This window comes from Pongo pygmaeus, chromosome 1 (assembly GCF_028885625.2).
Source record: "Pongo pygmaeus isolate AG05252 chromosome 1, NHGRI_mPonPyg2-v2.0_pri, whole genome shotgun sequence".
In the NCBI taxonomy this organism is placed as follows: Eukaryota; Metazoa; Chordata; class Mammalia; order Primates; family Hominidae; genus Pongo; species Pongo pygmaeus.
Window position 1 is genome coordinate 98,472,339 of NC_072373.2, and position 114,426 is coordinate 98,586,764.

Here is a 114,426-nt window from a genome sequence, read left to right on the forward strand (position 1 = left end):
TTCTTTATCCAGTCTATCACTGATGAGCATTTAGGTTGATTCCATGTCTTTGCCATTGTGAATAGTACTGCAATAAGCATATGTGTGCATGTGTCTTCACAATAGAATGATTTATATTCCTTTGGGTATATGTCCAGTAATTGGATTGCTGGCTTGAATGGTATTTCTGTAAGACAGATTTCTTTTTTTTTTTTCTTTTGATATAGGGTCTCGCTTGGTCACCCAAGTGGAGTGCAGTGGCGAAATCTTGACTCACTGCAACTTCTGCCTCCAGGGCTCAAGCGACTGTCCTGCTTCAGCCTCCTGAGTAGCTGGTTTTACAGGCATGCGCCACCACACCTGGCTAATTTTTGTATTTTTAGTAGAGACGGGGTTTCGCCATGTTGGCCAGGCTGGTCTCGAACTCCTGACTTCAAGTGATCCGCCTGCCTCGGCCTCCCAAAGTGCTAGGATTACAGGCGTGAGCCACCGTGCCTGGCCTGTAAGACAGTCTTCTTAGCATGGCTCACAAGTCCCTTCATTATCAGGCCCCTGCTTCCTTTTCAAACATTAGCCCTTGCATTTCTCAGTTTGCACTTTATTTTCAAGGTACATAGAACTTCTTTCTGTCCCTTTCATGCTCTCCCTCCTCCAGGCCTTTGCACATACTATCTTTCTCCTCCTAAAACACAATCCCCTAGTTTTCATCTAACTAACTCTCCTTCAACCTTTTTATATCTGCTTAAATGTCACTTTCTCCAGGAAGCCATCCTGAATTCCCAAGTTCATGTTTTATGTTCCTTCTATCTGCTCTCAAGGCATCCTGTTCTCCAAAAGTTTCCTTAATTCTCTGCCTCCACCAGTAGTACTCTGTTAAGTTTCAGGAGGGCAGAGACCATCTCCTTCTTGTTCATTATTGCACCGGAACAATTTAACACAGTTCCAGGCACAAAGTAAAACTTTATAAATAGGCGCAGTACATATTAGGTGCCAAAAATATTGTGGAAATTAAAAGAAAAGAACTGAAACAGTGCTAAAAACAAGTTATAGCATAACTTAGCCAAACTGGAAGGAGGAGCATGAGATGCTATGGCTCAACTTTCTCCTAGTTTCCACCTCAGTTACTCTGTGGAATATAGACCTCCAACGCAAGAAATCATGGAGGGCCACATTTTCTTTATCCAGTCTATCACTGATAATCTTGTAATCCCAGCACTTTGGGACCCCGAGGTGGGAGGATTGCTTGAGGCCAGGAGTTCGAGACCAGCGTAGGCAACATAGCAAGACCTCATCTCTCCAAAAAATTTAAAAATTAGCCAGGTATGGTGGCGTGTGCCTGTAGTTTCAGCTACTTGGGAGGCTGAGGCAGGAGGATAGCTTGAGCCCAGGGAGTCAAGCCTGCAGTGAGCCGAGATCGCACTACTGCACTCCAGCCTGGGTAACAGAGCGAGACCCTGTCTCAAAAAGAAAAAAAAGAAATCATGGAGATAGCTTTCAACAAAAATGACAGAAGCTATGTAGGTCTATGGATAATGTCGCTGCCAAAATAATTTATAATTCATGAACTGATTTAGAGTTAGCCTTAATGACTTAGCAGTAAGTCCTCAAAGTCTGATAACAAATTGATGTAATTTGGCAACAGAACAGACAGGCCGTAGCACAGGAGATTAACTGCTGAGTCAAATAGCACATTAAAGTACAGTGAGTCTGGCCGCTCTCCTTTAAGTGGTGACTCAGAGACTTCCAGTCAGCAAGAGGGAGGGAGTAAGAAGCGGGGACAAGAAAGTGTGAAGGAACTCACATCTGCTACTTAATTGCCTTTCATTTATGTGCCACTGCTGAGAACTGGTGACATCTTCCTCTGTGACTACTTCTTTAAATCCACACCCCCATACACAACAATAATTAACTATTTTCTCCTTGGGGCCACCACTTTTCTTTGTGCATGCATTAATTATCACATTCGTCACATTATACTACGATTACTTGCTCATACGTCTGTCCCTATTATACTGTAAGTACAGGGACCAAGTCTTTCCACTGCTGTGCTTTCAGAGCCTGCTATAACATCCAAGATGTACTAGGGGCTCTGCAAATGTGTGATGAAGAAATTAACACTCATACATGCATGCGAAGGAATCGCCAAGTCATGCAGAGCGAAACATGAATGGTGACATTCTTTTGTTGCTTATGGAAGCCAGCAAATGAAGATAATATTTCCAAGCCAATAAATATGCCTCTGGGGCATCTAATCTTAATGCAGCTGTGACTACACAATTCATGAACAATTTCATTCTAATATCAGATTAAGGTGAGAAGTCAAAGCAGTATTTTCTCTTTTCTACTTATTCTTTTATATCTATTCATAAGTTTAAACCCAACGTGATACACCCAGATAGAACAGCAAGCAGGAGTAAGTTCCTGACCAACGAAAAATCAACACAATGATGAATTTATGCCAAGTTTGTACAACTTTTTATGACTGAGGATAGATTCAAATTTTGATTAATTTATCTCCTTTTTATAACGGTAAAATAGGTAAACTGGTTTTGTAAAAGAGCTTTTTAGGGAAAAAATGTTGAATATTCATACTTTTCTCAATCAAAATGTCAATGCTTACACCAAAAATAGAGGGTTTTGTTGTTGTTGCTGCTCGTTTGTTTGTTTGTTTTTAAGACAGAGTCTTGCTCTGCATGCAGTGGCGCAATCTCACTGCAACCTCCGCCTCCCAGATTCAAGCGATTCTCCTGCCTCAGCCTCCTGAGTAGCTGGGATTACAGGCGCACGCTGCCACACCGAGCTAATTTTTGTATTTTTAGTGGACACAGGGTTTCACCACGTAGGTCAGGCTGGTCTTTAACTCCTGACCTTGTGATCCGCCCGCCTAGGCCTCCCAAAGTGCTGGGATTACAGGTGTGAGCCACCATGCCCGGCCCAAAAAAATGGAGGTTTCTAAGGAGCAGAAGACAATTAATATAACGTTTCCTAACCTGCCTGTTAAACTTTACGTCATACATCTAGGGTCAATGCTCAAGTTTAACTATATATTCACAGTTCCATTCTTCATGGCTCAGTGCTGTTTATTTTATTAACCAGGAAGACACTAGGAATTAACATTTACTAAAATGTAACATAAGGTACTATGTTAGATCCTTTTTCTATGTCATCTTATTTACTCTCCCTAACAACTTCGTCAGGAGGTGCTGTAGACCCTGGATGGGTTTTGGGCTGCCCAGCATCTGAATTCCCTTCATATGTTTGACGAATTCCCCATCTTTTGAGTCTTGTTGGGGGCAGAGTCTTCTTTCCCCTATAATGGCTGAAAACCCAGGTAGTCAGTTCCAAGACTCCCTTACTAGTAGGACGTTATCTCCAGGCCTAGGCCCCACCTATCAGGTAAGTTGATCCAGACTTCAATCAGGAGCTAGTGACCCAGAGAAGCAAGTACTGGGAAGAATCTCAACTAATGAAATTATTACTGTGGTCACCTGGATAAATAATCCATCAAAGGGAAGTGTTGAGGGACAAAGTAGTCATAGACCAACATGAACAACTTGAGGAATTCAAGGACTATGGAATGGAGTGGTTTCCACTAAAGTCACCGGACAGAAAAAAGACAATAATAAGCTCAAATTCTTATGATTTCCCCTGATGACATGGACTGAAACCCAAAACTTTATATAATTTAAAAATAAAATATATTTTACAATTAAAATTTTTTTAAATAAAATTCTTATTTCTTTTGAAGACAGTCCAAAAAACACCACAAAGTTTGACTCTGTGGATCACCAAATTATTTGTTCAATCCACAACTTGGTAAGATCTTTTGTGTGACATTTAGGACACTGAACAGGAAGAATTTAACCTTAAGTACTAGAATTTGAAAATATGGTAGAATGTGGCAGACACAGCCCCCACTCTCTCCCTCCTTATCTGGTGAGGGTTTCATCCTCCCCCTGAGGATCCTGCAACCTGGAGGAGGGATCAGGCCAGGGAAGCCAGTTCATCTCCTTCTCCGCCCACACTCACACCCCGACCCCGCCCCCCCCCACCCGCCCCGCCCGTCTCTGTACTTTTAACTAGAGTCAGATCTTGGCATGCCCCAAAGAGCCATTGCAAAGTCAAGCTCGGGAAAAGAAGCCTGGAGATTATTAAGACTCTGCTTATATATATTGGAAAAAACTTGGAAGACTCTTCTATGCAAGTGGGGGATGCTGCAGCAGAAATGAACTCCCTGATTTCAACAAGAATACTAGAATCCCAGGGCTGTAAATGCCAGCTAGCAGGACTCTAGTGTCAGATTCCAATTCAACAAAATAGGCAATTTGGCTGGCCAGGTTATCAGAATAGTTTGTCCAAGGGGATCTTTGGTGGTGCCTTATTAATCATAAGGTCCCAAAGACTAATATACTTCAACTATATCTGTATATCTGAAAATATTTCAGGTCTGAACAGAGACCTGACTTAAGTCTGCATGGTAGAACGTCATTGCCTCTAAGCCAACTCCCACACCTGAGTCAATGCACAGACACCTAGCCCCTCAATGAAGAGGAATTCAAGTACATTTGAGCAAGAACCCTACAATGACAGATCAAGCACTAGCATGCATCTTCTTCCAAGCTCTCCCCTGAGGAACCTCAGTCATTCACTAGGAAAACCGTTGGGAAGTATCGGTCTTTAGCTCTGAGCTAACCCTAACTCCTAGAGACCTAAAACGTCATTAAAGTCCACCCGCCAGAGTGAAATATTGTGGAAGTAAGTCACTAATGACTTTTTTTTATTTTATAAATATTGGTAACATATTTATTGAAAGTCCAGCCATCCTAGAGGCTGCTAAAGATATTATCATTTTTAGTTATTATAAAAAAGTTCCAAAATATACAAAATTAGGTGTATTTAATATAAAAATAGCAATGTACCTACCCATCATTAGCTTTAACAATGATTAACTCAAGGCTAATCTTATTTCCTTTTTACTCCCTAACTTCCTCTCTCAGATTATATTGAAGCAAATTTAAACAGCAATGATTTTGTCTATAAATATTTCAGTGAGTACTTCCAAAAGACAAATAACTCTACTTTTTAACCACAATACAATTACACAAAAAACCAACAGGTTAACTGAGTTTTAAAAAATAAGCTACTATATCTATCTTAGATACTTGAGCATACAAGAAAAATGCTCAACACTTGGTAATTGTGTCAATCAGGATAAGTCAGGAGACAGAAACCACACAGTAATTTGAACAGAGAAAGTTTAATATAAACAATGACTAATTAGTAACAGGAAATTAATAACTAAGGGGTAAAAAGAACTCTAAAGAACATAGAAATACCAGATACAGGAGGAAGCTACTACATCTAGGCTTGAGGCAGAGTGCCTCTGGAGATAGAAAAAATAAGAACCAAAGCGTTTTTACTATTCTTGCACTCAAAAATCAACGCAGAATACTTCTGCAACCTCTGGTTACCAGAATGTGTGGGGATTTCTTCCCACCAGCAACCAGTTAATTCTGCAGCAAATTCTCCAGCAAACGCCAGCTGGGTGTCTTCTAACTCAATTCAGTTCTGATACTACATTCCCGGAGACAGCATCAGATTCCACAAGTTGAGGGCTCAGTCCCACAAAACTGCCTTCCACTTCAGATGCCAGTTCAAAGCATAGGTTGTGACCTGTGCCTCTGACCAACTGGCTATAAATTAGGGTTCCCATGACCTCCTCCTGGGTTTGATTAATTTGCCGGAGTGGCTCACAGAACTCAGGGAAGCCCTTTACTTATGTTTGCCTGTTTATTATAAAGGATACAGATGAACAGCCAGATAGAAGGGATGCATAGGCAAAGTATGGGGGAAGGCAGTGGAGCTTCCATGCCCTCTATGGGCGCAGCATCTGGAAGCTCATCCAAACTCAGGCCTTTTGGGGTTTCACGAAGGGTTCATTAAATAGGCATGATTGATTACATCATTGGCCACTGGAGATCAACCTGACCTTCAGCCCCTCTTCCCTCTTGAGAAGTTGTCAGGGGTAGGGTGGGAGGTTTAAAGATTCCAACCCTCTAATCGCATGGTTGGTTTTTCTGGGTGACCTGCCCTCATCCTGAAGATAGCTAGAGGCCCCCAGCCACCAGTCATCTCATTAGCATACAAAAAAACACTCATTACTCTGGAGATTCCAAGAGTTTTAGAATCTTTCTGCCAGGAAACTGGGACAAAGACTAACTAAATGTTTGTCAATATCACAGTAACCAAGGAATTCAGAAGAGTCCCCCACCCCTGCTGCTGCCAGTAAGGCTGGTTAGGACTTCACTGGAAAGGATACAGCCATGGCCCATTGGAGGACATAGAATTTACTGAGGTGCCACAGGCTGGGGCTGGTAACCAGGAAACCTCCTCCTAGGGTGCTGAAGGAACTTGGTGGGAAGCAGCTCACCGGACTATTTTCAAGACTTGCTGGGTGTTTCTCGGAAACCTCCAACAGGGATGCCTGTGGAACTCATTGGGAAGCCAACTTCTAGGATACCAATGGAATCTGCTGGGCATCCACTCCCAGGGGTGCTACTGAAATCTGCTAGGGGGTGTCCCGCGTGGTGCTAACTGCTGCATATTGCAGGTGCAAGCAGGAAGGAAGGCACAGTAGGCGCAGGAAGAGCAGCCCCTTTCACCTTCAGTGTTCCTCCAGCTCCCTCTATTGACAAAGCTAAACATTGCTGTGGGTGGCAAAAAAAATATTTACAAGGTCCAGCTCCAATATCACAAAGCAAAGCAATAAAGGGAAGGGTACATTTGGAGCTAAGAGGGAACTCATTGATAATGGGCACAGTGATATTCTTTGGATGTAGGAGGCAATACATACCTCAATTAGATATGCTGCTCTTTTCCATTTACAGAATAGCCCTAAAGACTGACAACTCTGATTGAAACCCACAGAAGCAAAGGCTCTCCAGCTGGTCCAGGCTATAGTGCAAACAACTCTGCCACATGGCCCCCATGACCCAGTGCATCCAATGGTGCTCACACTGACTGTGGAAGATCAAGATGCGGTGTAAAGCCTAGGGCAAGCTCTAATAGGAGAATCATAGGGGCATCCCCTAGGTTTTTTGGAGCAAACCTATGTTCTCTTTAGGCAGTTTTTGTTATCCTTTTGAAAAAAAATTATTGATAGCCTGACCATGTGTGGTAAGGCATGGTCAGACTTTCTGCACCGATTCTTTGATTCAGCTCCATTATGCAGTAATGCATAAGATGTGAAAGTAGCCAAATCACAGAGTCGCTGTACAACAAGAAATTTCTACTATGCTAGTACATTGGATCCTTGAGTGCTATATGGCACCACTCTGCAACCTACAATGCTCCAAAAGGCAGAAAGCTTGTAGTTCTGGGCTCCTTTATCTCACTGAATGTCTTACTCTGCATTGGCTTCTGAGACCATTGAACTTCAGGTACAAAGGAAAAAGGGAGGAACCAAGGAGCCTGGGAAAGAAAGTATCTAGTATTTCATACCACCATACTCGAACTGGTGACTATCATGTGCTTTGCTTGTCTTCTGGTTCTGTAGTAAACTAAAATGAAAGTAACCTTGATCAAGTCCTAATCATCATTCCTACTAATCCTTGAAGCTGGCCTAGACTCTGTGGTTTGGTCAGATTCACCATGGAATATCAGAGCACCATGTGATCTGAACTGCCAGTCATAAACTTAGGTGTTATTTTATCCCCTTAGCCAAAAAATCAGAAGTGTTCAGCAATGCTCTATCATAAAATGGAAGTGGAAGAAATGAGGCCAGGCCCTACAAAGCACAAATAAATTGTACTTTCAAGGGGCTCACACTTAGAGCACCTACTCCTGCCACAGTGTCACCTGTCCTTCAACCCTCCCCTGCAACCTCATGGAAAGTTATTTCCTCTTTTTGAGAAGGAAAATAATAAAAATTTAGTTTACTAATCACTGAATTTTTTTCTTGACTTTGGAGGGAAAAATTAGAGCCTAGTTTATAGAATATTCCACATGATATGCTGACATCAACCAGAAGTGGAGGCAGCATCTCTTCGGTCCCACTATGGTGGCACTGAAGGATGATGGGAAAGAGAAAGCCTTCCCGGAGCATGACTTCGAGCTGTACATCTCATCATCTACTTTTTCTGAAAAAAGAGATGGCCTCATGTAAATGTCTATGCTAATTCATGGTCAGTAACTAATGGTTTTATCTGATGATCAGGAATTTTGACCCTCCCTGATGACAAGGAGGCTGGGGGAGAGGTGTGGAGATGGTCCTCTAAGAACGTGCTTCGAGTGTGTGACTGTGTATATCCCATGGGAATGCTGACCAGAAGGTCTCCTCCATAGAGAAAGGTGTGACCTGCTCTGTGGATATTGTTCCACCTCCTTATCCATCTCAGTGAGACAGTTTTGCTGTTTTATAGGTATTGATATCCAAAGGATCCTACCAAAAGAAGCAGTTTTTCAATTTAATTGGAAACTGAGACTGTCATTTTCAGATTTCTAGTGCCACTGGGAAAACAGGCTTTGTGCTTGTTACTGTGTTATTTGAGATGATTAATCATAAATATCCTGAGGAAATTGGGATGCTGCCACATAATGAGCTGGGAAGAGTACAGCTGGATCCAGGAGATCCTTGGGGCAATTCCTAGTACCACCATGTCCAACAGCCAAAATTAAAAGGTATAGATATATAGAGTGTGTGTGTGTGTGTGTGTGTGTGTGTGTGTGTGTGTGTGTGTATCTAGAGAGACAGAGAGAGAGACAGCATGCAAAATTCATTTGTATGATCCAGAAAAGGCCACTGATCAAGCTGCAGAAAACTGTATCTTTAACTGTGTTAGGGAGATGTACCATAACAAATAGACAAGTAGCCTCTAAAGATCTTCATCTGGTCAACTAAAGAACCCATATGTAAGGGTAGTAGTGTTATATCACAATGTTTGTGTAGAATTGACTGCATATTTGGTAGCATTAAAAATTATATAAAGATAAAAATTTAAAAATGAAAGATATATTGGTAGAATTGCCAAGGACCTAGATCCCCCAGGAGTGAAGATTTGGGTAATACCACTGTGTGAAGAACATCAGCCAAGGTAAAGGTTGAAGGTAAGGGGATGTGGGATGGGGAATGAAGGAGGGAAATCTAAACTACTTACTTTGGCCTTGTGATCTGATGCAGAAGCATGGAATACAGCATCTATCAATATTTTCTTTCTTGCTATATCATGTATGTATTTACAAATTTTAACTAATTTTCTCTTTCCCCCTCTATTTTATATAAGATATGCCACTGATGGTTAACTCTACAATACAGTCTATATATTATACAACACTGAGATGGGATCATGTCTGTATTAGTCTGTTTTCTCACAGTTCCACATGGCTGGGGAGACCTCACAATCATGGCAGAAAGCAAAAGGCACTTCTTATATGGCGGCAGACAAGAAAGAATGAGAGCCAAGCAAAAGGGGGAACCCCTTATAAAATCACCAGATTTCATGAGACTTATTCACTACTACTAGAACAGCATGGGGAAAACCACCCCCATGATTCAATTATCTCCCACCGGGTCCTTCCCACAATACGTGGGAATTATGGGAGCTACAATTCAAGATGAAATTTGGGTGGGGACACAGCCAAATCATATAAATGTCAGAACTGAAAGAAGAATGGAGACCACCTAGAGACCCTAAATTTGGAGATGAACTCAATAACTGATGAGACTGGTGTGTGCTCCTTGAGGAAGGGGTGAGAGCATTTTCAGTTACACAAAGCATAGTTACATCAGGTTGCATGAGAGAAACTTTTTTTTAAAGTGTAAACAGGGAAAAGGAAATAGGGCAATGTTGGACAACCAAAGGAATGGACCAGAGCAGAAATTTTTTTCTTCTCTTTTCTTTTTTTGGTGATAGGGGAAGCCACCTGGTGTCTGACTTTCCTTATGTTTAGAAATTCTCCACTCCTAGGAGTTTTGGTGGATGGGAAGGGCCACCTCACACTATAGAAGCTGAAATATTAGATACTGGCTTTCCTAGACTCCATCACTCATAGGAAATAGCAGATGACCTAAGTCCTCCAAACAGACACACCCTGCCCCAAACACTGAATTGGAAGTGAGCACCACTAAGAGACTTCAGAGAATCCACTGCATTGGCAGGCAGGGCAGAAGGGCAGCAATCCTGAGTTCCTGAGCAGTTCTGCTCCTGAGCAGAGGGGCCAGGAGTGCCAATGAGCATTAGTGTCCAGCTATGGGCATCGCCATCTCCACCAGACCAGCTCTGTAACACCAGCTGCAGTCCTGGTGGCTCCCTGGCTTACTCTGTTCCTGTATATTTCCTTTCTAGAGACTCTGTGAGCTATCCAATACCCTATCAATAAACTCCATTCTGCTTAAATGTGCTTAAATAAATGGGCAACTAAATGTGTAGTTGGGCCAGAAGCAGCAGCTCACGCCTGTAATCCCAACATTTTGGGAGGCCAAGGTAAGAGGATCACATGAAGCCAGGAGTTTGAGACCAGTCTGGGCAACATAGCAAGACCCCAGCTCTACAAAAAATAAAAAATTTCACCCGGGCATGGGGGTATACGCCTGTAGTACCCATGGGGGTACACACCCAACCTGAGTGACAGAGCAAGACCCTGTTGCAAAAAAAGAATATATATATATGTGTGTATATATATATATAATTAGTTGTATATATACATAATTAGTTATATATATATATATAATTAGTTATATATATATTTAAAAAACTGGTTTCTGTTGTTATAAATTAAGAACTCCCGGCTGTGGAAATTGAGGCTTTAGAAAGGTTAAGTGACCTACAAATAAGACATAGCTAAGGCGTGGCAGGGTTGGGTTTGAATCCAGGCCTGTTTGTCTCTCTTGTCTGTGCTCTTTCCTTAGCATTCTGCAATATCCAGAACTAAAATGTTTTCCTCTATGAAGAAAAATTGCTCAAGTCAACGATGCTGTCAAATTAACATAGAAAAATGTCATACACAACATTTTAATGAAGATTGGCAAAAATCATTTTTTTTGAACAACATTTCCCAAATTCTGCTTATCAAAGTCAACCACCAGAGTGGAAAGCATTGGAATTCAATACTTCTATCCTCTTCAAAACAAAATCTGTTTCCTTTCTCTGCCAGAGCATGCTAGAAAAAACTGTCGTTCCTAAGAACTGCTAAGAAAATGTTAAAGGACAGTATATTTTTCCTCCTGCTATGAAGTGGAAACAATCCTTTAAATAATTAATTGACTAAAGGGGCATAACTCTAGGAAGAATCAGGTTCCTGTCTTATTATTAAACAGTTGAGGGAGGTGCACAAATTCCAAATGAACAAGGCCAGCTGTTTCACAGAACACCGAGTTGGCTAGATAGCTGTTTTGATTAGAACACCACCCTGCCTGGTCCTTGGAGATCTCGGACTGCTTGGTCTCACACACAGTAGGCACCCAATAAATACTTATTGAATGAATGCATTTTCACCATTCCTGTATTAAGAGTTCCAAGCTATCTATCCTGGAGTACAGATCAAAAGTAGATGGAGGATCTGAAAAACAGAAATTACTTCAATCTTTTTAGAAGGCAAATTCATTTTTCTCAATGCCCCAAATTCCATTCCCTTATGTTGTCACTGCTGAAGATGAGCTGGAGGCAAATTAAGCATGACCAACAGGGCCAGACTTTCTTTCGAAAGGATCCCTGGAAAAGCAGAGAATTCTGTGGGACTGGGATTAAAAAAAAAAAAAAAATCTGGCCCAGAAGAGAGGGTGTGTCAGTCAGCGATGCCTGCGCTGAACGAATATACACTAATAGAATTAGGCATGCTATTTTCTTATCCCTGAACTAAAAAGAAGAGCAAGACCTAGAATTCTCAGTGCTTAGGATTCTATTCTACTTACCCCAGGGAAACCATTTCTATTAGATACATATTTTCATCTCTCCCAGGATCAATATTCAGTGACTCAGAAGACAAATCTATGACTTACCTAGCACAAGCACCAACTCCTATTCCTTGTCTTTAAAAAAATCTTTCCCTGGGGGCATAAAGTAGGCAGAATAATACACCCCTCTCCCAAAGGTGTCCTCATTCTGAGAGAATCTGTGAATGTATTACCTTACACATCAAAAGTGACTTTGCAGGCCGGGCGCAGTGGCTCACACTTGTAATCCTAGCACTTTGGGAGGCCAAGATGGGTGGATCACCTGAGGTCAGGAGTTCGAGACCAGCCTGGCCAACGTGGTGAAACTCTGTCTCCACTAAAAATATAAAAATTAGCCGGGCGTGGCAGCACCCTCCTGTAATCCCAGCTACTTGGGAGGCTGAGTCAGGGGAATTGCTTGAATCCAGGAGGCGGAGGTTGCAGTGTGCCGAGATCGCGCCACTGCACTCCAGCCTGGGCGACAGAGAGAGACTCTTCTCAAAAAAAAAAAAAAAAAGAGTCTTGATTAAGGTGATCTTGAGATAGGAGATTATCCTAGATTATCTGGGTAAACCCAATCTTGTCATTGTTAGTCCTTAAAAGCAGAAAAACTTTCCTGCCTGGGTTAGAGATGAGAGGGGAGACAAAGGAGAGATTTGAAGGGTGAGAGGGATTCAACCTACTGTTGTCAACTTTGAACGTGGAAAAAAAAGTCATGAGTTAAAGAACATTGATGGCCTTTAGAACAGCTCTTAGCTGACAGCCAGCGAGGAATCAGAGATCACAGCTGCACAGCAGCAAAGAACTCAATTCTGCCAAAAACAGAAATGAGCAAGGAAACAGATCCTCCCCTAGAGCCTCCAGAGAGGAATGCAACTCTGTGGACACCTGGATTTTAGCCCATTGAGACTACGTCAGACTCCTGGTCTACAGAATTATAAGAAAATAAATGCATTGTTTAAACTGCTAAACTTGTGTTAATTTGTTATTGCAACAATAGAAAACTAATTCAAGGTATAAGCCTCCACCTGAGAGTTATTCACTCCCCATTCAAGTTCACTTTAGAAACAAATATACAGGCAAGCCAAGGGAAGGGAGCCTGTTTCTATTGTTGCTGTTTGATTTCTCATTTGTTTTCCTCACCACCTATTAAAGTCCCTGAGTCCCTCTGGAGTAACTGCTGTGTGAAATTACTCAAGAATGAGTGGGCCACTGGGGTGTTGTAGGTCAGTATCTGGGCTCATAAAGAGGGCAGTTTCTCAGAGAATGTAGGAACTAGTTGGCATCCTTGAGGTCATCTAGCTGAATCTCCTTATTTCATAGCAGAGGAAACAGTTGCCCAGAGAGTTCAGATGACTTCCCCAAGAACACACAGCAGGCTGTGTCACAGCTGGGACTCTAAACCCAGTCTTTTGGCTTCCACTTCAGGGCTTGGTTTCCAACACACTGGTGGGTCCCAGCCCTGGATGTGCACAGAATCACCTAAGGAACTTTTAAAAAAAAAAACACCCAGAGATTCTGGCCTCTCCCCTAGAGATTCTGAATCACTTGGTCTGGGGTGGGGCCCAAATCTGTATTATTTTTTAAAAGCTCTCTTATTCTAATGTGCTATACACAGTGTCTCTAAATTTTGGCTTGCTGTCAGCACACACTGAATTCTACTTAAAGGTCCAGATTAATGATAATAAATGCCCAATATAACAAAGAAACTAGTACCAGTTTTATTCCTGGTTACTATAGGTCTTTATTAGATGTGAAGTAAAAGCAAAATATCCCATTGAGTTTCCACAGGTGCTTTCCTAAAAGAAGTTCTTTTCTGCGTGCTTGTTTACCTTGTGAGAGACAACATTTTGCCACTTATAATTTCTGGCATCCAACTCCATTTCCTGCCCCTAGCCCTATGCTGTTAATGTTTCCTTTTCCTCTCAGTCTTGTCTACCTAAATAACAGACAGAAAGAGGCTATCTAAAAGAAAAATGACACTAATTCAGAAATGGGCATTGCCTTGAGTATATACATCCCACAGTAAACTATGTGTGTATTCAGGGAGGTAAAAGAAGACAAAGATTAAAAAAATAGGATTACATAATTGTTTGAATCAAGAATCAATTAACCTTGGCTACAAGGATCAATAACAAGGGTGGCACCAGTGACCTCCACAGAAGTATTTGTGCAAGGTTGTGGTTTTTGCAGTATTTGGTGATAGTTCTTGTTATCAGGTACTGGTACGTGAGAACCCTCTCTTTGTAGCCTTCCCTGGCTCAATTCATCAGAGTTTTTAACAAAAGCCACTTCATTTTGATTCTGACAACTTTCAAATTTCCCCTTTTTAATCAAGATCCTTCTCCAAAAGCATTGCTGATCAGTTATCCTGTAGTTAGGTTTTGATTGTCCCCTCAGTGTGTCTCAAGTTATTGGTCTGGTCCTATGTGGGAGGGAGTGATTGGCAACTGGGAATCAGTGTCAAAACCCTTTTAGACATATTTGAGCAATAAAGGAGGCTTGGAGGGAATAGCTCTCAGGCTAAGTCTACCTGGAGTCCATTGCTAAGTTTAATTTTGTCTGTTTGTGTTGGTTATAACTTTAAAATGCTAGGCCAGGCTGGGCACAGTGGCTCACACCTGTAATCCCAGCACTTTGGGAGGCTAAGGTGGGTGGATCACCTGAGGTCAGGAGTTCGAGACCATCCTGGCCAACATGGTGAAACCCCGTCTCTATTAAAAATACAAAAATTATGGCCGGGCATGGTGGCTCACGCCTGTAATCCCAGCACTTTGGGAGGCTGAGGCAGGCAGATCACAAGGTCAGGAGATTGAGACCATCCTGGCTAACAGGGTGAAACCCCGTCTCTACAAAAAAATACAAAAAATTAGCTGGGTGTGGTGGTGGGCACCTGTAGTCCCAGCTACTAGGGAGGCTGAGGCAGGAAAATGGCATGAACCCGGGAGGCGGAGCTTGCAGTGAGCCGAGATGGTGCCACTGCACTCCAGCCTGGGTGAAAATGTGAGACTCCGTCTCAAAAAAATAAATAAATAAAATAAAATAAAATAAATACAAAAATTACTATTTTTTTAATTGGTGGGTGCCTGTAATCCCAGCTACTAGGGAGGCTAAAGCAGGAGAATTGCTTGAACCCAGGAGGCGGAGGTTGCAGTGAGCCAAGATCACACCATTGCACCCCAGGCTGGGTGACAGAGTGAGACTCTGCCTCAAGAGAAAAAAAAAAAAAATGCTGGGCCAACATTATTGTTAAGAGTTGTACTTTTATAGAGATTTAACAAGTAGTGGGCACAAAATTTAAAAATAAAAATACAAAGTTAAATTAACAATAATATGATCATCTCAGTTTGAATAATAGGTTTGAGCCATGAACCTAGACTTACAGGCAACCAATTTAATGAATCAAATGGCCATGGAGAGTTAGGTAAGCCCTGTTGTAACCAGGTGGTCTATTTTCTTATTTTGTGTATATGGTTCTAAACTTTCTCAGAGGAATTTATCCAGATATAGCATGTAGTATTAGTAATAGTACAAGACATTTCATTATTTAACCAATAGAAAATGTAAAACAATCTTACTATCTAGTATCCCATGACTGGGTTGAGCTAAAGCAGAGAGTGAGCAACAGTTGTATTAGAGATGTTGCCAAAGTTACCTACTAGGTAGACTAAAGAACCCCTTTGGTCAGGTTTTGTCAAGTTACCAGCAGAAGCCACTGCTTGTGAAATTTCGATTACTCCATCATCCTGTCAAGTAAGAAAGAGGGATTAAGAGGGCATTAAGAGGGATAAGAGTATCATTATGATATGGATTCTGGTTCCAATGTCTTGGAGAAAGCTGTCTACAGTGGGAACCTGTCAACTTCTTGTCCTGCTTTGCAGTTTGAATGTCTCTGGTTATGGCATCAGAGAGTTTGGGGGACTTTCTGTGTGGTTCATACATCAGGCATGAGACTTGTCCCTTAAAATGTATCTAGTTTCAGCTTATAGAGCTTCAGGAGAATAACAGTTCCATTTTTAGTAATTCAGTGGAAGAAAGTTGGATCGGGAGAACCTAGAAGAATTTAGGATCCAGTCCAGTCTACAGGTAAATAATGAAAACTAAAATACAATATATAGGGCTACAATATAATAACAAGTGTATTAAAACATTTTTTAGAAAACATAAACTTTTCTCTCCATAGTTATCCTGCTTGCTACAAAGGTAATCAGAGTAAGACAAATTTGTTTATTAAAAAAGTTTAGTTTTATCAAATTTTTGTTTGATCATTTACGTAAGTGTAGCATGAATAATGATTGGTCACATAGAAATCTCAGATTTAAAACCTCTCAAGGTTAGAAAGCCGAACCAAGGCAGACTTTAGATTTTGCCTACTGTTTTAAGGTTCCTGGGCCTGCCAGGAAGTGACAATTTTTATTCACTCAGTGTAAGGCTGGGAACTCTTGAAGTCAGGCATTTTATTTGTATTCTCAAATACAATATTCCAGTGAAAGCCTTGGTAATATAACCAATGTTTCCAATTGTATCCTGTTATAAAAAGAGAGCAAACTGTTATTGAACTTATGCAAAGAACCATATTGCCATTTAAAAAATAAGAATATTCATGAATAGTTTCTGAATTGTGGAAGGATCAAGTAGAAAGAAAAAGTAAATGCTTTTACTTTTGTTTATAAAAGTATACCTTGGCCGGGCACGGTGGCACACACCTGTAATCCCAGCACTTTGGGAGGCCGAGGCAGGTGGATCACCTGAGGTCAGGCATTCGAGACCAGCCTGGCCAACACGGTGAAACCCCGTCTCTACTAAAAATACAAAAAATTAGCCAGGTGTAGTGGTGGGCGCCTCTAATCCCAGCTATTCGGGAGGCTGAGGCAGGAGAATTGCTTGAGCCTGGGAGGCAGAGGTTGCCATGAGCCAAGATCGTGCCACTGCACTCCAGCTTGGGCAACAAAAGCGAAATTCCATCTCAAAAAAAAAAAAAAGTATACCTTAAAATTACTGCAAACTATAGATAGTTTAGGAGAAAAAGTTTTCTTAAATGTGGAAAACAAAACATTTAAGTATTTCATTCAATAAAACATTTTTTAAAAATTTAAGTAAAGAACCAACAATGTTTCAAATAAAATATATAAAAACATCTTTACCAGTTATTTAATCTCATGTACTTAATTTTCATTTTGTTTGATCTTGTTTAGCAGTTTCAAATTCATCAGTTTTTTCATTTGAGTTTTGGAAATTTTTACTTAGTCCACTGGTAAGATCTTAAAGTTATCAGAAACCTGTATTAAAGAATAATTGTTAGAGTTTTTTCCATTAATCTGACCATAGATGTCTTTGGAAAAAAATTAAAGCAATGATTACAGATGACAAAAACCTTAGATTAGCCATGATTAAAAATAAGATGAGAGTTCATAATTGACAAGGAAACTTAGTTATTTTTGTGACATACATACATAATAACCAGAATTATGACTGAGGACATATTAAATGTTTAAGAATTTTATACAATTTTTGAACATTCATATCAATAACATACCCATAAGTGTAACTGAAAGAAGAATCTAGCATCACTTATTATTTGACAATGTTTTCCATATAATTCAACATCTCAAATAAGCCTGATTTCATTTAATACTTCTCTTTTATAAACCTTTGAGATGTTCCAGGGCCTCTGAAACATCCCAACATTAGTTTGAGATCAAGAAAGACTTAATTTAGAACTTGATCCTGGGGAAGCCTGCCAAAGATGCCAAAAGGTTTAAAATACCTTATCAAAACAAGATCACAGATTACTGTAAAATATTAGTCATTTATTTAACCAGAGTGATAATCAAAGGACTTCAAAAGCAATACATAAATTTACACGGATGCCAAGAAAACTCTTTCTAACCACAGTTCTCCTAAGTAATAAAAAGTAATAATAAAAGCAACATGAAACAGAGGGAATTATCTTGCTAAAACACAAAATCTTTGTTTCTTGGGCCAGTTACCAAAAAGGTAAAGAAGAACCTCCTACAATGTGATTGCTTCTCCTTCTGGGAAGCTCATTTAGATAACCTGGAAGTCAAGCCTGATGAAAAGGTGTTTTAATTTAATCAGACATAGGAAGAGTGTGTGTCCAAGGTTATGAATGTGCACCATATTACAGATGAATGCAAACAAGAATACTAATACATTGAGCATGGGAATACATGATTCTTAGTAAAAGCATGGAAAATTACCTGGTCACAAGGAGTAATTCAGACACAAGAGAAAAGCCAAGAGTACAGAATCAAGTTCTATTAAAGAAAATATTGCTGTAAAGTTCAGAAGATGGCTGAAAATTTTTTTTAAAAAACAGATTTCAGAATTAAATTAAAACCTCTTGCAAATATTACTAAGAGCAGATTAATACTTCAAGAACACCTTGATGTTTTAACATAGGGGACCAAATTTTAGTTTTGTATCAGTGTATTTATATATATTTTTAAAGTCAGGCTGGGTGCAGTGGTTCACATCTGTAATCTCAGCACTTTAGGAGGCCGAAGTGGGTGGATCACCTAGGGTCAGGAGTTCGAGACCAGCCTGGCCAACACAGTGAAACCCCATCTTTGCTAAAAATGCAAAAATTAAATGGGCGTGGTGGCATATGCCTGTAGTTCTAGCTATTTGGGAGGCTGAGGCATGAGAATGGCTTGAACCTGGGAGGTAGATGTTACAGTGAGCCGAGATCATGCCACTGCACTCCAGCCTGGGCGACAGAGCAAGATTCTGTCTCAAAAAAAAAAAAAAAAAAAAATCAAAGCTCAATCTTTAGAAAGACTTATAAATAATTCCCTTTTAATTATAGCCATCTTTATCACATACAAAATTTCTTTCATAAATTCACCCTTTACTTCCACGACTTACTCAGACCTTCCACAACATACTAAGACCATTAGTTCTGTCCTATGCTTCCTCTTTTTTAAATAACCAATCATTTTACTTTAGGACAAAATTTTACCACACATGATTCTTTCTCATACAAAATTATTCTTTTATTTTTAACCTTCTTTACCAAAAATACATCTTCATACTTATAACTTTTTTTCACATCTCTGTCTGTTATACTGGCTTCTTTTTATCTTGTTTTTGTTTCTTTTTTAAACTTACTTTTTGAAACAATCTTAAATAAGGTCTGAATTTAGACAAAATTACTTTTTAATAAACAACACATTTTTATACTTCTAAGTATTTTTTAATAAAAAAATTGTTAACAAAAAATATATATATGTGTGTATTGGAATTTTTTGTTTGTTTGTTTGTTTTTTGAGACAGGGTTTTACTCTGTCACCCAAGCTGCAGTGCAGTGGTATAATCACAGCTCACTGCAACCTTGACCTCCTGGGCTCAGACAGTCCTCCTGCCTCAGCCTCCCAAGTAACTGAGACTACCAGCATGTGGCACCACGCCTGGCTAATTTTTTAATTATTTATAGAGACAGGATCTCCCTATGTTGCCCAGCCTGGTCTTGAACTCCTAGGTGCAAGTAATCCTCTCGCATCAGGCTCCCAAAGTGCAGGTACAGGCAAGGGCCACAGCATCTGGCCAGAATTATTAACTCTTAATAACATTAATTTCTAGCAAAAACCTAGGAAGCAAGACATTTTGAACTGTCACATACATTTTATAGACGAGAACCATTTAATAATTTTTAGAAACATGTTTTTCTATATATTAATAAGCCCAAATATATTTAGTCTAGTCTTTTTATTAAATTTAAAAAGCCAGCCGGGCACGGTGGTTCATGCCTGTAATTCCAGCACTTTGGGAGGCCAAGGTGGGCGGATCACTTGAGCTCAGGAGTTTGAGACCAGCCTGGGTGACATGGTGAAACCCCATCTCCACTAAAAATACAAAAAATTAGCTGGGCATGGTGACAAGTACCTGCAGTCCCAGCTACTTGGGAGGCTGAGGTGGGAGGACTGTTTGAGCCCAGAAGGTAGAGAGTGCAGTGAGCTGAGATTGTGCCACTGCACTCCTTGTCTCAAAAGAAAAGAAGCCAAGAACAAACTTATATTTATGTTCAACAATTTGTGTTTTAGTATTTTATCTTATCTGGAAATGACCCAGACATTTAATGAGTATGTATTACTTAATTTAATGTAACATAACTTTCAGATTTTAAATGACATGAAATATTTATTTAAAAATGTTTATCCCATTATGTTTACCTAATTTATTTATTGTTAGCAATTATACCTAGATTACTTATGAAAACTGAGCTATTAGACAAAGCTAGTCATCATTTCAAGCTTTTGTTGTTGTCATTAACTATTTTTATAGTATGTGAATTTCAGGTATTCACCTAAGTAAGAATCTTACAGATAAACATATGGGTATTTTGCTGAGAACAAGATAACAAAAATTTTGCTGATAATAGCTGTTTTATTAAATTAACATTATTAAATTTGTCTTACTTATTAAAGAGTTACACAAAGATCATTTTATTTTTAGACTAGATATACAGTTTTATAAACTTTGTGTCAAATCCTGACCCCTTAAAACATTTAGCAGAGACAAATATAAAACTGTCTAATCAGTAAACTCAGTCAAAAATAAATGCTGACAATTCTGAAGACATTTCTATTTTTATTTTATCAACAGAATTAAAACTAGCATATTTATCAAAGATTTATTTAAGTCACATGAACTAAAATGCATTTGGGTTAGTTACTATATATTTTAACAATTTATATGAGCATTCACTTATCTGAGCCAATCTGAATAGAATTTCTTAAGGGAATTCTACTGACTACATCAGGTTTTACCATGTAGATACAACACAGAAAATAATAAATGTACATATGTGTAAGCACACCTAAACACAAAGATTTTATAGCTTTTATTTTAGGATTTTATTCATGAGACAGTAAAACATAGTAATACAAACTCACCCATTGTGGAGGAAAAGTTAAATATTAAATTTGAACTCAGTTAAACATGAACACAAACAACAGTCACCAAGTCCTGGAACAGGTTGTTTGAGCCCCTTGAGGCATTCATCCAGCGCTGTTTCAGAAAAATCTCTATTTCAATCTATTCCTATACATTAGTTATTGAAAAACAACAGACAATCACAAAAACAGGTTGACCTTTTTGGATTCCTTGAGCCCAGTTGCGAAGGGCCCTCCTGACTGGACCTCATGCCAAACAACTCGTTACAAAAAGAGATAGGGTCCCAGACCGCACTGAAGCTTCATGAGGCCGCTCCTCGTCTGTGCACGGATGAGTGGTGGACTCTGGAGCCCAGGCTGTTGCTTCCCAGTCTGGTGGTGAGTGTCCAACTCTGGAGCCCAGGCTGTTGTTTCCCAGTCTGGTGGTGAATCCTCCACAGTCTGGTGAGTGTAAAGATACATATATATATCTTTTTCCTTCTCCCCTTCCCATTGCAATTTGCTTATTATATCATTTGCTTATTATATCTGCGCTGCCATTTACGTGGGATGAGGGATGTTTACCCTTAAAGGTACTGTGTGTGTGTGTCCTTTCTTCTCCCTTCATGCGTTTCCCACACAGAACACCCATTTATAAAAGACAGTTGAATTCAAATTATATTTCTGACAAAATGGGACCTGTTCACATGGCTAAATTTTATTTTCTCTGATAGGTAATCTAACGAAGGCTGTGGATCAAAATATTGGGAAAAGTAGTTTGGATTTTTTAAATCTCTTTTACCCCCTTTTTTGTCTCAAATGAGTTTAGGGGGTTAAATTTTTAAATGTTTACATTTTAGCTAGAACTGGCTGAAGAGTATAAGAAACCAAAATTTCCAAGCAGCCTTGAATTAGTAACAATCTATCTTTTGTTTGTCAGTCTGGTTTGCTTGACTAGTCAATGCTGTTGTGAAAGCATTTTAGAAAAAGTTATTTGTAGGTTTTTTTCCTAGCTATTCCTGGCCCTTGCATGGCAGATTAATTTTTTTTATGCCAGACAGAGTTACCTTATATTATCGCTCAAGATTTTTACCTGTTCCCCCTATGAGCCTAACTTTTATAAACATTTATTTAGTTTATTTCTTTCAGAATAGCAATCTTTCAATTAACTGTTTCACCACTCTAAGCTATTATTAGCCAAATTTACATTTTCAAAAGGTTTGACTCTTAGGTGTCTAGGTCATTTATTTCCACAGAGCTATTCTAATTTGTAAAGTCATTAATTTAAAAGTCTTTTAAGACTTCTTTTTTTATGTTGCCTGGAATGTCAAAAGCAGAGAATTTGTCTTAATACCGGCAGAAAAGTCAGCAGATTCAAAGTAGGCAGAAAAAAATAGAGAATTTAGAAGGCCCTACATGTTAGCTCTATAGTTGCTGGCAGTTTAAAAACTAAGCTTAGAGAGTTCAAATAATGTCCCTTGAGCTCTGAATTTTTCTTGATGTAATTTTCCATCAGTTTAAAAAATGTGCTCAGCCGGGCACGGTGGTTCAGGCCTGTAATCCCAGCACTTTGGGAGGCCGAGGCAGGCAGATCACGAGGTCAGGAGTTCGAGACCAGCCTGGTCAATATGGTGAAGCCCCCATCTCTAATAAAAATACAAAAATTAGCCCAGCGTGGTGGTGCACGCTTGTAGTCCCCACTACTCAGGAGGCTGAGTCAGAATAATCGCTTGAACCCAGGAGGTGGAGGCTGCAGTAAGCCGAGATCATGCCACTGCACTCCAGCCTGGGCAACAGAGCAAGACACCATCTCAAAAAAAAAAAAAAATGTGCTCGAAAATGAGCCATAAGTTTTGAATGTATAGCCAGCTGGAGTACTAAAGGGTTTGATATGCTTTTGAATTTTGAAGATCCTGTTCCATTTCTCATTAATCTCTCCAGAGCAAAGAAAATCTTATAAATCCTGTCAGAAAATACCAGGAGTTTGGACTGGTGCTTTGACAGTGGTGACCAAACCACCATAGTGGCTTTTTATTCCATCTTGTTTCCACCATTTAGAATATTTATTTTTTGCTCTTGAAAGATATTCAGAAATAGGAGTTAGGGGCTTTGGAAGGTGCAATGGGGCCCCCAAATCATTTACAGATACATATAACAAAACCAGATGAAACCAAAATAAAAGTTCTCACAAACACTTTAAGCCAGGCATGCAAACCAAACAAAATATTGAACCAAAATTGAAATAAAAGAACAAAAAATGAATTAACAAGAAAAGACACATCTCACAGACAGAATGTAATTCTGGTGAAACCATAATACTTTCCAAAGGACGTGGCTTGACAACAAAGTCTTCTATAGTCCTAAGATGGATGCAAGGTCCTTTACTTAAAGCAGCCTTATAACCAAACAGATCCTGAATAAAGTCAAAAGAACCCACCCAGCCAGGCATGCTGGCTCGTGCCTGTAATCTCAGCACTTTGGGAGGCTGAGGCAGGTGGATCACGAGGTCAGGAGATCAAGATCATCCTGGCCAACATGGTGAAACCCCATCTCTACTAAAAATACAAAAATTAGCTGGGCATGGTGGCGCGTGCCTGTAATCCCAGCTACTCGGAAGGCTGAGGCAAGAGAATCGCTTGAACCAGGGCATCGGAGGTAGCAGTGAGGGCAACTGCACTCCAGCCTGGCGACAGAGCAAGACTCCATCTCAAAAAAAAAAAAAAAAAAAAAAAAGAACCCATCAAAGGGAGGGAGTCTGAGAATCCAAAAGAAAATTCAGCAGGGCAGAACAGGTGACTCACACAAGCAAAGGGCATCAACAGCTCAGTCGGAACGGCACTCAATTCCAGTGTCTGTGGATCCATCTGAGGTGAGCTTGCTTTGGTCTTGCTTCTGGCACCATTTATGTCAACCTAAATAACAGACAGAAAGAGGCTCTCTAAAAGAAGACAAGGCCCACCTAGAAGTAGCTTCTCGGCTCCTTCTTGAGTCTCTATGTGGTTCCACTTGCCTGCCTCCACTTCTGCCTCCACCATGTCTACCAGGGTGACCTGGAAGTCCTACAGGGTGTCCCCCTTGGCCCCAGGCCCTCAGCAGCTGCTCCTACATGAATGAGCTGGTGCCTGCATCAGCTCCTGGAGCTCCTCCCAAATGGGCAGCAGCAGCAGCTTCTGGAGTGGTTGGGTGTCAGTATGGGTCTGGGTGGAGGCTATGCCAGGGCCAGTGTATGGTAGGCATCACAGCCGCCATGGTGAACCAGAGCCTGCTAAGCCCCTTAAGCTGGAAGTGGACCCCAACATCCAAGCCGTGAGCACCCAGGAGAAGGAGCAGATCAAGACCCTCAACAAGTTTGCCTCCTTCATCAACAACATGGGGGTTCCTGGAGCAACAGAACAAGATGCTGAAGACCAAGTGGAGCTTCCAGAAGCAGGAGAGGAGGCTGGGAGCAACATAGACAGCGTGTTCCACAGCTACATCAACAACCTCGGGTGGCAGCTGGACACTCTGGGCCACGAAAAGCAGAGGCTGCTGGAGGACTTCAAGAAGAAGTAGGAGGGTGAGACTGATAAGCCAACAGAGATGGAGAATCAATCTGTCCTCATCAAGAAGGATGCGCATGAAGCTTAAGTGAACAAGGTAGAGCTGGAGTCTCGCTTGGGAGAGCTGACTGATGAGATCAGCCTCCTCAAGCAGCTGTATGAAGAGGAGACCTCCAGACTCAGACACATCTGTGGTCCTGTCTATGGCCAAAAGCCGCACGCTGGACGTGGACAGCGACATGGCCAAGTCCCGAAGTGGGAGGAGATGGCCAAAGCAGCTGGGAGAGGCTGAAAGGGCACCAGATCCAAGTGTGAGGGGTTGCAGACACTGGCTGGGAAACACAGGGATGCCCTGTGGTGCACGAAGACACAGATCTCCGAGATGAACCCGAACATCATCTGGCTCCGGCTGATACTAAGGGCCTCAAAGGCCAGAGGGTTTCCCTGGGGTTCACCATTGCAGAGCCGAGCCGCATGGGTAGCTGGCTATAAAGGAGCCAACGCCATGCTGGCAGAGCTGGAAGCCACCCTGCAGTGGGACAAGCAGGGCATGACATAGCAGATACGCGAGTGCCAGGAGCTGATGAACACCAGGCTCCCCTGGACACTGAGTTCACCACCTACGGGAAGCTGCCGGAGGACAAGGACAGCAGCCTGGAGTCTGGGATGCAGAACATGAGTATCCATACAAAGACCACCAGTGGCTGCTCAGATGGGCTGAGCTCGGCCTACTGGACCTCACAAGCTCTGGCCTCAACCACGGCCTGGGTTCCAGCTTTGACTCTGGCAAGAGCTCTGACTCCTTCAGCCGTACCAGCTCTTCCAAGGCCATGGTTTTGAAAAAGATCCAAACCAACAATAACAAGCTGGTGTCCAGCCCTCTGCTGTCCTGCCCCAGTGAACAGCCATGATAGCCCCTCCCAGCCTCCTGCTCCGGTGGCTGCCCCAGAGCCTGCAGGGGAGGCCGCTGTGTAGGGAAGCAAGGGGAACAAGAGACCCACCTGAGGCTCAGCCCTAGCCTCCCCTGGGGTACCTCCTCTTGCCCATACCCCCAACTAAAAAACAATTCAATTGTTTTTTTTCCAAAATAAAGCAACAGCTAGCTCTGAAAAAAAGAAGAAGAAGAAGAAGAAGAAAGAAGAAAAAGGAAGAAGAAGAAAAAAGAGGAGGAGGAGGAAGGGAGGAGGAGGAGGAGAAAAAGAAACAAAGAAGGAAAGAGTAAAGAAAATGAGGTCAGGCACAGTGAGTGGCTCACACCTATAAGCTCTAATCCCAACACTTCAGTAGGCCAAGGCAGTAGGATTGCTTGTGGCCAACAGTTGGAGGCCAGCCTGAGCAACATAATTTTTCTACAAAAAAAATTTTTAAAAATTAGTCGGGTATGGTGGCACACCCTGCAGTCTTAGCTATTCAGAAGGGCAAGTGGGGGGATCGCTTGAGCTCAGCAGTTCAAGGTTGCAGTGAGCTATGATCGTGCCATTGCATTCCAGTCTAGGTGACAGAGCAAGACCCTGTTTCAAAATAAATAAATTATATTATATCATATTTATTTGGGAATGGGCATTGCAATGGGAATACACATGCCATAGTAAACGTGCATATTCAGGGAGGTAAAGGAAGATAAAGATTTTTAAAGGACAAAAGTGGGGGATTACATAATTGTTTTGAATCAATTATCCTTGGCTACAAGGATCAATAACACTAGTGGCACCAGTCCCAAGTAGGACAGGCAGTTGCTGGCAGATGTCCTCACAAAAGTATTTTTTTGTGTAAGTTTGCAATGGCCTTTGTAAAAGATTGTGTTTTTTGCAGATTCTTTTCTAATAGTTCTCGTTATCAGGCATTTGTGCATGAGAACCTTCCCCAGTTCCATTTGTGAGAATTTTTAACACAAGTGATTCAGTTTTGATTCTTTTTTTTTTTTTTTTGAGACAGAGTCTCACTCTGTAACCCAGGCTGGAGTGCAGTGGTACAATCTCGGCTCACTGCAACCTCTGCCTCCCAGGTTCAAGCAATTCTCCTGCCTCAGCCTCCCGAGTAGCTGGGACTACAGGCAGGCGCCATCACGTCCAGCTGATTTTTTGTATTTTTAGTAGAGACAGGGTTTCACCATGTTAGCCAGGATGGTCTCGATCTCCTGACCTCGTGATCTGCCTGCCTCGGCCTCCCAAAGTGCTGGGATTACAGGTGTGAGCCACCACGCCTGGCCTCAATTTTGATTCTTTTACAATACCTTGAGAGACCAAAGTCCCTCCCCAAGCCTCACTCCCAAGGACTGACAGACCCCATATCTAGTCTCCCACTACCGCCCCTGCTGGCCTGAATCACCTTTGGCCTCCATGGACACCCTCCGTGCTGTGCTCACCCGCAGCAATCTCTGCCTTTCCCATTGCAGCCCACCTCCCCTCCCCCGCCCGACTTACTCCCTGAAGGTCTGCTTCTCAAACTGGCCCCAGAGTGATGTGAGGCTGTTGGTGTCCTTGAAGGCAGCAATTGTACATAGAAAAAATTATTTGCAAAATTTTGATTTTTAAAATTAATATTTGCCTTATTAAAATTAAATTTCAGAAACCCAGGTTTGGCCGGGAGCAGTGGCTCACACTTGTAATCCCAGCACTCTGGGAGGCTGAGGCAGGTGGATCACGAGGTCAGGAGATCGAGACCATCCTGGCTAACACGGTGAAACCCCATCTCTACTGAAAAAAAAAAAAAAAATACAAAAATTAGCTGGGCGTGGTGGTGGGCGCCTCTAGTCCCAGCTACTCGGGAGGCTGAGGCAGGAGAATGGTGTGAACCCGGGAGGCGGAGCTTGCAGTGAGCCGAGATCATGACACTGCACTCCAGCCTGGGGGACAGGGTGAGACTCCATCTCAAAAAAAAAAAAGAAACCCAGGTTTTTCATCTTTTTCTACCTTAAGTATAAATCTTCATATTACTAGTTTTTAATCAAGCAAAACTCAACAATCGCTAGAGTGCCTTTCATAATAATCAAATGCCCTTAAATATTATAAAACTGACGTTGAAGATTTAGTATACATATTTTTCTGATTAATCAGAGCTTTCATTTGGCTCTTGAGTCACTGTAATGTCACCATGCCAATTCATCAGATCCTTCACACCTTATAAAATTATGTTGTTAATTTCTGCGCTTGATTGTATGACTTGGATTGACTGAAATCTCTATTCTTTTCACTTTTTCCTTCCTTGGCAGGCCCATAACTTGCAAGTTTTTGAATAGCCTCCTTTGGATTCCACATAGTTCTTCTGGTTTTGTTTGGCTCCACAAGTACTACCCTCTGTACTAATGACCCTCCATGATATGCTAATAGCACCCCACTCAAATGACTTGTCTTGTCCCCAGTTTCTCGCCTTCCCTTGGCCGGTCCTCATATCCTTACATGGACCAAGTTCCAGGGATGAGGCCCAATCTCTGTGCTGTTGATCTTTTCTCCTTTCCTGAATGCCCTCACCCTCTTCTCTACCCATACTTCAAAACTCATGTCAAATCCCATCTTCCTTGACCACCACGGCCCATGGTAATTTCTCCCTCCTCTACACACGTATCACCCATTTCTGGTACTATTCATTTAATATTACCATGTGCATCATATTATTGCAAGTTATTTTTTCCTACTTTTTTCTCTTCCTTCTCACCTAAGATTATAAGCTCTCAGTGGGAAAGAGCTGTGTTTTACTATGTTTAAACTCCTGATTATATCCTAGCATGGTGCCTTTCTCATGGCAACAGCTCAGTAAGACCTAGTTAAGTGATTGAGTGGTTGACATTTATTAGCATGTCATTTCCTAGAGGGTATGTCCACACTCTGCTCCTGCCCAATATGCTATGAGTAGTCAATGAGAATTGAGCAATATTAATCATAACTAACCACTTGAGGTGTATGACACACCCTATCAGGAGGCAACATGTAACCACTTCTCAGCGTGCTTAAGGCAGGTTTACTGACTTCAACCAGCACGAAATTTCAGAGGAATCATGTAAGGTATAGATCCTCCATCCTGAAATTACGTTGCCTATAGTTGTTCAAACACTTCCTGCCGAAAAGTTAGGATAATGCTGAATAATATGTTTCAGATGCCTTACTTATGGACAATGAATATGTGCAAAGACACAGGGGATGGAAGAAAGTCACAAAAATCCTTTCACTAGCTTTAGTTGTGTCAACGCTTCACAGGAAAACAGAACTTATTTTATCAGAACTAAGTTTTTTATATAAGCAGAAGAGCAAAAGGGAATCTACTGTATCGCTCCCTCTACCCAGAGGAAGGAAATAGAAAATGTCCACACAACAAATGGACCAAGTATATAACCAAACCCTCAGCCCCAAGGTGTCTCTGATGTACTGCAGGAACCAAGGCAGTCTCCCAATTCAACTATTATTGGCCTGTCCCTTTTAATTGAAAGCAGTTGCACTTTCCCCACCCATCCCTGAGTATGACTCATTAACTGCCCCGGGCCAAGTGTTTTACAAAATACTCTGCATCACCATGGAAACAGCCCTGCATCTGCCCTCACGTAGGGTGTGCCTAGAGTAAGTACTACCGCTTTTTTGTTTGTTTGTTTCTGTTTGTTATAAATTGGAAACTTTAATCACAGGAAGAGGCTGTTTGGCACCCGAGAGCTGTCGCATAGCAGTGCAAGAAGCAAAGAGAAAAAGGGGAGAGCCAAAATAACATAATTACTTCTTCACAGCTAGTATATGTCGCTACCAGATTACACTGAACTACCTGAGGATAACTGGAAACAGAGATAGTGGTAATTATTAAGGTCTTACTATGAGGCATTCTTAGTCTTCAATTATCATTATTCCTATTTTAAACATGAAGAAACTGAGATACCCAGAGCTTAAGGTTATGCATCTGGTGAGTAACAGGGCCAGGATTCAAGCCATGCAGTCTTCTTCCAGGGACCCACACCCTTAACCACTATGTCTGATGACCTCGGGTTATAGGAAAGGAAGAGCCTCACAAGTTATTGTTGGATTTTGTTCATTTGTTTGTTTCTGCTGACTACAGTTAAATTACATCAAGGCTTTAAAGACTAAAACAGGATGGATTTCTAATTTGACAGTTAACTGCTAAGGGAGCAAAAACTGAATTGTGTAGTGGAGACCTGGCTACCAAGATGGACATGTTCCAGTCACAGGCATGGAGAAAGTTCTCTGTTTGGTGCCCATCAACACAAGTCCTTCCTTACACCTGGCAGTGTCACCATCTTTCACAGTCACAGATTCTGCCACTTTGGCTAGGCATCTCATCAGTCCCACCCCTCATCACAAAGGAGTCTACTGGGGACAGGTCAGCACAAACCCACCAATGTGACCAGAAGCATAACTCACAGAACCTATCCTGCTGGCAGAGGGGAGCAAGGGCACCAAGGACAGCCTCATCCCCTGGAGAAATCTCCTCATTTGCCAGGATGCCTCATTGGCTGCTTGAATTGGTTGGACTCGGGAAGTCCATTAGCTCTGAGTCCAGAGCTGTTGTTTGAGACTCAAGATGAAAAAGGAGGAAATTTCTACATTTATCTAATGCACAGCTAAGAGTGGAGGTTGGGTGAACCTGATTTCAAAAGCAAACCGAGTATTAAATTTCACCACTTTTTAAAGTGCTGACGTGATGTAAGGATGCTGTCAATGTTGGCTAACAATTTTCTTGGGTCTAATTTGTGTCATTAAAGGTGACATGAAGCTCCTCTGGGCTCACAGCATTGTGCCGTAAGCACTGTAGCACGACGCAAAAGCATCGTGCCACAGTAAGCAAGTGTGATAGGTTTTGTCACCACATTAGGTCTGCCTTGGAGAGGTCAGCAAAACGTGCTTGCCAGAAATTCGTCTCATCATCAAAGTACAACCTTCAGGCTGCCTGGGTCTATGCCTCACCTCTGCCATTTACTAGCTGTGTGACTGGGCAGTTACTTTCCCTCTCTGTCCTTTGGTTTCCTTACTTGTAAAAGGGACACAATAATATTTCCTACTTTTAGGGCTGCTGTGAGGATCAAAGAAGTTAATGCATGCCAACTGCTTGTAAGAGTTCCTGGCATGTCTTGCCACACACTTCAATCTTGGATTGAAGAACTTGCCATTCAGTTGAACTTACTGTATTTCTGCCTGAGCGCCCCTCAGCCTGCCCTCTGAAATAGGGTATGTAGGGAATATCAGTTTGCTTACTTACTGGGACACTGCTATATACAAAGCCATGTTTATCTAATTCTTCTCTATTTTGCTCATGTACAGTTTTTCTAAGTATTTACAACCAAAGGGGCCTCACCAGAATTTTGGAGGCTTAACAGGGCTAAGTCAAGCATGATTACTTTTAAAAATAATTCTGGGCCAGGCACAGTGGTTCATGCCTGTAATCTCAGCACTTTGGGAGGCTGAGGTGGGAGGATCACGTAAGACCAGGAGTTCAAGACCAGCCTGGCCAACATAGCAAAACCCCACCTCTATAAAAATTTAGAAAATAAAAATAAAAAAGTAATTCTGATCACAGTTCCAACAAAGCACCTGTATCATGTTCAAAACAGGGAGTCAGATGGACTTCAGCAAAACAAACCATAAAGCCACATTATTTGCAATAAATTCACTAATGCAGGGATAAATGATTCCGTGGAATGAGACCTAATTCCTGTTGATTTAATTCACAACTCCCTTCAGAGAAAGGGGTATAGGCAGCCATCAACCTCCTCATTGTCCCTTGGAAATTTCTAAAAAGGAAGAACCTAGGGTAACAGTCTGGGAAGAGATGTGGCACTTGGGCACTTGTCTTGCCCCTAATTTGCAATGGCAAAAAAACCATTATTTTACTTGGATTGAATATTTACTGGGGAGTGGGGTGTCTTTGTGGGAGTAAGGGGCTGAAGTCCCCCAAATTGCTACTTGGTTCTTGCCCCTTTGCTCATTCCCTACTAAATGACAGAGTGTTCAGTTAAATCAAATATTTACCTTAATTATGTTTTAAGATTATTTTGAGAATTTCAAACATTCCTATTCTTCCCTTCCCCAAATAAGATCAACGAGGCATCCTTGGAGTATTTTAAAATTAGACTTCTCTAGATGTATTAGAAAAAGGAAAAGACAAACCATAGAAATGTTATTTGACCAGAGCCATTTTCCTGATTCAAGGACTTCCTTTCGAGTATGTAACTGAATGCCCTGATATGACAGGCATGAAAACACATTCTTGTTCACTAGCTTGAAACATTTCTGATGAATGAGCCTAAATGTTTCTGGTGAATGGCTAAGATTACTGATACTCTACTTCAGTTACAGGAGTTCTTAGATGATGTGGTTAGTAATGTTCAGTATTGGGTTCTTGCTTTTCTATCTCCTCTGCATGAGAAGGACTTGACCCCTGCTGGCTCTTATCATTGCTATGTGCAGTTATTGGGTAAGATGTTCTGCATGCCAGGCAACAGCCAATTCAAATGCCTTTGAGCTGCTGATCACAAGTACTTAAAGAGAGAATGCCCTTGGAGGGAATCCCTACCCAGTTCCTATCTATGTGGCCCTATAGGAAAGAGGGCAGAGGATTTTTAGACCTTCCCACAGTTTCAAGAGAAGCCAAAAATTCAGGTTGTTATATGAAATCTCCTGAATTTAAGGTAGGCAAATTACTAAAATGTTTTTAAAGAACTGCATGGGCCGGGCGTGGTGGCTTGCGCCTATAATCCCAGCAGTTTGGGAGGCCGAGACGGGAGAATCACGAAGTTAGGAGTTTGAGACCACCCTGGCCAACATAGTGAAACCCCATCTCTATTAAAAATACAAAAATTAGCTAGGTGTGGTGGCATGCACCTGAAGTCCCAGCTACTCAGGAGGCTAAGGCAGGAGAATCACTTGAAACCAGGAGGTGGAGGTTGCAGTGATCCGAGACTGCGCCATTGCACTGCAGCCTGGGCAACAGAGCGAGACTCTGTCTCAAAATAAATAAATAAATAAATAAGAACTGCATGGACGACCAAGCATGTAGAGACCCCTGATTCATAAACTCTAGCCACTGATGGCACCCCCTGCACATTTGCTTCAGACCTTTAAAGTTGGGTGACCTTGGAGCACGTGTGATCTTTACTGCTTGTCCCATCCAGTCACTTGCCTTGGGTACCCAATGTTCTTGTTGTTGTACACCCATCCTCTCATTTCATTCTCCACGACTACAACACTATGAGTTAGGAACTAGTGTTATCTGCCTTTACAGATAAGAAAACTGAGTCTTGAGGAGCTTACCTCATTTACCTAAAGTCACACAGAAAACACACAGCAGGGTTTTGTCCTGGGGCAGCCCTCTGTTCTGGGCAGGGAGTTCCCTATTTCCTCCAGCCCTAATGTCCTCGGATTCCACTGAGCCTGCCTCTCAGAGTAGGGAACTAAAACATCCAAATTCAGTGTGGTCAGGTGTCTTCCACTCAAAATATGAAATTTATTTAATTATTCTCCTTTATAAAGGGACAGCAGTGTTGGAATTTTGCCAATAAATATCTAAAAATAGTAATTTCAAGAGCTATTAGAAGTGTTTTCATGCCATGGGTTCAAATTCCTAACTTGCAGAACTTGGCAAAAGAGTGCTATGAGTGGATGCCAAACACAAAGAGGAGTGCGGGCAAAGGCATGACATAAGGACTATGGGATTTTTGTTGCCCTGTTACAGTAGTGAGAACTACAGGCTGCAAAAAGAGGTGGAAAAATCTCTGCGGGCATTCACCAGAGCCAGTTTTTAAGGATTACTTAGAACAGTGTATAGTTACCAAGCAACTGTAACCAAGTTACTATATTAGTGGTGAAAATACAATACATACACTTACACAATCTTTCCAATGAATGGCTCCTGACTCATTTTCACCAGTCCTTACTGTCATCATTCACAGACCTGGAGCAGCTATGATATTGTCATTTCTTCCAGTGAGCCAGACGGGGGAAGAAATACTATGAGAGAGTGTGTGTGTGTGTGTGTTTAAGTGAGAAACTGGCAGGGCAGCTAGAAAGGGAGTCAAATGACCTTGACCGATTTCCCCAGCAACAGGCTTAGTCAGATTCACTTAGGATACACTAATAAATTTTATTTAAATCACTGTATTTTTGGGGAACTGATTCAGGACTGACCAGCTTCTACCATAACAGAGTGGGGTGCAGTGGTTACTTACACAGGCTCTGGCACCAAACTGCCTAGGTTTGAATTCTGATTTCTTTACTTACTAGCTACGATTTCATGGATGAGTTACTTAACCTCAATGAGTTTTAATTCCCCCATCTGTAAATTGGGAATAATAATAGACTCTAGACTATAGGGTTGTTGTGAGGATTAAATGAGTTAAAACAGACAAAATGTTTAGAACAGCCTATGACACATAACTAGTGGTCAACAAATATCAACTTTATTATTGTCATCTCTCCTAATGAAAATCCCAGGTAACTCAAAAATGCTGACCCATTGACCAATGATTCTCAACCGGGATGATTTCACTTCTAGAATGAGTCTTAATTTTTTTTGGTTGTCACAATGACTGGCAGGCACTGCCAGCATTTTCTGGGTAGTGTTAGGGTTACATATTAGATGTTCTGCAATCCATGGGTCAGGGCAATGGTAAACCGCCCCCATGTCCTACACAACTTTATAAATCCTCTCAGTCTTTATGTAAGTAAAAACACTGTTTATGATTATCTGAACCTGGAGCCTAATTTCATTTTACATATAAACACAAAGTATTTTTGTACAGCATAAATATTACCAAATTTTCCAGGAATGCAACTGTCATGTAAATCAGGTAAAACTAAACTTCATGTTGTTTGGAATGTTCCCAAGAGTTGTTCACATTTTGTAAAATTAGATGACTAACGACAAATCTGATTTGCCAGCATGATTAATCTGTATCATCCAGTATCTGTAGTTATTGCAATCACAGTGATTCTATGTGTACTTGCAAGAGTCTTATTCCATCATTATGTCTTCTAAGTAGCTATGTTTGAGAAATTACATATCGGAATTAACAGCATTTTTTTTAGGATATAATAGCCATATTCTTTATTACTTTATTGAGATATAATTTACATGCCATAAAGTTTACCCTTAAAATGTACAAGTCAGTGGTTTTAATACTATTCACAAAGTGGTACAATCATCATCACTTTCTTGAAATTAACAGCATTTTATCATAAATTACTTCCCTTTTATTTCTCCTTTACATGACCATTTGGTTTTTTAAGTTAGGCATGTATATGTTATATTATCTATGAACTTCATTTCAGGAGATCAAAGGGAGCATTACAAAATGTTTGTTACAAAAAGAAGATGTTGGACCATTATGATGGAAGGACATACTTACAGAGCCCACGTTGTAAAGGGAATTCAAGGCTGGGAGCAGCAGCTCAGCCTGTAATCCCAGTACTTTGGGAGGCTGAGATGGGAGAACTGCTTGAGCTCAGAAGTTCAAAACCAGCCTGAGCAAAATAGTGAGTCTTCATCTCTACTAAAAATCAAAAAAATTAGCCAGGCATGGTGGCACAGGCCTGTAGTCCCAACTACTCAACAGGCTGAGGCAAGAGGATCGCTTGAGCCTGAGGAAGTCGAGGTTGCAGTAAGCTATTACTGTGCCACTGTACTTCAGCCTGGGTGATACAGCAAGCCTCCATCTCAAATAAATAAATAAATAAATAAATAGGACATTCATTAATTGCCAGATTGTACAAACAGTTAAATTCTTTTTTTCTGAGACAGAGTCTTGCTCTGTGGCCCAGGCTGAAGTGCAGTGGCGCAGTCACAGCTCACTGCAGCCTCAACCTTCCAGGCTCAAGTGATCTTCCTACCTCAGGCCCCTGAGTAGCTGAGACTACAGGCACATGCCACTACACCCAGCTAATTTTTGTATTTTTTGTTGAGTCATGTTTCACCATGTTGCTCAGGTTGGTCTCAAACTCCTGGGCTTAAGTGATCCACCAACCTTGACCTCCCAAAGTGTTGAGATTGCAGCCGTAAGCAACTGGGCCTGGCCAGCTAAATTCTTTAACTAGTAAAATGATGCTAAAAATGTCAACTATGTTAGTACTCGATGAGGAAGGCAGAATAATGCCCCCCACCCTGCAAAGATGTCCATGTCCTAATCCCCAGAACCTATGAGTATATGAGGGTACATGGCAAAAGGGAGCTAAGATTACAGATAGAATTAAAGTTGCTAATCAAATGACCTTGCAATAGGAATTATCTAGGTGTGCCCAATGTAGTCACAAGAGTCCTTAAAAGTAGAAAGGAGAGGCAGAAGAATGAGAGCCAGAGGAAGATGTGATTATGAAAGTAAGGCAGAGAGAGATGCAATGTTGTTGGTTTTGAAGATGGAAGGAGACACTAGCCAAGAAATGTGTGTGGTCTCTAAAAGCTAGAAAAGGTGAGAAAACAAGTTTTTCCATGGAGCCTCCACAAAGGAACATAGCCCTGCTGACACCTTGATTTTAGTCCAGTGAAACCCAGTTTGGACTTCTAATCTACAGAACTGTAACATAATAATATATTTGTGCTGTTTTACTTTTTTATTTTTAAATTAATTTTTTTTTTGAGACAGGGTCTTGCTGTGTTGCTCAAACTGGAGTGCAGTGGTGCAATCAAGGCTCACTACAGCCTTAACCTCCCAGGCTCAATTGATCCTCCCACCTCAGCCTCCAAAGTAGCTGAAACTACAGGCACATACCACCATATCCTGCTAATTTTTTTTTTCTTTTTTGTAGAGACTGGGTCTCGCCATGTTGCCCAGGCTGATTCTGAAATCTTGGGCTCAAGCAATCCTCCCTCCTCAGCCTCCCAAAGTGCTGGGATTACAGGTGTGAGCCACCACACCAGGCCCATGTTGTTTAAACTACTAAATTTATGGTAATTTGTTACAGCAGCAATAAAGAACCAATATACCTGAAATAAACATATATGAAAAAAGCCAAATTCGGAAAACACACACACACTGCATGAAGCTGAATTTAAATAGATAAACAGATGAAGAGTGTGGAGCTGTGGTGACTCAAAATGAACAAGCCATGAGCTTCAAGTCCATGACGAGCAAAAAGGACAAAAAAAAATTTTTTTTAATGGACAAGGCTCAGGAGACCCCAGTCCTAGGCCCGTCTCCACAACAAACTTGCTATATGAAGTTATGAGTCAATTATCTCTCTGGGCCTAACATTTTCTCATTCACGTAAAAAATATTTACAGAACGCCTAGTACTAACTGGGCTTGGAGCTTGGCTTTCTACAGCCAAAGAACAAGACATTGTCCTTGGTCTCAAGGAGTTTCTGTCACTCTGGAAGAAAAAGTCTCTGAGGTCTCACTCAGCTTTAACAGTCTGTGATTCCATTAGTCTAAATAAAATTTAATGCTTCATACCTTTTATGTATGTGTGTGAGGTTGCCTGAGTTCATAAATTTTTTAGATTGCTGGGAACAGTTTTGTGAAATCAGACCACTGGAAAATTTTCTCTAAAACAGCAAAAGAAATCACAATCTCAATTTCTCTTAACTTAATTTCCATGTTAAACTTTCCTTTTCTCTAAGTTATAAGTATTGCTGTTACTTTTTTTTTTTTTGAGATGGAGTTTCGCTCTTGTTGCCCAGGCTAGAGTGCAATGGCACGATCTCGATCACCACAACCTCCGCCTCCCAGGTTCAAGCGATTCTCCTGCCTCAGCCTCCCTAGTAGCTGGGATTACAGGCATGTGCCACCACGCCTGGCTAATTTTGTATTTTTAGTAGAGATGGGGTTTCTCCATGTTAGTCAGGCTGGTCTCGAACTCCCGACCTCAGGTGATCCACCCGCCTCGGCCTCCCAAAGTGCTGGGATTATAGGCATGAGCCACTGCGCCCGGCCGTATTGCTGTTACTTTCAATTACATTTTATTTTAATTCAGTTCTCCCCCAAGCCCCCCAAAATTAGTGAGTACCTATTAGCACTCTCTTCTCTTGGTAGTAATTACATATTTTATAATATCAGTGCTGCTAATATTATCAGTTACCTTCAGTTTACATGTATAGAGACAATTTTAAAAGAGTATATTTTAAATTTAAAATTTACATTTTAGGAATATATTTAGATGCTTAAAAATAAAGGAAATAATCTTAAGGGGGAAAAAAGACGGGGGAGGGTGGATTATAAGAAATAAAGAAGCTTAGTTAAGGTAAGAAGCAAATTATAATTATAGTGGACAGCGTTAGGAAGAAAAGAAAGGGAAACGTGATAGGGAAACAGCAAGGAGGAAAGTGAGACATCTCCTCTCTCCATCTGGAAGTTCCCCTTTGTCTTACTCCTAGCCTTCATCCCCCAACAGAGGGCTATCCCTATCACAGTGCCCTTTGGCCCTATTGAACTGTGCTAAAGATAAATGAGTCGCAAGCTTCAGGGGGTGTCTGATGCTCCCTGCAGGACCTCAAGGCAACTTGCTTTCTTTTACTTAACGAAGCTTATCAGACCATGTTTGACCTTCATATAGAAACCTGGGTCTAACAATGAGAGAGTAAGTACAGGTTTCAACAGTTGTATTGTTGCGAGATTTTTAAGGAATTAGAGAGACTGATGGGGTTTAGAAGGATATTTATTAACTATTTAGGTGTATTGGCCCAGTCGGATTAATATTTAAAGGACTGAGTTTTGAATAAAGAGTTATTTTTTAAGTATTTTTTGGGGTGGGGGAGATTTGTGCAGGGGGAAGCATATTATAGAAGCGAGAAACAAAGGCAGTTATTTAGTTAATTGAGACATGTATTATATTATTTTTTATTTTTTAAGGAGAAACATGTTTTATGACTTGAGTTTGTTTAGTGACTTTGTAGTTGTATAGCTAGGGAAACAGGGTTTTTACAATGTTTCGGAAAGGAGGAGAGATAAGGCTTATTGGCCACAGAAAAACAGGCAGTTAATTTTTAAAGGACTCCAGCTCTTTCTCTTTCTCAGGGGGAATTGGGTTTTTTAATGTACAACTGAGTTTTTGCTTATACACTCCTTAATTTCTTTTAATTCCTGTTCCAGTATGTTTCTGGGAATGATAATGAGATTAGCTTTGGCACTCTCCATATTTATTGAGAGATTTCACCATCATGTATAAAAGACTGGTAGTGTAGTTTGCTGTGATTTAGTTAAAAAGCATGAAACTCGTCAGAGAGATTTTGGTTTTAATTCCTGCTCCATAACTTACTAGTTGTGTGATCTTGGGAAAGCTCATAAATCTCTTGGAGCTGTTTCCTCACATTTAAAAATGGAGGTATCTAAATAGATGTGTGAGAATTAAATGACATATTATGGGTATAAAATGTCTCTTTTTCTTTCTTTTTTTTTTTTCTTTTACCTTTAAGCTCTGTTGAACTTGAAAAAAGTGCCTCATTTAATATCTAGTACCTGGGAGCTCCTCAGTAAGTGGTTGCTTTTATTACCTCATTCCAAAGAGAAAAATATATTGTGGCCAGGCACGGTGGCTCACGCCTGTAATCCCAACACTTTGGGAGGCTGAGGCAGGCAGATTGCTTGAGCTCAGGAGTTCCAGACCAGCCTGGGCAACATGGCAAAACCCAGTCTCTACAAAAAATACAAAAATTAGCTGGGCATGTTGGTGTGCGCCTAGCTACTTGGGGAACTAAGGCAAGAAGATTGCTTGAGCCTGGGAGGTCGAGGCTGCAGTGAGTTATGTTCATGCCACTGCACTCCAGCCTGGGTGCAAGACCATCTCAAGGAAAAAAAAAATTGTTAAGTGCTCTACAACCCTTGTGATACCAGAAACCAAGGGAATATAAGTAACAGTCTTGTGATAATCTCCCGTTCTTTATTCTCCCCCGCTTTTTTTTCCCCAGTCCTCTCCATGATGAAGATGGCTGTAGTTTCCGTGGTTTCTGCTGTGGAATGAAAAATCCTACAGGCAGAGCCCATGCTTCCTGCAGCTGCCAGCTCTGCCCTGCCTCCTTCCCCTCCCAGCTCCCCTGTGAGAAGCACTATCCTCAGTATGACTCAACCTCATTTCCCAGGAGGGTCTTAGAACTCATTGTACTTTTTTCTTGCAACCGTAAATTTTCTGCAGTTTGTTCACCTAAAGACTTTTCACATGACAGGTTTCTATGTCTTAGAACCTGCTTTCTCTGATCCTAACCCCACTCAGGGGAGGACACAAATATTGCACTTCAGTCACTCTTAATGTGTCTGCTGTACAATACCACCTGGCAGAGTACCTAAAAAGCAACAACTCAAAATCTATCCCACCAGATATTCCATGAGATTTGATGGTGATGAGCACTGCAGTCCAGGGTTCAAGGAAAGCTAAGATGGGTATTCCTCATGGTAATTTCTGAGCAACTTTGAGTCACTCAACATATTTAATTGTCTTCTAGGCATATTTAGTCTTTCTATTGAAAGAACTGGACAGAGAGGTGGGGAGCATCTTATTGCTCACTTTGCAAAAAGAGGAAACAGCTCCGAGATCTCATTTTACGTATCTATTGACTATTTTATACTCAATTTGGAAACAAAATGATAAATAATAGAGCAATCTATCACTTTGTAAAATCTAGAAGACTAAGCTTTGAAGTTCTTCCAAGTCCCTAATTAGATAATAGTCATCACTTAAAGAATAAACTGTTAGGTATTGAGATAGATATAACCTGTTCATTTATTGACGAATATCAGCCTAAAAGTTTACCAGGAAATAATTTAAAATGTATAAAATCTTCCTAATTACTCAAAGGAAATTTATAATAGTCAAAAATTTTACCTACTAACCAAAAATCCAGAAGATTCAGGACAAAATAAATGGAAGAATTAGATAATAATCTAAATACACTTGTGGAGGTCAGAATAATGGGCCCCTAAAAAGGTCCAAGTAAGTCTCTGGAGTCTGTGAATACGTTACCACACATGGCAAAAGGGATTTGCAGATGTGATTAAGTAAGGATCTTGAGATGGGAAGATTATCCTGGATTACATGGGCAGGCCCAATGTAATAACGAGGGTGTAGGGTGCAAGGAAGAAGGGTGCAGAGGAGTTACAGAAAATGGGACGACAGAAGCAGAGGTAGTTTTACAATTGCTGGCTGAGGGACAAAGCCAAATAATGTGGGCTCCCTCTAGAGGCTGGAAAAAGGAAGAAAATAGATCCTTCCCTAGAGCCTCTAGGAGCACAGCTCTGCTGACACCTAGATTTCAGTCCCCTGAGACCCACTTCAAATTTCTGACCTCCAGAACTGTAACATAATAAATATGCATTGCTTTAAGCCATTAAGTTTGTAATAATTATTATAGCAACAAGAGGAAACTTATACACATTCTTTTGGCTCTTTCGGGTTAATGTGCAGTTTTGTTGAGAACATACTGATCAAAATTGTCAACAAATTATGTGATCTCCCCCTTCTGTATAGTCAGGGTATTATAAGGTAATTTCAAAAGAAATGGAAGAAAAAAATTTTTTAAATAAATGGAAAACGGTTACTATTAATATAGTCTGATTGGAAAGGTTAAAACCACTTGGAAAGGTTAAAAATTTATGGAACATGTAGCTGCAAACAGTTCCACACAAAAACAAAAACAAAAAAGGCTACAAGAAATCTGGTGCGATTCCCAATGCTTTTCTACACTAGCTGGTGAAATGTCACAGTTGTGAAGTGGACTATTACCCATGTTTAAAGCCCATCTCTCCTCTTGCAGAGAACCCAGACTTAGAATCTCAAGCAAAACAATGGCTTACATTTGAGAAAGAATGTCTAATAAGAAAACATTTATATTGTTGGTGCTGCCTCTCAATATCTATCAAAAAACTTTATGCAAGATTATCTGAAGTATATATAAGTCACAGTACATGTTTCTCTGAGGCCAGATTACCAGAAAGCTGAATAACTGTACTATATTGTTTTGCCCCCTCTGCTGGGTCTCCTCCATTCCCTTTGAATTTCTTTCACTGAAATTTGATGCCATCAGCTTAATTAAGACACATTACATGGTTTAGCCCTGTGAGACTTTTGTTGTCTTTACAGTTAGGATTCTTTGAGGTTGTTATTTGTTGCATTACATGGAATCCCCTCCATGAAAACCCTTGCATAAATCCATGTATTAAGGTGTCTGTACCAGAAACAGGTAAGCTGCTTCTAAGCAGAGGGTCATTCTTCTTTTTAACGCTCACAGAAATATAATACACATGGCACTATTACAGCTGTCAAAAGCTATGGAACTATACAACAAAAAGAATGAGCCCTAATGTAAGTTAAGGACTTTGGTTAAAATATCACTGCAGGCTCATCAATTGTAATAAATGCACTACACTAACACATGACATTGATAATAGAAGAAGCTGTTTGGGTTTGAAGAGGGTAGGGATAAATAGTAATTCTCTGTATTTACTACTCAGTTTCTCTGTGAAACTAAAACTGCTCTAAAAAATAAAGTCTATTAATTTAAACATATATATGTATATGTATACACAAAAGCATATATACACAAAAAGCAAAGTACACTGTAGCATAGTAGATTCTGGGAAGATGGCAGCAGCAGGGGCAACAGCATAGGTGTTCAATCTTTCCTAATCCTAACGCAAAAACAAATGAGCAACTTGCTATTGTCTGAATGTTTGTGACTCCCCTGCCCCCAAAATCTACATATTGAAAACTAACTCCCAAGGTGATGATATTAACAGGTAGGGCCTTTGGGAAAGGATTCGATCATGAGGGTTCTGCCCTCATGGATAGGATTAGTGCCCTTATAAAAGAAGCTCAAGAGAGCCTGTTCACCTCTTCTGCCATGTGAGGACACATGGAAGGCACTACCTATGAAGAACAGGCCCTCTCTAGACACTGAGTCTGCCAGTGCCTTGATCTTGAACCTCTCGGCCTCCATAACTGTGAGAAATAAATTTCTGTTGTTGGTAAATTACTCTTTCTAAGGTATTCTGTCATAGCAGCCTGAACAGGCTAAGTCTCAACTAGATAGCAAAACAAAACCCTACAGACATTTACAAAAAAACAAAATGACAAAGTATTCCCACGAGCCTCAAAATACAAACAAGTGGGGACAAACCAGCAGTCACAAAACTTGCATGGTTTCTGTATCAGTGTGTGAGGAAGAAGAATGAAGAAATGGAGACAGTGTCTGATGGACCTGAGAACTCTCCAATAGTAATAGGTATGGAAGACACAGCTGAAAAGGGAAAGATCTGATCTCTCCAACAGGAGGTAAGTACAAGAGGCCCACAGTAACGACTTGAGAGGGCTAGAGCAGTCTGGCCCCTATTAACTCAAAATTCATCTGCCAAGGCTCCCTTCCAAGACAGGGACCCATACTAGGGAGAAACTACAGGGAATGCAGTTTTTAAAAATGAGCAGTACAGGGACAAGAGAGATGATCCAAACAGAAGGTCTTTATCCAAGTTGAAGAGAACAGCCTGGAATCTCAGAAAGCAAGCTTCCACGCCAGACGCGGTGGCTCACACCTGTAATCCCACCACTTTGGGAGGCTGAGGGTGGGTGGATCACTTGAGGTTAGGAGTTCAAGACTATCCTGACCAACATGGTGAAGCCCCGTCTCTACTAAAAATGCAAAAATTAGCTGGGCGTGGTGGCACACACCTGTAATCCCAGCTACTCAGGAGGCTGCGGCAGGAGAATCTCTTGAACCCAGGAGGTGGAGGTTGCAGTGAGCCGAGATCATGCCACTGCACTCCAGCCTGGGTGACAGAGTGAGACTCCATCTCAAAAAAGAATAAAATAAATCAAATAAATAAATTCTCTTGTGAAAGTTATGCCAAATAGTAGAATGGCTCTAGATTACTAACTGGCTAAACAGAAAAGTATCTGTGCAGTTGCTGGCACTTCTTGTTGCCCTTGGAGAAATACATAGAGTATTATAAAGACTCAGTTATAGGGGATTAATAAACAGGCTGCTTGGTTAAAGTGAGTAGACTATTAATCTAACTCATTCTTTTATCTATTTGATTTTACTTGGTTTGGTTCATGGGGACCCTGGCTAAGGAGCATACGCCAAACTCTTGGCATTATCCTTTTGATAGTCATAATAGTAGTCTCCCTGGTGTGCTGTATTCCCTCAAAACTTTTAAATATTTGCATGCAGCCATCTCTAGAGTGTTAAATGGTCTCTCTTCCACTAGAATGAGAAGAGCTGAAAGAAATGTGTGACCATGAGGGCACTGTAACCTGTGAATGACATGCTGAGAATGAAAACCCAAAATGATGGTAACTGAGAGTAGCGTTAAGGCTCTAAGTTTTGGTTATACTCTCACCTAAGTGAGAACCTGACCAAAAGCGGGGAGTTTTTAAACAAAATTATGAGAGGCCATTGTTTTGGACTGAGCTCATGCTCTAGGCCCCAACAAACCAGATCAAACCAAAATGGAATCATTCATGCTAAATGTGACACATCAAACTAAGACTTTAAGGAAACAGATCCTAAAACAGACCAAGTTTTATTTTTCTCCTGTAAACAGAAGATTCCAGCATGAGGAGGTATCCTCTACTCTAACCCTTACCAAAAAAATAACCTGAAGTTCTTGTTCCCACCTTACAAAACCCACTGATCTGTTATTTATCAGTGGGTTTGAAGACCAAATAAGTACATTTATGATGGTGACAATGACTAAAGTTTTGGTCAATTTCTCAAAATTGAGAAGATGACCAAAATAAGGAAACTGTTAAATCAAGTTTAGCCTAAAGCTGCCTCCTTCCATATTTTAAGTTCTGCCTAAAAGTTTCTCTGTACACAGTAAACTATAACCTAAATGGAGGTTAAACAGATTGTAACCTACTCTCCTGACAATCACCGAGTTTTGGCCAAAGGGGGCCAACTGTTCAAACTGTGTCTAAATTAGGCAACACTGAGCTGTAACCAATCCAGCTATTTCTGTACCTCACTTTTGTTTTGTGTATATCATGTTCCTTTTTCTGTCTATAAATCTTTCACCATGTGTCTCTGCTAGAGTCTCTGAGTCTACTGTCAACAAAAAATCAAACTCTGTAAAATATTTGAAGAGTTTTATTCTGAGCAAAATGTGACCGACCATGGCCTGTGACACAACCCTTAAGAGACCCTAAGAACATGTGCCCCAGGTGGTCAGGGCGCAGCTTGATTTTATACATTTTAGGGAGATTTTAAACTACTGGAGAGAATTTTCAGATTAAATACCAAATTAATCTTACCAAAGACGATCAAGGCCATGTGAATTAAAAGGCATCTGAGCTAGCTTCTAGCAGTCTGATAAGCGCTTACTTTTTTAAAGTCAACTAACTAGAACTCTTTCACATAGTGTGGTAGTGAAATATCACTTCCACATGACCCATATAACATACAGATATAACAGGCATACAGAATAAAAAAGGCAAGTCCAAAAGATTTTTCATTTGCCTGTTTTCCAAAAAAAATTATGTCCCTTACTTTAGATTATTAATTAAAAAAAGAAAAGTTATAGGGGCCAACAAAAGGTGAAGAAGAGACCAGGTGCAGTGGCTCACACCTGTAATCCTAGCACTTTGGGAGGCCGAGGCCGGTGGATCACTTGAGCTCAGGAGTTCTAGACCAGCCTGGCCAACATAGTAAAACCCCGTCTCTACTAAAAACACACACACACACACACACACACACAATAGTGGGGCATGGTGGCACATGCATGTAATCCCAACTACTCGGGAGGCTGAGACACAAGAATTGCTTGAACCCAGGAGGCAGAGGTTTCAGTGAACCAAGATCATGCCACTGACTGGGCAACAGAGTGAGAGTCCATCTCAAAAAAAAGGTAAAGAAGAGAGTTACCTCCCAGGCCTTTTCAAAAGAGAGAAAGAGCTAAACTTCTGATATAATAATCTGAAGAATTTCAAAGAGACAGATTATAGAATTTAAAAATTAAAAACTTCTTGCATTAAGAGTAAATCAATATTTTTAACAAAATCTTGTTCTAACCAATTCTTCAGTTTTGTATTCGTGTATTTTAATATCAAAATCTCATCTCTAGAAAGTCTATTACATTTAATTATCACCAACTGAATTACATAACCTTTTTAAAAAATAAATTCCTTTTTTTACTATCCTTATTTACAACTTACATAGGCCATTCATAACATGCTTCAACTTTATGACTTGTCCTAAACACCTCTCTTTCTGGAGCAACCAGTTATCTTATTTTAGTACAAAAAAATTCACCATACAAGATACTTTCTCATATAAAATCACTTTTCATTTAACCTTTCTTAGCCAAAATACCTCCTTATATCTATAAATTTACATTTCTCTTACTTCCTGGTTCCTTTTACTTTGTTTTATATACAACCTTTAAATAACCTTTGAATTGGCTGGGCGCGGTGGCTCACGCCGGTAATTCCAGCACTTTGGGAGATCGAGATCATCCTGTGAATGGTGAAACCCTGTCTCTACTAAAAATACAAAAAATTAGCCAGGCGTGGTGGCGGGCGCCTGTAATCCCAGCTACTCGGGAGGCTGAGGCGGGAGAATGGCGTGAACCCAGGAGGCGGAGCTTGCAGTGAGCTGACATTGCGCCACTGCACTCCAGCCTGGGTGACAGAGCGAGACTCCGTCTCAAAAAAAAAAAAAAAACCTTTGAATTAGACAAAAAATATTTACCTTTAATAAGAACACTTTTTAAAATGTTTTCCTATAATGTTTAAATTGGAAATTATACATTTAATTAATATTTAATATAATCTTAGATTCTAAATTATGACAAATTTGTTTACAAGCATTTATTCCATTACACTTACCTGACTAAATTATGTGATAGTTTACCTATATTATTTATGAAAACTGTGACAGTCATTATTTAAAGTTATTTCCCTGTTAATCATTTTTATAACCTATTAATTTCAGCCATTTACCTAACTAAGGAACTTACGGTTAAAAGTATGAGTATTTAACCAATAACTCAGGATTTAGCTGTTTTCATTAAACCAACATTAAATGTCTTATTTATCAAAAATTAAACAAGCAAAGATCATTCTGTTTTCGGCTAGGTTTACAGTTTTATAATCCTTATGGCAAATTTTGACACCTTATAGTATTCTGCAGGGATAAGTATAAATCTCTTGATCAATAAATGCAAAAAAAAACTAACAATTCTTAAGATGTTTCTAATAATTATTTTACCAATAATTTTAAAGCCAGCTTAAGATTTTACTTAAGTCATGTGAACTTGAAAGAGCATTTGACTTAATGTCTCTATTTTTTAAGCACTTTTTTCTTTAAGCCAGTTAATTAGAGCTCTTTTATATATTTGTGGTAGTGAAACATTATATGCACAACACACGAATACATAGACATATTAGGCACACAGATAGAAGTAAATGTTACAGATTCATAAGACTTCTTTTTTTCCTCTTATTTTAAACTTCTAATATCTGAATAACCTGTTTCATTACCATAGGCAGTGTCAGCTAGATAGCCTTAAATTTGCATATTAAAGAAACAACTTTTAGGTGAAAAAAATCCGCAAAATTTACATCTCAGAATAGAGAGAAAAAGTCTGTTGTGCTAGAGGAAAATTAAAACAGACGCCAGGCCAGGCGTGGTGGCTCATGCGAGTAATCCCAGCACTTTGGGAGGCCGAGGCAGGTGGATCACTTGAGGTCAGGAGTTCAAGACCAGCCTGGCCAACATGGTGAAACCTCATCTCTACTAAAAAAATTAACCAGGTGTGGTAGTGCATACATGTGGTAGCGTATACCTGTGGTCCCAGCTACTCAGGAGGCTGAGGCACAAGAATCACTTGAACTCAGGAGGCGGAAGTTGCAGTGAGCAGAGATTGTGCCACTGCACTCCAGCCTGCGCAACAGAATGAGACCCTGTCTCAAAAAAAAAAATGCCAAGTCAAACATAAAATTATAGAAATCTATCATAGAGTTGTATAATGAGACCAATTTCATTTAGATAGGTAGTTCTAATTTTAGTCTCTATCTTTTAACAGGATCTCTGAGCTTCTCTGAGCTCTGGGCAGAGCCCACACTGAATCCTGGGTCTCCAAAAAAAGAATTTTCATGAGGCTAGACCCAGTGATGCTTTTACGGTGCACCTTTTTTTTTTTTTTGACAAAGGCATTTCTCTAAGTGTCTAAACTACACTCTTTCCTATCTTAGACATCCAAGAGTAGCTTCTGCTGTAATAAATATTTTCACTCAGAAAAAAAAAATCAGGTAGCACAATACAAAATCAAGAAGTTTAAGATCTGAGAGGAACTTGGCTATTTATACTCATGAGGTTTCATAAGGGAAAACAGAGGTTTCTCCCCAAAAAGGAGTCTGATGCCTTCTCTACTTTAATCCTTTTCACAACGCAGTTTATAATTAAACCTAGAGCTCTGACAGGTACTCTTGAATACCAGTCTCTGATAACTTTAGAAATTGCACCATTGTAATAGGAAAGAAAAACAAACTTCTAAGACTCTCATGGAGAGGTGGATAATGTTAAACATTGCTAATCCTTTTGTTTTTCAGTTAATACAAGTTTTTTCTTTTGAACTATTTACAACTTTACCAATTGAGTATATTCCTGTGAACAAAATTTGGAGCATATTGCTTTCTCCCTACCTGATTTCTCCAGAATTTAGAAAGATTTTGTGAGTATTCTCAACTTATGGCAGTATATTTATTTGCATAAGTGCAAAAAGATTCTGTTTTCTTTTGTAACAGAACACAGTTAGAGATTCTGGTTATTTTACGAAGGCTTTGACTAGAATGGCATGCTTTCAAATATAAACAGATTGCTTTAAGGAATCAAATTTTACTTATAGAGCCAATAAAACCCCCTTAGGATAGCTGGCCTCATACTTTGTCTACACAGTCCTTGTACAGAGTTCCTGACCTGTGTTAAGTAAACAATGTCACTTTCTGACAGGCCCAGGAGCCCTACATTATCTTGAGACCTCAAGAGGAAGAACATGGCCGGGTGCGGTGGCTCACGCCTGTAATCCCAGCACTTTGGGAGGCTGAGGCGGGTGGATCACGAGGTCAGGAGATCGAGACCATCCTGACTAACATGGTGAAACCCTGTCTCTACTAAAAAAAAAAATACAAAAAATTAGCTGGGTGTGGTGGCGGGCGCCTGTAGTCCCAGCTACTCAGGAGGCTGAGGCAGAAGAATGGCATGAACCCGGGAGGCGGAGCTTGCAATGAGCTGAGATCGCGCCACTGCACTCCAGCCTGGGCGAGAGAGCGAGACTCCGTCTCAAAAAAAAAAAAAAAAAAGAGAAAGAACATTCATCCAACTCAAACAGATATTTTCAGGCATAGATAAATCCAAGGCTGGACTCAAGGCTTTAAAAAGTATAATCTGAGATTCCTTATAGAACAAAGTTTCAGCAAAGCCAATTTTAAAAAGAGCCTATTTGGCAAATAATTATTCTTGCTACACTGTAATATTCCTGCAACAAAATGGCCCCCTAAGTGGAATCAATAAAGACTGTAAATGGTGTCGTAGACCTGTTGTATAATAACTGCCAGTTTGCTCTGCTTTGCTGATTTTACAAGGTGCTTTGTGATCATCCAGCCCAGGGAGTCCTAGTCTCTTGCTATTTCCTCTAAGGAAGAAAGCCCACAGCTTTATATAGTGCCATAGTCCCTGATCAATAAAGTTCCAGATTTGGGGTCAAACCCCCCCTTAAGTGCTTGTTAGTCTCCTACTTTGGTTTGTCTTCAGGACCCAACTAATGCACATGTTTCTCAAGAATCCACTGAGACTAGAAACTCCCCAAACACTGGAAAGTACCTTAAGAATGTGTATCCCAAGACCTGCAATGACCAAACACATGGCCTACAAGTACTGTTACTTTCAAGCCCTGGAACTTGTCTATACCAAAAATCTTGATACAAACAACTTTTTAAACCACTCTCTGTCAAGTCTCTTTTCAAGTTTCAGAATAAATTAAGAGATCAGCTTTCAGTTTTCAAATCCTAAGCTCCACCCCTCCTACCCTTCCTAGGCAGAAATCATTGTTTTCAGATCCTTGCTTCCTAGCTTAATTTCTTCTCTGCCTCAGTTTCAACATCTGTAAAATGGAAATAACAGTACCCACCTCACACAGCGGTTAGAAGTATTAAATGTAAAATGTTAAGAATAGACCAACTCCATCATACTGCTCAACATCCTTGTCCCACATTCTGGATTGGGGGTTGTAGGGGATGGAGGTGTATAACTTTTTAAAGCTTTTTAAAATAAGTTGCTGTGAATACTTCAGGTATAAAAAAGCAGATTGGGTGATAATCAACCAGCATTCCTACCATTCTTATCTGCTTATCAAGGCAAAATCTGCCAATGTCCCTGGCTACCTGCATTCCAAGTGTTTTGGAATTTGGTGGTAAGACCTGACCTGAGGCTTCTTATAATCTTTACTCAGTGGAAATATGCATATAGTTTACTACAGCATATTGTGTTTACTTAGAGGAGCTGCCCTGGATCTTTGGGGGATGGGTCTTTTCTAAACTGTTAAAAGCAATTAATGCCATTATTCTGAATAAATATTTCTAATATGCAAAAAGGTTACTCTTGTTCTACTTTATACAAATAATTGGGCCAAGCATAATAAGTCTTAAAACTAAGACTTATTTTGCAAGTAAATTTGTCCTATATTTTGTCTTTAAAAAATGGGGCGCTGGAGAGAGAAAAATTATGTTTCAAAACAACTGTAGTATACTTGTTAAGATTCTAGTCTTGGGCCTGGCACAGTGGCTCACGCCTGTAATCCCAGCACTTTGGGAGGCCGAGTCAGGTGGATCACGAGGTCAGGAGATCAAGACCATCCTGGCCAACATGGTGAAACCCCGTCTCTACTAAAAATACAAAAATTAGCCAAGCGTGCTGGTGGGCGCCTGTAGTCCCACCTATTCAGGAGGCTGAGGCAGGAGAATCACTTGAACCTGGCAGGCGGAGGTTGCAGTGAGCCGAGATTGCACCACTGCACTCCAGCCTGGTGACAGAGCAAGACTCTGTCTCAAAAAAAAAAAAAAGATTCTAGTCTTGTCTGTTGTTCTTGAGTTTTTATTATTTTCTACAATTTGTACTAAATTCTGAATTCTTTGTGGGCTATAAGCCCCCAAACTAATGCTTTCAAATTTTTCTTCCACTTTTCTGACTTCCACTCAATGAAATTTTTACTACCTTTTTCCAGAGGCCCTGCAAGCTAAAGCTTATTCCTTGTCCTACGGGTGACAAAAACGTGTCAGATTGCCATGCCTTCCTCATCTATAACTAAAGGTATTTTGAGTCTAACATCTGGATAAGTTATGCCCAACATTAACATTTTTCTTCTGTTCCATAGAAATGCCTCTTATTTAAAATCTGTGTGCCTTCATCACATATAGAGGCCTAGCCCATCTGTGATGCCACTCTCCCGATATGAGAAATAGCTATTTAACTGAACTGATCTAGTCTCAGGACTAGGAAACTGACTAAAAATATATGGAATGGTATATTTAAATATGCTGTTTCCCATCTATCCCAATTGGTCTAACAACCTCTGACCTAAATCTCTCTCTGCTAGTGACCCCTGTCTGACTGTTTCTTGGAGCTATTTACCTGGATCCCTCAGAGATTAAGATCAATTATATGACGACTTCAATTATATGAAGCCAGGAGTTTCACTCTTTATCCTAGGACTCATTATTTAACTTCTAATTCACTGTTTACTTAAATGCTGTGTTAAATTATAATGTGTTAAATTTATAAATGAGAATACTAATGCCTTTATCATGCAAGCCTTGAAACCCCATTGCACTTGAGCATGTGCAAACAGCTGCAAAGCAGTTCCACTCCTCTTACCTTGGGGTCAACACCTACTCCCATTATGCCCCATGTTGGCAGGAAGAAGCTAGAGCAGTCATTAATCGCCCTTTCCCATCTTCATAGCCCACATCTTAAGAAGAAGGTGTTTTATAACCTTATTTACTCCTGAAATTTACTCCTGCCTTTAGAAACCCAAAGGGAGGGACCAAAACTGACTTTGCAAAAATTATAACTCAGAATATTATGATGGTGAAAGAGATCTGACCTAACCAATTCCATCTTGCCTCTACCCTCCAAGCTGTCCTTGTTCATTCCTGGGCACAGGCTGAACTAACTTTGGGAGGAACTTTTTATAGTTTAACACTTTGAAACAAAGATTATAACAGCCCTTTCCCATAAAAAAATCCCCTTCCTGCCTGGGGACTAGACTGCCTTTTTAAGACTACCAAATCAGCCACACGATTAGATATTATGGTTTAGGAGTCATGCAGCTGGAGGCTGCCAAGATTCTGAATATCTCCAAACTGCTCCTCAGGATAACATCACTATTATAAAACCTAAGACCAATGCTTGAGATATTTTGCAGACTCTGCACTCAATGGATCAGCTGGCACCACCCAGATCAATAAACTGTCTTATTTGGTCTTGTGGCCCCCACCCAGAAAGTGACTCAGCACAAGAGGACAGCTTCAATTCCCTGTTTCATCTCCCACCCAACCAATCAGCATTCCTGCTTCCCAACCCTCTACCCACCAAATTATCCCTAAAAAATGCAATCCCTAAATTTGGGGGAGACTGATTTGAGTAATAATAAAACTCCAGTCTACCATACAGAGGCTCTACACAAATTAAAGCCTTTCTCTATTGGAATTCCTGTCTTGATAAACTGTCTCTGTCTAGGCAGCAGGCAAGGAGAACCCACTGGGTGGTTACACGAGCACTGAAGACTGAACTCTGACCACCCATTCTGTTACTGGATAGTCCTGCACAGTTCCAGGCCCTTGGTGTCCTGAACAAAAAAGTGGAAGTGACATGCACAAATAGCAAAGCAGCAAAAGTTTATCAAGCACAATAATACACTCTCGGAGAGGGGAGAGCAGGCTGACCTCTGAAAAATGAGATCAGTTTGGTGTATTTTGGGTCTTTTTTTTTTTTTTTTGAGACAGAATCTTGCTCTGTCACCCAGGCTGGAGTGCAGTGGCACAATCTCGTCTCACTGCAACCTCTACCTCCCAGGTTCAAGAGATCCTCCTGCCTCAGCCTCCCGAGTAGCTGGGACTACAGGTGCACACCGCCATGCCCAGCTAATTTTTTTTTTTTTTTTTTTGTATTTTCAGTAGAGACAGGGTTTCACGACATTGGCCAGGCTGGTCTTCAACTCCTGACCTTAAGTGATCCACCCACCTCGGCCTCCCAAAGTGCTGGGATTACAGGTGTGAGCCACTGAGCCCAGCCTGTTTTTTTCTTTTCTTCCCCAAACTACCTAATCTCTAGCCAGCATGTGCCTTTTGATTGACAGGTGGGTTGCTCAGTTTCTTGCCCTCTATGCATTTGCGTGACACTTCCATTCCATAATTTTAAGTACATGCATGATATACAGCCCATATGCATGATCCTTAAGTAGCTAATCACCATAGGTAATTGTGGGGTCATTTTAAGGATATATTTTCTCTCTAGTGGGCGTGCCTATCTCTTAGGAGCTGCCCTTTACTGGTTTGGTCCAGATGTAGCCAACCATGGGGCTCCTTACTCACTTCTGTATCTTACTTCTGATTTTGCTCAACTTCTGCTTCGTATCTTGCTTCTGCTTTTGCTCACCTGCCTCTTTATCTTTCTTCTGCTCCTACTCATTCCACCCTTTATCCAACCTCCAGTTCCTTCTGCTATGCTCCTGCCTCAATTCTTTGTTCTAAATTTCTTCCTGAGGAACCTGGATGGAGTCACAACCACAAAGCAAATCTAACATTTTCTGCTGACCCCAAATTTTAAACAAAGCTTATCTTCCTTAACCAATTGCAAATCAGAAAATCTTTGAGTCTACCTATGACCCTGTAAGCCATCCCCTTCAAGTTATCCTGCCACTTTAGGCCAAAACCAATGTGTAACCTTCATGTATTGATTTATGATATTGCCTGTGGGAGGCCGAGGCTGGCGGATCACGAGGTCAGGAGATCAAGATCATCCTGGCTAACACGGTGAAACCCCATCTCTACTAAAAATACAAAAAATTAGCCCGGCTTGATGCGGGCACCTGTAGTCCCAGCTACTCCGGAGGCTGAAGCAGGAGAATGGCGTGAACCCAGGAGGCGGAGCTTGAAGTGAGCTGAGATCGCGCCACTGCACTACAGCCTGGGGGACACAGCGAGACGCCCTCTCAAAAAAAATAAATAAATAAAAATAAAAACCATTACCTGCAAGCCATCAGGGGGTCAGGATTTAAGCACCAGCTGTCTGGTGCCCTGCAAACAAATGCCTTCCTTTCCATAGCTGCAAAACCTCGGTGTGGATATCTGCTCTTACTGCACTGGGCTAGTGGACCGCAGCTTGGTTCTATAACATGGGGAGCTTCTAAGTTGGTGAACTTGATGTGCTGGAAGGGTGGCATGCCCAGAGAGAGCATGGAAGTTATGTCACCCTCTCCGTACCCCACACCCCCATCCCTGCCATATCTTTCCCCATGCATCTCTTTTTCCATTTGGCTGTTCTGGAGTTGTATTCTTTATAATAAAACTGTTACCATAAGTATAGTGTTTCCTGAGCTCTGTGAATCATTTTAGGTGTCATCCAAAAGACCATCAGAATGGCTAAATAGTAGAAAGGAGAATTTTATTGGTGATATCAGTTTGCAAGCCAGGAGAGAGGCTCCAGTGTGGACCAAAGGTGCTCTCTCTTCCAAGGTGTTAAAAGAAAACACTCTTTTCCAAGGTGTTAAAAGAAAAACCTTGGACAAATTAAATTTATCAGAGTTTAATGGAGCAAAGAACGATTCATTAATCAGGCAGCCCCCAAGCTGGAATAGACTCAGAGAGACTCCAGTGCAGCCAAGTGGTGGAAGATTTATGAACAGAAAAAGGAAAGTGACATACAGAAAACGGAAGTGAGGTACAGAAACAGGTGGGTTGGTTACAACTTTTCGATTGCCTTATTTAAACACAGTTTGAACAGCTGCCCCATTTGATTGACCAAAACTCAGTGGCTGGCACAAGAGTAGATTGCAGTCTGTTTACACTTCCATTTAGCTTACTGTTCACTATGTACAGAGAAACCTTTAGGCAGAACTTAAAATATGTAGCTTTAGGCTAAACTTCATTTAACAAAGGGAAAGAATATGTTGGATTTTATGCCTCACAGGACCAATATAATAGATAGATATTCAGCAAGTTTGAGAGAAACGATATACATATTTATGAGGGGAGCCCCATATATGTTTAATGGGTAAACATAGTTACATAAATCCTATGTTCACTTTGGGGCAGAATTTCAGAATGAAAATGAAGTAGAAGTTGGCCTTTATGTCAAAAGGTGAGCTGTAGGACATAAAGATGGTTTGTGTGCAGCCTCTACAAGCTGGCTAAAACTAGCTTGAGGTCTGTAGCTGCTTATTAGGAAAGAATGTTTGTAAGACTGGTCCTGTGTCCAATCAGAGTTGCAATGGTCTTGGTTGTAAATCAGAAGTGATTGCTCCTTTTTTTTTTGAGACAAAGTTTTGCTCTTGTTGCCCAGGCTGGAGTACAATGGCACGATCTCGGCTCACTGCAACCTCCACCTCCCGGGTTCAAGAGATTCTCCTGCCTCAGCCTCCCAAGTAGCTGGAATTACGGGCAACCACCACCACGCCTGATTAATTTTTTGTATTTTTAGTAGAGATGGGGTTTCACCGTATTGGCCAGACTGGTCTTGAACTCCTGACCTCAGGTGATCCACCCATCTCGACCTCCCAGAGTGCTGGGATTACAGGCATGAGTCACTGCACCCAGCCTGATTGCTCCTATTTTTAGGGAGTTTAGTCATAGGAATTTCGAAATGTGCCGTGCCATGCCAGCCAGGCCCTGAACCCTTGACCCATAGGTAATTTTGTTTCCTTAACCTTTGGGTCCATATTAGTTGATAAAGGGGCATCTATTTTTTTCTTTCTGGTCACATAGGGAATTATTAAAGAGGGAAGAGGTCATGGGAACCCCAGAATTAATAGTTGGTTAGGCAAAAGTGTAGGTAGTCTGGGAATCCCATTTGTGGTGTCTGAAGTGAGGGCAGTCTTGTGGGATTAAGCACAAGGTTAACATGGGGTCTGTGCTAACCCGGTGTAGTTAGTGTCAGATTTTAATTCAAATGTAGAACACCCCATTGGTGTCAGAGAACTGAAGAATTGGTTGTTATTTGGAAAATCCAGTCCCTCAGCCAGGAAGGTTCAGAGTCCAATTTAAACCCAAGTTTTCTATCAGAATCTAGGCAAAGAGTAGCTAATGTTGCCAGAAGACCACACAATATGAGAAGAGAGTCCAAACGGCAAATGTTCCCAAATTTAATAAGAAAGTAGGTGATTCCATGAAGAAACAAATTTCCAGAGATATAGGAATTAAACTTAGACGAGTTCGCATGGAAACCAAGAGAAAAGGAAGTTTAAAGAAAGGTGATTTATACTCTTAATTGCTGTGAAGACATTAAGTAAGACAAGGCTTGACAAATATTCACTAAACTTGGCAGTTGTGAATGACAATTCAATAGTACTTGGGGTCAGAACAAAAAGAGTTTTTTAAATGTAGGTTGGTTTGGGTTTTTCTTTTTTTCTTTTGGAACTTTGTCTTTGGTGGAAAGAGGGGGTGCCAATGGATGAAGGGTATAGCTGTGAGAGTTTCTGCTGTCATGATTGTTGTTTTATGTGAAAGAGGTTTGAGTATGTTGAAACAGTCAGAGGCTAGACATAAAAAGTGCTTAATGGGGGTGTCAAAGGATACAATTCCAAAATATTTAGTTTGAAGATCTCAACTGGCTTTATTTGCAATTCTAGAATAAGACAAAACCTTATTCTGTAAAACAGAATGAGTGTTCCGATGAGCTTAGCAGAGGAGATTGGTTTTACAGACAGAGAAGGGCTGAAGAAAGCAGAAACAAAGAACAAAGAGCGGATAACTCATTTCACAGTTACTTTCCTTGTACAGTGAGAAGAGGAAACAGAACAATGGAGAAATAACTAATTGGTTAACATCAGGTTACATTTTTTGGTAATGATTAGGGCAGACGAAACTTTATTATCATGCCCATTTGGGAAATTAGGCTGTTCTCTCTCTCCTGATTTCTAGGAAGGTCAAATAACAACTTAGTTTTGGTTTGGTTACATTAAACTTTAGTATGACTGGCTCCATTTTGATTTTTATTCTGATCTGCTGGGGCCTAGTGCAGGAGCTTAGTCCAAAACAATGGCCTCCTATAATTTTTATTTAACAATTTTCCCCTTTTGGTCAAGGCTCAAGTGAGAACCTGACCAAAACTAAGGGCATTGGCACTAGTCTCAGTTACCATCATTTTAGGTTTCCAGTCTCAACACATCATTCATAGGTTAGTGTCCTCATCATCATGCATTTCTTTGAGTTTTTTGTTATTCCAGCCAAAGACAGACTATTTGACATTCAACAGATGGCTGTATGCGAACATTTAAAACTTTTTTTTTTTTTTTTTGAGATGGAGTCTCGCTCTGTCACCCTGGTGGAGTGCAGTGGTGTGATCTCAGTTCACTGCAACCTCCGCCTCCCAGGTTCAAGCGATTCTCCTGCCCCAGCCTCACGAGTAGCTGAGACTACAGATGCGCACCACCATGTCCAGCTAATTTTTGTATTTTTAGTAGAGACAGGGTTTCACCATGTTGGCCAGGCTAGTCTCGAAATCCTGACCTCAGGTGGTCCGCCCACCTCAGCCTCCCAAAGTGCTGGGATTACAGGTGTGAGCCACCACACCCAGCCACAAACATTTACAACTTTTTGAGAGCATACAGTGCAAGAGACAGACTACTATTATTACTCTCAGGAGAATAATATCAAGAATCTGGAGTATGCTCCTTAGCTAGGGTCCTCATGAAACAAACCAACTAAAATAGAATAGATTGAAGAATGAGCCAGATGAGGAGTATATCCATCTTAACCAAGTAGCCAGTCTATTTTTTCAGCCCAGTCTCTATGATACCTGATGTATTTATCCCTGTGCAACAAGAAGTGTTAGCAACTGCAACGATTCCTTCTTGTTCAGCTAATAGAAAATCTCATGACTGAGTTAAAGTACGGAATGATAATTTGCAAGTCACCCACAGAAGCTACTGATTGTGAAATTCTAACTATAGCATTATTCTGCCAGACAAAAAAGATAGGCATAAACAAGGAAAAATTAAGGGAAATAATAGTCTCATTATGGCAGGGTCTTGTTCTGACAGTTTTGTCTGTTTGTTTATTTGTTTGTTTGTTTTTTGGAGACAGGGTCTAGCTCTGTCACCCAGGCTGGAGTGCAGTGGCAGTGGCATGATCTCAGCTCACTGCAACCTCCACCTCCTGGGCTCAAGTCATCCTCCCACATCAGCCTTTTGAGTAGCCGGGACTACAGGCATGCACCACCGTGCCTGGCTAATTTTTGTATTTTTTGTAGAGACAAGGTTTCGCCATGTTGCCCAGGCTGGTCTCAAACTCCTGGGCTCAGCAATTCACCTGCCTCAGCCTCCCAAAGCGCTAGGATTACAGGCATAAGCCATTGCACTCAGCTGTTCCAACAGTCTTGAGAAAAACTCCCCATGATAAAGTTAACAACTCATGTGGGTTTGTAGTTCGAATGTCTCTGGTTATGGCATCGGGCAGTTTGGTGAACTTGGTGTGGTCCACACATCAGGCATGAGGCTTGTCCCTTAAAATTTACATTGAGTTGTCCAGCTTCAGCTTTGGGGCTTTAGAAACAGAGCAATTTTTGTTCTTAGTTGGAAAATTATAGCCAGATACTGAAGGAAACTAGAATACGGGATCCAGTCCAGTATACAGGTAGACAATAAAAATTTGAAAACAATGAATAGGAGTACAACCTAATAACAGGTGTACTATAGTTTTTCTTCAGAAACATAATTATTCTCTTTACAGTCACCCCCATTTCTATCAAAGATAAATACTATAAGACTAATATGTTTGCAACATAAATTTAGTCTCATTAAACTTGACCGTTAGACTTTCTTCTCAGTATTTAAAAAACAGAAAGCACCATATTTCTTTAAAAACAATCCTTTCTTCACCTCTGGCTGCTGTCCTCTCTTCTCACTATAAGAGGTCTGAAGAGTAGTCAGTCTACTCCTGTTTGTATGTTTACCTCCCACTCATTCCTCCAGCCTCACCTCCCCACCTCAGCTGCTCTTACTGATGTCTCTAATATGTTCTGTGTTCTAAAAAAGAGACATTTTCAGGCCTTTATCTTAAGTTCCAAACTATTCTATTATCTCTGCGGTACCTTCAACACAACGTATCCAGAAAAGAACTCACTTTTCTTCCCTGTGCCCCTAAATGTACTCCTCCTTTTCCCTTTCTAAAGGGTACCTCCACTATTTGTAGTCCAAGAAACCTGGATAACATCTTAGTCCTCTTTCTTTCCCCTGCCCTTGGCCTCATCCATTACCAAATCCCCTCACTCTATCAACCCCCACAAAGCACTCAAGTGTTTCCTTGATTCCAATGCAATTTCCCCATAGCCTCTATCATGATCCTTCTAAAATATCAATCAGATAATGCCAGTCCTCTAGTAACAGTCTTCCTGTAGCTCTCCATTTCCCCCAGAGTGATCTCTAAGCACATATAGGAGAATAGAGTCCTTTGGGATCTTGAAGCCCCAGCCTGCTTCTCCAGCCTTTTCAGCCTCATCTTTCACCACATCCCCCTCTTACTGGATGCCCAAACTCCACGGAAACTCTCAGTAGTGTCCTGAACTTGCCAGGTGACTTCATGCTGTCCTTTGACATAGAACCTGCAATGTCCTCTCTTGCCTCATTTGCTGGGCCAACTCCAACTTGTCCCTCAAGACTTAGCTTGTACTTTACCTGCTCAGGGATTTAGTAACTTGCACAAGGACAGTTTCATTATTCATCTATTGTAGGTTTTCTTTTTGAGACTCTTAAGATATTTGAATTAGTGTCAACCCTAAATGGTTTCATATAATACTAAAGGAAGTCTGGCCTGCAGTGATCCCACAACTACAGAAGTGGATTTGTTCCTTTAGTCACATGTTGGTGACTCAAAATCTATATTAAGCATTTGTAAGTATTTATAAATGATACTTTTTTATTATTCACAGTATATCAAGGCAAAAATAAGCTTTCTTAAGTTAGAATTCTGTAAAGATTGGTGCTTATCCAGTTCATCCCACCTCACTCATTACCAGAATCTTCATGTAACAGCTTGGTTGGTCTGTCAATCCAGGTGTCTTTACCTAACAAATCCTACAGATGCCCTTAACTCTGAATTCAACAAAGGCAATGTTGAAAAAGACCAACCCAGCACTCTGTATTTTTAAATTTTTTTTTAAATGTTCACCCTGTCTTATGGTGCAGCAGCACTCTGTAATGACAATGAAATAGCAGAACTTTCTTGGGAATATATCATAACATCCATGAAACCCTACATTTGATGATGGCATGGGAATATATAATTTTCTCCAGGTGTTTCAGCTGTAAAATAGGGATAATAATGGTAATCTCACATGTTTATCCTGATGATTAAATGAAGAGAACTTTGAACTCGAGATAAAAAGTTAAGATTCATCAGCAAATAAAAGGTATTTAAACCATGGGAATTGATGAGATAACTAAAGAGAAAAAGTTGTGAGAGAAAAGAAGATCCCAGCCCTCCTTCCAAATGTTTCCCACTCATTAGTTCATTCAACAATTATTTTTGAGTGTCTAAGATCTGCACGTCACTGAATGCATGGGTACACCAAAGAGACATGGAAAAAGCCTATAGTCTCCTCAGAGAGACAGGTAGCACACAAATATATATTTAACTACAAACTACAATAATTGCTTTAAAGGAAAAGTTTCAGCACTCTGAGAGAATTTAATGAAGACCTAATACAGATTAAATAAAATCATGTATATAAAGCACTTAGCATACTGTCTGAAACCTAGTAAGCACTTTGTTCAGGGAAGGCCTCCCTAAGAAAGTGGCAATTATGCTGACACCAAAAATTTAGTAGGAGTTAGCTATGAAAGAGTAGGGGGAAAGAGCATTACAAGCAGGACATCAATGAACAAGAAGGCCCTGGGGCAGGAAAGAGCCTGCAGCACTCCAGGAGCTGAAAGGAGACCTGTGCAGCTAAAGCATATGACAGGTAGTAAATGACAGGACCATCTACCTGACACCCCACAAGTAGAAATCTCCCTCTCCTCCATGTGATTAATATGACTTCAAGAACCATACAACATTACATGGACATATTGTATGATGGTTAAAAAAAAAGAACCACACAATAACTCTGTACATTATATTAAAATACTAATGATGCAGATAAATTGTATCTACCTAAAAATGAGCCTGCAATTCCTCTTTTCAACCTCCTCTTTCACAGTCACTCTTCTTCCACTACTGAAAGGGAAGATGGACCCTTCACCCAGCCGGAGACTCATTTTCGTGCCTTGCCCCATGGATAACAATTCAAGAATACATCCTTTCCAAGAGTGAGACCTATGACAACAAATCCAAGAAAAATTCAGCAAGAAATATTAAAGCAGCCAGCATCATGCTGTCATTCAGTTTTCTTATAAATGCAAGGTTTGAAATTTAACTTAAAATTTAGAAGGGAAACGTTATCAGAGGTGCATTAACAAGTGCAATAATAAGAATACAAATACCTCATTATTTTAAATGGGCAAAATATTTGAATAGACATTTCAATGAAGAAGACACACAGATGAAAAATAAGCCCATAGATGTCCTACATTATTCATCATTAGGAAAATGCCAATTAAAACCACAATAAAATACTTATACACATCTAGTTACAATGGCTAAAACATAAAAGACTGACCATACCAAAGGTTGGCAAGGATATGGAGGAACTGAAATCCTTATGCACTGCTGGTAAAATGATACAATTACTTTGGAAAAGTTTGGCAGTTTCTTAAAAAGTTAAACATACATCTACCACATGATCCAACCATTCCACTCTTAGATATTTACCCAAGAGAAATGAAGGCATACATCCATACAAAGACTTGTACTCACAGCAGCTATATTTGTAATTCACAAAAACTGGAAATAAACTAAATGGTCATCCATGGGTGAACAGAAAAATTGTGGTACATCCATACAATGGAATACTACTCAGCAATTTTAAAAAATAAATTCTTGACATAAGCAAAACATGGATGAATCTCAAAATAGTTATAGTGAATTTAAAAAATCCAGACCACAAAAAGTACATACTCTATAATTCCATTTATATAAAACTCTAGAAAATGCAAATTAATCTACAGTGATAGAAAGTACTGTACAATAGAAGGGAGGATTTACAAAAGGGCATGAGCAAATTTGTGGGTAATATTTTGTGGCTCATTATCTTGATTATGGTGATGTTTGCATGAGTGTAAACTTGTATCAAAACATCCAATTGTATACTTTAAATATGTTCAGTTTATGTCAACTATCTCTTTTTTTTTTTTTTTTTTTTTGAGACGGAGTCTCATTCTGTCACCCAGGCTGGAGTGGAGTGCAGTGGTGCAATCCTGGCTCACTGCAACCTCCGCCTCCCGGGTTCAAGCAATTCTCCTGCCTCAGCCTCCTGAATAGCTGGGATTACAGGTGCATGCCACCATGCCCAGCTAATTTTTGTATTTTCAGTAAAGATGGGGTTTCACCATGTTGGTCAGGCTGGTCTCGAACTCCTGACCCTGTGATCCGCCTGCCACGGCCTCCTAAAGTGTTGGGATTACAGGCATGAGCCACTGCCCCTGGCTTTTTTTTTTTTTTTTTGAGATGGAGTTTCGTTCTTGTTGCCCAGGCTGGAGTACAATGGCGCGATCTCGGCTCACTGCAACCTCCACCTGACAGGTTCAAGCGATTCTCCTGCCTCAGCCTCTCAAGTAGCTGGGATTACAGGCATGCGCCACTACGCCTGGCTAACTTTTTTTTTTTTTTTTTTTTGAGACACAGTCTCACTCTGTCGCCTAGGCTGGAGTGCAGTGGCGAGATCTTGGCTCACTGCAAGCTCTGCCTCCCATGTTCACGCCATTCTCCTGCCTCAGACTCCCGAGTAGCTGGGACTACAGGCGCCCGCCACCACGCCCAGTTAATTTTTTGTATTTTTAGTAGAGACAGGTTTCACCGTGTTAGCCAGGATGGTCTCAATCTTCTGACCTCGTGATCCGCCCGCTGCAGCCTCCCAAAGTGCTGGGATTATAGGAGTGAGCCACTGTGCCCGGCCTTAATTTTTGTATTTTTAGCAGAGACGGGGTTTCACCATGTTGGCCTGGCTGGTCTCAAACTCCTGACCTCAGGCGATCCACCCACCTCGGCCTCCCAAAGTGCTGGGATTACAGGTATGAGCCACTGTGCCCATTCTATGTCAACTACACCTCAATAAAGCTGTCTACAAAATTAAAGAATGGTGAGAAGACGATTACGTTTCATATCATTGGCTTATTCAAAGCCTAGTTCTATCAAGATTGAACATTTGTTCCTTGCCTAAACCATACAAGCTTCAAACTCCTCCACTTCCATAGCCTATCAATCCTATTTCTAGACTGTAACCTGCCCTTCCTCTTCCAAATCTGACCAGACATTTTATATGTGCTGTGAACACGAATATGCCAGAGTAAGCCATGCAAGAGTGTGGATGACTTAGCTAAATGCACTGCCGCTACCTGAAAAATTTAGAGTTAAAATTTAATGAAGTTTATATAAAAATTAGCCAGATGTGGTGGCACGAGCCTGTAATCCCACCTACTTGGAAGGTTGAGGCAGGGAGAATCACTTGAAGCCTGGAGGCAGAGGTTGCAGTGAGCCAAGATCATGCCACTGCACTTCCAGCCTGGGCAACAGAGTGAGACTCCGTCTCAAAAAAACAAAGGGAAGCTGTTAGGTGAGCTATTGGTACATTAATCATATAGACAATTTTAGCAGGGTTGAAGTCTATAGGTTTTGACTGACTTGACTACACTGTAAATTGTAAATAGATGCAATTTTAAGTTACCTGAATAAACTTTTCTATTCATTAACAGTAGTCATCTCAATTTTAGAGGTTTATGTTATGCTTGTGCCTCCATCTGCATACACAACATGGGAAGACAACAGACACCAAAGACACTTTGGATTCTTGCTGCTAAGTATTCAAGCACTACGTGCGTGTTGTTACAATTAATAAGGCAATCTGACCCCATCCCTGCCACCAGGAAACTGCAATACTATTAATATATTACAGTATATATTACAGTATACAGAATGTTACACCTTCCCCCAGTTAATAGTGTAGGCTTAAAATGTATCTAGGTGTTCTTACCTACTGACAAACTGCTGGAGTTGTTCATGGGAAAGGAATCAAGGCAAAATATCTAATGCATTCAGGTCGCTGGAGTTCTTTTCTAATTTATTGCTTTTTTGAGATGGGGCATCAGTATGTTGCCCAGGCTGAAGTGCAATAGCAGTATCTCTGCGAGACTCTGTCTCAAAAAAAATCCATTAGAGTCTTCACCTTAGGACGGACTAGGGCTATGGCATACTGGTAAGCATTTAAAAATAAAGGGGTAGGATGGCCCAGATTTGCAGTATCTGATCCAACCCAGTCCCATTTCAAGGTCCCAGTGAGGTTACTGAATTCGAAGCTCAGAAGGTATGCGCCTAGTATTCCCACCATACGAATACAAGAGAGGTAAGTAACCTCAAAAGCATTGATAACAGTAAAATAGTTACAATACCTATTACCCCTTTAGTATCCATTACCTTCGTTTGTAATATAATTTAACTGTCATTTTACATAACAAAAGAGTCTTTTAAGGCGCAAGCGCGTTCCTGGGGAGGGTATGGGGCTGTTGGCAGGGAAAGCAGCTTTTCGATCGTATAAATGCTCTTTGTGCCCAGACTGCCCTCTATAAATCAGCACTATCAACCCTGTCCAGATACTTGTCCATGATCTCCAACAAAACACTTTATTCATACTATTCCTAGCGTGCGCTCCTACCCGCCCCAGGGACTTCAGTCTTCCGGGGGAGGAATAACTACTTGGGGACACGGAGCACTGCGTTCGCCCTGGGTCACGCGGGAAGGATGACCGCAAAGCTTCCAGTCGGCGCGCGGGTTCCGGGGCCGAGGGGCTGAGGGGCTGGGGGGCTGAGGGGCCCAAGGCGATAACCGGGATACGCTCCGGCCGCGCTCGTCTTGCCTTTGAGAAGCCCCGGAAGTGGCCCGGCGCTTGGCCGCAGCGGGAGGTCTTCGGAAAGAAAAGGCCGGAACCAGAAGATAGACTCACAGCGATGCCCTACCCGGAGCCCGCCCGCCTCACACTCCGGCCAGCCAGCCGCCAGTAGTGCGCACCGCCTCCTCGCCAAGCTCCGCCCTGCATCCACCCCAGGGGTTAACTCGCAGGCGCGGTCTTGTGGCGGAAGTAGAGTGAGCGGTCCAGCGCTAGAGCAAGCGCGGCACCGCGGCTCCGGAGCCATGCTGAGGAGCTGCGCCGCGCGCTTCCGCACGCTGGGGGCACTGTGCCGGCCGCCGGTAGGCCGGCGCCTGCCGGGTAGCGAGCCGCGACCCGCGCTGGTGAGTCTGGGCACCCTCGGGCATGGGGCGGGAGCAGGACTCAGTCAGAAACACGCCTGCGGTAACAGAGCTTTCGATTGTTTTCCATACCCCAACCAGCCAATCTTAGGATAAAAGCTCACTTGGGCACCACAGGGCAGCATAAGCAACAGGGGCCTAGGAGTACTCAGTCCTGAGACTCAAACCGTTAGAAAATGGATGGAAAGGTGACCCCGTTTTTTTGTTTTTTTAAGAGACAGGGTTGGCAGGGCGCTACCTGAACTGCATAATTTAGTGCATCTATTTATATTTTGACACCTGTATTTTACCAATAATCTTTGAGGCTGTTTTTATTTTTCAAAGATTAAAGTCACGTGAACTAAAAGGTACCACAGCTTTTATCTTCCCTTTAAAAAAAAATTTGATCCAAGCGCTTATCTTCCTTTAGGTCAATTAATTAGAGCGCTTTTTATAGACATCACACACAACACATATATAACTACACAGACAGGCAGGAGAAAACCCAGTTGCCATAAGATCTTTCATCACAGGGAAAGGGATCTATCTGCTTTTAATTCCTGGGGTTCCATGAGGAAAACAGAGATCTCCCCTCTCATGCGGGCATTAAAAGTGGCAAGGCAAAATGGAGAAAAATAACTCAGTCAACCGCAATGAAACACTTTTTCCAGCAAAATAAGGTCCAAGAAAAAGAAAACATAAAGGCCTTATAAATATAATTACAACTTAGATATCCACTTTTAATTAAGCTGAGCACTCCTTAAGAAAATTCTTTTGACTCCCTTATTATCTAACTTTAGCTCCACCAAGCGGCCAATATTTCTGGTTTTCAAACTTTACTTAAAGGCTCAGAGAAAGGAAAATCCAAGGTGGTTGGTGGAAGGCAGGGGAATTCACAAATAGCAAAAGGGCATACAGATACCAAACCAGAAAGGACTCATTCCCTAAGCCAGGATGAATCTGGGCCAAGCCAGGCTAAAGGCAGCTATACCTTGGGGTTACAGGCCACGCCCCCAAGGACATAAAACAAGATGGAGGCCTGCAGCGAAGTTTGCTGTGGAACATACAGAAAGACATGCAAAACACACATATTGGCTACAGCTTAAGACTAACCTCACAAATCCTTTCTCACAAAACTCTACAGAAAGTATAAACAGTAATCCTCATCATTCCCAAAAGAGCAAAACGTCTTCCAAAAGGAAAAGAAAAACCTCCCTCAAAAGTATACTGCTGATGGGGTGGAGAGGAGATTAAGGATGCCTGGGGGAAGAACCTCTTATTCCTATGCAAATGGTTCCTCCACCAGAGAGAGGAGCTTAGTTGCTGTGGGAAAGAGCTAGACTCCCTGGAATGGGGAGGGGCAGACTCTGCAGGCACCTGGTAGGGAACGCCAGCCAGCCATGCTGGCACCTTGGAGCCTGGGCAGTGGCTGTGGCTCATTCCTGCCCTGTGTGGCTATTGGACACCACACACACATGCTGCAGACCCCACCATGCACCCCAGCCAGTAAAGAAGTGGGGCCAGGGAGCTACCCCACCCAACTGTCTTGTGAGTGCACCCGTGACCATTGGGGTGGGTGTGGACCACCTCCAGTATTGTAAAAAGAAAAATAGGTGCTGTTGCTGTCCCCGCAAAAAGAAGAGGAATGCCATAAGACCAAAAGGCTCAGAAATGAAAGTGAGAGGTTTTGAGTCACCATTTCACTCATCCTTCTGTGTGGGAATGAAGGAGGACTGGAGAGGCCACGGGGTGAGACAGGAGAACTTTATTGAGTGCACTCAGACCCAGCAGACTAACATCCAAAAACTGGGCCCAGAACAAAGACAGCACTTGAGTTTTATACACACTTCAAAATGGAGGTGGGCTAGCTTGAAACAAGCTTACAGTGGCACGAAGCATAGTGGCGTGAAAGCAAGGATACAGAGGCAGAACAAAGGCAATTAATTCATCAAATTGTGACAGGTGCATAATTCAGGATTACATACTGTGTCTGGAATTGATGAGTTCTTGGACTCACTTCAGAATGAAGCTGCGGACCCTTCCGGTGAGTGTTATAGTTCTTAAAGGTGGCATGTCTGGAGTTTGTTCCTTCTGATGTTCGGATGTGTTCGGAGTTTCTTCCTTCTGGTGGGTTCATGGTCTCACTGGTTCAAGTGAAGCTGCGGATCTTTGCGGTGAGTGTTACAGCTCTTAAGGCAGCGCATCTGGAGTTGTTCATTCCTTCCAGTGGGTTCGTGGTCTCGTTGGCTTCAGGAGTGAAGCTGCAGACCTTCGCGGTGTTACAGCTCATAAAGGCAGTGTGGACCCAAAGAGTGAGCAGCAGCAAGATTTATTGCAAAGAGTGAAAGAACTAAGTTTCCACAGTGTGGAAGGGGACCCGAGTGGGTTGCCACTGCTGGCTCGGGCAGCCTGCTCTTATTCTCTTATCTGGCCCCACCCACATCCTGCTGATTGGTAGAGCTGAGTGGTCTGTTTTGACAGGGCACTGATTGGTGCGTTTACAATCCCTGAGCTAGACACAAAGGTTCTCCACGTCCCCACCAGATTAGCTAGATACAGAGTGTGAACACAAAGGTTCTCCAAGTCCCCACCAGAGTAGCTAGATACAGAGTGTCAATTGGTGCATTCACAAACCCTGAGCTAAGACATAGGGTGCTGATTGGTGTGTTTACAAACCTTGAGCTAGATACAGAGTGCCGATTGGTGTATTTACAATCCTTTAGCTAGACATAAAGGTTCTCCAAGTTCCCACTAGACTCAGGAGCCCGGCTGGCTTCACCCAGTGGATCTTGCACTGGGGCTGCAGGTGGAGCTGCCTGCCAGTCCCACGCCGTGCGCCCACACTCCTCAGCCCTTGGGTGGTCGATGGGACTGGGCGCTGTGGAGCAGGGGGTGGAGCTCATTGGGGAGGCTCGGGCTGCACAGAAGCCCACGGAGGGGGTGGGAGGCTCAGGCATGGCGGGCTGCAGGTCCTGAGCCCTGCCCTGCGGGAAGGCAGCTAAGGCCCGGTGAGAAATCGACCGCAGCGCCGGTGGGCCGGCACTGCTGGGGGACCCAGTACACCCTCGACAGCCACTGGCCCGGGTGCTAAGCCCCTCATTGCCCGGGGTTGGCAGGGCCGGCCGGCTGCTCTGAGTGCAGGGCCCGCCAAGCCCATGCCCATCCGGAACTCCAGCTGGCCCGCAAGCACCGCGCGCAGCCCTTGTTCCCGCTCGCGCCTCTCGCTTCACACCTCCCTGCAAGCTGAGAGAGCCGGCTCTGGCCTTGGCCAGCCCAGAAAGGGGCTCGCACAGTGCAGCAGTGGGCTGAAGGGCTCCTGAAGTGCCGCCAAAGTGGGAGCCCAGGCAGAGGAAGCGCCAAGAGCAAGCGAGGGCTGTGAGGACTGCCAGCACACTGTCACCTCTCAATATGACCCTTGCTTATGCAGTCCAGGTGGCTGTTATCTAGGCTTGCTCAAAAGAGCCTTGCAAGTGCTTGTCTCATAATCTTCACTATGGTGCCCAGACGGCCGCAGCCTAGGCCTACTCAGGCATGTCTTATAACCTTCACTGTGCTGTTTAGATAAAACAGAATACTTGAAGTTACTAGTTACAGAAAACAGGAATCTATAAACTCATAAAACTTACAGAGCAAGGTACAATCACACGGAAGGGGGATGAGATTTGAGGGGGAACTTTACTTTTTCTTATCCTTTTGTTGAGGGAGTGCTGGAAGATTCTCCAGAGCACATCCTTTGAGCCCTGGCTTCTTTGAGAATGTTATCGAGACTACACCCAGGTCCGGGCTTTGTCTGTTACTGCCTTTGGGATGAGTCAGCCTCATATAGAAAGCTTGTTTTTCACTTTTTTAATTTTATTTTGCTTTCTTTAATTTCCTGCCTCACTTCCTCAGGCCCCACATTTGAGCGCCAAACACAGTATAGGACTTTCTTCTCAATTCATCTGAAAACTAGGTTCTTGTCACATAACCAGGAAAGATCAGGCTTGTGGACACACACAAGGGTGAGAATAATGGAATTTATTGGGCAAAAAAGGAAAAAGAGAAAAACCTCAGCAGAGGAAGAGGGAGCTGCTCCTACCCTACCACACAGGAACTCAAGAGGCCGGGCTCCTTGCCTCTGCCAATGGCATGAACTTCTGTGGCTCCATCCTGTTCTCCCAGTCAAAGGCTGGTGGGAGCTTCTCTGGGGAGCTCTTTTTACTTCGCTGTCTTACCACTTTATAAATGTATAACCAAAGGTCAAGCAACACCTTTCTTCTGTTCAGGACAATAAAATATAATCATTGTCCCTAACATTTCTACTTCATATATAATCTATGCTTTGTCTTTACTTCAAGTATCTCTTAGTTTTCACCTCCTTGAACTGAAACCTTTATTATTTCTATTTCTACATTATTATAGTGTCCATCTGGAGTAACAAACTCAACCCCTGCCAAACTAAAATTAATAGTTCCACTCCTGTTTTCTCTCTCCTGATCCACATGTGCACACTAAGAAAAACCTTTCTTTTCATTCTATTCACCCTAGTTTTCAAAGCCACAGCTCTAGATAATCATTCAAGACTCTTCTGCTTTCTCTTTCCCAGTCAGTAACTCCCCACATCCCTCAGTCCCAATGTCCTAAATATCTTAAAACTTTACTTTTCATTACTCAGTACCTAGTTCAGATTCTGACCATATCTGACCTGGGCCTTCGCAACAGTCTTTTAACTGGTTTCCCTGCCATTGCATTTCACCATTTTAATTCATTCGTCACACCAGATGGAGCTTTCTAAAACCTATGTTCATATTACTCCCTTGCTTAAAACTGCTTAAGTCTCTTCGTAAAGGAAAAAGGTGCTGTATCATTAAAGTACTTTCATAATTCTTTAAAGATGCCACTTCTTTAGCTAACTTAATCCTGTGTAATAACATTGGTGAAATCACGTGTGAGTTTTCTACTTATGTCCTTTTATAATATATGAATATATTTTGTTATATTTTAAAATACATATATTTTTGTCCTTGTGCCACCTAAAATCATTTTTCATGCTGGTCTTTGGAAATACTGACCTAGAAGTTGAAATCTAAGCCCTATGGTGTGATGCCTCTAGTTCTTCACATCTTTCTGCTCTTCTTCTCTTTCCACCTTACATATATGAAGGCTGAAATCCTAGCAGTTCCCCAATATGATATGGTTATTTCACTCTCCTATGCCTTTGCTTGGAGCAGGCCCCCCTCCCCATTCTCTCCTTAATGAACTTTTTATCAGTAGGAAATCACTCCATCATTTCAAAGTTTTCCCTGAAAGTCATCCCTTCTATGCCTGTATCTACTTCTCTTGTAGTATTTTTCACATCCAAGGCTGCTAACACTTGAAGGCAGGGTCTAAGTCTTCTCTCTGTTTTACCTGTCCCTCACATAGAACCAGGGCATATAGTAGGACTCAAAAAAAGTTTCTTGGATTTAACTGAATCCCAGACTTTAAAAGTTAAAATCAGGAGAACCCACAGTTAAGGGAGTCATTCTAATTCCTAAAAATATTTAATTAGCTCTGTATCATAATAGATACTGGTCCATAAAAGGACAGTGGAACTGATGGATCCTAGTGTTGCTTTTTTAAGATGAGACCAGTGCCTAATGAGATGAGTTCAGATTCATAACTCCAAAGCTTATACATACTATTCTGCCTCTCAGTTGACATGTTTTGGTCAATACATAGTAGTCTGTGATGAATTGTCTTGTTGGGTTACTTCTAGATTCATGTTCTTTAAAAGTTATATAATCAGGACTGGATTCTAAGGAAATAATCCAAAATAGAGGAAAAGCTATATTCATATTCCAGTGGACATTTTCATTTAGAGCAGCAAAAGATTGGAAATAATTTAAATGTCTACCTTAATGGCTAATTATATAGTATATCAGTTTAATGGACTATTTTTCTGCTATTGAAAATGGTGGTAACTGATATTATGGAGAAAGTGAACACTAAGTAATTTCAAGTGGTAAAAGCAGAAAACAAAATTGTGGGATTTTTAAAATTTTGTTTGTTTTTGTTTTTACTGAGATTACAAGTATATTAGGAAAAATTATATTTAAAAAATTTGGAGGAAAGAAAATTTGCCATTAGTTATATTAAGAGGGAGAGATGGGTGGGTTTAAAACTTTTTCTTTTCTTTCTTTCCCAAATTTTCTGAGCTGGGTTCTGAAAGGATGAGCCAAAAAAAAAAAAAAAAAAGGAAAAAGATTACAAATCCTGCGCTAAGGGCAAAGTGGTTTCAACCCTGATCATGTATCCCCAACCCTCTGATACTCCAAAGTCAGGACTTCCTTTTGTTCAACCAGGACGTTTTTATTCTGTAGAGTTTTTCGTTTGTTTGTTTTTGAGACAGAATCTCGCTCTGTTGCCCAGACTGGAGTGCAGTGGTGCAGTCTTGGCTCACTGCAACCTCCACCTCCCTGGTTCAAGCAATTCTCGTTCCTCAGCCTCCCAAGTAGCTGAGACCACAGGCACACACCATCACGCCTGGCTAATTTTTGTATTTTTTGTAGAGATGGGGTTTCACCATGTTGGCCAGGCTGGTCTCAAACTCCTGACCTCAAGTGATCCACCTGCCTCGGCACCCCCAAAGTTCTGGGACTACAGGTGTGCCACCACGCCTCAGCTTCCATAGAGTTTAGTTTTGATTTGTTTTGTTTAATTTTTATTTTTTAATTTTATTTTTCCATAAGTTATTCAGGTACAGGTGGTATTTGGTTACATGAGTAAGTTCTTTACACTAGTGATTTGTGAGATATTGATGCACCCATCACCTGAGCATTATACACTGTACCATATTTATAGTCTTTTATCCCTCATCCCCCTCCCATTCTTCCCCCCAAGTCCCCAAAGTCCATTGTATCATTCTTATGCCTTTGCATCCTCATAGCTTAGCTCTCACATATAATTGAGAACATACAATGTTGGTTTTCCATTCCTGAGTTACTTCACTTAGAATAATAGTCTCCAGTCTCATCCAGGTCACTGGGAATTTGGGTTGGTTCCATGATTTTGCGTTTGGCATTTGGGTTGGTTTCATGATTTGCAATTGTGAATGATGCTACTATAAATATGCATGTGCAAGTATCTTTTTCGAATAACGACTTCTTTTCCACACTGTTTTCCATAGCAGCTGTACTAGTTTACATTCCCACCAGCAGTATAGAAATGTTCCTTGATCACTGCATCCATGCCAACTTCTACTGTTTTTTGATTTTTTTTATTATGGCCATTCTTGCAGGAGTAAGGTGGTATCGCATTGTGGTTTTGTCTGTCTGTGCTCTTTCAGACTTTTTGAGGTAGGCATTTAGGGCTATGAACTTTCCTCTTAGCACTGCCTTAGCTGTATCCCAGAGGTTTTGATAGGTTGTGTCATTATTGTCATTCAGTTTGAAGAATTTTTTAAATTTCCATCTTGATTTCGTTTTTGACCCAATGCTCATTCAGGAGCAGGGTTTTTTTGTTTTTTGTTTGTTTGTTTGTTTTTTTCTGAGACAGAGTTTCGCTCTTGTTGCCCAGGCTGGAGTGCAGTGGTGCAATCTCAGCTCACTGCAACCTCTGCCTCCTGGGTTCAAGCAGTTCTCCTGCCTTGGTCTCCTGAGTAGCTGGAATGACAGGCGCATGCCACCACTCCTGGCTGATTTTTGTATTTTTAGTGGAGACGGGGTTTTGCCATGTTGGTCAGGCTGATCTCGAACTCCTGACTTCAGGTGATCCTCCTGCCTCAGCCTCCCAAAGTGCTGGGATTATAGGCATAAGCCACAGCGCCCGGCTTATTTGCGTGGTTTTGAAGGTTCCTTTTTGGAGTTATTTCCACTATGGTCTGAGAGTGCTTAATATAATTTCAATTTTCTTAAATTTATGGAGGCTTGTTTATGGCCTATCATGATCTATCTTGGAGAAAGTTCCATGCACTGTTGAATAGAATGTATATTCTGTGGTTGTCGGATGAAATGTTCTGTATATATCTGTTAAGTCCATTTGTTCCAAGGTATAGTTTAAATCCATTGTTTCTTTGTTGACTTTCTGTCTTGATGACTTGTCTGGTGCTATCTGCCAAGACCAGCTCAGTTATGGAGACCCTAACCCAGCGGTGCTAGAGGAATTAAAGACACACACACAGAAATATAGGGTGTAGAGTGGGAAATCAGGGGTCTCATAGCCTTCAGAGCTGAGAGCCCCTAACAGAGATTTACACACATATTTATTGACAGCAAGCCAGTGATAAACATTGTTTCTATAGATTGTAGATTTACTAAAAGTATTCCTTAGGGGAAACGAAAGGATGGGCCAAAACAAAGGGATGGGCTCTGGCTAGTTATCTGCAGCAGGAACATGTCCTTAAGGCACAGATTGCTCATGCTATTGTTTGTGGCTTAGGAATACCTTTAAGTGGTTTTCTGCCCTGGTTGGGCCAGGTGTTCCTTTCTCTTATTCTGTTAAACCCACAACCTTCAGCATGGGCGTCATGGCCATCACGAATATGTCACAGTGCTGCAGAGATTTTGTTTATGGCCAGTTTTGGGGCCAGTTTATGGCCAGATTTGGGGGCCTATCCCCAGCAGCTGTCAGTGGAGTATTGAAGTCCCCCACTATTATTTTGTTGTTGTCTATCTCATTTCTTAGGTCTGTTAGTAATTGTTTTATAAATTTGGGAGCTCCAGTGTTAGGTGCATATATGTTTAGGATTGTGATATTTTCCTTTTGGACAAGGCCTTTTACCATTGTATAATGTCCCTCTTTGTTTTTTTGACTGCTGTTGCTTTAAAGTTTGTTTTGTCTGATGTAAGAATAGCTACCTATCTCTGCTTGCTTTTGGTGTCCATTTGCATGAAATGCCTTTTTCCACCCCTTTAAGTTTATTTGAGTCCTTATGTGCTAGGTGAGTCTCTTGAAGACAGCATATAGTTGGTTGGTGAGTTCTTATCCATTCTGCAGTTCTGCATCTTTTAAGTGGAGCACTTAGGCCATTTACATTCAATGTTATTATTGAAATGTGAGGTGCCATTGTGTTCATTGTGCTCTTTGTTGCCTGTGTGCTGTGGAGTTTTTTTGTTTCGTTTTTTGTTTTTGCTTTTTAACTTGTATTTTTGTTTTCTAGGTCCTGTGTGATTTATGCTTTAAAGAGGTCCTGTTTTGATGGGCTTCTGGGATTTGTTTCAAGATTTAGAGCTCCTTTTAGCAGTTCTTGTAATGGTGGCTTGGTAATGGCGAATTCTCTCAGCATTTGTTTGTCTGAAAAGGACTGTATCTTTCGTTCATGTATGATACTTAGTTTCACTGGATACAAAATTCTTGGCTGATAATTGTTTTGTTTGAGGAGGCTGAAGATAGGGCCCCAATCCCTTCTGGCTTGTAGGGTTTCTGCTGAGAAATCTGCTGCTAAGCTGATAGATTTTCCTTTATAGGTTGCCTGGTGCTTCTTTCTCACAGCTCTTCAGATTCTTTCCTTAGCTTTGGATAACCTGAAGACAATGTGTCTGGGTGCAGATCTTTTTGGGATGAATTTCCAAGGTGCTCTTTGTGCTTCCTGTATTTGCATGTCTAGATCTCTAGCAAGACCAGGGAAGTTTTCTTCGATTTTTCCCCCAAATATGTTTTCCAAGCTTTTAGAATTGTCCTCTTCCTCAGGAAGACCAATTATTCTTAAGTTTGGTAGTTTAACAAAATCCCAGACTTCTTGGAGGCTTTGTTCATATTTTCTTGTTCTTTTTCTTTTTCTTTCTCTTTGTTGGATTAGGTTAATTTGCATTTCTAAAAGTGTGCCCAAAATTTCCTGAATTTTTTTATTGTTTTTTCTTTAAGCTGTCTATTTCCTTGAATATTTCTTCCTTCTTTTTTTTCTTTTTTTTTTTTTTTTTTTGACAAAATCTCACTCTGTCGCCCAGGCTGGAATGCAGTGGCACAATCTTGTCTCACTGCAACCTCCACCTCCCAGGTTCAAGCAGTTCTCCTGCCTCAGCCTCCCGAGTAGCTGGGACTACAGGCGTGTGCCACCACGCCCAGCTAATTTTTGTATTTTTAGTAGAGATGGGGTTTCACCATGTTGACCAGGATGGTCTCAATCTCTTGACCTTGTGATCTGCCCACCTTGGCCTCCCAAAGTGCTGCGATTACAGGCGTGAGCCACTACACCCGGCCCTCCCTTCACTTCTTGTATCATTTTTTGGATTTCCTTGCATTGGGCTTTGCCTTTCTCTGGTATCTCCCTGATTGCCTTAATAGCTAACCTCCTGAATTCTTTTTCAGATAAATCAGGGATTTCTTCTTGGTTTGAATCCATTGCTGGTGAACTAGTGTGATTTTTGGGGGGTGTTGACAAGCCTTGTTTTGTCATATTACCTGGGTAGGTTTTCTGGTTCCTTCTCATTTGGGTAGGTAGACTCTGTCAAAGGGAAGGTCTAGGGCTGAAGGCTGTTCAGATTTTTGTGTTCCACAGGGTGTTCCACTGATGTAGTACTCTCCCTCTTTTCCTGTGGATGTGGCTTCCTGTGAGCCGAACTACAGTGATTGTTATCTCTCTTCTGGGTCTAGCCACCCAGCGAGTCTGCCCAGCTCTGGGTTGGTACTAGGAGTTGTCTGCACAGAGTCCTGTGATGTGAGCTGTCTATGGGTCTCCCAGCCATGAATACCAGTGCCTGTTCCGGTGGAGGTGGCAGAGGGTGCAGTGGACTCTGTGAGGGTTCTTAGCTTTGGTTTAATGCTCTACTTTTGTGCTGGTTGGCCTCCTGCCAAGAGGTGGCACTTTCCAGAAGGCATCAGCTGTAGTAGTGTGGTGAGGGACCGGTGGTGGGCGGGGCCCTAGAACTCCCAAGATTATATGCCCTTTGTCTTCTGCTACCAGAGTGGATAGGGAAGGACCATCACGTGGGGCTGGGGCTACGCACGTCTGAGCTCAGACTCTCCTTGGGGGGATCTTGCTGCAGCTTCTGTGGGGGATGGGGGTGAGATTCCCGGGTCACTGGAGTTGTGTACCTAGAATTATGGCTGCCTCTGCTGAGTCATACAGGTTGTCAGGGAAGTTGGGGAAAGCAGCAGTCACAGGCCTCACCCAGCTCCCATGCAAACCGAAGGGCCAGTCTCACTCCCACCATGCCCTTCCAACATCCCCAAGTCTGTTTCCAGGTGGAGGGCAAGACGGGCTTGAAAACTTGTCTGAGGCTTTCCACCTCCCAGCTGCAAAAGAAAAGGGCTTTAGTTCTTCCCCGACCTGTGAAGTCTGCAAGCTGGGTTCACGCCCTCCCCGAGTTCTGGCCAGGAGGCTTCTCCCCAGTTCAAACTGTTACAAAGTTCAGCTACAGAATTTCTTCTCCCTGTGGAATTTTACTCCCTGCTCCTTTGGCCACCCTCCTGATGGATCCCTGTGGTACCAGGCAGATATGGGCTGCTTGGGGACCCAGTGAGCTCCCAGGGCCTTTCTGCTGCTTCCCCTACCCCTGTATTTCACTCAGCTTAGCTCTCTAACTTCACTGAGCTCCAGGTAAAGTCAGAAATTTCTCCTGCAAACAGACCAGCTTCTCCAGTAGGGGTGTGTGTTCAGGAGAGGAGGGTCCTTCTTTCCCACTTCCACAGTTGGGGCACTCACAGTATTTGGGATGTCTCCCGGTCCTGCAGGAGTAGTCCGCTTCCTTCAGAGGGTCTGTGGGTCCTCTCGGGATTGCTGGTTCTTGCAGTCAATCTCGAACTAAAATTCACAATGCAAGCCTCCACATGCTCAGCTAATATGATTTTGAAAAAAGTTGGAAAAAATCACTCTGCCCAATCCAACACATATTATGTTCCCACAATAATTAAGAATGATCACAAGGTCCCACAATAGGCTGTCTGCAAGCTGAAGAGGAAGGAGAGCCAGTCAGAGTCCCAAAACTGAAGAACCTGGAGTCCGATGTTCGAGGGCAGGAAGCATCCAGCATGGAAGAAAGATGTAGGTTGGGAGGCCAGGCTGTCTTTTCTTCCATAGAGTTTTTGAGACAGGTTCCCTGTATTCTTCCCACCAAGCCAGCATTGGAGCCAGCCCCTGTCAGCAGAAAGCTGGTTCTCCCATCATACTGTGACCTCCCTGTTTTGGTTTTATGGTTCAGTGTGTGTATTGTAGGTACATTAAATCTGAATGAATTGATAAGGGTGGCTGAAAGTAGAATGCCATGGAGTTAATTGCTTCTGTGATCCTACATGTTCCAAGGTATCTGCAGCAGTCCAAAAAGCCAGTTTTCCTTTCTGGTGTCTGTGGGCATACACTTTGTTCTGCTCCTCAGTAAGTCACACTTTGTCTTCCAGGTCCTCTAGGATCCCTGCAATGTTCCATTTGTTGCCTGGGCATTGGAGTAATAGCAGTGCTTGGTGCTACAGAAATAGATGGATGGAAGCTGTGGTTACTGTGACACCAAAAACTTGTCCCCTGAGCTCCCTACTCCTCTTTCTCCTATATTTTTTGGTAATTGGCTCTGTCATTCACCTCACTGCAGAATTCAGAATCCTGTTACTGGGTCTTGTATTTCTCTTTTTCCCTTACCCTCCTTATCCAAATAGTCACCAAGTTCTGCTTCATGCTCTCATGATTTCTCACCTGAGTTACCCTAGCAGCTTCCAAATAGGGCCTTCTGATTTCAATCTTGGACACTCCCACTGTATTTTATATTATGGAAAGATCTAAACATGTTACTCCCCATTTAAAATCCCTCAGAGAGCACTGCAGATACAATTCAAGCCAGTTAGCTTAGTGTTAAGGTTTTACATGCATTTCTGCAGCCATCTGCCCCTACTCTTGCACCCTAATAATGTCAAACTTCTTTTAGGCCTTAATTTCATCATCTGCAAAATGGGGATAATAAATAGTACCTACTTCATATGATTGTAATAAGGCCCCTCAAAACTGTTTCATGCCTCTTTTGCCCTCTGCATTAGGCTGTTCTCACATGGCTATAAAGAAATACCTGAGACTGCGTAATTTATAAAGAAAAGAAGTTTAATTGACTCACATTTCTACAGGCTGTACAGGAAGCATGATGGTGGCATCTGCTTGGCTGCTGGGGAGGTCTCAGAAAACTTACAGTCAGCCGGGCACAGTGGCTCACTCCTGTAATCCCAGCACTTGGGGAGGCCGAGGTGGGTGGATCACCTGAGGTCAGAAGTTCGAGACCAGCCTGACCAACATGGTGAAACCTCATCCCTACTAAAAATACAAAAATTAGCCGGGTGTGGTAGGGGAGCACTTGTAACTCCAGCTACTCAGGAGGCTGAGGCAAGAGAATCACTTGAACCCAGGAGGTGGAGGTTGCAGTGAGCCAAGATCGCGCCACTGCACTCCAACCTGGACAACAGAGTGGGACTCTGTCTCAAAAAAAAAAAAAAGGAAGCAAGAAAACTTACAGTCATGGCAGAAGGCAAAGCAGGAGCAGGCACTTCTCATGGACACAGCAAGAGCAAGAGTGCAAGGTGCAAGGTACTATACACTTTTAAACAACCAGACCTCATGAGAACTCACTATCATGAGGACAGTACCGAGGAGGATGGTGCATGAGAAATTCACCCTCATGATCCATTCACCTCCCACCAGGGCCCACCTCCAACCTTGGGGATTACATTTCAATATGAGATTTGAGCGGGAACACACATCCAAACTACATTCCAGTGTTTTTTTTTTGCCTGTAATACTTTTTCCAGCTGGCTAATTTCTGCTTATCTAATCAATATTCAAGTCAAAGGACCCCTTCCTGAACCCCTAATCCTAGATGAATACTTCTCTCTTATCCCCTAACTTCCTGTGCATAGCCACTGGAAGTGCTTTTAACGTGGAAGATAATGCCTGTTCTTAACCTCCATCTCCAGTGTGCTGGGCTTACCTGTGCTTAATTAAAGTCTGGAAAAAAAGAATGGAATCAGCAGACCTGAGCATAATCCTGGCTCTGTCAATAGCTCGCTGGGTGATGTTGAGCAAATCATTTTCCCTCTCTCAATCTCTCATTTTCCCAAGGAGGTTGGACCAGGTGATCCCTGAAATTCCCTTCCATTTTGAAGGGACAAGCTTATGGGGAGAAGAAAAGCAGCAAGATAATCTTAGAAATTGGGAGAATATGTTATGAAATAGAATGCACCTCCCATTACTTACTTTTCTTTTTCTTCTGTCTTTTAGAGGTCATTTTCTTCTGAGGAAGTCATTCTTAAGGACTATTCTGTCCCCAACACCAGCTGGAACAAGGACCTAAGACTGCTCTTTGACCAGTTTATGAAGAAATGTGAAGATGGCTCCTGGAAACGTTTGCCTTCATATAAACGTACACCTACTGAAAGGATTCAAGACTTCAAAACCCGTTTTCTTGGTAGAAACAGCCACTTTCCCATTAATATATCTGAGCATCAAATATAAAGCTAAGAACAGATTGAAGTACTAGTTACTACCTGAAAAAAAGAAAGAGTATAATGCAGCATTATGGTGCTATAGTCACCAGTTTTATAGACCAGCAATCACAATAAATTTTGCAGATTGGAGCGCATAAAGCCTGTTGTCAAGAATAAGACTGCTCCCACCCTGGCATTCTTATCACCATTAGCAAGAGTGAAGAAAGGGCCCCAGAGAGCTTCCACCCTCCTACAACTTCATCACCTCTCTGTCTTGAGGCTGTCATCTAATCTCATTTCACGCTTTATCCCATATCTGGCTATATCACCCTAAGAAGCTCAGAACACTCAGGTTACACCCACATCTCCCAGTATCTAAATCCCCAGGGCAACCCACCCAACACCCAAAACACACATATGGCAATTCCTATCCTTTTGTGTTTTTTTACTAATATACTTTTTTAGCATTATAATTTTATAGAAAAATTAGCCTAAAGTACAGAGAGTTCCCATATACCCTTTATCCCCTCCCCATCCCTAATTTCTCCTATTATTAACATCTCACATTACTGTGGTGTATTTGTTACAATTGATGAGCCAGTATTGATATATTATTCTTAATTAAGGTCCATAGTTTGTTTGTTTTAGGGTTCACTCTGTGTGTTATGTTTTCCGTGGGTTTTAACAACTGTATAATGACAGATATCTATCATTATAGTATATTGAATCATTCACAGATATTTTTGAGTTACTCGTTATCTTTTAATCATCTAAACACATCTTTAGGTGGTGGTTGGTTTTTTTTAACTGATTTTTAAGAAGGCCCTTGCGCCGGGCACCGTGGCTCATGCCTATAATCCCAGCACTTTGGGAGACTGAGGTGGACGGATCACTTGAGGTCAGGGGTTTAAGATCAGCCTGGCCAACATGGTGAAACCTCGTCTCTACTAAAAATACAAAAAAAATTAGTTGGGCATCATGGCGGGGACCTGTAATTCCAGCTACTTGGGAGGCTGAGGCAGAAGAATTACTTGAATCCAGGAGGCAGAGGTTGCAGTGAGCTGAGATCACGCCACTGCACTCCATCCTGGGTGACAGAGTGAGACTGTCTCCCCCCTACAAAAAAAAAAGAGAAAAAGAAGGCTCTCAATTTTGCCCAACAACCATACTTCATGTTTCCCTAGTTTATTCACTCTCCTCCCTTACTGGATGAGTATTTTCTGCCTTTTTCTTTCTTCTTATGCCTCTAATACTTTCCCTTCTCACCCTCAGTTGGTCTCGCTTCCTATCTCACTAAGAATTTCCAGTCTCCCATTGCCTCACATATCCTCCTCCCTGCGTCTGTGCCTAATGTTCTGCTTCTTCCTGCTGTGAGTGAACCATCCACACTCTTAGGGAGACCAAGCCTTCCATTTATGCACTGCATTCCATTTTCTTTGGCCTACTGAAGGACATCCATCTCTGCTAGATGTTTCTTATCAGCATATAAACATGCCACAACTGCATTCCTCTCTTCCCAGTCTCTCTGTTTTGTTTTGGGTTTTTTTGTTTGTTTGTTTGTTTTTCCAGTCTTGAGAGTGAGTCTCGCTGTGTCACTCAGGCTGGAATGCAGTGGCATGACCTCGGCTCACTGCAACCTCCTCCTCCCGGGTTCAAGTGATTCTCCCACCTCAACCTCTCAAGTAGCTGGGATTACAGGTGCATGCCACCACACCCGGCTTATTTTTGTATTTTTAGTAGAGACAGCATTTCACAATGTTGGCCTGGCTGGTCTCAAACTCCTGAATTCAAGTGATCTGCCCCACCTTGGCCTCCCAAAATGCTGGGATTACAGGCATGAGCCACTGTGCCCAGCCTGTCTTGAACCCACTCCCTCAAAATAGCTCTTGCCAAGGGTACCAGTGACCTTCATGTTGCTGAGTCCGCTAACCTCTCAGCTTTTGGCACAGCTGGTGACTCCTTTCTATTTGAACGTAACTTCCAGGACACCACATTCTCCACTTCACTGGTTCCTCCTTTTCAATTTCTTGGGCTGGTTCTTCCCCATCCTCAAACCCTTCATGTTGGGGTGCCCTCAAGTCTCAGTCATTAGTACTCCTCTCTTCTCCACACTCCATTGGTAATCTCATGCAGTCTCTCGGCTTTAGAGACCATCCAAAGGTTGACAACTTCTTAATTAAATGGTTGAAATTTAATGCCTGGGTTCAAATTCTGGTTCCACAATTTAAAGCTGTGCAACTTTGAGCAAGGCACTTTACCTTTCTGTGCCTCAGTTTCCTCATGGTAGATACTTTAGTATTTGCTGAAGGAATGAATAAAACAAAAATAAAACTAATCAAGAAAAATTATAGAGTTCTTAAGTTTCTTTGCAGAATCTCTGATATATCTCGAGGGAAGAATTATTCTGTTTTATAAATGAAGAGGAAAAATGTGTAGTTTGTATTACTTATTCTCTTCCAACTGTTAGCACATCACACAACTGACTGTCCTTACCCCAGCACAATCTGGCTTCTACCCTAACAGCTCTACTGAAATGTCTTCATTGAAGCCACTAGTGACAGAAGTGCCAAATTCAGTGTGCATTCTTCGGCACTTACTGTACTAGACCTCCCTGTCTCATTCTCATGGAAACATTTTCTTTTGGCTTTCATAAACCTTTCAGACCAATCTTCCCTCCTCCTTCTAATTGCTCCTTAAATGTCAGTGTTTTCCAGGGTTCCATTCCTACATTTTGCTCATTTCTTCATCCAACCCTCATTCGCTCTTGACTAAAATTTGACCCTCTCAGAATCAAGAGGAGTTTGAGGTCCTCTTTGCTACCCACACTTGTTTTCAAACCATTACTTCCCCTCATCTTAAAAAGCCCTCTGGGCTGGGCACAGTGGCTCAACACTTTGGGAGGCCAAAGTGGCAGATCACTTGAGGCCAGGAATTTGAGACCAGCCTGGGTGACAGAGCAAGATTCTGTCTAAAAAAATAAAAATAAAAAAAAAAACAAAACAAAAACACCTCTGTTTCTTTGAGTTTATACCATCTAACTTTGTCACCCTCCTCTTCTTCTCCTCCTTGTTGCTGTCATCTGTCAACCTCTCCCTCAGTGTTGAGTGTGGGGAAAAGAAAGAGAGATCAGATTGTTACTGTGTCTGTGCAGAAAGAAGTAGACATAGGAGACTCCATTTTGTTCATCTTGTGAGTCGACAGTGCTTGATTGCGGTGTCTCCGTCTCCGCGGAGATGCTTTTCTTTGCATCTCCGATGGGTTCATTGTAGAACTTCAAATGTCTAGTGGGTATCCAAACAGGAAGCTGATTTTCTCCTGGTGAAACACAAGCAAAACCTCTTCCCCACGTCACCACCTTCCTTATTTCCCATGTCTTATTTTTATCTTTCCACCAAATCAGTTTTCCTTCATGTGAGCTGTTCTTTTTACCAGTAAGATGTTGTTCTGCAGAAGTAGTAGTCTGATTTCTATAAATGTTTAAAAAATTTAAAGTATAGAGTGCTAGATTAAGTTGCATCTGAGGAGTGGTACGCTCCTTACTGTCTCCCCCTTCTTTTTGTTTAACTAATTGAGTTTTGAGTGTTCTGTTAGTTCTTTCAATTATGGCCTGTCCTTGGGAATTATAGGGAATTCCTGTTGTATGTGAAATTTTCCACTGATTTAAGAATTTTTGGAAAGCTTTACTACAATATCCTGGTCCATTGTCAGTTTTGATTTTTTCTGGAACTCCCATTATAGCAAAACAAGATAATAAATGTTTTTTAACATGGGAAGTACTTTCTCCTGTTTGGCAAGTTGCCCATATGAAATGTGAATAAGTATCAACTGTTACATGAACATATGACAATTTTCCAAATGAAGGTACATGCGTGACATCCATTTGCCATAATGCATTAGGACACAGACCTCTGGGATTAACTCCTGCCTCTTGAGTGGGCAGGTGTAAGACTTGGGTGCAATGTTGTATAATATCTTTTGCCTGTTTCCATGTGACATCAAATTTGTTTTTTAATCCTGCTGCATTTACATGAGTCAAAGCATGAAGTTCTTGTGCTTTTATGAATGCAGATGATACCAGTCAGTCAGCTTGTTCATTTGCTTTAGTCAAAGGCCATGGTAAGTTAGTGTGTGCTCGAATATGAGTAATATGAAATGGGAAATTTCTTTTTCTTACAGTTTGTTGTAATAAATTGAATAGCTGGTTTAACTGATCATCCATGCTATATTTGATTAGAGCTGTCTCAACATCCCTTGTAGCCTGTACTACATATGCAGAATCTGGTACAATCAAAATCTTGTAACACTGTAATGACTGCAACCAGCTCTGCTCTTTGAGCTGATTGATATGGAGTTTTGATTACTCGTTCTTTTGGCCCTGTGTAAGCCACTTTTCCATTGCTGGAACCATCAGTAAATACTGTTAGAGCATTTTCTAAAGGTTCCGGTCTGGTAATTTTAGGTAGAATTCAAGTAGTCAATTTTAAAAACTGGAAGATTTTTGTTTTTGGGTAATGATTATCAATAACTCCCACAAAATTAGCAAGACCAATCTGCCATGCGCCAGAATTGATAAAGGCTTGTCTAATTTGTTCCTTGGTTAAAGGGACAACTATTTTGTCTGGGTCATTTCCACATAATTTTATTATTCATAATGTTGTCTGACCAATTAATGTAGCTATTTGATCCAAGTACAATGTAAAAGTCTTAACTGTACTGTGAGGAAGGAATGACCACTCCACAAGATCAGTATTTTGAATAATGATGCCTGTTGGAGAATGTGCAGTAGCAAAAATCAGAAGTTGGAGTGGGGCTAAGGGATCTATTCTATTTATTTGCGCTGACTTTTTTCTTCCACTAATTTAATTTCTTTTGTTGCCTCTGGGGTTAACATTCTCTTACTATGTAAGTCTGAGTCTCCTCTTAAGATAAAGAACAAATTTGACATGGCATAAGTAGGAATGCCTAGAGTTGGCCGAATCCAATTAATATCTCCCAGCAATTTTTGAAAATCATTTAGTGTTTTTAATGTGTGTTTTCTTATTTCTATTTTTTGTGGCTTAATTTTTCTATTTTCTATCTGCATCCCTAAATAATGAAAAGGAGTAGAGGTTTGGATCTTATCAGATGCTATTGCCAGTCCTGCGTTGGCAATCTCTGCTTGCAGAAATGTATAACAGTCAATTTATCTCTCATTTCTGCAGCACATAAAGTATCATCAATATAATGAATGATATAACAGTCTGAAAACTTGTCTCTAACTTGTTGAAGAGCTCGACCTACAAAAGTCTGACAAATAGTTGGACTATTAAGCATTCTCTGAGGTAACACTTTCCACTGAAACCTGGTAGCTGGTTCTTTATTATTTATGGCTGGTATAGTAAAGGCAAATTTTTCGCAATCCTGCTCCGCCAGAGGGATGGTAAAAAAGCAGTCCTTTAGATCAACTATAATTAAAGACCAGTCTTTTGGGATCATGGCCGGAGAGGGCAACTCGGGTTGGAGAGGCCCCATGGGTTGAATTACGGCATTTACGGCCCTTAAGTCAGTTAACATATGCCATTTGCCAGATTTCTTCTGAATTACAAACACAGGAGAATTCCAAGGCAAGAATGAAGGCTCAATATGTCCCTTTTCTAACTGTTCATTTGCTAATAAATGTAAAGCCTCCAGTTTTTGTTTTGGTAGCAGCCACTGATTTACCCATACTGGTTTTTCTGTTTTTCAAGTTAATGATGTGGATTTAGGAGGCTCTACAGTGGCCGCCCCTAAAAAGGATACCCTATTCCTTCTCTTTCTTGATTTATTTTCGTCTCAATTGGAACTTTAATGCCATCTTCATTTTTTCCTAGTCCCTTTCCTGGTATATATCCCATCTTGGTCATGATTTTTTGACTCGTGGGGCTATATGATGGAGCGGGCATAGTGATTTCCGCACCCCATTGTTGTAATAAATCTCGACCCCACAGATTAAGAGGAATTGAAATAATCATTGGCTGAACAGTACTTTCTTGATTATCTGGCCCTAAACAATGTAAAATCTCAGTACTTTGATACACTTCTGAGGCTGTGCCTATGCCGACAAGTCCTGTAACAGCCTTTTGTTTAGGCCAATTTTTTGGCCACTGATTTAAAGCAATGATAGAGACATCTGCTCCAGTGTCTACTAACCCTTCAAACTGTTTTCCTTGAATAATGGCCTTACACACAGGTCTGTTCTCTGAGACCTGACTTGCCCAATATGCAGCCTTTCTGTCAGATCAGTGCTTCCAAACCCTCCTTTTCTTTTTATCTCACTATTTCCAACCTTATTCTAAGGCAGGAGTAATAATTGAGCAATCCTGTCTCCTGGACTGGCACTCCAAGGAATTGAAGAGCTAATAACAATTGAATTTCGCCTTTATAGTCTGAATCAACCACACCAGTATGAATTTGAACTCCCTTTAGATTTAGACTTGATCTTCCCAAGATTAGTCCTACAGTCCCCTCAGGCAGCGGGCCATATACCCCGTGGGGATTTTTTGTGGGGGCTCCCCTGGAAGCAGAGAGACTGCTTGTATAGTACATAAATCTACTGCTGCACTGCCGCAAGCGGGGGACAATTGTATTGTGGTAAATGGCTTATTCCCTGAGGTATTTGGGACAGTGGGGGTTGTTGTCCCTGAAAACCGTGAGGAACAAAGGGCTGAATTGGGAATGCCCCAGTTTGTTGTGGGGCCTGAGGCTGGCCCCTTTGCTCGTTTCCGGCAATGGTTGCCCATTTCTATCAAATTTAGAATGACATTGACTAGCCCAATGTTTTCCTCTTTTACATCTTGGACATAAGTCAGGTGGCTCTCTACGTGTTGTTTTAGTCGCTTGAATAGTTATATTCTGTTTATTTGAGACTGGGCAATTCTTTTTTAAATGACCAATTTGACCACAATTATAACATTTCCCTCCAAATGTTCTAACTTGTCCTCCTAAAACAACTCCCGCTATTGCTTGAGCCATAAGCGTAGCTTTATGCATAGCTCCTCTAATTCCATCACAGGCTTTTACATACTCTGAGATTACATCTGATCCTGTGGGAATCTTTCCTTTTAATGGCTTAATGGCTGATCGACACTCAGGATTGGCGTTTTCGTATGCCATCAACTCCACTATGACCTTACAGGCTTTTTCATTGGCAATTGACTTTTGAGCAACATCTTGGAGCCTTGCCACAAAATCAGGGTAGGGCTCTTTCGAACCTTGTCTTACTGTATTAAATGAGAGGCAGGCAGTTCCTGGGTCTTGGATTTTTTCCCAGGCTCTAAGGCAGATAGCTCTAACTTACTCAATGGCATCATTTTGCATTAATGCTTGTTGACTAATTGTGCTCCAATTTTGACCTGTTCCTAATAGCTGATCTGCACCTATGTTAACTGGAAGATTGGCAGCCCTATTTCTTCGGACCTGTTCTTGTGCCCCATCAATCCACCAAGTCTTAAATTGTAAAAATTGAGAGGGTGAGAGAGATGATTTTGCCAGAATCTCCCAATCATAAGGAATGAGTCTATGTCCATGAGCAATGGAATCTAATAATGTCCTCATATAAGGGGAGTTGGGTCCATACTGTTTTACTCCCTCTTTCATATCTTTTAGCATTTTTATCGAAAAAGACTTGTATCTGGCCTCAACTGTGAGAAGTTATCCCTCTTGGGCTCCTTCTCCAGGTGATATCGGTTCTAACACTACTGGGAATTGCCATGCCTCAGTATCTCCTTCCTTTCTTGACTTATCAATAATTTCATGTAACTCACTACCCTGTCTACTAGGTGGTGCTGTAGGATTAAGTCTCCTAGTGGGCGGCTGAGAGTATGGCACCCTGCCCTGTGGTGCTGGTAGCGTTCCTGGATATCCATGCTGACTTTCTGTGGGTGGCTGATACTGAAGTTTGGCCGGCGGCCAGTATTGATAAGCTACTGGCGGTTGGGTCTTATTTTCTCTAACCTGCGTTTGAGGTTGTAATGTTACGGGCATCTGACCCGCTGGAAGAGGACTTGGCCCTCGTGGTTTAGACTCTGATGGCCCCACTAATTCTGGACATTTTCCTTCTAATTTTAACGTTTCAGGATATATCACCTCCTGTAATTGATTGTAATCAACATTTTGTGTTGACTGAGCCATTACCGGCTCTGCTACATATTCGCAATGTAAACTTTCCGTTTCTTTTTGGGATTTTTTCCCTGTCTTTTCTTTACAACCTATTACACAGCTTCCGGGGCATCAGAAACTGAAACACTATCTTCTTCTGTTTGAAATGGTTCTAAAGCTGCTTTAATAATGGCCCAATCATTCCATACTGTAAGTGGAATGATATTACCCTTCCTACCTGCTTGTTTTAGTTCCTTGCCAATTCTTTTCCAATCTTTTAGATCTAAAGTTCTTTGTTCTGGGAACCATGCGCAAAATTGTTCTATTGTTTGAAATAGCTTGATTAGATTTTTTGTAGATACTCTAACTCCCCCTCTTTTTAAAAGAATTTTAATAAAGCTGAGATAAGAGGCATATTTACTTTTAGTTTTACTTTTAGTTTGCTCCATTGTCACCCTAGCTTCTTCCAAGCGCACGAGCTTACCGTAAGGCTGACTGTAGACGTACTCGGGATCTCTTGTCAACTTGTCCTCAATGACCACGCTTGAGCATACCTTCACCCTAGAGAAAAGCCCCCACGTTGGGCACCAGATGAAGGGGTGGGTTGCCCCTCCACACCTGTGGGTGTTTCTCATTAGGTGGAACGAGAGACTTGGAAAAGAAAAAGACATTGAGACAAAGTATAGAGAAAGAAAGAAGGGGACCCAGGGGGCCAGCATTCAGCATGTGGAGGATCCCGCCAGCCTCTGAGTTCCCTTAGTATTTATTCATCATTCTTGGGTGTTTCTCGGAGAGGGGGATGTGGCAGGGTCATAGGATAATAGTGGAGAGAAGTTCAGCAGATAAACACGTGAACAAAGGTCTCTGCATCATAGACAAGGTAAAGAATTAAGTGCTGTGCTTTAGATATGCATACACATAAACATCTCAATGCCTTACAGAGCAGCATTGTTGCCCGCATGTCCCACCTCCAGCCCTAAGGCGGTTTTCCCCTATCTCAGTAGATGGAACATACAATCGGGTTTTATAACAAGACATTCCATTGCCCAGGGACAGGCAGGAGACAGATGCCTTCCTCTTGTCTCAACTGCAAAGAGGCATGCCTTCCTCTTATACTAATCCTCCTCAGCACAGACCCTTTACGGGTGTCGGGCTGGGGGACAGTCAGGTCTTTCCCTTCCCACGAGGCCATATTTCAGACTATCACATGGGGAGAAACCTTGGACAATACCTGGCTTTCCTAGGCATAGGTCCCTGCAGCCTTCCGCAGTGTTTGTGTCCCTGGGTACTTGAGATTAGGGAGTGGTGATGACTCTTAACGAGCATGCTGCCTTCACACATCTGTTTAACAAAGCACATCTTTCACAGCCCTTAATCCATTTAACCCTGAGTTGACACAGCACATGTTTCAGAGAGCACGGGGTTGGGGGTAAGGTTATAGATTAACAGCATCTCAAGGCAGAAGAATTTTTCTTAGTACAGAACAAAATGGAGTCTCCTATGTCTACTTCTTTCTACACAGACACAGTAACAATCTGATCTGTCTTTCTTTTCCCCACAGTTGAGTATTTCAGCAGCTGGTCCGCTATCTACCCAACTCCATTCAGCATTCTCAGCAACTCGAGCATCCACACAGTGGCTCCTCAGTTTATGTGCTTCCTCATCACCTATGAACTTTTCTTATCCCCTAGCCCCAGCCACACACTCCCATGAACATCTCGAGCCTTATCTTCAGACAGTACACAGCCTCCAAATGCATACATTTAAACATCTCGTTTTCTGATGACAGCATTTTTCCTCTCAGCAGCTTACTTGTTCAAAGGCCCCTCAGAAACAATTGTTATTTCATTAAGACCTGAGTTCATTGAATCCTTTACTTTCTCATAGTCCCATAACCTTCATCTATCTGAACTTTTGTAGCCCACCTAACCTAGGAAAACCCCAGCCCTGGATAAATCCAACCATCTGCCATTTTTACTTTGAACTGGCTTTCACATAGTTAAGCACTTGCTAGAGAAAATCACCCCATCTAGCAGATAAGTTTGGTGATTGTGATTTTTGTAGTCTCATCTCCTGTCTCCATTCTTATCCTCCTCAAAGCCCTTCTTCCACTCAACTGTCAGAATGATTCAAACTGCAAATCTCATCATGTTACTCCAATGCTATTTTCAGTGCTATACGGTTTCTTAAAATACTGTTGCCTTTCAGACTTAAAAATGAATATGAAGCACCTAGGAATCTTGTTAAAATGCAAGTTCTGCTTCAGAAGGTCAGAGGTAGAACCTGAGATTCTGCATTTCCAACAAACTTCTTTCACCATCACAAAGGACAAATGCATCCTCTTGAGAGCAGTAGTTTTTGGTCTTTATTTTGAAATGACCTACATTTTAACTCAACCCGGACCTTATTTTTCTCATTTTTATGAAATAAGCTCAAGGTTTGCCAATCTAGACCAGAAATCTTGAACTCCTAAGTAAAACAATTATAATCGCTTAACACCTCTCTTATCCTGAAGTCCTGGAATGTCAGAGTTGGAAGAGATCTTAGAGCTCATTTTGTTTTATCTCTTCATTGTATGGATAAAGTGTGGTGCAAAAGAGTGAGTTCTAGGCCAGAGGTAGGCCAATAATTTAATTTTCCCAACTCATGGGCCAAGGTTCTTTCCACTGCACCATAATACTTATCCCCAATTTTAAGTTTCCTTGTCTGTCCTTCTAAACCATCAATTCACTCAACAACTGCTTAAGTGTATATAGTATGTGCACATCTGTGCCATTTGTTGGGTATGCAAAGTCTAAAAGACAGGGTGCCTGCCCTGGGATGCTCATGACCTAATTAAAAGGCATCCTTCCTGTCCTTCTCCCCACTTCTCCTGGATCTTCTCATCTGTATCCTTTTCCACGTTTGTAAATATAAATTCAATAGAAATAAAAGAAACAGTTTTATATATGGCAAATCATGATGAGCTATGAAAGAAAGGTGAGTAGGGGGATTAAATTTTAAAATAGATACAAAAGGATAAATGTACCATTTCTTGAGAGAAATGGCTTTCATCTTTATTTTGAAGGGACCTGTATTTTGATTTAATCCAGTTCCCCCAACTTGCTCACAATTGTGTAAGTGAAAAAAAACTGTGTCTAAACAAGTGCACTATTACTTACCCAGAGTATATGGTTCTGTTAACTAAGTGTTCTGTTTCTTTTTAAAGCCTGGTTAATGGCCGGGCACTGTGGCTCACACCTATAATCCCAGCACTTTGGGAGGCCGAGGCAGGTCGATCCCTGAGTTCGGGAGTTCAAGACCAGCCTGACCAACATGGAGAAACCCCGTCTCTACTAAAAATACAGAATTAGTCAGGCGTGGTGGTGGGCGCCTGTAATCCCAGCTACTCGGGAGGCTGAGGCAGGAGAATCGCTTGAATCCGGGAGGTGGAGGTTGCAGTGAGCTGAGATCACGCCATTGCACTACAGCCTGGGCAATAAGAGCGGAACTCTGTCCAAAAAAAAAAAAAAGAAAGAAAGAAAGAAGCCTGGTTACAACCCACAATCTGATTTCATGAACCCTAATGGTTCTAACTGCCAGTTTGGGGGGCTTAGACTCACAATCACATGAGTATTGGGCTGAACTGACCCTGTTGCTGATTCAGACTAAACTCATGTCTGCCAGGGAAACCTCCTTTCTGTTACATTTTTTATTTTCTGTAAATTGCATTTAAACCACAGTTCTTCCAAGAAGGATTTCCGTCGTTACCGTACCATTTTATTCAGTATATTGTTAGCATTTATATACTATATTCCTGATTGCCATGTGTGGGTACTTTGTTTTGATTTCATGTCTGTTTACTCTGTCCCCAGTTAGACTTAATTCCACAAGGGCAAAGATCCTATCTTCTGTTTCATTGAGACCCTCCCATTCCTTTCAATTTTGCACTCTGTGGACATTTGAGTCAATCATCTATTGACATGTGATTCTAGCAGGGTACAGGTGCTTGGCCCTGCCATGGCATTTCTCTTAACCTTGTTTCTCATTTGCCATCCACCTCATTTTCTATAGACCCAAAGCTTATGAAAGAAGAACAAATGTCACAGGCCCAGCTCTTCACCAGAAGCTTTGATGATGGCCTAGGCTTTGAATACGTGATGTTCTACAATGACGTTGAGAAAAGGATGGTTTGCTTATTTCAAGGAGGCCCTTACCTGGAAGGACCACCTGGGTAAGAATGATAGCCTGAAAGTGTGGATCTAAAAGATTTTTATCTTACACTGCCCCCATGTGTCCTGTACATGGACTACAATAAAGACTTTCAAATGGTCACATAGATGTATATTTATTGACATGGAAAGATGTTTATAATACATTATTAAAGGACTTCTTATCTATATTATTAATATTGATTAAATATTTATATATATGAGCATTATAATATTATAGGGCATAGGGCAATAGAGTATAATTTGAGAGCATATCATTAATGTGTTAACAGTGGCTTGTCACTGACTAGGTGGGTAGTATTATGGGTCCTAAATTTTTTTTCTTTTTTTTCATATTTGCATTACCTAAATTTCTAAACAATGAATATGTATAGTTTGTTTTGTTTTGTGAGACAAGGCCTTGCTGTGTTGCCCAGGCTGAAGTGCAGTGGCGTGATCATAGCTCACTGCAGCCTCGAACTCCTGGGCTCAAGCAGTCCTCTCACCTCAGTCTCCTGAGTAGCCAGAACTACCGGCACATGACACCACACTTGACTAATAGTAAAAACATAATATAAATTTTCTAAATTATATTTTAGCTTTTTGCTTGCTTGTGATCTGGTTACTATTAAGTTCTGGTTATTACAAATACTTAAGACTATACTATTATGCTGTGAACAAAACAAAGTTGGGGACATAGATAGTATTTGGCATTCAGTACACTGAACATGGGCTAAGTGGACCTTTCATAAGTAAATTGTGTGAAGATGCTTGGATAATTTCTCTCTTTTAAGAGGCTCTCTATCTTCAGAACTTCTGAAAACATTTCTCCTCCACTCCTGTTGTAACTAGATTCATTCATGGAGGTGCCATTGCAACTATGATTGATGCTACTGTTGGTATGTGTGCAATGATGGCTGGGGGAATTGTCATGACTGCCAATCTCAACATCAATTATAAAAGGTAAATTCACAGTAATTCTCTATTTATCCTTAGGTGTTGTTAAGTCAGGCTCCCAGTTACAGATCTTGACACCACAATTTGTGTTCAAGTGATTATTAAAGAAGTGCTTCCAGAGGAAACTAGCAAGGGAGTAGGGGAAGCAGGACAGGGAACATGAAGAAGTCAACCAAGGCTGAACTCTCAAAAGTCCAGCAAAGCATAGCTTTAGCTGGATCATACAAGGGAGCTCTAGAATGAAATTTATGCCTCAGAATTGTCTCTATCTCAGATGAGGGAGCTAAAGTCTTTATACTCTCGCATGTATCGGTCATAGGATCAGGGCCATCCCAGGGACCATAAATTTCCAAGTACTTCTAAGGGTCTCTGGGTTTGAGCAAAGCAGACTCTGGGGAAAATAACCAAAACGAGTGAAGAACGGATCTAAGGGGCTCTGGGTGGAGCACCAACATCTACTACATAACAAAATTTATTTTTTAAAAATTTAGCTGGGCCCAGCAGTGCACATCTGTAGTCCTAGCTTCTTGAGAGGATTGCTTGAGCCCAGGAGTTCAAGGCTACAGTGAGCTAGGATCATGCCACTGCACTCCAGGGTGGGCAACAGAACAAGACCCCAGCTGTAAAAAAAAACACACACACACACACACACAGACACACACAAAACACCAAGTCTTTTCAGTCCACAAGCACAGATGTCTTTTCATTTATTTGTGTCTTTAATTTTTTTCATCAATGTTTTGTAGTTTTCAGTGTATAAGACTTTTGCTCTTTGGTTAAGTTTATTCCGAAGTATTTTATTCTTTTTGATTTTTTTATTTTTAATTTTATTATTATTATTATTATTATTATTTTGAGACAAAGTCTCACCTTATTGCCCAGGCTGGAGTGTGGTGGCATGATCTCAGCTCATTGGAACATCCACTTCCCAGGTTCAAGCTATTCTCATGCCTCAGCCTCCCAAGTAGCTGGTATTACAGGCATGCACCACCACAGCTGGCTAATTTTTTGTATTTTCAGTAGAGACAGTGTTTCACTTTGTTGGCCAGGCTGATCTCAAACTCCTGGCCTCAAGTAATCCGCCTGCCTTGGCCTCCCAAAGTGCTGGGATTACAGACGTGAGTCACTGCACCTGGCCTTAATTGTTTTCTTAATTTCCTTTTTGGATTAGTCATTGTGTATAGAAATGCAACTGATTTTTCTGTGTTGATTTTACATCTTGCAGCTTTGCTGAATTTGTTTATTCATTCTAACAGGTTTTTGTGGAATCTTTAGGATTTTCTATATACAAAGTCATGTCATTTGTAAACAGATCTTTGTACTTCTTCCTTTCCAATTTGAATACCTTTGATTTCTTTTTCTTGCCTAATTGCTCTGGCTAGGACTTCTAGTACCATGTAGAATAGAAGTGGCAAAAGTGGGCATCCTTGTCTTGTTTCTGATCTTAATTGAAAAGGTTTTAGTCTTTTACCATTTAGCATGATGTTAGTTGTAGGGTTTTCATAAATAGCCTTTATTATGTTGAGAGAGTTTCTTTCTATTCCTAGTTGTGCCTTAGATTTTTAACCTTTAAACCCAGATTTTCATTTTACCTCCTTTTAATGATTTTAATAGCAATTACATTGATTCTAGAGATTAATTTGGGGAAAGTTGACATATTTACAGATGGTCAATATTTCATATTAGTTATGACTATAAATTAGATTCTAGAAATCTGAGTTTTCTTAACATGATAAAGAATATATTAAAAATTAAGTTTTTAATATTTTTCCATGTCCCATGTTTTTAAAAATATTTTTCCATGTTCAAATAAAGTTGAATAATGAAGTACAACATCATTCCTAAAAAATAAATGTAAAAGATTACTTTGAAAACAAGCTGAAACAAAGTATTTAGATTGCCATTTATCTCAAAAAGTGTTTGTGTCTTAAGCACATACTCAAATGCAAAATGGGAAACAGAACCTGCCAAACTCTATGCTTAGTGCTTGTCCCACCCAATAAACCATCCACAAAAATCAGTTGCATTGCTGTTCATTTGTTCCCCACAATTGGAAAACATACTGAAAAGAAGTTTTACCTGAAGTCATATGGATAGAGAGCAATTTAGTCAGAATTAGAACTCACATCTTATGACACCAAATCTGATGCTCTTCACTACAACACACAGCCTCCATTGTCTTCTGTTAGTTGATGACTAAAGACCAGAACAAAGTATTGGATTTTATAAGTAGTTTAGAATTTAATATTTATCAGGCTCTGTTTTTTTGTATACAGTTATTTAGGTTCATAATAATAGTAATAATAACATTAAATTTAATGTGATTACTTGATGGCCCTTCAGGATGCTACAGGTAACAACCTGGGATTATATTTTAATTGAAAATAATTTGCAATGTCAATTAATCATCAGATGCCTTAATCTACCTTACTTCCTTTAAGAAGCAAGATTATTCCTTAATGATTTCAAATAATTTCCAGCCCTCTGATCCAAATATCCCACTTGATTTATTTCCTTGTGCCTAGCACATTAAGATAAATAGACAAAGCAGGTCTAACTAGTGATGACTAGCCAGCTGAAAGGGTAAGTATCTCAGCATGCCAATGACCCATTCATGACACGAGTTGAGAAGCTCCTGATTCGATTTCTTCATGCAACATGGCAAACAAGAAATGCTAAAGGACATTCCTCCTTCAAAACAAGTAGATCCTGTACCAAATACACAAGGAAAGAAACTACCAAGGGTGACTATCAACAGAAACAATAAATAAGATTTAGACCTCAGGGATCTAAGATATCATGATAAACAAATACACAATATAAATGAATAAAGTATGAGATGTTTAAAGAAATAAAAGATGAGGCTGGGCACGGTGGCTCACGCCTGTAATCCCAGCACTTTGGGAGGCCAAGGCAGGTGGATCACCTGAGGTCAGGAGTTCAAGACCACCCTGGTCAACATGGCAAAACCCTGACTTTACTAAAAATACAGAAATTACCCAGGTGTGGTGGCACGTGCCTGTAATCCCAGCTATTTGGGGGGCTGAGGCAGAAGAATCACTTGAACCTGGAAGATGGAGGCTGCAGTGAGCCAAGATTGTGCCACTGCACTCCAGCCTGGGCAACAGAGCGATACTCCATCAAATAAATAAATAAATAAATAAATAAATGATGAAATCACAAAAAGAAAACGATAAACTATAAAAATTATTAGGCAGGTTTGCCACGGAACCTAATAAAACTTTGAGAAATGAGATTGTAGGCCAGGCGTGGTGGCTCACGCCTGTAATCCCAACATTTTGGGAGGCTGAGATGGGCAGATTACGAGGTCAGGAGTTCGACACTAGCCTGACCAACATGGTGAAACCCTGTCTCTACTGAAAATACAAAAATTAGCTGGGCGTGGTGGTGCACACCTGTAATCTCAGCTACTTGGGAGGCTGAGACAGGAGAATCACTTGAACCCAGGAGGCAGAGGTTGCAGTGAGCTGAGATTGCACCATTGTACCCCAGCCTGGGTGACAGAGTGAGACTCCATCTCAAAAAAAAAAAAAAAAAAAAAAAAAGGAAATGAAAGTGTAATTGTTTAAAAACAAAAAAAACCTCAGTGAATAGGTTAAAGGACTATTTAAACACAGCTGAAAGTGAACAGAAATGTAGAACTGAAGAAATTACCCTGATAAAAAGGTATGCTAGTAAAGGTCAGAACATTTCCTCTGAATTTGCTAGAAACTCAAAAGCTGTGGAATGTCATTTCTTTCTCTCCATTTTCCTATTATAACTACCCCACCTTGTGGGCAGTCTATATAGAAAGGTTTCTTTGATACCTGACTGATGTAAGAACAAGAGTGGTAAATGTGAATTCTTGTGGATAGATAACACAGGAGTTACTTCTAAATATCACTCCACTGCAAGAATTTAAAAGAAACCTTTAAAAATACACTCAATAGTTTTCTTGAAAAGGGAAAATGACAATCCCTAGGCTTCTGGGTTTTGTTTGCTTTTTAGAGTTTCGATTGCTTTTCATTCTGTATTTTTTTTTATCAGAAGCTCAGATCACTTTAATAATCTTGTGGCACTGTGTTTTCTAATTTGTAGCCAACACATTCTGGAAGCTTGTTCCTTCCTTCCTTCCTTCTTTCCTTCCTTCCTTCTTAACTTTATTTATTTATTTATTTATTTATTATTTTGAGACAGAGTCTCACTCTGCCACCCAGGCTGGAGTGCAGTGGCACAATCTTGGCTCACTTTAACCTCTACCTCCTGGGTTCAAGCGATTCTCCTGCCTTAGCCTCCCAAGTAGCTGGGATTACAGGCATAGGCCACCATACCCAGCTAATTTTTGTATTTTTAGTAAAGATGAGGTTTCACCATGTTGGCCAGGCTGGTCTCAAACTCCTGACCTCAGGTGATCCACCCACCTCAGCCTCCCAAAGTGCTGAGATTACAGGTGTGAGCCACCGTGCCCAGCGCTTTTTCCTTTAAAATGCACAATTAAGGCCAGGCTACTTGGGAGGCTGAGGCAGGAGAATCGCTTGAACCTGGGAGGTTGCAATGAGCCGAGATCATGCCACTGCACTCCAGCCTAGGCAACAGAGTGCCCATCTCAAAAAAAAAAAAAAATGCACAATTAAATCCTTTATTTTCACTAAAAATTTAGTTAGACATTTTATAACTCTGATACGGTTTGGCTTTGTGTCCACACCCAAATCTCATCTAGAATTGTAATGCCCATGTGTCAAGGGAGGGACCTGGTGAGAGGTGACTGGATCATGGGGGTAGTTTCCCCCATGCTGTTCTAGTGATAGTGAGTTCTTACGAAATCTGATGGTTTAAAAGTGTTTGGCAGGCCAGGCACCATGGCTCACACCTGTAATCCCAGCATTTTGGGAGGCCAAAGTGAGTGGATCACCTGAGATCAGGAGTTCAAGGCCAGCCTGACCAACATGGTGAAACCCCATCTCTACTAAAAATGCAAAAAAAAAAATTAGCTGGGCATGGTGGTGTATTATCGGGGGACCTTCCCCGATAATCACGTAGGTTCTTTTCTATCTTCCTAAGCGTCGGCTGGCTTGAGAAATAAAAGGACAGAGTACAAAAGAGAGAAATTTTAAAGCTGGGCGTCTGAGGGAGACATCACACATTGGTAGTATCCATGATGCCCCACAAGCCACAAAAACCAGCAAGTTTTTATTAGGGATTTTCAAAAGGGGAGGGAGTGTGCGAATAGGTGTGGGTGACAGACATCAAGTACTTAACAGGGTAATAGAATATCACAAGGCAAGTGGAGGCAGGGTGAGATCACAGGACCACAGGACCGAGGCAAAATTAAAATTGCTAATGAAGTTTTGGGCACCATTTTCATTGATAACATCTTATCAGGAGACAGGGTTTTGAGATCAACCGGTCTGACCAAAATTTATTAGGCGGGAATTTCCTCTTCCTAATAAGCCTGGGAGCGCTATGGGAGATGGAGTTTATCTCACCTCTGCAATCTCGACTATAAGAGACAGGTAGCCCTGGGGGGGCCAGTTCAGAGACCTACCCCTAGGTGCGCATTCTCTTTCTCAGGGACGTTCCATGCTGAGAAAAAGAATTCAGCGATATTTCTCCCATTTGCTTTTGAAAGAAGAGAAATATGGCTCTGTTCTGCCTGGCTCACTGGCGGTCAGAGTTTAAGGTTATCTCTCTTATTCCCTGAACAATTGCTGTTATCCTGTTCTTTTTTCAGGGTGCCCACATTTCATATTGCTCAAACACACATGCTATACAATTTGTGTACTTAACGCAATTATTACAGGGTCCTGAGACGATATACATCCTTCTCGGCTGACAGGATTAAAAGATTAAAGTAAAGACAGGCATAGAAAATCACGAGGGTATTGATTGGGGAAGTGATAAGTGTCCATGAAATCTTTACAATTTATGTTTAGAGATTGCAGTAAAGACAGGCATAAGAAATTACAAAAGTATTAATTTGGGGAACTAATAAATGTCCATAAAATCTTCACAATCCACGTTCTTCTGCCTTGGCTTCAGCTGGTCCCTCCGTTTGGGGTCCCTGACTTCCCACAACAGTGTATGCCTATAATCCCAGCTACTCAGGAGGCTGAGGCAGGAGAATCGCTTGAACCTGGGAGTTGCAGTGAGCCGAGATTGTGCCAGTACACTCCAGCCTGGGCAACAGAGCAAGACTCCATCTCAAAAATAAATAAATAAATAGATAAATAAAAGCATTTGACAGATCCCCCCTTGCTCTCTCTCTCTCTCTCCTGCCGCCATGTAAGATGTGCCTTGCTTCCCCTTCCCCTTTCCCTTCACCTTTGCCATGATTGTAAGTCTCTTGAAGCCTCCCCAGCCATGCAGAACTGTGAGTCAATTAAACCTCTTTTCTTTATAAATTACCCAGTCTCAGGTAATTCTTTATAGTAGCGTGAAAATAAACTAATACAAACTCTCATGGTTTTTATAATCTCACAGCCCAGTAAACCTTCAAATCATTTCTCCCTACAAGTTATTTTCCCCTTCCACTGAAATTTAATCAAGAGTTCATTTGTCAGATCCATACGCTCGGTGATGGTGGTGGTGGTTGTATTACTAAAAACACTACATTAGTCACCAGCTCCATTGTTCTAGTGCGCTATTGAGATATATCCCATAAATACATCAACATGCCCACCTCAACTAAGTCATTTGGCAGATAAAACAAGCTCAAATGCAGAATGGGAAGCAGAACTTTGAATCAGACTGTTGGGGATTTGAATCCCATGTGTGCCACCAAATAGCCATACAGCTTTAGCAAATTACCTAACCTCTCTGGGCGTCAGTTTCCTCATCCATTAACCAAAGACAATACTTTTTGTAAAGAGATATTTTGAGGATCACAGTTAATGTATTCAGAGCTAGCAGCTTAATATGTTAAATGAAGCTTTTTTTTTTTTTTTTTTTTGAGATGGAGTCTCTCTGTCACCCAGGCTGGAGTCAGTGGTGCAATCTTGGCTCATTCCAACCTCCGCTTCCTGGGTTCAAGCGATTCTCCTGCCTCAGCCTCCTGAGTCGCTGACATTACAGGCACATGCCACCATGCCTGGCTAATTTTTGTATTTTTAGTAGACATGGGTTTTTGCCATGTTGGTCAGGCTGGTCTTGAACTCCTGGCCTCATGATCCATCCACCTTGGCCTCCCAAAGTGCTGGGATTACAGGCGTGAGCCACCATGCCCGGCCTAAATGAAGCTTTTTAATTATTATTTTCAGATCTAGGTTTAGAAGAGAGAGAGAAAAAAATTACCCTGAATCCAGCACAGAGAAAAAAGGAAATGGAAAATATAGAGAGCGTAAGCTATAGTGGACAAATACAAAGATCTAACATGCTCTAATTAGAGTCCTAGAAAAATAGAATAAAGAGAATCGAAGAGATCCAGTATTTAAGGAAATAAGGGGTCAGCATATTCAAGAGCTAAAGAAAATCATGAATTGACAATATAGAAAGCAATATATATTAAGCTAGGTTTTAAAAGTATATCTAGAGACATTATAGAGAAATTGGAGAATACTTCAGACAAAGAGATCTTAAAAGCAGAGCTAAGATAGAGCAGCCATTACAGAGCAGTCTTGCTTTTTGGAAGCAAGAGGGCACCATTACACTGGCAGTAAACCTCTCAATAGCAACAGTAGAAGCCAGAAGACAATAAAACATCTGCCGAAAGAAAATGTCAATCTAAAATCATGCTCTCAGCAAAGCTAAAGTTCAAAAATGAGCGCAAAATGAAGGTGCTGTCGTTCAAACAAATGGAGAGAATTTATGGAACAGCAGGACAACACCCAGGGAGCTCCTAAATGGTGGACTTTAGAAAGAAGGAAAGCAATCCCAACAGGCCGGAGGATGAAAGGAGGAATCGTGAGCAAATTAATTGGTAAACATGTAGATAACTAAAATCTAAATAGCGTCTATAAGTAATATTGATGTCTAAATTCTGAGGATTGGTGTATTGCAGTGGCTCATGCCTGTGGTCCTAGCTACTTGGGAGGTTGAGGCAGGAAGATCGCTAGAGCCCAAGAGTTCAAGGTTGCAGTAAGCTATGATTGTGCCACTGCACTCCAGCCTGGGGGACAGACTGAAAATCCATCTCTAAAAATAATAAAAATAAAAATTTACAATAAATAAATTATAGTGATTAACAAAAGGACAGCTAAAATACTGGATAACAATAGCATGTAGTTTGGGAGGAGATGAACAGAGTTAATGTTGATACATCCTCATATTTTTCAGTGGAGAGAATGATTAAAATAAGAGAAAATGAGTGTCTAATATCTAAAACAATACAAGATCAAACAAGTAGTAAAACTCAATTTTTAAAAAGGCAAGGAAAAAAAAGAGGGTTAGAAAAACTGAGTCAAATAATAAGCCAAAATAAGATGATAGAGATACGTCTAAATAAATCAGTAATGACTCTATAAATAGACCAAACCATCAGTTGAAAGACAAGATTATAAAATTGAATTTTTAAATGTAAAAAACTAGAAACTGTATGAGACATATTTTTGAAATGACACCAAAAAGTTTAAAAGGAAGAGAAAATATGCTACACAAAAGTTAACCAGAAGAAAACTGGGATCAGAAAAAATAATGAACTGTCAAAAAAGTAATATTGGGGATAGAGAAGGCTACTTCATAGTAATAAAAGATTCAGTTCAATAGTAGGTAATAATAACTAAATCAATATGCATCTAATAAAGAGTATAAATAAAATTGATATAATCATAGGGAGAAGTTGACTAATCCCCCTTTATATAGTGGGAGATTCCAACACATTGTTCTCAATTTTTTTTTTTTCCGAGACAGAGTCTCGCTCTGTCACCCAGGCTGGAGTGCAGTGGCGCCAGCTCAGCTTATGGCAACCTCTGCCTGCTGGATTCAAGCAATTCTCCTGCCGCAGCCTCCTGAGTAGCTGGGACTACAGGCACCCACCACCATGCCTGGCTAATTTTTTTCTATTTTTGGTAGAGACAGGGTTTCACCATGCTGGCCAGGCTGCTCTCGAATTCCTGACCTCGTGATCTGCCCACCTCGGCCTCCCAAAGTGCTAGGATTACAGGCGTAAGCCACAGCACCCAGCCTGTTCTCAATTATTGATAGGTCAAGCAGACCAAAAAAAAAAAAAAAAAAAAATCAGAGCCAAGTGAGGTGGTGCACATCTATAGTCCCAGCTATTTGGGAGGCTGAGGCAGGAGGATCGCTTTAGTCCAGGGGTTCAAGGCTGCAGTGCGCTATGGTAACTCCTGTGAATAGCCACTGAACTGCAGCCTGAGCAACATACTGAGACCCTGTCTCCAAAAAAAGAAAAAACAATTAGAAAATGGAGGATTTAGGCCAGGCACGGTGGCTCAAGCCTGTAATCTCAGCACCTTGGGAGGCCAAGGTGGGTGGATCATGAGGTCAGGAGATTGAGACCATCCTGGCTAACATGGTGAAACCCCATCTCTACTAAAAATACAAAAAATTAACTGGGCGTGGTGGCATGCGCCTGTAATCCCAGCTACTTGGGAGGCCAAGGCAGGAGAATCGCTTGAACCCAGGAGGCGGAGGTTGCAGTGAACCAAGATCGCGCCACTGCACTTCAGCCTGGGCAACAGAACAAGACTCCATCTCAAAAAAAAAAGAAAAGAAAAGAAAGAAAGAAAATGGAGAATTTAAACATCACAAGATAACAAGTATGGTTTATTAGACAAACATAGAACTCTGCATCCAATAATTAGAGAACAGCACGCTTTCTTTTTCCCAGCACACATTTGCAAAAATTGATCATGTATTGGCTTATAAATTAAGTCTTAATAGATTTTACAGAATCAGAACCTTACAAGCCAATGTTCGGGCCACATTGAATTTGAGGTAAAAAAATAAAAGAACTTTTTTAAAAATTCTATAGTAAATTAGAGTAACATTAGCTAGTGTAACTCCTACATTTCACTACTTTAAGCCTATAGGCTTTTTTGGTTTACCTAGTAGTCCCATGTGGTTATCCTGGTCAGTGAGGGTTTTACCCCCATGAAGTGATTGAGAGACCCAGGCTTGTTTCAGAGTGAGACTCCTCCTTCCTCTTAGTGCCTCCGTGTCTTCTTTATTCAACTATTCAGGCTTTCTAATCATTTTATTCTTAGTTTTAATAAATTTTTGAAATTTTTTTCTATTTCATCTGCATTTTCAAATGTATTGACATAAATTTATTAATAATATTCACAATATTCTCAATTTTTAAAAAATTTCAGCTAAATCTATATCCTTTTTGGCCCCAATAGTATTTATGTATGCTCTCTCTCATTGTCTTGATCTATCTTGCCAGAGATTATTAGCCTTTTCAAAGTTATCTTTTGGCTTTGTTATGCCTTTCCAGTGTGTGTGTGTGTGTGCACGCGTGTGTGTATAGACATATATAAATTATAATTTAAAAATTTTTTTTCTTTTTAAATGCTGCTTTTCTCTTTGTTATCACTTTTCTGCCTCTAATACAAATCTAATTAAGTGTTCCAGCTAAACGAAGGAAAACAAGCTAAAGCCAGTTTCCTGTGCCAACCAAACTGATCTGTGCCTAAATATTAGTTACATTTAGAAAATTATACTCTATAGTTGTTCCATTATTTTGTATTTTCTGAAACATTTTCTGTTTGTCTCTTTACTAATCTAGGACTTTCTGTTACAAGGGCAACTCTTAACTCTCACTAGCTTAAGCAAAAAAGGGAACATATTGGCTTGTATGGTTGAGAAGTCAGGTGTGGCTGAGTGCAGGTATTCAGTGATGTCATTAGGAATCTCAGCCACATTTTCTTCTAGATCTGCTTCATCCTTACGTAGCCTTTCCCAGTGTAGTGGCACAGTGGCCACCAGCCAGGCCAGTCAGGCTTGTGTCTTGTAAGCCTAGCACCTCAGAGAAAAACAACCCAGCCCCAAGGGCTCCAGCACAAGTTCCAGGATTGACTATTTCAGCCTGTGCCCACCCCCACAACTGGTCACTATGTGTATGTAGAGTGGAGGGATCATTATTCAATGCCAGTCAACCTACATGGGCTAAGAATGAGGGAGAGATGGTTCCCTGACAAAAGGGGTACATGAGTGTATCAAAGAGAGACATATGAAGAGAATGAAGGGAGGGTAGGGGATGGATAAATGAAGAGAGTCATGTTAGTAGAAAAAGGAGTTGCTGGGCAGGCAAGAACGCCTAATGTCCCCTGGGTCTTAGTAAATGTTGAATTGGCTCAACAAAAGAGCAAAGGAAAAGCTAATGGGAGTGGAAGTATTAAAAGGTCATTGAAAGGAAAACTGGGCAGAGAGATCATCGCAGTGTTAACTTCCTTTCTACCTGGAGTAGTTCCATCATCTGCTTGGTTGTACCATAGGAGCACAAAACACATTTCCGTGCTCTACCTTCTGTTTCAACCAACTGAAATTTCACCTTTAAAGAGATACCCTTTTCATTGTGATATGTATCTCCAGGATTCCCAGAAACGTCTGTAGCCACTAGTCACATATAGCTATTTAAAGTTAAGTATAAATTAATTCAAATTAAATAAATTTAAGGACTCAACTTCTCAGTTATGCTAGCCACATTTCAAGTGCTCATTAGGCACATGTGGCTACGATGCTCAGATATGGAACATTTGTATCATCACAGAAAGTTCTATTGGACAGTACTGACTTAGAGCAGTAAGCTGTTACCAGCAATTTGTTGTTATTAGGTGTCTTTCTAGTGACCGTTACTCAGAATTGAATGAGAAATGTTGATTATGACAGAAGAAATGAGAGAAGCTGCCTGGGACCATCTGTTGGCCCTATTTTCACTTCTTTAAAGCATTTCAGCTCCCTTAGGACTTTGCAGTGGTTCTCCAGATGAGATAGTCTCTGCCATCACAGAGCTGGAATTCCTGATGATCCCTTTGAAACAAGCCCAGAGAGACATCCAGGGACTGTAGCCCAGGAGCCATCTGAGAGCAGTGGTGCTTGGGAGAAGGGGAGCTTGAGAGGCTGTTGGTGTCAGTCCTTGAGGAATGTATTGTCTAAGGCAGTCAATGCTCATTGTTGTCAGGTGTCATAAATTTCTACCCCTTGTCATGTACTTGATCATCTTTTAATGTTATATAAGTCAGATAAAAACTGATTTTCTTTCCTTTTTCATTTTATTCTGCAGACCTATCCCTCTTTGTTCTGTTGTTATGATAAATAGCCAACTTGATAAAGTTGAAGGAAGGAAATTTTTTGTTTCCTGTAATGTTCAGAGTGTTGATGAGAAGACCCTATACTCAGAGGCGACAAGTAAGAAGCTGGTCTTATCTCTTTCTTGGGGTTTAGTTGGGTTGGGTTGGGAGTTTTGGTTGGTTGGTTGGTTGATTTGGGTTTTGTGGGGGTCAGGGGGGTGTTTTGGTTTGGTTTGGTTTTTTGCCCTGGTATTATAACCCATACATGCCAAAAAATTCTTAATTCCCTGTCATGCAAAGAAACAAGTTAAAGATATTCTTATACATTGCTAGTAAAGGGCAAGTTGCCAACATCTATCAAAATTACAGCCCAATGCATAAGCTCATGCCTGTAGTACCAGCACGTTGGTAGGCTGAGGTGGGAGTATCACTTGAGCCCAGGAGTTCGAGACCAGCCTTGGCAACATGGCAAGACCCCATCTCTACAAAAAATACAAAAAATTAGCTGGGCATGGTAGTGTGCGCCTGTAGTCCCAGCTACTTGGGAGGCTGAGATGGGAGGATCCCTTGAACCCAGGAGACAGAGGTTGCAGTGAGCTGAGATCACACCTCTGCACTCCAGCCTGGGTGACAGAGCCAGACCCTGTCTCAAAAAAAAAAAAATTTTACACAGTGATACGCCCTTTGACCCACCTCCAGGACTTTATCTCACAGGTATAATAACTGCAAAATTATAGTGTGTTAGATTGCTATCGGGTTCCAGTGATTGTATCACTCATGCAACATTATTTGCAATAGCAAGAAAAATGGCAAAACATAGCAAACATAGCTATCCATCAGTAGGAGACTGGTTAAAGAACTACAGCTCACCTATGAACTATATTGTATGTGTGTGCCATTAAAAAATGGTGAAATATTTTGATACCATAAATAAGAAAAATATGTTCTATACTTATGTGTGTGTAGGCTGTCTCAGGAAAGTCACACACATGACCTGTTACTTCCCCGGAGTACTGAGGTTCATCCATGTTGTTGGCTGTGTTCACTTGTTTGTACCACTGTGTAATACTCCATGTGTGACTATCCCACAAGGAATGTCTCTCTTCCGATGATAGGCCTCTGACTATTACAAATGAGGCTGCTATAAACATTCTTGTTCATGTCTCCTGGTGGTGTGCATAGGCAAGAGCTTGGCATATACTTAGGAATAGAATTTCTGGGTGGTAGAGTATTGTGAGTATTCAGCTTTACAGAGGAATGCAAAATTGTTTTCTAAGCCTGTACCAAATTAAACTCCCACCAGCAATATATGAGATTCTTTAGATTCCCATCTTCTCTAGCAATTAGTGAAGTCAGACTTCATGATTTTTGCCAGTCAAATGATTATAAAATGACTTCTCGGTGTGATCGTGATTTGCATTTCTCTGATCACCTGTGTGATTGAGTGTCTCTTCGTATGTTTATTGACCATATTTTTTCCCATTCTGTGAAATTTTTGTTTGTTCAGCTTTTTTTCCATTTGTTCTCATTTTCTTACTGATTTATAGACGTTCTTTATATATTTTCTATTAGAACAATTTTTTTGTTGGATATATAAGTTGCACATACCTCCTTACAGTGTGTAAGTTGTCTTTTATTTGCTTTAAGGTATCTTCTTTATGAACAGAAATTTTTAATGTCAATTTAGTTGCATTTATTACATTTTTCCCTTTATGGCTAATGTTTTTTGTATCTTGTTTAAGAAATGTATTTTTCCTCTTAAGTATGAAGCATTTGCAGGAATGATGGATATAAGGAGCAGGTGGAAGATAATAACTTAAATCCACAGTCAATTTAAGAACTCCATTCCAGGCTGTGGTTTGTACTTCCTGTCTCACTAAACCTTTCAATATCATAAAGGTGCCAGATGGCTCACTTGTAATTTTAGTTCTTTTCATTTCCCTGGCTATCTCTAATGGAAGTAGTAAGCAACCATGAAATGGCCAAGTGGTGAGGACCTAGTTACCCAGGGAGAGGTAATACTGTATTGTGATAGTCAAAAGTTGATTCTTAATTTGGCTGAAAAATAAGAGTGGACAGATAGACTGAAGGTACAAATGTGAATCAAATCCTTCTTTTGTATATGTCTTTTTATTTAGAGTAGTTCATCAGATTGAAGTCAGTTGACATATAATCATCTGCTGTTATTTTGTTTGTTTAGGCTTATTTATAAAGCTGAATCCTGCTAAAAGTCTGACATAAAGAGCTGCTGGTGAACTCCATCTCATTCTCTCCCCTCCAGAAGAAGCAGTTGTCCCCCAAATACTCTGCTCCCTCACTGCTGAATCCATGTAGGGAGAAGCCTGCCAACAGTGACCTTCCGAAACAGCCTTCTGAATACAAGGAGGATTCAGTTTCCATCTTCTCAACTTTTTAACACAGAAACACTTCCTGCGAGCATATCAACAACTCTCAGGCCAGGCGCTGTGGCTCACGCCTACAATCCCAGCACTTTAGGAGGCCGAGGCAGGCGGATTGCCTGAGCTCAGGAGTTCAAGATCAGTCTGGGCAACATGATGAAACCCCATCTCTACTAAAATACAAAACATTAGCCAGGCATGGTGGCGTGCACCTGTAGTCCCAGCTACTCAGGAGGCTGAGGCAGGAGAATTGCTTGAACCCAGGAGGCAGAGGTTGCAGTGAGCCAAGATCATGCCACATCACTCCAGCCTGGGCAACAGAACAAGAACCCATCTAAAAAAAAACAAAAAACAAAAAACTCTGTCTCCTTAGGATATGTTACCTGCTCCACTGCGGACTAGAGAAATAAATGTGTATTGAAACTTTTACTGCAAACTTGAAAATGCTAGAAAACCAGGCATGAAGAATAAATACATGGCGGGGAACACACAGGCATGTGCATATGCATATACATTGTAAGTTAGTAAGTTAGAAAGCTGGCTTTGTTGTATCTGAACATATGAATCTTTTTTGGTCAGTGTAGGAAGCACAGCCATATCCTATAGGAATGAATACCTCAAATCTGTTGTCTGAGAGTCTAGAGATTAAACCACCGTGCCATTTTTAACCCAGGCTGTACTATTGTTTCTTACCAACAGCATAGGTTTTCATCACTGGAAGGAGCCTGTATTCATTTCCTAGGGCTGTTGTAGCAAAGTAGTACAAACTGGATTGTTTAAACCAACAAAAACTCATTGTCTCTCAGTTCTGGAGGCCAGAAGTTCAAAATCAAGGTGTTGACCAAGGCCACTCTCCTGAAGGTGCTAGGGAAGGAGCTGTCCGTGCCTCCCTCCTGGCTTCTGGGAGCCTCAGGTGTTCCTTGGCTTCTAGATGCATCATTCCAGTCCTCCATCTTCACATGGCATTCCCTCTGTGTGTCTCCACAGTGTCTTCCCTCTGTGCAGATCTATCTCTGTGTCCAAATCTCCTCTTTTTATAAGGAAACCAGTCATAATGGGCCCACCTGAATGACTTCATTTTAACTTGTTTACCTCTGTAAAAAATGTATTTCCAAATAAAGTGACGTTATGAGGTATTGGAGATTAGGACCACAACATACCTTTTTTGGGAGGACACAATTCAACCTGTAAAAGAGCCTCGACAGGACTAAAAAATGAATGGAGAGACTTGAAGGGGGCCAGCCCCTCCACACCTGTGGGTATTTCTCATCAGGTGGGATGAGAGACTAAGAAAAGAAATAAGGCACAGAGACAAAGTATAAAGAAAGAACCCTGGGCCCAGGGGACCAGCGCTCAGCATACGGAGGACCCGCACCGGCCCGTCTCAGCTCCCTCAGTATTTATTGATTACTATTTTCAATATCTCGGCAAGGGGAATGCAGCAGGAGAACAGGGTGATAGTGGGGAGAAGGTCAGCAGGAAAATATGTGAGCAAAGGAATCTGTGTTACAAATAAGTTCAAGGGAAGATACTGTGGTCAGATGTGTACGTAGGCCAGATTTATGCTTCTCTCCACCCAAACATCTCAGTGTAGCAAAGAGTAACAGCAGCATTGCCGCCAGCGTATCTTGCCTCCAGCCACAGGGTGGTTTTCTCCTATCTCAGAATAGAAGGAACATAGGATCGGGTTTTACACTGAGAGATTCCGTTCCCAGGGGCATGCAGGAGACAGAGGCCTTCCTCTTATCTCAACCACAAGAGGCCTTCCTCTTTTACTAATCCCCCTCAGCACAGACCCTTTATGGGTGTCGGGCTAGGGGACGGTCAGGTCTTTCCCTTCCCGCGAGGCCATATCTCAGGCTGTCTCAGTGGGGGGAAACCTTGGACAATACCCAGGCTTTCTTGAGCAGAGGTCCCTGCGGGTCTCCGCAGTGCATTGTGCCCCTGGTTAATAGAGAATGGAGAATGGCGAGGACTTTTACCAAGCATACTGCCTGTAAACATACTGTTAATGAGGCACATCCTGCACAGTCCTAGATCCCTTAAACCTTGATTCCATACAGCACATGTTTCTGTAAGCACAGGGTTGGGGCTAAAGTTACAGATGAATAGCATCTCAAGGCAAAGCAATTTTCTTAGTACAGATCAAAATGGAATTTCTTATGTCTTCCTTTTCTACATAGACACAGTAACAGTCTGATCTCTCTTTTCCCTACAGAGACTAATGTTCTGGAAAATATATTCTGCTTCCTAATGCAGGCAATAGATTATTTGGGCTTCCATTTCTTTCCTTTCTTTCCTCGTATTAAAAATTTAAGCTGAACCATATGAAATCACTATTTTGAAGAATAGAATGGTCAAACATTGACAATTTCCTATGGTTCAACCTAATAACTTAGGGACAGCCTTGTGGTACCCTACCCAGTCATCCTTCCACAGCCAAAAGCAGCTGGAGCCCTCCATTGCCAGAGCTGACTGACCTGGGATGGCCAAGCCAGAGGAAGACCCACGTCCTGGAAGCTCTGTCTCTAGTGCCCAACTCCAGTTCTCAAGCTGCAAGAAGGGCCCAGCAGACGTGGGGGCACTGCAGAGGTGAAGCTGGCAGTTCCTTCTCCCGGAAACTGAGAGAGCCTGGGAAAGTGCCCCAGGAGATGGCTGGGCTCACAGCTCTACAAGTTACAGGTCTGGCAATGGCCACCCTCTATTCCCAGTCTTCCAGCAAATCCTGAAACTTAAGAGAGTGGACTCTTATAATAATTATATTTCACATGTTAAAAAATATGACTCCGAAGGAATAAGCCAGCACTGCTCATTTAGCTAGTTTCACTTAACTAATTGGGAGGAAGTTTAGACAATGAAGGTACTGTACTCTCGTTAGATTTCTCTGGCAGGCTTGCAGAACTGCTATGGCACACCAGACCTCCAGCCAAGGGAAAGAACCTAACTGAAAGAGTGCCAAATGACCAGGTTTTCTTCATGTTAAGTATGCCTGCCTCCCTTCGTATCCACTTTTTTCCCTTTACAGTTTCATTTCTTACACTGGTTTGCTCACATCCAGGTTAGATGCTGCACAAGATCAACTAAGGAAAAAGCTCAGTCACTGTTAACATAGGGTTCCCCATAGCCAGTGAGGGAAAAATGGCTTCCCTGCTTTGCAGCAGACTATTCCTAGCCTTCATCATGCCCTGGCACTCTTCCTTTCCTCAGGTTGTATTTTGACAAGTATGTAAGTTAGCAAAAGGTGGCAGAACAGGTAGAAAGAAAGAGAGAGATGCCATCAGAATTGCCAGCTCCATTCCATCACTGTCTTGCTGTGTGACCTAATGGAACTATTCCTTGTTTCCTCTTTCCTTCTTTTTCCTTTTTTTTTTTTTTTTTTTTTTTTTTTTTCCAAGACAGGGTCTGGCTCTGTCGCCTGGGCTGGAATGCAGAGACACGATCTCAGCTCAATGCAACCTCCACCTCCCAGGTTCAAGCGATTCTCCTGCCTCAGCCTCCCAAGTAGCTGGGACTATAGGCATACGCCACCAAACCCAGCTAATTTTTGTATTGTTTGTAGAGACGGGGTTTTGCCATGTTGCCCAGTCTGGTCTCGAACTCCTGGGCTCAAGTGGTCTGCCCACCTCAGCCTGCCAAACTACTGGGATTACAGGCATGAGCCACCTTGCTCAACCTGTTTCCTTCTTTATACCAAGTGCTAACATTTTGAATGAATATTAGGAATTGATGCTGGTTAGTGCTAAAATTATCTTTAAACTATCAGTGTAAACATAATTAGGCCGTGAGTTTTTGCTCTTACTCCCAGGTTTCTAAATGTCTAAGAAACAATAAAATGAGAGTCATGTACAGAAATATACTGTTGGAAGAATTTTTTAAAAAAGCAAAATAAGATTAAGTTTTTTCTCTAATGGGAAGATGGAATGAAATATGTAAGTTAAGAAAAACTTTTCTTCTGTATTAAGGAAGCTCATATCCTACACGTTCCTATGTTCCCTACCCCATTACCTTCTCAGGACCCTTAACCTCTTCTGAGGACTTATGAAGCCAAATTATTGTCTTACCTAATGGATGACCATCATGGAACCCTAGTCAAACATATTTTTCAGGACCAAGTATACAACATCCTCCGTGATGGAGACAATGAGGCAATCTTTCAAATTTAAGTCACTAAAAATAAGTCGTGAATTTTATGTCTCAGAAAAGTTTGAAATTTCACTTGATAGTATTCTTGGTCTGGCACTACTCTGACCAGTTTAGAATTACAGAATTGGTTTATTCCTTCTCTTAATTATAGATTTAAAATTAAGTGGGCTGCAGACAAAGATACCATAAGAGGAAAAAAAGTCAAAACTACAGATCAATATACCTTACGAGTATAGATGCAAAAATACTCAACAAGACAACAAGCAAATCCAATAGCATATTAAAAAGATTATATGCTTTGACCAAGTGAGATTTATCCCAGAAATGCAGAGGTGGTTCAACATAAGAAAATAAATCAATGTAATACACCACGTTAATACTTCAAGAGAGTAAAACCACATGATCATCTCAATTGGTGCAAGGAATGGCATTTGACAAAATCCAACACCCTTTCATGACAAAAAGCACTCAGAAAACTAGGAATAGAAAAAGACTACCTGAACATAATCTAGAAAAATGCACAGCTGGTATCACACTCAGTGATAAAAGACAGAAAGCTTTCCCCTAACATTAGGAACAAGGTAAGGATTTCCGCCTTCACTACTACTATTCAATATAGTACTGGAAGTCTTACCCAGAGGAATTAAGCAAGAAAAACAAAAACAGCTTGCAAATTAGAAAGGAAGATGTAAAATTATCTCTATTTGCAGATGACATGTCTACATATAGAAAATCCCAAAGAATTCACCAAAAAAACAAAACTAGCACTAATAAATTCAGCAAAATTGCAGGGTACAAAACTTCATTGGCTGGGTGCGGTGGCTCAAGCCTGTAATCCCAGCACTTTGGGAGGCTGAGGCAGGCGGATCATGAGGTCAGGAGATCGAGACCATCCTGGCTGACATGGTGAAACCCCATCTCTACTAAAAATACAAAAAATTAGCCAGGCGTGGTGGCAGGCGCCTGTAGTCCCAGCTACTCAGGAGGCTGAGGCAGGAGAATGGCATGAACCCGGGAGGCGGAGCTTGCAGTGAGCCGAGATTGCACCACTGCACTCCAGCCTGGGTGACAGAGCAAGACTCCATCTCAAAAAAAAAAAAAAAAAATCATCTTTTGTGCATTAAAGAATATTATCAGTAAAGTGAAAAAAATCCCTACAGAATGGGAAAAATATTAGCAAATTATATATCCAAAAAGTTATGTAATATGTAAGGAATTCTTACATATTACAATATGTAAGGAATACAAATATGTAAGGAATTCTTACAACTCAACAACAAAGAACCCAGTTTAAAAATAGGCGAAGAACTTGAATGGACATTTCTCCAAAGAAGATATGGAAATGGAAATGGCTAACAAGTATATGAAAAGAGCCTCAACATCACTAATCATTAGAAGAATGCAAATCAAAATCACAATGACCACACCTACTAAAATGCCTATAATTTTTTTATTTTATTATTTTTTTTTTTTTGAGATGGAGTTTCACTCTTGTTGCCTAGGTTGGAATGCAATGGCGTGATCTGGGCTCACCGCAACCTCCGCCTCCCAGGTTCAAGTGATTCTCCTGCCTCAGCCTCCGAAGTAACTGAGATTACAGGCACCCACCACCACACCTGGCTAATTTTTTTGTGTATTTTTAGTAGAGATGGGGTTTCATCATGTTGGCCAGGCTGGTCTATAATTTTTCATTTTTAAAAACAGTGTCAAGGAGGATGTAAAAAAAAATAGAAACTTCATACATTGCTGGGTGAATATAAAATAGTGCAGCTGCTACGGAAAATTTGGCAGTTCTCCAAAAAGACACAATTACCATATGACCCAGCAATTCCACTGCTAGGTATAAATACAAGAGAAATGAAAACATACATCCACACAGAAGCTCGTACACTAGTGTTTATAATAGCATTATTTGTAATAGCCAAAATGTGGAAACAACCCAAATGGCCATTAATGAATGAATGGATAAACAAATTTTGGTACACACACACACATAATAGAATATTATTCAGCCATACAAAGGAATGAAATACTGAAACATGCTGCAGCTTGGATAAACCTCAAAAGCATCACATTAAGTGAAAGAAAACAATATTATATTTAGAATAGGCAACTCCATAGCGACAGAAAATGGATTAGTGATTGATATGGTTTGGCTGTGTCCCCACCCAAAATCTCATCTTGAATTGTAATCCAAATTGTAATCCCCATGTGTTGGGGGCAGGACCTTGTGGGAGGTGATTAGATCATGGGGGCTGTTTCCCCATGCTGTTCTCGTGGTAGTGAGTGCATTCTCATGAGATCTGATGGTTTTATAAAGGGCTTTTCCCCGCTTCGCTCAGCACTTCTCTCTCCTGCTATGTCAGGAAGGATGTGTTTTCTTTCCTTTTTGCCATGATTGTAAGTTTCCTGTGTCCTCCCCAGCCATGCAGGACTGTGAGTCAATTAAACTTCTTTCCTTTAGAAATTTACCCGGTCTCCGGCAGTTCATAGCAGTGTGAGAATGGACTAATACAGTGCTTGCTAGGGAATGAGGGTGGTGGGCATGGAGGACAGAACAGGAAGTGATTTAAGTGATTACTTACAATACTGTTTTTCTAGGGTGATAAAAAAGTTTTAAAACTAGCGAAAGGTGGTAGTTGCACAACACTGTGAATGTACTAAATGCCAATGAGTTGTACATTTTTAAATGATTCGGCTGAGGGTGGTGACTCATGCCTGTAATCTTAACGCTTTGGGAGGCCAAGGCGGAAGGATCCCTTGAAACCAGGAGTTCAAGACCAGCCCGGTCAACATGGCAAGACCCCATTTCTACAAAAGAAAAATTTTGAAAATTAGCCAGGCATGGTGACATGCGCCTGTAGTTCCAGCTACTTGGGAGGCTGAAGTGGAAGGACTGCTTGAGCCCAGGAGTTCATGGTTGCAGTGAGCTATGAACATGCCACTGCACTCCAACCTGGGCAACAGAGCAAGACCCGGTCTCAAAAATAATGTAATAATAATCAGAAATTGGAACCCTCATACATTGCTGATTGGAATGCAAAATGATGCAACCATTCTGGCAGTTCCTCCAAAAGCTAAACAGCAATTCTAGTGGTAGGCATATACCCAAAGGAATTGAAAAGAGGGATTCAAACAGATCGTTGTACTTCAGTGTTCATTGCAGAATTATTCATAATAGCCAAAAGGTAGAAACAACCCAAATGTCTATCTACAGATGAGCAGATAAACATCATGTGATATATA

At 41.3% G+C, this 114,426-nt stretch overlaps 1 protein-coding gene across 4 annotated transcripts; it reads left to right on the plus strand.

Moving 5' to 3' along the window:
• Positions 1–64,483: 64,483 nt before the first annotated feature.
• Positions 64,484–108,183, plus strand: THEM4 (thioesterase superfamily member 4). Of its 4 annotated transcripts, none has more exons than XM_054485184.2 (6): positions 64,484–64,836; positions 78,983–79,169; positions 91,357–91,516; positions 92,346–92,456; positions 104,632–104,756; positions 106,839–108,183. In XM_054485184.2, exons 1-6 carry the CDS (start codon positions 64,738–64,740, stop codon positions 106,877–106,879), a joined length of 723 nt encoding a protein of 240 aa, XP_054341159.1. In that variant the 5' UTR covers positions 64,484–64,737; the 3' UTR covers positions 106,880–108,183. The 4 variants fall into 4 exon arrangements, with proteins under 4 accessions (XP_054341159.1, XP_054341172.1, XP_054341151.1 ...); XM_054485176.2 differs by lacking the exon at positions 64,484–64,836 and adding an exon at positions 77,147–77,284; XM_054485197.2 differs by lacking the exons at positions 104,632–104,756; positions 106,839–108,183 and adding an exon at positions 98,490–98,857 and having other exon boundaries at positions 64,653–64,836.
• Positions 108,184–114,426: the final 6,243 nt, after the last annotated feature.

Coding starts and splice junctions, on each gene's coding strand:
- THEM4 (XM_054485176.2), top strand. CDS start 77,147: ATGTTCCATTTGTTGCCTGGGCATTGGAGTAATAGCAGTGCTTGGTGC. Junction 77,285..78,982: donor TCTTTCTCCTATATTTTTTG/GTAATTGGCTCT, acceptor TCTGTCTTTTAG/AGGTCATTTTCTTCTGAGGA. Junction 104,757..106,838: donor CCTATACTCAGAGGCGACAA/GTAAGAAGCTGG, acceptor TTGTTTGTTTAG/GCTTATTTATAAAGCTGAAT.